Below are 117,709 nucleotides of genomic sequence, written 5' to 3'. Positions count from 1 at the left end.
GATCGACAATTATCATGGAAGCGAGTAGTCGTTCGTCATTGTTTTGCTTTGCATGACTTTGCGGTGCATCGACGCCTTTCGATTATTCGCCAAATTTCGGCCGAGAGGAATCTCGGTTTCTCGGTTTCTCGGTTCGCGCTATCGTAAAGTGTCGTCAGGCTAGGCCTTTTCTCGTCTCTTTCCCCCGCTCTCTCTTCTCCGTTCTCTTTCGGTCGCGTTGGCGACGATCACCGAATAGAATCGGGTCGACGCGAGCACATGACGAGCGCGTATCCGCTCGTGTCTTTTCACGTCGACCAACTGGACGATAACACGATGCGATCCGCTATTAGAAACTCGTGTCAAATCTAATCTCGCTGCGCGCGACGCGCGACACGCGGCGCGCGTCTCGCGATTTTCCGATTGTGACCCTCGAGCTAGGTTAGCATACGGGTGCGATAAACAGAGAGGTGACGTCTCTCCTAATGCGCGTGCACCGCTCGTCGACGCGCTGCCGATAATCGTGACATCTTATACGCGACGACTCGTACATACATATCGTTCCATTGTCATTGCATCCATCGTGTTGTTGTCGCTGCTGTCGATCGCAGTGACGATGCCCGCGCGACTCAGCAAGTTATCGATCGACGCGTCCTGCATGGATTACGTGCACCCATGGACAGACTCTTGCGTTAGCGCGACCACTGGCCTCGGTTTGCAAACTTTACAAGAATCCCTCAAGATATACACCACTGTTTACATAGTACGTAAAAATCTATGTGTTTGTATAAAATTAAGCAATTATAAATTATTCTTTATTCGTTTCGTTTAAATGTTTACACGCGTGTAAACTTGTATTTCGAGCATTGTTTTGTACAACACGCATATAACATTCGTCTTCTTCTCGATAGAGTACGTAAAGATGCGCGCGCGCGCGCATATCACTCACGCACAATTTTCCTCGTATATTCTTTCATTATTAACATATCTAGCTCTGTTTCGCGAGATCGTTCCTTTAGACAGGTGCACCGACAAGATAGAAGAATAGCGTCGATACGCTATTCGCCGTTGGTGCGCGTGCACCAAGGCATGGGGGAATGTCCGAGTGATGCGTTTATGGCGCACGTGTACGCAGCATATGCATATGTATTGTACCGAATGCACAAACTTCGCGTTTATACGCACGTCCTATATTTGGCGCATTTGAGCTACGTGTCTACTCACATTTTACGATATGATGATTCTTTAAGCGCGATTGTTTGTTATTTTACACGAATTTCTATCGTACGAAACAAAAAGACCACAATTGTCACAATTACTTTTAATTACTTTTACTAAATGAGAGATTGAGTATGAGAGGTGCACAAATACGGAACAACGATAATTTTTCCTTATTTGTATCTTGACAAAGTATTATACAAGGTATATTAGATTTATCTTCTTTTTATTTCCCTCCGAGTCAATTTCGCCGTTAATTTTTATGATGTTTTGAAAACTTTACTTTCCTTATGCAAAAACTTGGGTATAAATGCGTGAATAACATTTGATAAAAATATCGAAAAAAATGTAGACAAACAGATTATATTTTTAAAAAACATCTGAATATATATAAAATTAGAAAAAGGCAACTTTTTTTGAAATGACTGCGTAGAGAGAGAGAGAGATTTTTACGTAAATTACGTTAATTTCAATTAACGTGTCAAAGAGACTTTGAAATATGCGTGACATGCAACTTTATACACATGTGTTTGCATCAATTGACCATTTACGCTCGGTATAAATATTTATTACTGTACTTTAGTATGTGAGTAGTATTTTTATTGAGTATCGTTTTTGTAACGTATTCATCTTACTACAGCGTTATTGTGACATTATACTCAAGCTTGTACAGTAAGGTATATCAATGTAGAATGTAATGTAAATAAATGGCGCTTATTATGAGCGACGATAAGCGATTAGTTACCCAAATAAACAAAAGCTTTTTTAAATATATTTAAATGTAGTGATTTATATTTCTCTCTCGTTTAAAGACGAAACCCATAGATCTCTAGTTTGATTTCTGTCATAACTATGGCATATATCCTATTGGCAGATTCTATTAGATCTCTGGTATTAAATTTTCATATATCGCTATCTATTATAAAATTTATAGTAAACAAATTAATTTTGTATAAGGCCGATATTACGATAAATTTTTTAAGCACATTGATTGGCTGCGAGATAATAATTTTCTGAATCTAAAAATTTTCTGTCCCGCAGCCAATCAATATGCTTAAAAAATTTATCGTACGACAAATGTAATATTAGCCTAATCCATTATCGACAGATTTTTTGCTTGTTTGTTTTTTTTTTTTAATTTGACACTTTTATAAAAAATAAAATAACAGCATGTAAATTAGATTATGAATATTTATGAACGAACAATCTCGTTCTCTCTTTAATAATTTTTTTCTTCTTTTTTTTTGTAATTCTGACGGTATTTCTATATCAGAGAGAATCTTTTTCACAATTCTTTATTGCATTCTGCAATAAAATATAAACAGAATTTTAATTTAAAATATTTATTAAATTTTTGCTCTCTTGCTGACGGCGACTCTATTTTTTATTCCAGATTGCATTTTTAATAAAGAGGAAGATACCATCGAAAAGGGACATTAAGAAAACTGTATTAGGTATTCTTCAATCTGCGGCATTTCTTTCATGGAGTGGCTTTTCTTATTCATTGTTTATTTGTTTGTTAAGGTGAGAAATAATAAATATACCTTACACATTGTTTAATGAATTTAAAATGCCTGAAAAAGTTTAATTTGTGCAAAATGTCTCGTGTGTATAAAGCAGCATGATACTTTGTAATCTTCTTTTATATAAGTTACAGCATATTTATCGATAATAATTGATGTCTGAATAGATTAATATAATAATGATAACAATTAAGTATATTAAATTAAAATTAGTACATCTAACTTACACACACGTTTTACATGTGGACAATAATGAAAAATATGATGTATTATAATTGTTTCAGACGAATATTGGGACGCTTCTACTTGCCGACTGTATCTTTCCTTCCGTGCTTTTTATCTAGCTTATCTGCCATTGTGATAGAAAGATCTTCTAGACGTACATTATTGTGTCTCTATGTGTCAAACATTGTAAGTAGACATTGCGATAATCACACAAACAGCAAATACATATTTTCAATTATTTTCCCTCAGGCAACGGAAACGCTCTTTAGAATGGGCGTGTGGAGAGGATATTTTTCGCCTATTCCAAAAGGAGAAGTCTACATCTTCGCTGTAAGCGTAGCTGTGTTACTATATTTCTTCCGTTCAAAAATAAATAAACAGGATCAAATATATAAGATACTTAGGTATTGGGTTTTATATTTTATCCATCTGTATACATCTACATCATTTTTCTAAAATATACTTTATATATATATATATATATATATGTTTAAAAAACAGGATAATTGTTGGACGATATGAAGAGGTTGAATGTTTTAAAACAAATTTACAAGCATCCTCCAGAAATATCGGAATTGATGATGCAGAGAACAGTAAAGATATACAAAGGAGCAGCTCTCAAAATTATAAATTTAGTATTTTACAAAAATCTTTCGAGGCATATAAATGTATCATCGATACCTTAAAAGCGCAGAGTAAACATATCTCGTGTCCACATCCTTATAGCTGTGCTCATTATATTTTAATGGTAAGACTAACGATATATATTTAGAAATATTTTGAAAGTAAATATTCATCAAAATTTATCTTTGATATCTCTCTATTCAAAGGATAGCGCAAGAATCTTCAGTTATGGTGTTTGTGGCCAAATAGCATTTAAACTAATTTTCCAATTTAAAAGATTACTTCAGAAGCCAAAGTTATTAAAAATGACCATTTTCCAAAGAGAAAATCTAAATCTGGCTATATTCCTTGGAGGATTTGCCGGCCTTTATAGGGTATATGTTTTGCTTTGCATACTTATATATGAAACATGGAAAACCTTAATAAATTCTAATAAATTTGTGTAATTAACCTTAATAAATTCTAATAAATTTGTGTAATTATCTTTTATGTAATTATTTTCGCTTTTCTCTTTTCTTTGTATATAGCTAATATCATGCTTGTTGAGAAGAATCTTCCATAAAGATTCACACACTTATGCTATTCCTGCTGGACTTGTTGCAAGCATAACATTTATGGCATATCCCAATACCACAGTGGCCTTATATTTCATGTGGAAGGCATTACAGGTATTATTATTATTATTATTATTATTACTACTTTCATTATACACTATATTTATCAATATCAATTCATGATGAACAAATCACTTGTAACACCATTTGCTTTGCTTTAGTTATTGTGGAATGATGCAAAAGAAAATGGCAAAGTACCGGAAGTAAAATGGTTCGTGATCTTTTTATATTGCTTTAGCACAGCCACTCTCTTTCATGCAGCTATAATAGAACCACAAAATTTGAGATCATCTTATTGGAAATTCCTTTACAAAGTGTCTGGTGGAAGGTAAGTTTTGTGTAATTATAGTATACCATGAAAGAGAATTTGTATTTGTGCGTATGTATATGTGTGTATATATATATATACACACTATTTTATTCGAAAACCGTTCTGATCTATCATGTTCATTTCGTATGTTGATTTTAGAATAGCGGCGATGTCCCGAATCCCCTTAAATATGTTCGGTTTAGAATCCAACAAGAATTTACAGGAAGTGCTCAGAAAAACAAAGACAACAGATCAAATTAATTTTTCTTTCTAAAGTGCCGAGCACAATTGTCAAAAATGACTATATATATACAGGGTGAGTTTTATTTCGTGTGTCAATCTTTTTATCATGCGGGAGATTATCGACTGCATAATAAATTGATCGGTACATAAATGTCAATTATTTGGATCGACCGTATCAAAGGCTCGAATATAATGTGTAAAATTAAAGCAAATTAAAAGCTAAACTTATGTAGTATGGATTTATTATTATTATTATTAAAGCTACGTATTTATTATTATTATTATTATTGTACACATTATATTCGGACCTTCGATACGGTCGATCAAAAAAATTGACATTTATGTACCGATCAATTTATTATGCAGTCGATAATCTCCCGCATGATAAAAAGATTGACACACGAAATAAAACTCACCCTGTATATCTTAATTTTTATTTTCCTTAAAAACGTAATTTTCAGAGCCAAAGACAATAAATAGAGAAAGAGAGGGAGGGAGAGATATCATGGATATGCATTGTTTGAATTTACAGTTAATTATGCATGTATAAAAATCTAATTCTGTTATAAGTTGCAAAATATGAAGAAACATATTTCTTAACATAACAATTTGAAAACATCAATATATTTTTTTATATCTAATTTAATGGTGCTTGGATGTTGTGATATTGAAAAAAAAACTTAATATTTACACAGAGAGAGAGAGAGAGAAAATAACCATGTAACTTAATGTATTTAAATGTATGTGGATAATATAAGTAATTATATAAGAGAGATGATATATTTATGTGAATGATTATATATATTACATATATATATATATATATATATATATATGTATATATATGAATTTATACATTTATGTATAATTTATATATATTCATTATATAAAATTTATATATATATATATATATATATATATATATATATATGAATGTTATAAAAATAATGATATATTTATACGAATGATTATATATATTACATATATATAAATACATACATACATATTACATACATGTACACTGATAGTTAATGTGTTCGAATGTGTAGCGAGAGATTTTCTCCTACATTTCTGCAATATGTGTTATGAAACAATTATTTTATTTTAGTTTAACATAAATTTTATATTTATCATTTATATATTTATAATGTAAGCATGTTACACATACACACAGGGGTGGATTTATATTTTTTAAACAGTTTTATTATAAATACATTAATTTATTTGTTGAAAGCAATTTGTGATAAACGATAATATTTAATTATAAAATGTCTATGCTGTGTCTATTTTTTCGCGATTTCTAATGCTCTGTTCATTATAATGTCTGTGATATCCCTATCATGTTTTCTTTCTATTCTCCTCTTTTTTCGCAATACCTTTTCCCACTTGATACGACTTTGCATTTTTAAACTTTTTCGATTTATAATGCCAGCGATTATTTGCGAATCCAGGATTGAAACTGGATGTTTTGATGGATTTAATTCAAGTGGTTCTAAACTTTTTAACGAATCCATCTGCCATGGCAGTAATCCGATAGGACATTCGATCCATTGATGAGGCAAAAGAGTATCTAAAAATAAGATAAAAAATATTTAATATTATTGATCTTCAGAAATTAACTCGTAGAAAAACTGATTTGCATGTAAATGTACCAAAAGATGCAGGCTTCCAATGTAAATTGCGGATTATTTGATCGGTTAATAAGTAAGTATCTTTCGTTTTAGTTGCACATTGTTTCTTGTATATTTTTGCTTCGTTTCTTATTGAACTTGCATCAAAATCTTCAACGGTAAATATTTTCTGTTCACAGACATCGTTATTGCTATCTTCATTATTATACTTTTGAAATGTATAAATTTTAAGTAAATTTAATAAATGTTTTGTCGTCTGCACCTTTATCTTCGGTGAAACAAACTTCAAAATTGGTTGTATTAACCTTGCAGAGAATTCATTTATATGTAATAAAAGTTTTGATAAAAAATTTATATCAGTAAGAAAATATGGTATAGTGCTCGATATATCTAACCACAAGACATTCCGCAAATATGGATGATTATGATGTACAAACTCTTTGAGATGCTGATTTAAAACTGACTTTGCGACTAGTTTTATGCCCTCTTTCGTCTGTTTATATTTCATAGTACGAGAAATATTTTGAGCCAAGTCTAGTTGAATAAAACTATAGATGATAGAGCTTATCCATAAGGTGGCAAGAGTCCTTCTTTCCTTACTTTCTTGTTCTTGGTTTATGATACTGAGCAGCTTAGATGTCAGTATATCTAATATCTTCTTGTTATGGAGCAAAAAAATTATATCTTTCCAAAATCGAAGCATGTCAGGTGGCAAAATTTTTCTTTTCAAATCAATATTCTTTTTTCCTTTTTGTTGAAATATTTGCACAACATCTATATTTGGTAGAAACGCTTCATTTTTTAGCAACACATTGCAAATTATATCACTCTTCTTAGGTATCGTGATTAAAGATTTGCTTTCAGTCAAATGCATAGATATCTCAGATAAAAGTAAAGCTTTTGCATCTTTCAAGTTATATTCCTTATCAATCTTTATAGTTTTCCCATGAATGAATATATATTTGTCGTCATTGTCTGCAGTTTTACCATAATATTGAGATAACATGTATGTCCATAAATCTTGTAATACTTCCCTAATTTAACATTGAAAAATAAATTCTCAAGGATAAAATTTTATCCATACATAATTGAACTCGGGCATTGTGGAATTATCATTAGGGAGAAAAAAAAAGGAAATTGACAATAAATTACCATTTAATTTATAGCAAAATATACATACCGTAGTTGTGCCTCTGGTAAATTTGATACTAATTTATACCCAGCATCGATATATAAACTAACAGCTGTCCACAGTTCGATTAAATCCGTAAAGGCTTGTATCTCTTCGAGTTCTTCTTTTTCTTCTAACATATTAGCTTCCTTCATATAGCATTTTTCTATCGTACGTGCCTCGGCCGCCCAATATTCATCCTTTGGAATATTTCGAATACACACATTATTCTATGTAACAAACATTATATTCGAAACATACATATAGATAAACATACATGTAACCAATGGAGCAATATATTAATAGCTATTCTTAATACTCCGATAGAAGGTAATTCACATCCATGAGCAGCTTGATGCCTTAAACTAACTATCCACTCTGGAATTCTGAGATGTTTGGCAATCTGAAATAGGGATGTCTGTTTCGTGTGTCCTATATTGCAAAAATGATTCAAAAATCTCATGATGGTGGTCGAATACATTAAACTTAAATCATTCTCGCAGTACATTGGTAGCTCGCCATTGTCAATTTTTGATGTCCATTCACGATCACGAAGGCACACTTGCAAAATCGATAAGGTGCAGTCTACACCTACCGGTAGTTTTGGCATCCTGAAAAAAATTCCTTTCAATATTATTTATATAGAGTCTTATCGGTAAATTAAATAAGTCGTGGTCGCTTGTTTTTCTACCTGGCTTTCCACGCTAAAAGCGCTTCGTATGCTTTCATTTGCTCGATCGCATCGTTGGAGTAAATTTGTCTGTACACATTGTGCCATTCTGTTCTTGTGATATTAACAAATGAGAATCATTATATTTAATGTCGGTTATTTCTGTCGCGTTTTATTAGGACTCGCTTGAATTAATACTTACAAGGAAAACCATGGCACTTGCTTAATATCATCGCGCTTCGCAGATAATGCCATCCTTGCTTTATATATCAATGTCCTTTACGCTTCTTCTTCCTCTTTCAAATGACTGCTTAGGTTCCTAAAGAGCACATCGCACATCGAATATCAAACGAAGATAGAGCGATGCCAGCGATGCTTTCAGCGCTAAAGGCCATGGCACACAAAAAAACGTAAGCAATAAAACGTAGTCAGTAAGCAAATTGACCAATCATGATTGAGCAGCCATATTAAAACGTAAGAAAACGTAAGAATTCCGATTGGTCGATTTCCTTACTGACTACGTTTTACTGCTTACGTATTTTTGTGTGCCAGGGCCCTAAGGGCTCCTGCACACAGGACGCGGCAACACTTGCCGCGCGGCGGAAGCCGACGTGATAGCCAAATACAAAAGTTGGATTAAGTTCAACTTTGACGCGCGGTGGATGTTATGTATCTGCTGATTGGCTATCGCGTCGACTTCCGCCGCGCGGCAAGCGTTGCCGCGTCCTGTGTGCAGGAGCCCTAAAAGTGTGAATGCGCCCTCAAAATGAACGCAGCCCAGAAGTAGTTTAGTTTTACAACGTGTTCGACTGACCAATCAGGCTAAAGAAATCTTTACTTCTTTTATCTTGATCAATAATCATAGGAGCGGAGAATAGATACTATTTCTGTTCTTATTGGCTGCGTTCAGCAGAAAAAGCTGCTTTGCAACTGTGTAAAATTCGTGAGCCTGATTGTTGTATGCTCTTAAATTCAGTCAAAATTAAGAGCATACACCAATCAGATTCACGAATTTTACAACAGTTGCAAAGCAGCTTTTCCTACTGAACGCAGCCATTGGGTGCATTCAGAAGTACAACCGCTCACTGAGCGGCTAAGTAGCAATTGAATGTAATTGGTTTCTATCTTTGAATTCACCAATCACATTCGAGTGCTACTTGGCCGCTCAGTGAGCGGTTGTGCTTCTGGATGCATCCATTGCCTGTTGCCTAGCATTGTGCAAGGGCCTTTAAGGTGGAAGCACATAAAATTGCAGGAGCACATAACCATAAGCATAAGAAAATTGATTGGTTCATTTTCTTATGCATATATTTGTGGACCAATCAATTTCCTTATGCTTATGGTTATGCGCCTATGCAGTTTTATGTGCTTTTACCTTCAGAGTCATAAAACGTCACGTGTGACCACTGAACTATATATAAACTGGAATGAGAACTACCATAGTAAGTATATAAGCGAATAGCGAACTTGAGATGGATAGATTTTTATGTTGAACAGCACAAGCAAATCTAAAATAGTTTCCCTAGTAGATAATGTCCCTAGATCTTTTAGGGACACTAATCTAAGAGGACGAAGTGGGACATCTAGCCCCAACGAGTGGTCTCTCTCGGCTCGCAAAAAGCTATTGGGTGACACCCGATCGATCACGTCGCCAATTAGCCAATTCAAAATAGGATTCTCCGATTGGTCAATCGTTGCTGGTTACTTTAGGCATAGGTCGATATAAGGCGATTTTTGGCGTCCTTCTGATATAACAACCAATGTGTACCAGAGTGTATAACACATCGATAAAACATACGTACGTATATATGTTTTATCAATGTGTAAGACATTCTGGTACACATTGGTTGCTATACCAAAAGCACGCCAAAAATCATCTATAATTGGCTGTGGTCAATCGCAACGTGGTCAAACAAGGCACTCCCAAGCTATTCAGTTCCCACTCCAGTTTATATATGTATAGTTTAGTGCACGTGACTCTCTCTCTCTCTCTCTAAATAATCATAAATTTATATCTTTTTTTGTAATCACGTGATGTCTTTTGATGCTGAAAATGAGTATCGAGTGTCAACAACGGCAAAAGGCGTCTAATAAATCAATGAGGATGAGGAAAAATTTGCGCTTCAAAAATAACGTCAAGAGGAACGCATCTTTGACCGATCAATCACGCTTCTTTACCCAACAAATGGCTGTGTATCAGTAGAGAAAACCTTTCAATAGCAACCGTGATTGGTTCTTACTTTCAGATCCAGCAAATTAAGGTCAAATATTACAAGAATATGACACAACAGTTTTCTCCGCTGAACACAGCGAACGAAATTTCCGAAAGTGGAATTTACAAGTGAAATTTTGCACTGAGGTTACGTTCCAAAACGTCCTCTCCGAGGAAAATTTTACTCGATGGCCGTTCCGAAACTCTTTTAAGCCTTTCCGATTGGTTCAAATCGGCCATCGAGTAAAATTTCCCTCGGTTACTTACGTTTTGGAACGTAACCCGAATCAAGTCGAATCGAGTCGAATCGAGTCGAATCGAGTCGAATCGAGTCGAATCGAAATAAGCCAAGACGAGCCGAGACAAGCCGAGACAAGCCGAGACAAGCCGAGCCAAGCCGAGCCGAGACGAGCCGAAACGAGTCGAGACGAGTCGAGTCGAGACAAATCGAATCGTGCCGAACAGAGTCGAACCAATTCAACTGTAATTACGACATTACGACTACTGATAACTAGAGAAGGTGAGGGACACGTTAAACATGGCGGAGGCCGTTGTGGACGGGAATCCAATGTCCCGATTTTTCTGCCACAAATGCAGCGTTGAAATTGAGCGTTTGTTGCCAGTAAGTATTTTGCAGTGTTTTTTCCAACGATTATCTACTTGTCGTCTTGTTTTGGCGCGTGCAAGTCCGCAAATGTATTGTAAAATGGATGGTCATTCCGAGAAACTGTCATTACGATGTCATGTGCGGAAAGTCTCTCCCACCCTATGTTCCTATGAAAAACAATACTCTGATCTATTTCTCGATCTTTTACGTCAAACGACAAATCAATACTATCGGGTGCTAATTGCGGAAACATTCTTTTCTTTTTTATAATTTTTTATAATGGTATGTAAAATTTTGAAATTGAAACGAATCGTATTCGCGATAATCGTCTTATGAACGATTCTTTTCTAGAATATAATTCGTATTCATTCTTACGATCGTTACTCACGATCAACACTTGGCTTGATTTGGGTGAAATAACGTACTTTGATTAATCTTTAAGCTATTCTAGGCATGCGTATATTTCTTTGCAATATGATTCTCAGTTTTAGCCAAACGTATTTGTATGAATTGATTAATTCTGTATTCTATATATAGAATTATTAAGACGCAAAGATATTATATATCGATTAAATAAAAAATGTATGCAAGCTTTGTATTATCTTAATGTACTAAATGTAAGATTAGGTATATGCATATTTCTTTTGTGCGCATGTATACATATATATATATATATATATATATATATATATATATATATATATATATATATATGTATGTATGTGTGTGTATCATTTTTGTTGTATTTTTTTACATTTAAAACAAGATATATATTATCTCTTTTTATAGTTTTAGAGAAAGAGAGATAGTTTACAAAGCCCACTTTATTTCTCTCTTTCGCAGTGTTTCTCTAAGACAACAAAGTGAGATATAGGGTCAAAAGTATTGCATCATTTATAGAATGAAAAGTCCTTACTTTAATGAACAAGAACATGTATAAATATTATTCATTTTATTATTAGTATTATTATTATTTTTTTTATCTTACTAACATAAAATGATAACAAATAATAACAAAAATATTAAATTTTTAATTGTTCAAAACAGTTTGCTTTCAATACTGCCATATATATTCTTGGTATTTTTGACAACAGTTTTTTTAAATGTTATTATTGACTGTTGTTGTTACTTGTTTGATTCCAGCATGTTTGCAAATACTCTTACAGTTACTTCAGATCTCAGGTTTTATCATGTTTATCCTACAATAGTTTTATAGGTTTTATAGATCTAGTGATTGAGAGCCAGGGAAGCTATTTTAAAGAATCAAAATTTTAATATTTCTGTCATTGTTTGTTAAATTTTTTAATCTTAAAGCATAAAATAATAGTAAAATAAAATATACATTGGTCATGTTTCTATATGTTTTTGCCCATTATATATAAATATAATAATTTCTCTTTTGGTATTCATCCAGTGATGCGATACTTTTGACTGATGCTATAGTTATTTCACACTTTTATTACTACTATTATTATTGTTATGCGACAACATAATATAACTCAAAAAGCATTTATTTTATATATTATTATTTTTATTTTTAATTAGAATTACACATGTCCACGATGCGCGTGTGGTTTTATCGAAGAGTTGGAAAGTAGCAGCAATGAAGGTAATTCAGGCATAGACATGAATAGCGAAGATCTGAGCGATGTAGATGTCGATATCTTAGGATATAATGTGAGTAATCTAATTTAGTTAAAAATTATTAATATGTAACAATTAAAAAAATAATATAGTTATTATTAATACTATTTATGTGACACAGTCTTCAGGGCGTACTGAACGTGACCGTGACATAATAGAAATGATAATGGGACTTTCAAATACATATACCAATCAACAATCGAGTACCAATCAACAATCAGGTGCAGGCAACAGAAATTATGGAAGTAGAAGAAGATCTAATTGGATTCGTGTTACTCCACCTATTCAAGATGGGCGTCGTACCAACAGGTATCATGTCTTTTTTTCATGCCTTTGGACACTATTGATATTATATATAGTAATGTGTAATTTTAAATTTTCATCAAAAACAATAAATAATTAATTTTTTACTCTTTTAAATGTTTGATAATAAATTTGATGAATACATTGTTTTTCTTCCCTTTTTTATATGGAATGTATATTAACCATTCAAATTTTTGAATAGTTTTTTAATAGCATGGAAGATTTTATAAAATTCCTTTTATACGTGTCCCAGAATAAAATTTTACATTGAATTTTAATTCTTTTTATTATTATTTTTTCTCTCTCCAAAAACACTACTTGTACATGGTACTAACTGGAAATAAAATATTTTAAAAATAAAAATATATGATATTTATTTTAACTCGGCAACAATATATATATCCATGTGTGTATATATATATATATATATATATATACACCCAGCTGTTATATTTGTATAATAAATTATTAAGATAATAATTTTGTTTTCTTTTTCTTGTTCTTTCTTTTTTTTATTAGTAGCAATCGTAGAAGACAAGAGAGCTTGCCAGTACCTATAGAGAATTTCATACAAGATTTTATCTTCAATCTTTCTGGGGCACCAAATTTAGGCAATTCTGTGGGACAAGATGCGCAGCCATCTGTGTAAGCAATTTTATATGACAACTATTACTTTAATTAAGTATATAATTACACAGCATATAGATATCATATTTTACGAGCATAGATAACAAATAGATTAATGTTCTTACATCATGCTGATTTATATGTTCTCCCAAGATATATACTCAATCAAATAATTATATCATTTTGATAATAATTTTTGGATATGTTATATAAGTGTAAATTATAAAATATTTCATATTTTCACATTAGCTATCAAATTTTCTTTCGAAAGATTTATATTTCCATAACATTTTAATCTTCTTGTTCCTATATATCATATGTATGCTTATTTTTCAAAATCTATGTACAAATTGTTATTATTGTAATAAATTATTTTTAAATGCTATAATACAACAAGTACAGTTCAACAAGAGTAAATGTTCAAAAAGTTCATTTATCCATAGGAGTACAAGTCATTAACAATTTTATTTAATTTTTAGTATTACTAAAATAAAACAAAATAATGTAGATTCGATATTAGACTGTTCTTGGGAAATCCTGGAGATTATGTTTGGGGTCGCGATGGATTAGATGCTATTGTTACCCAATTATTGAATCAAATGGATGGTACCGGACCTCCACCTTTACCGCACAAGCAGATTGATGAAATACCTACGACAGCTATATCGCAAAGTCAAGTTGGTTAGTATATCTAACGATATACATCGATATCTAGTTTGCAATTATTTATATATATATATATATATATATATATATATATATATATATATATATATATATATATATATATACACATACACACACACACACACATACAGAGTGTTTGATTGGATCAAACGTTCGTGAACGGGCACAGTAAGCTGAATGAAAAAGTCCTTTACCATTTTGCAATTTTTACAATAATTATTGAAACATTTATTAAAAAGGATTGGCAAATTACCGCTCTTTTCAAACGCCTAGATTGTGGGATGTGTTCTCTAGATATGTCAATGGCAAATGTTACATGACAACGAAAAATTTGGCCGTGTGTTCTCCGGCTCTTGTCTTTTTGTTGCCGCACGACATTTACTGTTGACACGCCTAAAGCATATATTTCATGATTTAGCTATGCAAAACAGGCGCTCATTTGCCAATCCTTTTTAATTAATATTTCAATAATTATTGCAAAAATTGCAAAATGGTAAAAGACCTTTTGCACTTTTTTTTACTAATCTTTACCCGCTCACGAACGTTGGCCCAATCTTTATCAAACATTCTGTGTATACACACACACACACACACACACACACACACACACACACTTCAATTTTTTGCTTTTAGGTCTTTATCAACCTGAAAAGTACAACGTTAATATATGCAATGTTCTAAGATTAAATAACAATTCGAATGGTTGATGAGGACCTAAATAAAAAAATCTTTCCTAAGAGCTATATTAATCTTTTGTATTTTGAATTTTTATATAGAAATATAATTTTTTAATAATAATAAATTTGTTTTGCCTATACATATATCAATTATTTTTTTTTTTAAATTTCTTTGTTATTGAGCAATCTTTCTTCTTTTATTCTTTGTGCAGACTGTAAACTACAATGTTCCGTTTGTTGGGAAGATTTCAAGTTATCGGAACCTGTTAGACAGCTGCCTTGTCAGCATGTTTATCATGCACCGTGTATTATACCCTGGTTGGAATTAGTAAGATTCCTAATGTTATTAATATTACGCGCACATACACACACTATATGTGTTGTGTATGTTAATATTTAAATATAAACCTTGATAATTTCTCTTTCTTCTTTTCATTTTCTAGCATGGAACTTGTCCCATTTGCAGACAAAGTTTGGGAGATCAGAACTCAGTTGAGGTAAACCAAGATACTGGCTCAAACTTGACCGGATCTGCTTTAGCTGGATCCAGTTTTGCCGCTTTATTCAGGTAACTTCTTCGATAAGATATTTACAAATTTGTACTTCCTATAGAATTGAATCAATCCTCACTGTTGAGATTTGATGAGTGTTTTTTTTTTCTTTTAAGCCAGATATTATTCGAGACAAAAGTAATATCTTTTGAATATTGATATTGCATTATCAATATTCTTGATAAGACACTATTGATCCATATTTAATGCAAGTCATCATTTTTTTTTCATTTACAGTAGAACCTTGATCAGTTTGTCTTGGATAATTTTTCTACTTATCCACATATTTTTATTAACATTAATATCTTGTCTCTTTTATATTATAATGGGCAGATCACGAGACAACTTAGGATCAGCTACATTTGATATACTCAAGATACAAACAGAGACATGTAGGAATACCCCGTAATTATTCTATTCCACGAGTTTTTCCCTCTTTTTTTTTCCATATTGGAAAAATCGGGGTTCTACTGTAATTCAAATTTATTTATTAAATATTTATTAAATATTTAATAATTATTTATTTACTAAATATTATTAATTATTTATTTATTAAATATTATTAATTATTTATTTATTAAATATTTAGCTTTTCAAAATAGAAATATAGTACAATTTATCTTAGAAAAATTTTAAATGATTCGTGTATGTGTATGCATATTTCAAATAAGTTATTATAATATAATTATATACATATACATACATAACACATACACACACACACACACATATGTATATGTAAATATAGAAAAAATAGGATGTCTCTGGAAAAACATGGATAACTTTAGGGATTTCTTTTATATCTGGAGAAATCAAAAAATTCTCATGGAATTTTATTCAAATTCGGAAAATTTTTTAGAATTTCTTTTTGATAATGTTTTTTTATTGTAATTGGCAATTCACCAATTAGTCAAGTTATAAATTATGCGTATTAAATAATTATGTATTAAAATATATTTTATAAATATATATATGTTTTATATAATGTCTATTAATTCAATGTTTTAATAAAATATTGAATGTATGGTACATTTATATTTTTTTTATTACAACTTTTAGTGGTAAAGAAATGAAAAATATTATGCAAGTGAAAAATGTTTCTCTTATGAAAGCTATTCATCTTTTTTCACTTGCGAATTTAGCACTTAAAACTAAAATGTTTTTGCTTTGAGTGAAAAGCATCAGAAAAATGCATACAATAAAAAAAATTTATTAAGTTGCAAAAAATCTTTAAATTCGCTTTTCCTGGAATTTTGAATAAAAATATCCCTGAAGATCAGGGGATTTTTTTTTACAAGATTTGATACCCTGAAAGAAACAGAAATCTGCATCAATAAATGTTAATTCTTCTAAGAAAACTGTACTGTTACATATACACATACATCTTTGTTAATATTTTTAGGGCAGCAAATGAAGCAAGCCGAACAGGGCAACCAATTAGCCGGACATCATCATCTTCATCATCTACTTCGTCAGAGTAGAGAGTTCTGAATTCTTGTTCAAGTGAGATTTGAGAGCAATTTTTTCTTTCTATTACCCTATTTTATCATTTAGCTATTTCCATATCATTTCAACATACTCTAACATTTTTTTGACTTTTGAAGAAGGTATATGTCATTTTATAAATATCTTTTAACATATTACTAATTTTAAATGATTATCACAACTTAATTGAGATTTTGTTTCATTATAAAATGCTTAAAAATTTAAAGAACTATTTCACATTCTACAAATTGTATAACAAATAGACATCAGCTCTAAAATAGCAAAATTACAGGTCGAATTAATACCTTTAATATATTTTAGCCTATTGCATTAAAACTAAATTGGCTATTACAATACCTTACAATCTTCAATTTCATGATTTGTATGTGTTTCAATATTTGTAAATAACTTAATTAAATAACTTTTGTGCCAGACATTGACGAATTGTATGTGCTATTATGTCTCAGGTAAAAGGAAAAAGGGAACTTACACTTTATAATCTAATTCCGATAAAATACTGGAGGAGCAACTTAGGTGATTTTATTTATTAAACATTGCTTATGCATGGGCAGTTTCATTTTGCGTAGCATCGATTCAAACAAACTCAAACAAATCTACACAGAAGATATGTATGTTATATGTGTGATATCTATATATAAAAATATAATTTTTACATCGCCACGCGCGTGGGGCTCAGTAAAATCGATAATCCATGACTTGTACAAATAAATTTAAAAATTTTCAATTTAGAAACAAGCTAATAAATTTAAATGATAAATGCAGGGCGATATACAGATATCGTGAATTTTTTAAACAAAAAAGTGCTTATATATTATGTTAGAGAGAGTAGAAATACTGCTCCCTCTTTGTAGAAGTATATACACTTATGTAAAATATTTACACTAAAATATCACACAAATCAATAAAACAGAATGTTCTAAAAAGCTGCTGGAATTAATACAAAACGGAATTATATATTATTTTTGTTCTATTTCTTTACTCTGTACATACTCTAAAAAATTGTGAAAAATATAAAAAGAAAATAGTATATTGACAATCATAATTACCTTCTTCATTTTTAAGTTTGATTGTCATAATACACACACACACACACACACACACAGGGTGTCCCTGAGCATGAGCTCACGCACTTGTGAGGAGGTAGAGCGCAATAAATTAAATAAAAAAATCCTATTCCATGTAACGATTTTTGTAATAATAATAGAAATATTAATTATTGAAATCGAATGAATGAGAGAAGCGCTCGACCGCTCGAGCTATTGCACGGCCCACCGTGTCAGACATTGCCTGCCGGCGCGCGGCGAGGGGATGGGACGCGAGAGGCGAGCCTTGACGCGATGCAGTGAAACGTGAAATTGGTGATAGCGGTAACCACAGGTAGCGGCGCGCTGTCCTTCCCTTCGCCGCGCGCCGGCAGGCAATGTCTGACACGGTGGGCCGTGCTATAGCTCGAGCGGTCGAGCGCTTCTCTCATTCGTTCGATTTCAATAATTAATATTTCTATTATTATTATTACAAAAATCGTTACATGGAATAGGATCTTTTTATTTAATTTACTGCGCTCTACTTCCTCACAAGTGCGTGAGCTCATGCTCAGGGACACCCTGTATATATACATATACATACATACATACATACATACATACATACATATATATATATATATATAATCTGATAGTTTTTATCTGAATCTTAATGAATAAAGATGTAAATGTATAACAAATAGATTCAGTTTTCTTAATAAATAAAACCGCTTGATACACAATTTTCTCTTAAAATTGATTTTTACAATACATATGATACGGCGTAAATAAAATGCAGCAAAAATACACAATAGTTACATATTTCTATACTACAAATAGAAAAGAATATATGTTTTCTCTCTGTCTCTCTCTCTCTCTTTCTCGTAAAGAGAAAAACTCACATTTATTGTAGTTTGCAGCGATTGATAAAATTACATATTGTATAAACAGATAAGAGATAGGATATAGCGTTAGATATTGTATCTAAATATTTTTTGGCCGACGCGGTATCGCATATATATTCGAAACGGAGCGTCTTCACAATTATCTATATATAAGCAACATAAGCATCCTACATGCATCTTTATAACAGAAAAATATCACGCTATGCTAATGTGAACGTTTATTTAAATTTGACGCTGCGCATAGCATTGTCCCTTTTCCTGTTCTAAATATAAAAATTGTTTATTTTGAAAGGATTTATTTAAATAAATAAAAATTGAATATTGCAAGGCTATCATCGTTACAGTTTCTCTTTTAATAAGCCCAGAGCAAGAATGCCAATATGCGTGCATAGAAAGCGATTATAATTTATCCATACGTAATTATGGGTTTGTGTTTTAAGAAAGGGAAAAAAAGATTCATTCTTGCAAAATTATTAGATAAGACTCGCACACGCACGAAATTCTGCATATAAATGCATATAAATGCAATAAAGATCCGAAATGATTGAAAATTATTCAAAGATTAAATATACTTTTACGAAGAGTGGATGATAGAAAATTATTAATTGCAAAAAGCAAGTTTACGAGTTCAGGATAAATCTTTTAGAAATCATTTTATTTCACAATGTATAATGGAAAATGTGTCGATCGAAAATCGAAATATTTATTGCAATGTCACATTGTATCTGAAAATAATAGTCGACTCAATCATAAAATAAATTATATACATATGATTGTAATTAATGAAAGAATACTACTATTCTAATAATAGCGATATTCAAAGTAGCGTTGATACAATATTGAGTTATTTTTATGGAGAAACGTACTTTTTATTTCAACATTAGCGTACTCTCTTTGTTTTCCAATTTTTCAATGTTTGTCAACAACAAACAGCGATATATGTTTATAATATAAAAAAATGGAATATTTTTCTTGTTCATTATATACGTATGAGAAAAAGATATAGAGTTTAACAATGTTTATACATGCTTTCTAGCTAAATATGTATAAATTTATTAGATATAGAATATTATGGGATATATTTACTCGTCAATAAAGAAAGAAATCTCTAATAAAATGTGATGTACAATGTTATTTTTCTTGCACAACATATTATATCAGGGAACAATAAATGGGATATACATACATACACACAAACATATATATATATATATATATATATATATATATATATATATATGTACATATACATACATACACATATGTACATATATGTGTATGTGTGTGGAAATAATTGTACATGTTCCTATTTTTGGATTTTGTGATACACCTACATTTAGCTTATTTTCGCAGCAAAGATAAATACAAGTGAAGAAGAATTAAGTGTGATAGTGCAAAGTATCCATTTGGATAGTAATTCTGAGAAAATGTGGACAAATGATGGCCATATTTGAAAAACTATTAGAAATCGAGCTCATAACTACAGACAAACATTTTCTTATTCTTGGACTTTATTTATTTTGCATTGGTAATAGGTTTGATATGAAAAGAGTATTAATAAAGTTATCATCTGATTCGAACATGACATAATTTTCCCATTTTTAATCTCATATGTCTTACCAGCAACTAGTACTAATCGGTATCTTGATATCATGTATTCCATTAAATTTTAACTGACTGTGTTGTTTATATATTTGCATTATACTATTGCAAGACAGATAACTTTATTTTAAACAATTACATTATCTATGATCTATATATACAAATATCGAATTTGGATAAAAATTTTTTTAAATCAAGTTTGTAGTTGTATTAATTTGCGAAATATTACGAAGCGACTGCCTGGTTTAAAGTAATTCCATAAATTAAAGAAGGAAAAAGCTAAATACTTGCATTTTTTATAATATCAAAAGATGTTTACAAATGTAAAATCGTCGTGCAAAATTATATACATTGATTTACATTGTATATACATACATACATACATACATACATATTTACATATACACACGAGATAGCAATAAAAAAATAAATTGTATGTATGTTACGAATTAGTATTATACCTAATTATTATTATATCTATAATTCCTATATTGTATCATATTATTCTTATATGGAGCAAATAGTTCCGGGCCATGATATTTGTGTCTGCAACCATAATATAATATTAATTTCAATATTATTTATATAATGCACTTTTGTACGTATGTGCATGCACATAACAATATTAATTTAATTTTTTTCTAAAATTTTCAAACATCAGAATCTGCTTGATATTATCGACGACTCAACCTTTAGCATCTCTAATGAGTATGATTTTCTCTTTCTTTTCTTTTCTTTTTTTTTCGAAATGAATCTTGAATAAGATAGAGATTGTGGGATCATCAGAGATTGTGTATCGTCATTATTATTATTAGCAACAGCAGATTGTGATTTGTATTATATCATAAATAATATCAAATTATCTCGCATATATGATGGAATTTTTATTCATTTGTTATGTGATTCGTTGATTCGTTTTTCATATTTTCCATTTGTTCCGAGATAACAATTTCAGATTGTTCCGTCTCTTTGTGCACTATAATAATTTTCTGCTCGGTGGAAGATTGACTGTCCGAGGACCCTTCCTGTGTCGAAGTAGCAGCTTCCTAAGGTTTGATATTTGTTATATTGCATTTGTTTGATGAAACGTTATATATGAAGCGCATATATATATGTCGTACGAATTGTACTTACCGTACTCCGTATCTTCGTGTGTGTTTTAATGTGTTTCGTTAAATGATCCGATCGCATAAATTTCTTAGTACATTCTGGACATTGAAAGCGTTTTTCGCCAGTGTGAGTTCTACGATGCCTTTGAAGTTCGTCGGATCTGGTAAATTTTTTACCGCAAAATATCCAACTGCAGACGAATGGTCGTTCACCGGTGTGCCAACGTAAATGAGCACGCAAGTGACTCGTTTTACCGTACACTTTATTGCAGCCGGCAATGTGACATATATGTTGGCGCTTTCTGCTCATATCTCTATTTCTACAAGGAAATGTGGATTAGTTGAAATATTTTGTATATAACGTATGAATGTGCAATATTATATTAATAGTATTACAAATAAACCTTTGTAAATTTGATATTTGGGGCTTTCGCTGGTGTACACGAATATTAGGATTGACTTTCCGGTTTGAGCCGTAAAATTTCCGTGTAAATACTTTTTATCTGATCTCTCGACATTTCGTGAACATTTCAGTTTACTTTATCAGGGAGGAACAACCTGAGTTGTTCCTTGACACATTTAGGTTGTTTGTTCTTTCCTGATGAAGTAAATTGAAGTGTAATTCACAAAACATCAAAGTCAAATAAAAAAATCACGCGGCTCAAATCCAAAAGCCAATAAATATTTGTAATAAATATTCGATATGTAAATAGAAAGAGCACATTTAGCAGCTTTATATAAAAGTTACCTGTCTCCGTCGCCGCAATTAGGACACGTACATGCAACTCTCCTGCGGTGCTGCTTATTAGTATCCGTGTCAGTATTGGAATTTGCCGCGTTGGATACCTGATGTTGGTGAGATATAGGAGTAGCGGATGTTGTCAAAGTTCCATTCGATTGAAGAGTTTGGAGAATTTGCCATTTGGTAGGATCGCTTGAATCAAGTTGTACGGTTGGCGCAGCCGCAACGATAGGTGTAGCCGCAGTAGCGGGTAATGTTTGGACCGTAGCGGTTGGTACAGGTTGCAATGCGCTTGCCGGTATTACTTGTACATTGCCTAAACCTGGGATATTTTGTACAGGTATCGATTGTAAAAAACCGTTGGTTGCGTTTATTCCAGCGGCTGGCTGAATTTGCATTATGCTTCCGTTGCTTACGCTTCTCATCATGTTACCTTGTTGCGCAGTTAAATTTGCTAATGCAGATGCAGGAATAAGTGTTAATTGTTGTCCTTGCGCTCCTATACACACCAAGATCAATCTCATCATAAAATCTTAAATTATAGCACACACACACACACACACACAGGTTGTATATAATAATAGTAGAAGGAAAATAAATTTTGGAAATAAAAATAAAATATATATTATCGAAAATATCTCTTGAGAGGGAGGAAGATATTTATTTATTTATTTATTCTACTACTAATCTAAATGCACTCGTGTACTATATTGATGCGTTTACCTGTAATCGTAATAGGTTGCACTGTAGGTTGGGCCGATTGTGCAGCAGGGATATGTATTACTTGTCCACCGGCAAGTTGACTTGCATCGATATTTGTTACTTTAATGTCACCGTCTACCGTTTCTGGCGGCCTTGTTAAAGTAGATAATGTTTGCACATCAATTTTCTGACCATCTTTTGTGGTAATAACATTGGTATTTCCTGTTATACTTCTTCCCAATGCACTTATGCCGAGTACCTATAAAAAAAAAAACTATGTGTTACATTATATCAATTATGTACATTTGTATGTGTATGTGTGTGAGCGCGTGCGACCCAATACGCATATAGTATTTCATAATACACAATTTAAAAGTATATTACCTGAACGTTGCTAGGAGTCGCAACTGTTGTACTCCAAGTTGCTACTGTCGACGATGGAGCAGAAGATTGTTGTTGTTGTTGTGACTGTTGTTGTTGTTGCTGTTGCGATGGTGGTGGTTGCTGCTGCTGTTGTATTACCTGTTGCACTACTTGTTGCACTTGTTGCTGTTGCACCTGCTGCTGCTGCTGTTGTACTTGAGCTTGGGCAACTTGTTGTTGCTGTTGAACAGATTGTACTACTTGTTGTTGAGTTTGTTGTTGGACGACTTGCTGTTGCGCTTGTTGATGCGCAACTTGCTGAGCTACTTGTGTTACTTGTTGACTCTATAATAGCACATTAAAAGAGTGTGCATTCATATAAATATTTAGTAGAATTATAGAGAACATTTCTATATCTATTGTTAAATTCATAATTTATACATCTTCAGTTATGTTACATTTTTACCTGAAGACTTTGTAACTGCGGCAAGTTTGTAATTTGCACTTGCTGGATCTGACCACTGGGTGTAATTATCTGCGCTACTTGAGGTATTTGCTAGAATTGAAGTAACCGGAATATATATATTTCGTCGATATTATAATTTACGCACAATAGTTTAATATAAAAATTGTAAATTAAATTTATGGAGGCAATTATTAATTGCAATATCAATTAATGTTTTATTGAGTGACTTACTTGCATAATTTGGGGTATCATTTGTGTCGCGGGCATATTTAAAACGTTGGACAAAGCTTGAACGGGAAAGTGTACAGTTTGATAAACAGTTTGTCCATTGGTGGCAGTGACCGGTACTTGCACAGGGACTGTTTGCTGAACATGCTGCATAGGAAATTGAAGTGGTCTCACTTGTACATTTTGACCTGCAACAAAATGACCAACGTTACTCGATTATTCTCAAGCATATCTGATAGAAGTTGGGAAATTTGAATCTCGAAAGTACGCATCGACGACTAAAAGCGATGCCAATAAGAGAGACACTTACCTGTCGGCAATTGTACCGTTTGTCCTGTGATATTTTGTATAATCGAAGTGGGAAAGACATTAGGTGCTCTTATGAGACTAACTGGTTGTGGCGTGATAATAGTCTGGCCATTCGCTAGTTGCACTTGTTGCATTTGTTGGCCATTTGCAGTAGCAAATTGCATTGTTGGCTGTGTTTGGTGATGACCGCTTGCTGCGGACATTGCAGAGGATGGAATAAATAGAGCTTCCTGACCGTCTATATTGACGGTCTGCATTTGTGGGATTACACTATAACTGAGCTGCTGTTGTTGCGGCTGCTGCTGTTGTTGTTGGGTATGTTGCTGTTGCTGCTGCGATTGTTGCTGACTTTGTTGTTGTTGTTGAAGAGCTGTTTGTGCCTGAGCGCTAATAATTTGGGCACCCTGCGAAATATGATTTGATTTCACAAGTTGAAGCACAATGGAAAAGAAATTTACGTAATGAGCGCATGTAAGCTATATTTCCCGCGGAAAATGAAATTATATTATTTCTCATTTTACAAACTTGCAAGAATTGATGAGGTAGCGATTGAACAGAGATTGCTTGCGCTCTCTGTTGATCGTGTTGCGAATGTTGAGCTTGTAAAGGCACAAAGTTCTGCAAGTTCTGCAGGGTAATAACATGCGGCTGCTGCTGTTGTTGAGCTTGTTGAACATCTTGCTGTTGCAATTGTTGTAATACATTTGCATTTAAGAAACGGATTTGTGACTGAGCAGTTTGCTGCTGTTGTTGCTGCTCCAACTGTTGCTGATCCGCATCATCTTGTTGCTGCGACTGTGTTTGCAAAGGATCATGCTCTTCGATTTCTTCCTATAAGTAATTATTTAATTTCTTTTTGCGAATATTCCACATACATGTATAAATATGATAAAGATACATTGTACTCACACGATCAATGCTAATTGTTATGTGTGTGTGTGTGTGTATATATATATATATATATAGTAACAATTAGCATAACAATTACAATAACAATTTATATTATAACAATTATACACACACACACACACACACAATATCGAGTACTTGAATAAGTTTAACTGATATTAAAAATTGTTGCAAAAATTAAATGTTGCAAACGTAAAGCACTTGAGCTAAAAATGAAACTTAACGAGTATCTTACTTGTGAAATGTTTCTTCCATCTAGACTTCGTTTCATGATGAACAATTGTATGTTTTGCGCTGTATAAGATTTACAAGAATGGATTTGATGCCATTTCGTCAAATTGTGCTAGGAATCCATAATGCAATAAATACACAACTATGTATGTTGGCAATTTTCTTGTAGCCACGAACAAAGAATCTCGTTTCGACGTTCCTATTAAAAATAGATAGTTTTTAGAAAAATATCCGTTAAGATATGGCTAATCACATATATAAAAAAAATACATATATAAAATACATATATAAAAAAATTAATGTATTATGCAATTATACTAAAAATATATTAATTGTTATTATCTAGATAGGATTAATAAATGTACAAAAAAAAATACACACATATATATATGTATCATGTGTAGAAGAATATAGATTAATATTTTAAAAAAGGAAAAATTAGAGAAATTATCTGGTGTTTAAAATTTTGTTTTTGCTCGTGCAAAAAGTGGCGAAAAAGGGTCCTCCTTTCTTAAAAATTGAGAAAAAGAGGAATCGGGGAAAAAGGAGAAGATAAACACACACACACAGAGAGAGAGAGAGAGAGAGAGGGGGGGGGGAGGGCGAAAGAGGGGAGAGAGAAATAGTTACATGTTTGATCATTTGAATTTTTTGAGAGTTTGATAATTTGAGTTTTATTAATCTTCAATAGAGATCGTAGCATTATCGTAATTTTGAATTGAGAATGGCTGCGTTCAGCAGGAAAAGCTGCTTTGCAACTGTTGTAAAATTCGTGAATCTGATTGGTGCATGCTCTTAGATTTAGTCAAAATTAAGAGCATACACCAATCAGGCTCACGAATTTTACAACAGTTGCAAAGCAGCTTTTTCTGCTGACCGCAGCCAATATGTTGTTGGCAAAACGTCAATAAATTTGGATCATAACTGAGATTAGAATATTTCGAGTTAATATAGAGATTAAACAAAGAATGAAAGACGCCAAAGAATTTTATTCTTGAAAATGCTTCATGCGGTCGCTTCGCTAATACAAAGATTATTGTAGAGAGAATGCGAAGGAGCGGCATGCGCGGTTCAAAAAAATCGCACCTTGCCGCTCTTTAATCATTCTCTAAGAGGGAACAAAGAAGGCCGTCACGAGCCACGAGAATTCTCCGCGAGAATCCGATCGAGGACCGCCTCCTTACGCCCCTGTCTCTACCGCCCCACCCGATTCGTATCGAAGCACGCGCACGAGTCCCAACACAATGGTAAAGTAGCGTGTGTCGTCATACCGCCCACTCGGTTGTTCGCCGCTCGTTTGCGCTCTTACGCGATATCCGTGATAACGGGGAAGGCTGACTCGCGATGCAGCCTCCACCCACTTTGAACATGGGACTCCACCTAACTTGGAAAATAAACACGTGTTTCCTCGCGCAAGATGTACATACACTGCTTGTTATGCCGCATCAAATGCCAACGCCACCACGTTGTCGCTACTAGTCTGATTTCCGCACCGTTGCGAGTAATTATGGGAAAACACGCGTCATTTTCCCAATCGGGAAAGCACGCTGATCGCAAGGAGCCGACTTGACGCGAGTCGATAAAAACGGAACTGTGTACGCGTTATCGTGCGTTTTCACGTGTACAAGCGAGTAAAGCGAGCGACGCATCATTATACAAGAGTTTTCGCCCGACGCGACTCCGTTAGCTTTAGTAGCTCCCGTACGTGCCGCGCACAAAGTCACATATACACATATATGTATAAAGAGAAAAAGAGAAAAAAATTGCATGGACGTGAACACACACGCGCAAACATGCCACGCACGCGACGCCCGTCACTGTGTACTCTGTACCGTAGAGTATCGCGCTCGCGCACTATACTACACGACCATTAGTAGTGGCTGTATTATTTTGTTCGCGTTGATCGATACGCGATCGAGCGAGATGTATACGGATGTATAGACGAGTCGCTTAAAGTTGCTCGTTTAGATCACGAGACAATTCGCGCCGAGTTTTAACGATACTGCTCCCTGGGGATAGATAGAAATTGTGACGCGCACAGTATCGCTGGTCGAGGAGAGAGTCGACGAAAAATGATGCAGTTGCGGCAATTCGCGCGACTTGTCAAATTATCGTGCGATCCATCGACACGTGCGTCGTACACTCTACATCCACCACGCTCTCCGTTTAGTCATTTATTCACGTTCGCGAAAACGTAACAACGAATACTAACAAATACCGCCGTAATGGGCCTAGTCGAGACCGAGACCACGACGAACGCACGTATACGTATGTACATATTCGTGGGGCCAATGGGCGGTGCGCGAAATGGCAACGTCGCCGTACGTTCGTCACGATGGCACGAACTCGCCGATTGGCGGTCGGCCGTGGTTCGTGCGGCTGCTCGCCAACCGAGCTGGCTAGAGTTAGTTGCAGCTGGCTGGGGCGTCATTCGACAGGGGCGTACGCGGGTACACTTTGGACGCCCACCCCATTACATAGGGCTAAACCACGCGGACCTCCCTCTACTCTCTTCCGCTTCTCTAGTCTTTCGCTTCCTCCCACCTTTCGTTTCACATGTATGTCCACTGTGATTTACCATAACGTGCTATCGAGTCGAGTCTGTTAAGTTTTTATCCACACGTAACTTTGTGTTATTTCATTTATAAAATATCGATAAGGAGGAGGTATATTTTAAATAAAGTTTCGTAGTTCTCTCGAATACATGTATGACGAATCTAAAGTGTCTCAAATTCTCCCCCCTTTCTCGCGAAAAATTATAATTTAAATTTTTGTCTGAAATTTTCGATTCTACTGCGATAACAATGTGTGTGTGTGTGTGTGTGAGAGAGAGAGAGAGAGAAAGATAGCTCTATTGTAGACAAATATCAATCTGATAAAATAAAATTTGTTCCAAATAACGAAGAATAAAATTTCAAGTCCTTTGTTTGACATCAACTTTATTGATGTTGACAATTATGAAATAATTTAAAACAGTACAATTATCAATTGCATCAAGTTACGATGATAATAAAGTAATTTTTTGCAACATATATCCATAATTTGTACAATTTTAATATATGTATAATGTAAATGACGAGAAAGAGATACAATAGCAAATAATACTTTACACTATTATATAAGTTTAGTTTCAAAAATTGAACGACGGCACGATTTGTTCAACGTGCTCGAAATATTTTTTTACAATATATATTCACAATTTCACTATTCAGAGAAATATCGATGAGAAAAAGAGAGCAATTATTCTAAATTAAATAATACATAATGTACAATTGTAAATACATACTATAAATATTACAAATGTATGACAATTTAGCGTGACAAAGTTTCTATCTTACATAGAGTGCACTCTCATAACAATAATAGAACGCAATTGTATTCGTTATGGCGCATCAGCATGTATATATTGTACAATTAGAATGTAAATACTCTGTAATTTGTACATAATATGCAATGCAAGTAATACACGGATGCTGCAATATAAAGAAATTTTCTTGGATAAATTTAAAATGTTCTCCTTAAAATATGTATGACACACGTGTGCAGATGCACACATATAAGTTTAGTTACTAATGTGTGTACGTATGTGTACATGTAATTTTAATTTTACATGTCGATAAAAAAAAATGTACGCGCGAAGAATGCGCGCAAAGAGAAGATACGATAAAATTTCAGTGTCCGAGTATCGTGAATTATTTAAGTTTAATATCTTTTTAAATTATTATTCACATATAGTTTTATTTTGCTAGGGGTTATTTGATTCTCAATTTCGACGTACCGATGCACGTATGTCGATGCACTGATTCAATGTACTGGTATTCTATAATAAATATATAATAATGAAACACATTCAAATAAAATAAAATTAAAATATTTCAAAACGTTGCAGCATATAAGAGGATAAGTTTCTCTTCATAGTCCTCCACCCGATCTCTCAACGCTTATTTGCCTTTTGAGCATTTCTTTTTCGTGATGCGCTTCCTCCATTTCAGCCATCCGTGCGAAACGCGAGTATGCCACATGACCAGACTTTATAGCTGACATCATCTATATGTAAAAATAACACATACGTGTATGTAGCAGATGATTAATACAAACAGATGTATTAGTGAAAAGATATTCAAGAAAACGATATAATTTTCGATATTTGTATATTATAGTAAAACGGCATGCGAGATATATATATATATATATATATATATATATATATATATATATATATATATATATATAAAAATAAAAAGAACATGAAAAGATGAAAAAAAGATTACTAATTACTAATTTATCTATCAGTTTGGAAGATTGTTATCGGTTTAGCGTCACACATAATTATACGAGCAAGAAAAAGAAACATCGCTTCAAGAAAAGTGTTAGCAAAGAAAAAAACAAGAAATCTGTGACTGTGACTGTGTGCACAATGCGCAATGTCACAGACCTGAAGATATTCATCCAATTCAACTTGACCATTCATATTGGTGTCGATTTCGCGTAGAATTTCATGAAGTTCTTCACCCGGTACTTCCTTATCTCCAAAGAGCTGTGAGGAGCAGAAAAGAATATATGTCAAGTATATGGTTGACGATTTACCTGCAAATAGTCTTGTAATTCCATTTGACCGTTGTAAGCAAGATCAATTTCACTCAACAAGTTGTGCATCTCGTCCTGGTGCATTCTTATACCTAATAACTGCACATCGGCGATCAATCGATATCGATGACAATTAAAGAGGAGAGAAGCATGATATAAAAAAGTATCATGGAACACATATTGAAATTTGTATGCAAACCTTTAATCCTCGTCTAATATCATTAATAGAGACATATCCTTTTTTGTCCTTGTCTATAATTCCAAAACGTTTAATGTAGAGCTGGATCTCGTCTTTGGTGAGATTAATGGGAATCTTGTCGCGAGAAGCACGATTCACCATTTGACCCATTTCTTGTGCGAGAAATTCACTGGCCTCATGATGTTGCTTCTTCTTTTCCTCTGTCGACCAATGCAATTCTTCGGCCATGATGTCTATGATGACTGGCAATGCCTCTTGAGCCGCTTGCACATTGAGGAAAGCGAGTCTCAATCGACGCGCGATCATATCGATCGCGGTTCTGGCATATTCTCGTACACCATAACGTATCTGAAAAGTATAAATATATTTCGGATATTCGATGTGAAGATGTTAACTTAATTAATTGTAGATCTTGATTTCAAACTCGTGTGAGAAGCACTTACCTCAGCATCGATATACGGGAATTCCGGATGAATTTTTTTTCCAATAATCGGCCATCGTTTCCCTGTCAAAGAAGCCATTTTAGCTACGGCGAACGCACGATCTCCGTAACTCTTGGATAAATGTTGCGCGACTTCGCATTCTAAACCAAAGTCCTGCACTAATCTAATGTACATTGTAGGACTCCAGCCCTGAGTACCTTCCAGAAGAAAACCATCGGTCTGGCACGGTCTTTCAGGTTGTAGGTCACAAGCTTTAAACAGGTATCAATGAGACACATACACACGCGCGTGCGCGCACACATACGCACACGTACGCGTATACATATAAAAAAATTGGTGTCTTTGATTAATCCGCTTTAATGTACCTTTTATGGTTGCGTCAATGGTTTCTTGAGCCATGGCTCGATAAGTTGTCCATTTACCACCTGCTATTGTGACGAGATTCGTAGGACTAACGTGCACGATATGATTTCTGGCAAGCGATGAAGTGTTTGGTTTGTTCGGATCGGAAACAAGGGGTCTGATACCGCTCCAGGCAGAGAGAACGTCCCCGCGGCGTACTTCAACGTCCGGATTTAGATAATTTTTCACTTCCTGCAAGATGAACATGATTTCGTCTTCTGTGGGTCGAGGATTATGCGTTACTTCACACGGTAGATCGGTAGTTCCCGCGATAGTTTGCTTTTGCCACGGCAAAAAAAAGATTACACGGCCGTCGCTCGTCGCTGGATCGAGTAAGCCCATCTGTTCAGGACTAGAGCAAAGAGAATCGTAAAGAGAAAAATTATTATTTGTAGAGATTCAAGAGACACGAATAATGTATTATATACACGTATATTAATATGCTAGCTCTCTTTTATGTTACCTGTAATATCCTGGTAGCACTATATGAACTCCGGAAGACGGGGCGCACATAGATTCAACGTTTTGATTGTCCATTTTTCTGATATGATCGGTAAAGGGGCCGGTTGCGTTGATTATCGCCTTAGCCTTTACGTCCCATTCCTCTCCCGTAAGTTCGTCTTTAAGGTGAGCACCCACGAGGACACGTTTGCCATCCTTTTTTTTTCGGGTGGAAAGAGTTTTTTAGAAGTTTTTTGGAAAATATTTTCATTTTACAACTACTAAAACATACATATTAATGTATATACCTTGTCGAGACCCTTGAGCAGATTAACTACTTTAACGTGATTTACAACTGTCGCCCCGTGTCTTGAAGCTGTCATAGCGATTGCCAAATTCATTCTAGCATCGTCTTGCTGACCTGTATTATATGCCAAACGACACATTTAAGAGTAGATAAGATAGATATACTTTATACGCTATATCTCATGTAAAAATTGTAAAACGGAGATTGCGTCCGAGGACGAATACCGTCATAATAGACAATAGCTCCCGTCAGTTTGTCGCCTTTTAGCATCGGGAAAAGTTCCAAAGCATTTGATCGACTCAGATAGTACGACGACTTCACCGTTTTGCTACCTGCTACGAAATCGTACATCTTAATGCCGAACCAATAATAAGGAATCTGCCACCATCTGACAAAAATAATAGATGTATATATATATACATATATATGTGTGTGTGTGTGTGTGAAAAAAGTCAAGCATCATTAAAAAAACTATGCTCGTAGCGCACATAAACGTACGTATAAACTGGCAACATAATGGGTAATGGATGCGCTAAATGCGGTGCGCTCTGCAGCATCGACGCACGTTCGTGGAGTGCTTCTTTTACCATTCTATATTGCTCGATGTCTAACTGCATGATGGCTTTTTGCAAATATCGTACACCGCCGTGAATTAATTTTGTGCTTCGGGAAGAAGTTCCAGATGCGAAGTCGTCGGCTTCGACCAACGCAGTCTTCAAACCTTTTGAGAAAGTATAACGTTGTTGCTTTTTCTTTTTTTTTCGAGCGAGCGAAAAGCAAGGCAGTAGACTTACCTCGTGTGCAAGCATCCAGAGCGCATCCTGCCCCTGTCGCACCACCCCCAATTATTAGTACATCGTACTCTTGCGACTTTAAAGTCTGTACTTGATTCTCTCGTGTTGGTAAAGTTCTTGGAGGCGGTCTTGGTATTCCTTTTTCAGCATGTACCTATAACCATCAATACCTTGAGAAATAAACAAGTATGTAGAATTTAAGTGAAATTCAAATATAAGAGGTATTATTTGTAATATATATAACATACACAATGATAAAGTTAAGAAACACATGTATTTGCAGCTTTCGAGTAATCTTTGATTGCATTACAATTATCCCGCATATGTACCTACCGTAGTATCCGACAAAAGAAAGTGTGAAGTAAGAGTACCAGCACCTATGGCACTCGCTCCAGCTACAAACAATCTAAGTGATGCCATTGTCTGTCACGTAACTCGTCGATTTTGTTGAAAAAAACTAAAATCAAAAAACATGATACATGTACACATTTTCATATTTAATACAAAATTTACATTATATATATATATATAAATACATAAGTGTATATAATAATAATAATAATAATAATAATAATAATAATAATAAAAATATATATATATACAGGGTAGACCATTTTAATCAATACACGCGAATATCTCAGAAACACTGCATTAAATCGAAAAATGTTTCAGATATAAGTTGTATGGCTTGAAGGGGGACATAAGAGGGTACCATTGGTTTGACCTTGGGTGGCGTTGTCAAGGTCAGGGCAAGGTCACTTTGGATTTTTTAAATGGATGGTTTTCTTTATACCAATTAATTCCTCTCATTATTTTGTACATAAAAGTATTAAGATAAGATAATCGAAAAAAGAATATTTTACAAGATATTTTACGGTTTATGTAAAATTAAGAAATGAATTCAAGCCTCATAACTCGGAAAGTACTTAATGAAAACTAACTTAATTATAGTGTTTTGGAAAGTTCTCGAGATGAGCTACAAGAATATGTAATAAAAAATAGGGAGTTCCATTTAAAAAATCCAAAGTGACCTTGCCCTGATCTTGACAACGCCACCCAAGGTCAAACCAATGGTACTCTCTTATGTCCCCCTTCAAGCCATACAACTTATATCTGAAACATTTTTCGATTTAAGTGCAGTGTTTCTGAGATATTCGCGTGTATTGATTAAAATGGTCTATCCTGTATATATATATATATATATATATATATATATATATATATATATATGTGTGTGTGTGATATATTAATATAGCAAATTGTATACTTAAAATGTGTGAAATGTCCTTAAAATTTATTTAATGTAATAAATATATTTTTATAATAAAAACGGAGAAAAAAGCCTAAACTGGGGAGATACATCTTTTATGTGCGCTCGTGAGAACGTTCATTATACGTCTACTATAAATAGTTTAAAGAGTGTGCATTGTGTTGTAAAATTATCGAGACACAAAGTTGAAGTTTTCATATTATTATAATTATATACACACATATCCTACTCGTACAAATTCCTCATTGCACATATACGCGCATATATGTAGAGTAGTGTACAGCAAATACTGGATTTCATTCGACAACCTTGATAAGAAGCACGTGGGATTACGTAAGTGAGATTCAGTGTTACACACGAGGTCATGTAATCGACTCGTGCAATCTCAAGAAATCTACGTACGTGTCGAGATAATACGCAACTATGTCTAGCGGCACACACTATCTTGATCTTTAGTTAATCTAGTAATAATTAAGTGTGACTGAAAAAATGCAGAAAAAAGTACCGTAGGGACATGCGGTTTTCATTAAGATACGTTATTGTGAAATTTCTCTTAGTTTTTATACATGAATTTATACAAAAAATGTTGGATAAGAATTATCGATACCGCTGATCGTTACCGACTGCTGCATCTCTCAGTCTAGAGATCGAGAAATTTGACTAAATTTCACAAATGTGATATATTATATCATATTATATTGTACTTTGGAATTTTATTGTGCGCATATCATGAGAACATAATGTCGGATAATTCGATGTCGCAAGGTTGCAGTTAAAATAGCACTCAAAGATCTAGCATGTATATCCGTGCCAAATGCTTCGAAAATGTCACTCGCATCAGCACTAGACACATATTCAATACACTACTTATTACGCATTATTTAATCTTTGTCTTCTTAACTCTGTCTTGACTCACTCGTAATACATAAACTTGAGACATCGAGTCTGCTTTATTCAACAACTTACAAACACGCAAAGTGTATCTTTAATTATGCGTTTGTGTTTTTTAATTGTTTAGCACATTCTTCTTGTGTTTTTCACTCTTTCAGTCGATCGAACACTCGAACCGAGTCAATTTTCAAAATTTGAGAATCGATACCAAAATCCTCGTTCGCCAAGTATCTGATAAATGTCATGCAAGTTTTACATTGCCGCGCCAACGAATGACACGCTTAATAGTATTACCAGGCAGCAAGGCGAGCAAAGAATTGGATCTTTCGAGCCGGTTCTTTGAGTAATAGCGATATATATACTCACAGTGAGACGAGGAGACGCGTTCTCCGCCTATACCGAATGTCGTAACATTAAAATTTCAGAAAGTACATGTCTTCCAATATCTTTCTTCTGATAGTGGAGCAGTCGCGATAAAGCGTTTCAAACCAACGGCTTATAACCACCGACGACCACCGACGGCGACTGATTAACCAAAGCTTGAATTTCGGCGAAAGCATGAAGACTAGAAATAGGAGACTCGAGACTCAAATCGCGGAGAAGGGATAGGAAGGTAAAAAATTATCACTGCTAGTTGGCGCCATTGGCTGCGTTCAGCAGAAAAAGCTGCTTTGCAACTGTTGTAAAATTCGTGAGCCTGATTGGTGTATGCTCTTAGATTCAGTCAAAATTAAGAGCATAGGATTGGTTTACGTGTCACGTAACATAATTATTCTTACGTAATGCGGCGTCTACAATGAGATTTTAAGGAGACTTAAGTCTTACGCCTTAAGTCTCCTTAAAATCTCATTGTAGACGACGCTTAAGGTGGCGTAAGGCGCTGCGGCAAGTAGGGCTTACGGCCCTTAGGGCCTCCGCACAAGGTGTTTCGTATCGCATTACGTTACGTTAAGTATAGATCGTAAATTTAATTCCGTACGTAAAAGTAAACTTCAGTCAACGCACAGAAGAAATTGTAACGTAAAGACATGTCTTTACGTTAAGCGACGTCTACAATGACACTTTAACACTTAAAATTTAAGAAATTGATCAATCATATTTATTATCCTTCTCTAAAGTCAATTGTAATTGGTCAATTTCTTAAATCTTAAGTCTTAAAATCCCATTGTAGACGACGCATTACGATTTCTTCTATGCGTTGACGGAAGTTTAATTTTACGTACGGAGTTAAATTTACGATCTATACTTAAAGTAACGTAATGCGATACGGAACACCTTGTGCGGAGGCCCTTATGCTTGGTCCACAACCTTGCTTTAAGTGACGGAGTCGTAATGCGTCGTCTACAATGAGATTTTAAGGAGACTTAGGCCCGGTTGCACCAACATTATTTTAGCTTTAAGCGAAACTTAAATATATGTTTGTCTTTATTTATTTAGAAAGAAAGATAAAGATAGACATATATTTAAGTTTCACTTAAAGCTAAAATAACGTTGGTGCAACCGAGCCTTAAGGCGTAAGGATGTGTCCCGATGGAGAAAGAAATAGCGGAACGGAATAGTAACGGAAAAGTAACTATATGATGGCTAACCAATCAGAATGATTCCGTTCCGCCTCTACATGGCCGGGTTCCCCATGGCAAACATTTTACGGAACGGAATGAAAACGGAAATTATGTACTATATAATGTCATCATATATTAATATAATATAATAAATATTTACCATGTCGCGTTAATAATAAAATTAATTAAAAAATCATTAATGATAATATTAATGTTAATTATATAATATAATGTTAATTATTGATAACATAATGTTAATTATTTTATTACACGTGATTTCAGTAAATTGCTTCACCAGGTTATAGGTTATCACAGACATGATATATCTATATCTTTGACTATATACCTATGGACTGCTAATGCCTCACGTTTCCCATTGAAGCAATGCGATCACAGATATCTATACTATAACTAGATCGCTAACTCCCATTGATTTTGTACATAAAGGCCCATATTCTGAATCCTCTTTTATCGATAAAAGTGCCTCTAAAAGTGGCATATAAGCCTTCTGATTGGCTACAGGCTTTAGTTCGCGTTACTTCGACCAGTTTTTTCTATAATATTTATCTTTTGGATCCCATAAACATATATGTTCTCTTATGTCTTCTACAAATTCAAGCACGCGATTATTTGTCCAGCTCTCCATTGTCTCTCTCTTCATTATAATTGATGCAATAACTTATCAAAGAGAAACACGAACTAATTACGCATAGTGTAGCGCGACACGAATGGATTGATTCGTAACGATTCGTCTCCTTTGAGTTTCGTCAAAAAACCGCTCGGTTAGCGAATCAGTGCGAATGACGAATCGACGAATTTTCCCTCCACATCATTCGCGAACGTTATACGAATCACGCATCACGATTCGCGAAAACGTGCATAGTCTGGCGCTAGCTTTACACTGATGAATAACGAATCTCCCTGAATGTCCAACTAATCTCTATGAATCACGAATTACGAATCGCGAATTACGAATCACGCATAGTCTAGCGCTAGCTTAAGGCTGATGGCAGAGAATGAAATGTAAGCGCTTACATCTGTCGTAGTCGTGAACGTAAAGTAAGACAGAGAAAAACGTATACGTAAGTTGCATGTACGTTTTTCTCTGCCTTACTTTACGTCCATGACTACGACAGACGTAAGCGCTAACATTTCGTTCTCTGCCATCAGCCTAAGACTGCAGGTGGAAGCACATAAAATTGCAGGAGCACATAACCATAAGCATAAGAAAATTGATTGGTTCATTTTCTTATGCATATATTTGTGAACCAATCAATTTCCTTATGCTTATGGTTATGCGCCTATGCAATTTTATGTGCTTTCACCTTTAAGTCTCCTTAAAATCTCATTGTAGACGACGCATAAGAAACCAACCAATCGTATTCAATTATTCTTCTCACGTTCAACTGTGGTTGATTAATTTCTTCCATACATTACGGTTACGGTTATTAAACATTTATTACGTGCAAAGGCCTTAGGGTGCATTCACATCTTGGTAGAAAAGCAGAAGCCAATCAGGGGGTCAATTGTGTATCACATTATTAAGTAAAAATTACAAAAGAGAGCAAATTTACTAGATGTTGACTAATGAAATTATAAATATTCTAGTACATTTGCTCACTTTTGTAATTTTCACCAAGTTGTTTGATACACAATCGACCCCCAGAACTCGCGCTGATTGTTACAATTTCTACTTTTTGCCTATTTAATGTATTGCTTACACACTGCTTATTATCAACGCAAGTTCTGATTGGCTTCTGCTTTTCTGTCAAGATGTGAATGCGTCTTAATGTAATAAAACCTTTAAGCCCGTTTTACACTATAGGTTGGAATTGACCAATCAGGGCTGCGTTCAGAAATCCTACCCGTGGGGTAGAACGAAATTTAACCTACCAATCGAGATAGAGGAACGATTGCTCTTTTTATCCTGATTGATCGATTTGATGTTACTTTATCCTGCGGATAGGATTTCCAAATGTATTCCTAATTAGTCTATTTTAACCTTCAATCTATAATACAATACAACTTTAAGCGATCAATCGCAATGTTCCTAGACACGTCACCATCATGATATCTAGGAGTGTTCACGAAAAACGAAGTTTAGATTCGCATCATTGCACAATAAAAAATATATAAATCATGCGTCGAAACAAAATAATACTCTTTGTTATTTAACAGCAAATATCTGTACAAGTTAGGCACTCGCGTACGTCATAAAATATTTGTATAAAGATTCATATACATAAGTCTCTTATACTATATCATATGGAGCAAAAACTTAATTCTAGAGACATACATTATCATGTAAGACAAACTGTGATATATATATATATATATATATATATATATATATATATATATATATATATATATATATAACATGTGTATATAAACATAATACAAATGCAAAGAATGTACGATGAATGTAGATGTACAATAAATAGCAAAGATTGTTGTAGAGAGTCGAGACACACGGCATTGCTAAAACTTACTATTTACACAAATTGTTATATCAAAATATATGATCATTCTTATCATAGGATATTAGTAATTCTAGTGAAAAATTTTTTCACATTAGAGATGCAACGTCAATTCAACGAAATCTTGTCAAAAACAAAATTTGGAGCTTTTTACACTTCGTCAGAAGCAAGTGTTTCTTTGCCATCTGGAGAAACTGATTTTTCTTTTCTCTCTTCCTCTTTCATTTGAAGAGCGACCGCCGATTCCAACACTCGTATTCTTCCTTCGTGTTTCACGATTACGGCTTTTAATTTTCTTATTTCTTCTCTGCATTCCCTCAATAACTCTTCCTATAGAAATTAAATAACGAATAATTACAAATTTATAAGTTATTTGATCAAGATGCTTAGCCACAGAAAAAAATAAAAGGGAACAAATATTCGATACACATACACAAGCTCCTGGCAAAACTTGCACGGTATCCTGTGCAGCATTAGACGCAACCTTGGCTCCTTTACTCAATATATTAGATTTCTTTTGTACTTTAAGTTCATTTTTGGAAGCGGACGGTTGATAACCATCTCTTAAGGATATTAATACAGGCTCTGCATCGGTGCCAGTTTGCCATTCCTCCGCTGAGATTGCAGCTGTATCACCAGGAGTATCAGGATACAAGTCTTCTTGAAAAAGCTCAGACTGGAATATAATTATATTATAAGCATAGTACTATTAGTTTGCTTAAAAAATTGATCTTGATACCTTACAATTATTTTCTTTTTCACACGTTCTCTTACCTTTCTCGGCACTGTCATGGATATTACTTGGCAAAAGCCCGAATTATTTAATCGATAGAACCTGGTTATTTCACAGCTATTAACGTCACAGCCCCGTTTTGGCATCATTCCTATACCTCGTTGAGGATCAGGAGTTTGAAAAGTATTGATATAATGAACAAAAGGCGGTTCGGGTGTAATTTCAAAATATCGAATCACAGAATCACCCTTGCCACATAAATACACTAGATTTGTATCAGGGTCATACAGAGGGAACATAACCCCGTTGCTCGTATCTAATTCTACCATAACTATCGGTTCACCCAACATGTCGGGAGCTCGCAAAGAATATTGTCTTTCCGACATTTTACTAAAACCTGTCGTGAAAATCAAGCCACCCCTGAAAATATAATGCAAATAACTTTGTCAAAATGCACGAAAGTTTTATCAATCTGTACTATATAAAGCCTACGGCACACGGTACAATTTTTCGTACTGGATTTGATAAGATTTAGTAAAATATTAGAAATGCTGCATTCTGATTGGTGCATTTTTAGTATTTTACTAAATCTTATCAAATCCAGTACGAAAAATCGTACGGTGTGCCGTTGGCTTTACACAGTAGTAGTAACATAATTTCGTTACTTAACATATGAATCTTTTGGCGTGTATTGCAGTAAAAATGATTTTGTATATTCACTTTGCGCGCGCATTATAAATTTTGTATATGTGTATATATATATATATATATATATGTGTGTGTGTGTGTGTTTGTGTGTGTGTGTGTGTGTGTACGACTATATATATGTATATATACACACGTATGTGTGCATGCACGCACTCACGCATACACACACACACACACACACACATATAATGCCAGTCTGTTGTTTCTTGTCGCTCTAGCATAACGCTAGAGCGACAAGCAACAATGGAATGGATCAAGCAGTGTACAATACATGCATATTTATCCATCATTACTAATATCTGATTATCACATTCTCTTATACATGAAAATTAATCATCAAAATTTTACAACATCCACCTTATTAACACACACATAAAGAAAACATCTTTCAACATGTTGCAGTATAGAAATATATAGAAATTATAATTACAATGCAAATAATTATGTGCAGTGCTATCGCTCAAATAAACTTTCCCTTGGATATAATATTTCGTATTTTTTCCTTTCACAGATATAAATGTGATAATTATGATATTTTATAAAGATATCTCTATCAAAATTATTATTCAATATAACTTACGTATTTACTTTCGCATTCTAACATTTACAAGTTGATTAACAATTTGATTAACAAGTTGATGTGCAATACTTACTGTAACATTTATGGAGAATTATAGAGCGCACATCTTGACACTCGTATTTATTAAGTTGGCAGCATCGTCATGTTGAAAATTCACTCTGGGAGTTTTCCATTAAAAATTACACAATCTTGCACTACACAAACCGGAAATATAAGATGATAAAGAAGTAAATGTATCTTTAACGTGCGTGTGTTTAAATATATTTCTCTCATAAAATATTCTCGCGGAGAGAGATGCGAAAAATAAATACCATCATGTACGCGCGAAAATATCTAATAAAAAAAAAAGGAAAAAAATAGAAAAAAAAGATGAGAAATGGAAAATGTAGAGCAAAATAATATTCTAAAAAATATTGCGGCTGTATTTAAAAAATCATCTGGCAATTTCTTAATATAATTTGTTTACATTGTATCTACAAATGTATTTGTGTAAAAAGGTGGATGTATACCATTTGATGATTATGTTTAATATTCTCTTTTTATAGTTGTTACCTTATATAAATAATTTACATGTACTGCCATAATAAAAATAAAAAAGTTGTGTAACAATATTTACATTTTTTTTTACTCATTATCTATATATTTACAACATCCACACTCATGCAAAATTCACTCGTTAGTGCATCCTTTCTTTTAAATGTTATTTTAATATGATGCAACAATGTAAATTATATCGTGTAAGTATATTAATGAAATTATGAAAAAGTATTTTCTATGTTAGGTCTACATAAATTTTAAATAAAGCATTTCTCTCTTGATAAAATTTAGTACATTAAGCATCTCATATTTATATATTCCAAAATGGAATAACAATATTTATAATTAGATAATATATATTCTTTGTAGAATAAGATTGATGCGTACAAAATTTATGTATATATATTTAGCTTTAAAATGAAACAAAGTAACATTGAGTACTAATTTCTTTCCAAGTAAAGCCCTATTTTCTCCAACTTGTGAAGATTGATACTTGACAAAGTATTTGGAAGATTATACACACACACACACACACACACACACACACACACACACACACACACACACACACACACACACACACACACGCACGCACGCACGCACGCACGCACGCACGCACGCACGCACGCACGCACGCACGCACGCACGCACGCACGCGCACGCGCACGCGCGCGCACACACACACTTTTCAAAATACGTCTATATCTTTTTTTTTTTTTGAATTGGCGCATCAATCTTATAATATACACAAATACATAGGAATAAAATATTTAATAAAAGAAAAGAGAAAAGAAAAAGAGAAAACAATAGAATAAAATGTTAAAGAATTATATGTAAGAATTGCATACCTCAGAAAGATGGCACGAGTCGCTTTGCTTCCTTCGTGTGCTATAGCTTCTTCTAATATTTCACCTGACCTTGGATCCAAGATTCTAATTTTTTTATCTTTACATGTAGTGACTAATCGAGAGCCATCCCAGTTCCAACATGCGGAATAAACCACATCTGGATGGTAATCAATGCGTACTAAAGCTTCTCCTGTACCAACATTCCAGATAATAACAAGATTGTCCGAACCAGCTGTCAGCAATACATTTAATGCAGATGGATGCCATAGCACTAAACCGACTCTGCGTTGATGTAGTTGCAAATCTACTATCGATTCGGTCAATGTCCTAGAAATACCTCCATCGGGTATTTGCCATACTTTGACAACGCAGTCTTCGGAACCAGATGCTATTACATTATCGTTATGTGGACACCATGCAATATCTAACACAGGTCCTTTGTGTCCACCTACTAAAGGATAATCTGCTGGTATTCTTCCTACCTATAATATTTCGATATATTATAAACCATTATTTGGAAAATATATTTCCACATTACACTATATGAAAGAATCTATTTATTATCTGATAAAAAAACGAGTATACACACACACACACACACACACACGTGTGTGTGTGTGTAATAAGTACTGACAAAAATATATATTCTTTTCAATGCATAGCAACATACGTAAGACATTAAATCAATTAAATTCAATCGACCAAAACAACTGATGTATAAAAAGCAAGAATGTAAAGAAAAATTTAAAGGCAGGGGCTTACCTTATTGTGCGGTAAGACAATAAAAGCACCGCCACCAGCCGATTCTACGATAATGGCGAGAAATTTGGGATTCACGGCACAAAATGTCGAGTCCCACGATGATTTGGACACTCTAATATTGTCGTAACACTGCTCACGTTTCAGAGAAGTTCCGTACACGTGGCGGAACTTGCTGGTACGCACCACGCGGAAAGACATGTCTCCACACCTATTGTCAATTACAAAATTGAACTTTTCGAGAGAGACGCTTGGATAAAGAAAACTATTTAAACATCAAATAACCTCTAGATCTCTATGTGCGAAAAGTATGCGGTATCTCGATACGTCGCTTTCGCGCGAGCGCGCGCGCGCGCGAACGCGTTTGTAAGGTTATTTTAATAAATTAGTGTCGTGTGCCCATGTCGCGCTATGGCACCGCGGGCGTGCGGAATGAAACATACCCCAATTTTATAAATAGATTTCCCACTCTTTAGCTTTTCGTCATTAAACGGATACGACCGATATGTAAGAAATGTATGTATGTATTTCGGCCACTTTTTCTCAATCGATATATTTACCAATGCAGGGGGGTGTGCGTGTGCGTGTGTGTGTGTGTGTGCGCGCGCGCGCGCGTATACATATGTATACACGTCCATACACTTTAACGCGACACTGTGTCACCAACTCACTGCAGTGATGTGCCTTTTCGATTATCGTGACGATGTGAATCAAGAGTGAATCGTTTCCTGCGCTCCTTACATGGTGCATCGAAAAATGATTTCGATTCACCGAAATAGACGGGGTCGCGCGAGCGCGGTCGCGGCCGCGCCCGTACTTGTACCAGAGCCGCGAGATCGTGATTCAGAACGATTCAAAATAATACAAGACACATATTCACGTCATACCGTCAGAATACCAAACACATTACATTTTATATATTTGTATAAAATGGAAAATTGAAATTTTATAAATCAAAAGAGATCTGTGTGTCGGAGAAGAGATTTCGACACGCACACATACAAATGTGATGCAAGCTGGCGGTTTATAACGATAACGACATCCGCAATTATTGCTCGAATCGTTTGTTATCGCGGTTAGGGCGTTATCTTACGTTATAGATTACGCGTGCAACGCAATTTTAATAAGCCACTAATCAATTGTTGACGACAGATCGTAAAATCGAAAACAGTAGAACAGTAGAAGATAATTTGTATTCCCGCCACTGTCTGTTACATCGTAGATGAAATGTAATTCGATAGACGACCACATAGCAGCGCTAGAAACATGAAGAGGCTCGATCATTAAGAATACCTTATTCGGAAATGTACACCCTATTAATTCAAACAGCCTTCGTTCAATCACTCTCAAAGTGACATTGCAAGATCTACCGTTTTTCATTTTTCTTTGTCACTTTTTTCTTTTTTTTTTTCGTAGATTTGCTAATCGCTAGCACATTCATTCTCTTGAATTTGTTTCATACACCGCCGTTTTTTTTTATTAATTGTAGAGATTTATCACGAAATAAATCGACAATTTTATCGGCTACATGTCACAAGTGCGTTGCGTATTTCTTTAAATTATAAGCTTATAAAACGAAACTTACGGACTAATCTTTCTCGTTGACAAGAGATGCACGCTTTTGGAAGAGGAGTCTTGTCCTCGCTACTAACCTCTTCAAGCGCTAACAATGACGGGTGTGCACGTCGCGAATGTGAGCGCCTTTCCAACTTTGTAAAGACCTATCCAGTAAACGTGTACAACCGTACAATGTATATATACATACATATGTTTAGAAAATCAACCAATCACACATCTAATATAAAGAAGGCAGCGATATGGCATTCTTTATATTAGACACATGATTGGTTGCTTTCTCCATGTATATATATTATACGATTATGCAAATTTATCTGGATAGAACTTTACAGACAATTTATATTGCGTTATATATCCGTTGTATATATACATATATATATATATATATATATATGCGTGTGAGTGTGTGATGTATATACATACATATATAGATGTATATGAGAAATGTTTTCCCTTTCTTTTGTTTTCTGAAAGAGAGAGAGGAAGAGAGAATAAAGGCGCCTTTTCATGCTGTCGTTCAACGTTCATTTTCAGCCTCAAAAAAATATTACGTGATTAAATAGTAAAGCCAGAAACAAAACGTTTCAAACATTTTGCATATGATACTAATATGAAAGTTATAATACTATAATACAATATATGATATAGTTATCTTGTACATTGGCTACGTTCAGTGGGAAAAGCTGCTTTGCAACTGTTGAAAATTCGTGAACCTGATTGGTGTATGCTCTTAATTTTGACTGAATCTAAGAGCATACACCAATCAGATTCACGAATTTTACAACAGTTGCAAAGCAGCTTTTCCTGCTGAACGCAGCCAAAGCTGCTTTACAACTGTTGTAAAATTTGTGAGCCTGATTGGTGTATGCTCTTAATTTTGGCTGAATCTAAAGCTAGCGCCAGACTATGCGTGATTCATAATTCGCGATTCGTAATTCGTGATTCATAAAGATTCGTTGGTCATTCAGGGAGATTCGTTATTCGTCGGTGTAAACTTTCCACACTATTCGCGATTCGCTGTATATCATTCGTAATTCGTAATTCGTCGTTTCTTAGTTCGCGTTACTTCGACCAGTTTTTTCTATAATATTTATCTTTTGGATCCCATAAACATATATATTCTCTTATGTCTTTTACAAATTCAAGCACGCGATTATTTGTCCAGCTCTCCATTGTCTCTCTCTTCATTATAATTGATGCAATAACCTATCAAAGAGAAACACGAACCAATTACGCATAGTGTAGCGCGACACGAATGGATTGATTCGTAATGATTCGTCTCCTTTGAGTTTCGTCAAAAAACCGCTCGGTTAGCGAATCAGTGCGAACGACGAATCGCGCACGACGAATCGACGAATTTTCCCTCCATAGTTGCAAAGCAGCTTTTCCTGCTGAACGCAGCCATTGGGTGCATCCAGAAGCACAACCGCTCACTGAGCGGCTAAGTAGCAATTGAATGTGATTGGTTTCTATGTTTGAATTGACCAATCACATTCGATTGCTACTTAGCCGCTCAGTGAGTGGTTGTGCTTCTGGATGCACCCATTGTGTACACTATACTTTATGACTGGAGTATTTTTTTGTCTCAAGTTTATCTCAATTTAATTTGAGCTTTGCTCAATATTGATAATTAATATAACATTGATGGTTATATTAAAACCATTGAAAATTAATGCATTTGTTTGTTTTTTACTACATATTCCTATATAATAACTGAATTTTATCACACGATAATTTTTATATAATAATTGATAATTTATGTAGCTTATTCTAAATAGGATTACCTTTTGCCATTGCAAAGCATGGAATAAAATTTTTATTAAACCGATTATATATTTCATGAAATTAATACATTAAAATCAAATAGAAAATAGGTATACTGATTTCACCATTTTTATATTTATTTAAATCTATCATCCCCTATTTAGATATGTTTAAATTAATTACCTTTAGAATATATATATATATGTTTACATGAAGATGTATTTGAATACTAATATATATTATATATTATAGTAAATCTGCGATGTAAACCCATAATTTATTTGGTAGACATTTTTTTAATTTTTACTTTTTTTTAAAATTTCATTAAGATTTATAACAATCTATATTTTAAAATTTATCGGACTTTTCCAAGTTAAGAGATTAAATGCACGATTTGTATAATATAATATATAATAAATAAAAAGAAAAGTAAAGAGGACATATAATCCTATCGTTACAAAAGTAGTCACAATGCAGAAAAGTATGCAGCTTAAAATACTCACACCAATGGCCAATACTGTCACTGAAAATGTAACATACTTGTAGGAATACGCTAACTATATAATCTTGTGACAAGGAATGAAAATATTATTTCTCACCTTGAATTATCACAAAACCAATAAATGCAAATATTGCACAGATAATAGCAAATACAATAAACAGAAGAATAGGTGTTAATAATGATGCTATAGCAACAAAGGTGACTATTTGCAGAAATGGGTTATGGATAAACTGTTCCTTAAATTTGAGAATGTACATACAAACACTAGGATTATATAAAAAGGTTTGCCATTTTCCAGCACATTTTTTATCTGAAAATAAATATTCTTAATTCTCACTTCTCTTCCAATTTTTTAAAATTCCAACATGTATATAAAAAGTATATGTGCAATACAGCAATGTACATTTAATATCAGTATATAATCTAGTAGACATAGAATATACTCACAATAGATAATTATAGAATTACATATCGTATTGTCTGCATTCATTGCCTGAAATAATATGACTTTTCCTTATCCATCTCAAATTAACGATAGGAAAATGAAGAGCAAGATAATATAGGCAACATTCAAAATCAATTGATTTAATGTTAGATACCCATACAGCACCGAATATTGCAGCAATATTATTAATATTGTTGTAACATTGCAGCAACATTGCAATATTGCCGCAATATTACTGCAATGTTCTGTGCTGTATGGGTATTGAGTATTGGTAAAAGAGCAAAATGATAATTATTCAAAGACAATAGAGTTTGATTACATAAAAGTTGGATTTTATTTTACCTCTGCCATTGTGGTAAGGATCTCTTCCGAATGTTTAAAATATTTTCTAATTTCTTAAAATCCAATTATTTTATTAAATATATCATGCATATACATATTATACGACTTTCACGATACGATTTGAAGGCGGTAATTAAAAGTGACCGTCTATATTTAACTTTTGTACATGATATAGAAAATGTAAATTGTGGGAAAATGTATAAATTATTTATATACAAGTTCAATATATAGACAAATGTGGAGAATCTTCGCAAGAAGCTTCCTTGGGTTACGTTCCAAAACGTAAGTAACCGAGGAAAATTTAACTCGATGGCCGATTTGAACCAATCGGGAAGGCTTAATAGAGTTTCGGAACGGCCATCGAGTAAAATTTTCCTCGGTGAGGACGTTTTGGAACGTAACCTTGATTCATTCTTTTTACATGTATCGAATTTGGTTAACCGCATTACATACCGCTTACATACTGCTTATTACCAGCGCGAGTTCTGATTGGCTTCCTGCTTTAGTCTAATATTACATTTGTCGTACGTACATTTTTTAAGCGTATTGATTGGCTGCAAGATGGAAAATTTTTCGAGTCTCTATAAAGCAGCTAATCAAAACGTTTAAAAAATTTATCGTCGAACGACAAATGTAATATCGGCCTTATGGTTAAATGTACGCTCTTATAAATGAGCCTGTTCTTTTTAGCTACACTGTTGCGCTAGTGTAATTAGTTAGAGTGAAAGAAAGTATGTTTGTCTCTTTCTAACTTATTGCACTAGTGTAGCAGTGCAGCTAAAAAGAACAGACCAAATACTGCCTTATCCTTTGTTATTTCCAAGTTCATTTGGCTGTCATTTCGACGAAAAGTTTAACAATAAGCTTGTGAGCTTAGAATTTATAACATAGTTTGCTTGATATAATATCATAAATAGTATTAGAAAAACCCAGTTGTAGTCGAATGGAGAAAGCGGTCGCCTGTCGGTTGATTCTAGTTCAATGCTGGCTCGTACCATAATCTACAAGTTAAGATGAAGGTTACACATTTTAACATTTTCATTATTCCTCTCCGTGATTAAGATAAAACTACTAATACGAAGAAGAGCACAGAAATTTTTATTGCAATAGAATTATAAAAAAAAAGCACGACATGTCCGTAAGATATTCGTTAATGAATATTTAATCCAACTTAAATAGTCATTGCGAGACACTTTGAAAAATCCATTTGAAAAGTTTTTAAATTAAAGTTTCATCTAAGATAATAAGATAATGTCTTTAATAATGTGTAGAATAAGTTGCGATGATTGGCCGCACGCTAATCGATTACTAAATATGCGCATAAAACTTATGATGTGTTTTGACGAAATCGTCAATAAAAGTCGATATTTTAACAAGTTGATAACAAGTTAAGATAATCGCGTTGATGAGAGCTTAGCGAATCCGCAAATAATGCAATTACAAATTTCGCTGGGTATCCCATCGGATGACAGGATTGGATCGTCGTGGCCGAGGTAATAAAAAGAGATAGATACTTGTCGGTGCATTATATATGTATATCAATTTGAGGTTTAATTAAACATTGGAAACATTTTCTAAAGTTACTAACAAGTCGCTTAATATTCATATCGTCCGAGTTTTATAACATTATCTTTTTTAATAAATCTCTATTATGTATAATGTACAACATGTACAAAATTACAATACGATAATGTATATAATATCGATCCAGCAGAAATATTAACATCTGTCAATTATTAAACTCAAGTATATCGAACATTGAGATATTTACAATTATTATCCAAATATAAGATCTGCTATTTTATTTCATTTAGGAAAGAAAAACGGAAATGGTTCCTGTCATTGCTATGTGGCACGTGTTTGATATATGCCACGCGTACATCTATCCCTTTATTGATGCCAATCATCAGCAAGAAAAAGCATTGGTCGAAGCCTGAATCTGGCATTATACTATCCAGTTTTTTCTGGGGATATACATTGACTCAAGTGATTAGTGGTTATATTAGCGATAGAATCGGCGGGCAGAAAGTATTATGGATATCTGCTCTCGGTTGGTCGGTAACGACCTTCTTTATGCCAGAAATCATAGAATCTTTTTCCAACGATCAGACTTCTGTTTTGCTCGTTGCAGTAGTGAGAATGATAAACGGGGCATTTCAAGGTAGTTTTTCTACATTATGTTGGTGCATTAAAGGCAATTGAAGATAATAATACTTATCACTTGCAGGAATGCATTTTCCTAGCATGATTAGCTTGATTAGTCAACGCTTGCACGAGGCTGAACGCGCCTCTTTTTTTAGTTTGTTAACATCAGGATCTGCTCTGGGTACATTACTCACTGGATCATTAGGCTCCTATCTTTTAGAGAATTATAACTGGATGACTGTCTTTCGAATCTTAGGTATAATATATTTTATATATAATTAGAAGCAGAATGTTAAAGAAAGAATAAATCTAGTATTTATTGTAAATATGTTGAATTTTGAGGAAAGTTGGAAGAAGGATTTATTAAATGTGATAATGTGATCCCAACTTAAAAAATCAATCAATTAAAAATCAATCTCATTTTAAAAATTAATCAATTTTAAAAAAGATTTACAGGAGAATTAATATTTTAATAATAGTAATAACTTATGCCACATGTGTAATGAATTTTCTTTTATATGAATCTTTATGCTTGAATCCTTGTGCTTGCAATGTGACTAAATTTAATTCTGTTTTATCCAGATTTAACAAATTATGTTTCATCTTTGAATGTGTTTCAACCAATTTTGAGTTGATCTTTTTTTACCAAAAACATCAAAAGAATTTATTATTTACTCAAGTTCTCTGATTAAATTACATATTTTTATAAGTAATGTCTAAATATTTACAATTAATATAATAAAACCTATGACTATTAAAGTAAGATACATATTTTAAAAAAAGGAAAATTAAAATTGTACTATTTCTTGTATCCTTTAAATATCTTTTACTTTTGCTCGTAGTTATTAGTCTTTTCTTTTCTTTTTCTTTTTTCTTCTTTTTTTAAATGAAAATATCAAATTAATCAAAGAATGCACAGATGAAAGAGGATATATGTTACAATTTAGTAGAGAATTGATTATTGTAATTTTTTTTTAATTTTATTGATTTTAAAATTTATTGAAAATTGGATACATTTATATAATGTTTATTAATTTATTGATATAGGAGGCATGAGTTTGGCGTGGACAACTTTATTAAGCTACCACATCCTGCCATTTAAGGAAAGAACAATTTCTACCAAGTCAAGTACTAACTACACTTTGCCTTGGTTCAAGCTTTTATCAAAGCCTCCTTTCTGGTAATCATGATGCAAGAAACTAGAATGTATATGTATATATATATATTTCCTTTTTTTCAATTTGAGGACAAAAAAATAGAATTTTCTTCATTGTTCATTTGCCCTAATGAGAGGAAGATAAAGAAAGAAAGAGAGAGAGAAAAAGAGAAGTCATTATTATTTCTAAAGAGTTATGATTGTATTCTAATAATGTAAACTTGCATATTGCAAATTATACATGTATGACTTAGTTTAATTGCTCAAATGCTTGATTTTTTTTTAAGAAATTTGTTGCTTGTCCAATTCCGAATCTTTCAATTGTGAAAATTGCAAAAGACTGTGATTATAAATTTTTGTAAGTACAGCATAACAATCTCAAACTGATTTTCTTATCTGCTTTGTGACCACTAATTATAACTTTCAGGTCCTGTGTTATTGGCCATGCTTGTCAAAACAACTGTTTTTTTGTATTACTCTCATGGATGCCTACGTATTTTCATGACATATTTCCTGAAGTTAAGGTAATTCTGTTATTTAATTTTCATTTAGTATTATTTCTCATAGTTTTCTTCCACATAGTATGAACAAAAATGTGTGTTTATAACAATTTAAAATTATTTGAGTTTTTATATTTTTTCATAGACATGTAAAGCATCGTATAATATTTTGTAAAAAGATCCACAAAAATAGAGTTAAAAGTACTCAAATATTTAGTTGAAAACTATATAACCTTTTTATTACTGTTATGTTAAATAATTTAATAGATTTGGGTTGTGAATGTCATACCATGGTTATCGATGCTACCTTGTACATTTTTGGGAAAAATTATATCGGAAAGGATAATTAAAGCTGGTTATTCTGTGACTTTGACGCGCAAAATAATTCAAACAATCTGTTTCGTCACTGAAATTGGGAGTCTCTTGTTTTTGAGTAAGTTAACATTTAATAATTAAAAAAACTAAAAGAAAAATTTAAGACAGAATTCTAGTTTTAGATCGTATAGTTTAGAAAACATTTTAACAAAAGAAATGTACATACATATATAAAATACATATCAAAATGTAGTAAGAAATATGTTAAATATGTAAAATTATGAATAAAATTCTTGAATTTTCGAAAATTGTAAATAATCTAAAGCAGCTTAGATGTTGATCACAGTACTGTAATTTTTATGGTTGAATTTTCTTAATCCTGAAAAGTAGAAATTGGGTAAACTCTTTGGCCCATATTCTGAATCCTCTTTTATCGATAAAAGTGCCTCTAAAAGTGGCATATAAGCCTTCTGATTGGCTACAGGCCGCTTTTAGGAGCACTTTTATCGATAAAAGAGGATTCAGAATATGGGCCTTTGTATTTACCATTCGATTTTCAACATTTACATTTTCTACATGTTATACAGTAGTAAGGGCAGAGGAAAAATTGCATAATGAAAATAATGCACAGTTTTAACAATATGATTCAAAATTAACAAAATTATAACAGTTTAGAGAATAAAATCCAGTTTACAAAAACTTGAAAATAAATAGTCTAGTCAAGAAAAGAATAAAAGAGTATAAATAATTTATATATGTATATATATATATATATATATATATATATATATATATATATATATATATAATTTTTTATAATTTCTATTGCAATGCTTTTTTTATTCATAAATGATAATTTGAGAATTGAATTTCAAGCTTTATTAATAATTGTTAAGGTGGAAACAAAATCACACAAATTGGTTCATTTCTTTGTCTTTCTCTTTGCAGCAAAAGTAAAAAGCTTTCGAAGTGCAGTATTGTGTCTTGCATTGATTATTGGTGGTTCAGGCTTCCATAATAATGCTATTGCTGTAAATCCTTCGGATCTTGCACCAAAACATTCCGGCAGTGTATTTGGCCTTATGAATACTGTTGGTGCGATACCTGGTATGTTTAATCAATATAACCAATTACATTAATAAATTTTGTAATTTGTTGTTTTTTAGGCTTTCTCGGTGTATATTTTTCTGGATATATCTTACATGTGACACATAGCTGGGCTGTCGTCTTCTCATTTATCGCTGTTATCAATGCTTTAGGATGTGTAACATATATATTATTCGGCTCGGGTCAAGCCATTATATAAATTATATCCTGTATGGCCAACGTGTGTTTCACTTTAAATTAAATTTTTATTTACATCTTTTTACATATAAAGAAAGAAAAGAGAAAAAATCAATAACGCCGATTATAAATATTGTAAAATGAAAAATGTGTATCTATAATTGGCAATTCTATATTTTTCATTCATTTTTCGTCTATTGTTCCATCAAGTTATAGATATGTAAAATGTAATAAACTAGCATTAGCTATCGTTAAAAATGAGCAGAGAGAGAGAGAGAGAGAGAGAGAGAGAAAGAAAGAAAGAATGGAGCAGTGGGAAGGAATCAATTTTTAATAGACTAAAGATATGGATCTCGAGTTTTGTAAAACACATATGCGCGCCTTTAGGAAATCGTAAACTGACAACTATAGTTTTTGCATTTTGAAAACGATGTTTGAAAGAGGTCAAGTGGAAAAACTATTCTTTGATACTCTTCTTTCTCTAAACGTCTACAAGTATGTATTGCTCTTGTTAGGTATGGCCGGTATAATCCGATCATATTGTAATACATTTCTTATATTCACGACCATTTTTTCGGCATGTTTAAAGGTCATCACACACCAAATTGCATAGCATAAGACCATATGGACCAATGAGCATAGAGTATTATGTTATGTAAATCAATATGGCGATTTAATACTCGATGCTCATTGGTTCATATGGTCTTATGCTATGCATATGCAGCTATGCAATTTTGTGTGTGAGAGCCCTTACTGTCCGTGTTTTTAGTACTTGGGATCGCCATTATCGAGTGTGTCGCTACTATCGAGGGAAGTGTGAAAAATCGTAATAACGTAAAATAATCGAAACAAAACATTTGATGTGTTTTGTTGTGGGCTTACATAAGTTCGTGGTTGTGAATTTTTCATTAAAAAATTAAAGTTTAATCAATGACGAAGGGGTATATAGTACCACGATGCCAAACGGGCTTTAAAAGTGTGAAAAAAAAGTATTCCGTTTTTAAATTGCCGTCGGACAGTGAAAAACGTAAAAAATGGCTAGCTGCAATTCCTAACATTACTCAATTAAAGCAATCGCAGTTTGTTTGCGAGAAGCATTTTGAGGAGTGGTACATTCTTCAGAAAGTGGATAAAGCAGTATTCGAATGGTAGGATTATTGCTGAAGTAAGTTTATTTGCCTCAGTTATTTATATTTTTAAATAAGTTTTTAAACAAACTATTTCATCTCGTTTTTACAAACAGTTAATTTTGAAATTTTTAATTACGTTATTTTAATGTATTTTGCTTTTATATTTAAGGTTCCATACAAGCACCCTCGACTCGACGCGTCCGCTGTCCCATCAATATTTCACAATGATTCTGTCAATACTACGATAGACTAAACATTAAAATAAATTATTATTTACAGACCGTTTTAATTTAATTCTTTTCCCCAACAATTTAATTATCTTATTTTGAATTTCAGTGATACTTAAATATGCATCTATCTTTATCCTTCTTTCTAAATAAAAAAAAGACATATTTAAAGTTAAAATAACGTTGATGCAATCGAGCCTTATAAGAACAAAAATCGTGTATATTTATCTCACAATCAGTGCTGATTGGATTAACAAATTGTTTAGTTCATTTTTATGTATAGAATTTACGAAGGTTAATTCACTTATTTATTTATCTAAAATATTATTGTCATATACGTTTTATTTGCTATTTTTCTTTCTCGACTCAAGTATTATTTGCAACATTTTAATATATATTTGAGCAATTAATTTGAAAATACAATATGCTAGAGTTCCTCAAGTAAGAGTTAGGACAACGTCCGCCATTAACAGGGAACTGTAGCGCGCGCAATTTGAAAGACTTATATCATTCTATTCTATCATGTACATTCTATTAAATAGAGATTTATATTTCATTTATTTTTTTTTCATTTATATTTCATTTATTGCATTTTATCTGTAACAATTTTTAAAATTATCTTTCCAAACTATTTTTACATATAAGTTTAAAGTTTTACATTAAGGTTAGTTATATCTCAGTTTTAAGTTTATAAATTTACAATAAAAGAATACGTTTTATTAATAAATATCACTTAATAATCGTTATATGAAATGAAATATAAAAATTAATTTATTTTTAATACATACCTATACATTATTTACCGTGACACGTCTCGAATAGCTTTGTCTTCTTCCTTCTTTTTTTCTCTGTTTCTTTCTCACTCACTGCTTCCCTACAAATGGCGCGACCAATCAGAAATCATCACGCGGTGTCCTAACTCTTACTTGAGGAACTCTACAATATGCGTGCGCATACTGCTTCCCTCGATCGTTGCGCCACCCTGTGAGCACAAGTTGAAATAATTTTGAAATCGACAAGCGAACCAATGGCTGCGTTCAGCAGAAAAAGCTGCTTTGCAACTGTTGTAAAATTCGTGAGCCTGGCCGATATTCATAGTCCGTTCTTATATTTAACATCGTCTTAAGAACCCATTCAACCAATCAATGACCGCATTGCAGCTATTTGATTGATTGAATGGGTTCTTAAGACGATCTTAAATATAAGAACGGACTATGAATACCGGCCCCTGATTGGTGTATGCTCTTAATTTTTACTGAATCTAAGAGCATACACCAATCAGATTCACGAATTTTACAACAGTTGCAAAGCAGCTTTTTCTGCAGAACGCAGCCATTTTCTGGACCTTCGTTTCAAGACCTGTGTATAAAGCCTACGGCACACGGTACAATTTTTCGTACTGGATTTGATAAGATTTAGTAAAATATTAGAAATGCTGCATTCTGATTGGTGCATTTTTAATATTTTACTAAATCTTATCAAATCCAGTACGAAAAATCGTACCGTGTGCCGTCGGCTTTAGACCGTGGCTTCCACCTTTAATCGCTCCGGGTTTGACTCCATTGACGTCGCTGACCAATTACAGCCATTCTTTTGAGGAATGTATGGTTTTCAATAGGTCAAATCCGGTGCGATCAAAGTCCATTCCAGAATACGTTGCAAATGTCCCGTTGTAAGTTGCTAAACCATTGCGACCCAATCAGCGTCCAACCAACTTGACGCTAATTTGATCGCAATTGGTTTTAGCAACGGGACATTTGCAACGTATTCTGGAATGACCCTAAAGCCGTAATCACACTACGGATTGCGGGTTCGGTTGCAGTTGAAATTGACCAATCAAAACAAAGCAATTTGTCGGCTGGCTACTCTGATTGGTCAATTCTAACTGCAACCCGAAGTGTGATTACGGCTTAACTCGTTCAAAATCCTGCGCAGACCCAATGACAGACCCTCGGCGCTCGATGCTGTCATGTAATGGCACCTTAAAGGCCCTTGCACAATGCTAGATACAGGGAATAGGAACAAAAATGGTCTATTCTCCGCTTTTATTGACCAATATTTCTTATTTTGCGTTTTTATCGGCGAATAGTTTCTATTCCCCGTTCCTACTGCCTGTTTGGCATTGTGCAAAGCCCTTTATGCTCAATAGTAACCTAGCTTAAGCTGAAGTTTCAATGGTTTCAAACTTGTCAGTGTAATTATTCAACAGACAATTTGACTGCAGATATTGTGTTTGCGTTAACTTTTCATCATTTTTACTGAATAATAAGTAATTATTAATAGTTGTCAGGAAAAATTGTCATTGTGAAGAATAAGAATTATAAAGGAGCTACATCATATAACAGATTTCCATGGCATTTCCACTAAATGATCAGGTTTATACAAAATCCTTTACTCCCAGAGAATATCAGGTGAGTTTTTTTTTTTTTTTGACAAAGCTTGAGATATAAATAAAATTATAAATTACATACAAATTTTATGTATTGTGGCTAATTATATAAATTGTCCTTTGGTATTTTATTGATAATTATTTGTAGGTAGAGCTTCTTTATGCGGCAAAAGAAAAGAACATAATTGTCTGTTTAGGAAAAAATTCTGAGCAAACATTTCTTGCCATAAAATTGATTCAAGAATTTGCTACTAATAATAGACGGTAATAGTAGTGCTTTTATTTATGTTTTAATAAATTACACTTACATTAGTATATAATTATACTTATTGTTGGGAAAAATATTTATGTGAAAAATGTTGATTTGAATAGATAAAAAATATTAGCGCTATTACACACATATACACACACGCACATTTATTTCTAGTAAAGATTTAAATCTTTATATAGGAGTGTTTATAAAGGTGTTTTTTAATTTATCATTTTATGAATGTAATATATATCGTAAATATAAGATTAAATATTAAATATTAAAATTTGTTAAATACATTGGGATTTATTCATTTATATAGATCAATAAGTGATGGTGGAAAACGGACAATATATATATTAAATGACGAGGATAAATGTACAATAATAGCAACTTATATAAAACAATTGACAGATCTGAAAGTATTAGCATGCAATTCTAATATATTTAAAGAATTTGCTGAAAATTTTGAAAGATCTCATGTAAGAGAAAAATATATTATCAAGTATTTATTGTTCATTAAGATGAAATATATTATAAGCATTCTTTTCTTTGCGATACATTTTATTTTGTATACAGGTATTGGTTGGAACTGCAAAAGTTTACGCACAATTAATATCAGAAAGTAAACTTTTATCATGTCATATAAATCTAGTCATAGTGGATGAGTGCCATAAGTCTATTGAAGACAGCAATTTAAAGTTTGTTCTTCAAACTTTTTTATTGTGCAACAATGTTCCTAGAATAATCGGATTAGCGGTACCTGTGTTTAATTTGACACAAGAATCTGGAAGATTGGGCCTAGAAATAGAAAAAGTGGAAGCTGCATTTCAATGTAATTTAGAAACTGCTAATGATATCCTTTCAGTAATACGGTAAGCTTAATAATCATTTTAATCATTTTCTTATTATAAAGAAAATGTCTAAGAAACTATTTGCAGTTAGCTAAGAAACAAGGAATTATTTGCAGTTATAGTCCAAAACCGAGAGAATACATTGTGGAGTATGACAAAGGAGAAAAGAAAGACTTGTACAATATGCTTGAAAGTTGCGTGTTACATGCTATTGAATTTTTACGCGATCATCGATATGATCCAATGGAGATTTACACTGAGGAGTTTTATGAGGATATTCAGAAAATCCCTGATCCTATACAAAAACCTTTTGAGATGATGCAAGATTTTCTGCATATATTAGAAACTCTTGGACCATGGTGTGCAGATCGCGCTGCTCTAGCATTATTATTTTTAACAGAAAAATTAAAGATTAAAACTCCTTACGAGAGGCATTATCTACTATTAAATATGATGGCATCTGTTTTTATAAAAATTCGGTAAGAATTAATAATAACAATCATGATATCCGCTTACTAATTAGTTTTGGTGGGCATAAACTTGTTAAATTTCTCTAAATGCAAATTGCAGCCATGTTTTTATTTTTTTAAAATATCAATATACATATGCACATTATATTATGTATACACATTTCTCTTAATATATGTACTTTACATATTATGTTTTTTTCTAATTTTTTGTTATGTGGTATGATTAAAAAATCGATATTATTATTAATTAAATATTAAAATTATTTCATAGTGCTCTTTGTGATAATGAATTTCAACGTTTATCCGAGAAAGAAAGAATATATCAATATAGCACTCCAAAAGTTCATCGACTGTTACAAATTTTGAAAATTTATACTCCTTTTTATGCTAAGGAGACTAATACTTTAGAAAAAAAGACAAATGCCGGTAAGAATCTTTTCTAATATATAAAGTAGATAATAATATGTTTTATTGTATAGCTTAAAGTATATATATATTTTTCAGATATTAATTCAAAGAATTGTGTTACGAGAAGTGACAAGGAAATTTCTTTCTCAAGAAGTCAGGAGAAACCAACACAGTTGAAAAGATTTGGAGCTAATTGGAAATTTAATGATGACACTTGCAGAAAGACATCCAAATTGCAACGTTATCCATGCAATAGTGCAGATCCTGATTTACTGTGTGGAGTAATTTTTGTGGATAAAGGCTTTACAGCTAAAATTTTATTTTATTTGTTAAGCGTAAGTACCATATACTTATATGAGTATGTATAAGTCTTATTGTAATATAATAGCTGTAAAATATTGTTTAAATAATTGTGAATTCATATATCAATAACTTATAGGAAATATGTAAACACGATGAAGATTTGCATTTTTTATCACCTCTTTATACAATTGAAAGAAATAACGATGATGTTAATTATTCAAGAGATTTAGAAATTGAGCATAGGAAGCAGGAAGAAGTTTTAAAGCGATTTAGAATTCACGAATGCAATTTATTGATTGCAACTTCAATCTTAGAAGAAGGTTTGTAAAAACTTGTTTTTATTATACTAAATTATTATACTACTTATTATATACTAGATATTTTTCCTAAACACGATCCGGTTTTTAAGGATGGATTAAAGATACAGGATTTAAAAGGAAAAAAAAAAGGATTACATGATTAAGTTTTCCTTTGCAAGTTGGAAAATATAACTATGTTTGTAGGAAATATCTATAATATATGTACATTTTTCTTTTATATTACTGTACTTATATATTTTTTTGACTCATTTATATATGACACTTTTTTTCAAGTTAACATTATATTTATCGCAACTTGTTCAATACAATATCTTTACATTATGTTTTTTTTTTTTTTACAGGTATTGACATTCCAAAATGTAATTTTGTGATGAGATATGATTTTCCAAAGAATTATCAATCGTATGTGCAATGCAAGAGCAGAGCAAGAGCTGTAGATGCTTTGCATGTATTATTGGTATCACAAGAAGCATCTAAAGATTTTATATGGCAATTAGCTCAATATCAATATATAGAAAAGGTATAACTCGTAAAACTGAATTTTATAATTTACCTTGTAAAGTTTCAGAGTGTCTTGTAAAGACGCTTATTCAATATTAATTAAATTTTACTTTATATTTCGGCTTACCTTTTCGATTGTACAGTATTGCACATACTGTTTAATTTATTCATAAACTTTAGTGCATACCAGTTTTATTATCAACCTTTAACCCATGGTTCATTATCTGTGCCAACCTCAGTCGAAAATTGTAATGGAAGGGCATCAATCTATTTTGTAGACTTTATTATTAAAATGTTCTAATAAAGAGCTAACTGAGGAGGAAGAGAACGAGGCAGATATGTATGCTGCAATGATACCACATTATAAACCACTTAATGGAGATGATGCTCCAAAAGTGACCTTTAATTCTGCTATTTCATTAGTTAATAGGTAATGTTTCACTTGTCATTAACAAATAATGAAATGTAATCATTACTTTAAAAAAATACTGTTTAAAATATCTGTTTTAATTTGCTAATATTAGTGCTCTCAATTATGCAGATATTGTGCAAAGTTACCTAGTGATACTTTTACGAGGTTGACACCAGAATGGTCTATTGAAGTGGTAAATATCCAAGAAACAATAATGTATACCTGTTCTCTACGACTTCCCATAAATTCACCATTGAAGTATGTAGTTACAGTAAGTATATATATATATATATATATATAATAACTACATGTGCTTATGGAATAATAGACACCATAAAATCATTGATGTCGTTTTAGTTCTTTTGATCATCAATCTCGAGTCTGTTTTTATTTAACAGAGATGTTAAGATCATCACACACAAGATCACCACATCTTTCCTTCCGCCCTCCCTTCACACATATATACATACACATATACATATATATATATATATATATATATATATATATATATATATATATATAGTTATATATATAGTTATTATGACATATTCTTTATCATATTCTAGTCATATCCAATGCCTAATAGAGCAATGGCTAGACGTATGGCTGCTTTGCAAATGTGTGTCGATCTACATCGAGAGAATGAGATAGATGATAACTTGTTACCTATTGGAAAAGAGAATTTTAAAGCCAAGCCTGAAGATGCTGAAGTACCTGCTCTACCAGACGAAAGCAGGACAGACTTTTCAGAAGCTAGACCTGGAACGACAAAACGCAGACAATATTACTATAAAAAGGTTGTGCTTATTTTATTTATTTATTTATTTTTTAATTTGTTAATTGTTTCTCTTCCATTATTTTGCAAATAATTATATTATCAATTTGCACAATTTTTTTCAGACAGCTGAAGCATTAACGGATTGTAGGCCGATAGTTGGAGTACCATCTTATTTATATCATATTAATATGATATTAAGTTGTCCTTTGCCCGAAGAACAAAATACACGAGGCAGACGCATTTATCCTCCTGAAGAATCGGCCATTGGATTTGGTATACTTACATTAAAGGAGATACCCAAGGTGAAACATTTTTAGACTCGTATTTCCCGAATCTTGTATTCTAAACATTATTTCTTTAAGAAATTTATAAATATTTTTAATACACACGAATTATTTTCCTTTGCAGTTGTGTCCATTTCCTATTTACACTAGGTCGGGTGAAGTTCATGTGCAATTAAAACTTAGTAAGCAGACTATAATTTTGGATGAAGTTCAGGTAGAAAGAGTCGATACTTTCCTTAACTATACCTTTACAAACGTTTTGAGGTTACAGAAATATCTAATGCTCTTTGATCCAAATGCTTCAGAGAATTCATATATAATTGTACCAGTAAAAATATGTAAGTATAAGTTTTAAGAAAAACAAATGTCAAAAATTTGTTTTGGCGAATAAGCTCAATATTATGCACACACACATATGTATAATAATAATTTTTAATGATTTTATTCTCAATTTTTAAAAATTACAACAGAATTATTTAAAAAAATGTAACCACATTTTATTTCAAAGAATATAAATAACAAAATATATATTTTTTTTATTGTCATTACCACAATTTTTAATATTATGTCACTAATTTTCGTACAAATAATTGTTTAAAAATATCAATAATGTATTTTATTTTGTAAAATTTATGGTGTTTATTTCTTATAGTGATGTAAATATATTAACATTAATAATTTCGTATTTATTAAACCTTTCTAGATCGATTTCTTTTTTTTCTTTCTCCATAAAGTGTAGAAATTATTTTAAAAGTGTAAGTTGTGTTTTCAAAATACGTACAATAAAAAATATTTGTAAAATTTTTTTTAGTCACGACAGATGAAGGATCAGATGTTTGTGTAGATTGGAATTTTCTAGAATGCATTTATCAGAATCGAAATGCAGTACCAACCAAGGTTCCAGAAGAAGATAGGAAAAATTTCAAATTTGATCCTTCCAAATATTATGATGCAGTAATTATGCCATGGTATAGAAGTCAAGACCAACCACAGGTACGAAAAATTTGAATACGTTATATAATTAAGCATTAGTAAATCTTTTATATATTTTATTATATATTTCATGGTATGTGACACACACACACACACACGCGCGCGCGCGCGCGCGCGCGCGCGGAACAGCAATGTATAAATATGTACATGTGTATGTACGTGTGTGTGTGTGTGTGTGTGTGTGTGTGTGTGTGTGTGTGTGTGTGTCACATACCATGAAATATATATATGTTTGTGTGTGTGTGTGTAAATACATAATCATAGGGTGCGCGCCCATGTATGTAGATATTCGTGCGCGCGTGTGATCATACACACACACACACACACACACACACATATATTTTTTTTTTTCCAGTACTTTTATGTAGCGGAAATATGCACAAACTTGAATCCAAAATCTTCTTTTCCTGGACACGATTATAGCACTTTTGAAGAATATTACTTGAAGAAATATGGTATACAAATACAGAATCTAGAACAATCGTTGTTAGATGTGGATCATACATCAGCTAGATTAAATTTTTTAACTCCTAGGTGAGGTGTCTTTATGAAAAAGCTGTTTATTTATATAGGCAACACTTAGTAAATTATTCGTTTTAGATATGTGAATCGCAAAGGTGTTGCTTTGCCTACAAGTAGCGAGGAAACGAAACGCGCTAAGAGAGAAAATTTAGAGCAGAAGCAGATTCTCGTTGCTGAATTATGCGCTATTCACCCATTCCCAGCGTCCTTGTGGAGACAAGCGGTTTGTTTACCTTGCATATTGTATAGAATTAACGCTTTGTTACTCGCTAATCAAATACGATGTCAAGTTGCGCAAATGATAAACTTGGGACAACAAGTTCTGAATTCAGGTGCATATCATATAGGAAATCTACACTATATAGTTCGAGAAAATATAAATATTATGGCGGAATCAAGAATATAATAATTTATAGCAATTTAAATATAATACTATACTAATATACAGTTAAAAAAAATAATACCTGTGTGTAATTATATTCCAAAAATATATTTTAGATTTTGAATGGCCGGCACTAGATTTTGGATGGAGTTTGGCGGAAGTATTGAAAAGATCAAAAGAAACGGAAAAAGCGAAGCAGACGAAAAATGAGAATGCACAAGGCAATTCACCATCGAATAATATGATCTTCAACAAGTGCCAAAATACATCTAGCCAAGATATAAATAATAAACAGAACATAATGTGTAATGAAAAGCAAAGGGAATTGAAATTCGACGATACAGAAACCGATCAAGTGGAAAGTAATATCTCTGACAATCAGAAAGATGACGAATTGGAGATTGGCACATGGTCAAATGACATGGCATGGTCGAATAATGTCGAAATGAATCCTATGGATTATGACGCAGATAATGATAATCTGAAATCGTTTCCTCTAAATGTGACGGTTTTGCCACAAGATTTTGGATGGAATGACATTCGATATGGCTCACCGACATATGAATCCGATTTCGACGAATCGGACGACGTGTATAGTGACGGCTTTGCCGATACATCCGACGAAAGTGAAGACGAAAGTAGAGGGCTCAAGATTTCTTATATGGCAGAAAATGTTGCTGAAGCTGTGGAGGATGAAAAACAAGTATCTAAGCAGGAAATTAACAAGAAAATATTGGATCTTTTGGAGACAGAGAAGAACTTTGATAATAATTTCTGGATGTACGCGGAAAAGGACGAAGAATTGTTACTTGCGAAACATAAGAAAGCGCATTATGAATTTGCTAAGAAAAAGGAGCGCGATATAATGATGGATGGTACTTTCATATCTTGTAATTCTGAAATTATGATTAAGAGGAAGAATTCGTCGAGTTGTCAAGTTGATAGAGAACACACTGATTATAAGCATAAGGATTATATCGAAAGTGTTGTAAGAAAATTTACCGATGAAATATTAAACAAGAAGCCTGCTAAATCTTTGCATGTAGCAAAAAAGATTAATAAGCTGGATGAAATTAATTATACAAATGGCGACCTGTTTAGTTTCGATTATCAACCGGAATTAAAGAATCATCCAGGGCCAAGCCCTAGTTTAATTTTGCAAGCTTTGACGATGTCTAATGCAAACGATGGCATTAATCTAGAACGACTGGAGACGATCGGGGACTCATTTCTCAAGTACGCTATAACTACATATTTATACTGTACGTATGATAATATTCACGAGGGAAAACTTAGCCATTTGAGATCAAAACAGGTACGTTGAAGATATATACGCAAGCACGTTAGGATTATCCTTTTTTTTTTTTTTTAATGTAACTTCAAATTTCCAATTCTATTTTAGGTTAGCAATTTGAATCTTTATAGACTTGGAAGGCAGAAAATGCTCGGCGAAAGTATGATAGCGACAAAGTTTGAGCCGCATGATAATTGGTTGCCGCCGTGTTATTACGTTCCCAAAGAGCTCGAGCAAGCGCTGATAGAATCTGGTGTTCCTTCTGCTTTGTGGAATCAAGCTGATATTCCCACTTTGCAGGCTGTAAATCCTACCGAAATAACTCAACTCGTTAGAGAGACCGAGGAGAAACTTGTGATTATGAAAAGTGAATTGGATAAAAACGAAAGTAGAATGTCGAACAATTTAGATAATTTGCGATGCTTCATACCTTATAACTTAATTACGCAACATAGTATCCCGGATAAAAGTATCGCGGATTGCGTAGAAGCTCTAATAGGAGCATATTTAATTGCATGTGGGCCTCGTGGAGCGCTTCTCTTTATGACCTGGTTAGGAATTCATGTTTTGCCCGCCGAAGAAGTTTGCGTGATGAGCGAAAATGAACCAGAAGAAAGAATACCAGGTAGTACGCCATATGTAAAGGGGATTGGTGAACAGGGCGGAGCTACTTGGACACAAGTGAGTAGTTGATTCCATACAGGTTTTCTTGAAATTGTCAAAGTTGTATTAGTTGCATTAATCTTTGCAATTTTTGTAAAGAGAGTATGTCAATTTTCGTAAACAGTAATGTGTTTAGCTACTACTAGTAATTTAAAAGTTATAAGCCAATGAAAGATTTTTCACATGTAAAGAAAAATATTTTACAAGAGGAAAAAATATGAATATAACGGAACATTACTTCATGATATGTAACTTTAAGTAGATTGCTTTTTTTTGGTGAAACTTTAATTTGAGATTTAATTACATTAAGGTATCCAAGATGTGAAATTTATAAAAGGTTTCAGAAAATAATAATCTCTATGGGCGATTTTACATTTTATGGGGAATTTTACATAAACATAAAATGGCTCTAAATTTTGAGCGACAAGGAATATAAGCGCTCTGTCCAACAGCCTATATATTATTCACTCTCTTTGTAATATTTTGTTTGAAGTAATATTCAAATTAAGTACATATTGGAAATATGAGAGAGAGAATTATTATGTGTTTATACATACATATACATATAGATATCCATATATATATATATATATATATATATATTTCCATGTATGAAAATTTGCAGATTTGTTATGGCAAGTTAGAAGAGCCACAAAATCCATTACTTCGATACATTCCTGATCCAGAGAATGAGTTACGTATGATGCTCGACGGATATGACGAATTGGAAAAAAGTATAGGATATAAATTTCGTGATAGTAGTTATCTTTTACAAGCGTTTACGCACGCCTCTTATCAACCAAACAGATTAACAGATTGTTATCAACGTTTGGAATTTCTCGGTGATGCTGTGCTAGGTAAAAACCTTGGTGTCAATTAACATGAAAAATATCTTGTTAGTGCAACTGGTTTACATTGTGAGAAGAGATCAATGTGAAATATTGTCATCTTTATGCTAATGTTACAATTAATTAATTAATACATTTTCTATATCTTGTTAATTATATTTATAATACAAATAGTCCATAATAATTGATTAAATGTCTTTAAATGATACAGTTGGGCTGATTCGGCCATTCGTGTCGCTATCATCTTTTTATAATAAATATTTTATTCTTGATGTATTTTGTTTTTAAAATCCAAAGCATGTGCACACATTTATATGTGCGCGCCTTGAAACACGCACACACATACCAATAAAGATATAACTAATAACGGTGAGAAAAAAATGTACAAATTATAACATATCTACGCAAATGTGATAATATTTCATTGATCATTTATGCGTATTGCGTGCATGCGTGCGATGTATTCTAGTAGATGTACTCGTACTCTTTTTTTTTTTTTTATTTATTTTTTTTATATACGTGTATCGTGTACGCGCGTATTTGTGGGTGTAAAAATTTTTTAATCAGATAATCATAATTGCCAATTCTCACAATTTGAATCAATTTTATCGAGAAATGATTTTTTATGATAATTGTATGCGTATTTGCGCATACATCTATGTGTGTATAGGGGGTCTTATTGCCAAACTTAATCAACAAATTAATAATACCTTGAAATACCACATTTTATATTTCAGATTATTTGATAACTAGACATTTATATGAGGATTCCCGACAACATTCGCCGGGTGCTTTAACAGATTTAAGATCTGCTTTAGTTAATAACACAATATTCGCTTCTCTAGCTGTGAGATGCGGTTTTCACAAGTATTTCCGTCATCTCTCTCCTGGCTTAAGCGTAGTGATAAATCGCTTTGTCAGAATACAGGAAGAAAATGGGCATTCCATCAGCGAAGAGGTATAAAAAGGAAAAAATGTTATACATATAATATAGTAAGGAAGTAGACATACATTTTCTCTTGGCTATTTTAAATGTAAAATGATCAGTACATGGCTTTTCATAATATTTCGATTTGTCATTCGAAATTTATACAAAATTTTTATATAAATAAATTTTGTGCATGCGTATGTATCATCGCAAAGTCTTAAAAATCGTGAATCTCATATAAAGAAATAATCATATAACAATGTATAAAATAAAACTTTATTTTTCCATGATTTCAAACTTGGTTCAAGGGACAATATAAATGGAAAAATCAATTATTTATTATAAAAAAGTATGACATTTTTAGTATAATATTTAGATATTCACAATTTCTAAATGACATATATAATATTAAAAAGAAAAGCGTAAAACGTGATAAACTGTAATTGTCCAGTAAACTGTCATTTTTCTCATCTCTGTATAAGCAAATATATATAAAAAATATTAATTATTAAGATCATTTAATTTTCAAGAAAAGTAAACAAATGTTTTAAACAATTAGACATATTCTTAGTTAATACATACATGTGTTTATTAAATCTGCAAGTCTATTTAATATTTGAAAGAAATCTGTTTTTGATAAAAATGTTCGTGTTTATATAAATTATATATATGTAATACACACACACACAGATACATACATTTCAGTATTACTTGATCGGTGAAGAAGAATGTGAAGAAGCTGAAGACGTAGAAGTACCAAAAGCACTGGGTGACGTTTTCGAATCATTAGCCGGTGCTATTTATTTGGATAGTGGAATGTCTCTTGATGCCGTATGGAGCGTTTATTATGCGATAATGAAATCAGAAATTGGTAATATATCTCTCTTTTAATTAAAACAAAAATTCAAGAGCTGCATAACTAACTTATTAAGGAAAATGTTATATAATTGTAGAGCAATTTAGTACGAATGTTCCCAAGTCTCCGATACGTGAATTATTGGAGTTGGAACCTGAAACGGCAAAATTCGGCAGACCTGAAAAACTGGCTGACGGCCGTAGAGTTCGAGTAACCGTAGACGTATTTGGTAAAGGTTCCTTCAAAGGTATTGGACGAAATTATAGAATCGCAAAATGTACGGCGGCCAAGTGCGCTCTGAAGAAATTGAAGAGCAAAGTGCAGAACTATCCAAGGCAAAGAACTGTATGACAAAGCTTATAATTAATAAGAGGAAAAGAACATACGATAATTTTATTACGTTCAAAAACTTGCCGAAATATACATCGCAGAATTATAACGTGCGAGCGACAATGTTTAAAATATAATCTTTTATCCGCATAAAATTACATCAACATAATTTAGCTGACGAGAGCTATATTTTCTTTTCTTATCGAAAAAGCTACTTTATTCGAGCCTAATCGCATTAATTGCATTTTGACAATTAATGATATTAGATGTAATACAAGTAAATAATTTATCTATTTACACATGATTGATAATAAAATAAAAATAAAACAATGGTGGATAAATTGCAACATATTATTCTAGAATATGTAATATCTCATTTCTGACAATAATCGATTTATTATCAGTATTTATTTATAAAATACATTTTTTCAGTATCATGTTATTATCGACATAAAAATATACATTTAATTATGTTCTCTCACCATTTTAACACATTGCAACTTTGAGATATATTTTGAAAACAATTATGTTTGTATTTCTAAGTAAGATTTGTCGATTTCACAAAATGTTTTATATAATTCTTATATAATTTATTCTTTGAAAGTTCTAGTCACACTAGTGCTGTTGATTTTATAATCTTTATTGAGAGAAAATCTTTATAACAAGAATTGATTCGAAGAAATCATAGCATTTTGTATGGCAATGCGTAATGTACCAACAATTCTAATTTTGTTATTTTATTGCTAGAAACTACATATATAAAAAAAGAAATACAATTACATAGCAGCAGCAAAAATCAATAAAATTAAGTCGTCACAATAAAATTATATGTAATCACGAAATAATGATGCAAACAAATAATATTTACATCTCGTAGCATTTTTTAAGATTTTTTTTTCATTATAATGCAGATTGCTGCTCATGGAGGCGTAATAATTAAAAAGAGTTCTATAATTTTTATTGTGAATTTTATAAAAGAAGAGATAAAAATAAAATGTTTTATAATGTATAGTTTTTTTAATTTAAGAGTAGGTGCAAAAAATGAACAAAAGTTATGTATATAAATAAAATATAAATAAAAATATTACATACACAAATAAATATAACATACAAATATAAATATTATGAAAACATAAATAAAAATATTACACACAAAATATACTAGTAACAACAATGAACAGAATATCTAGATCATTTTCGAGATTTAAAGATACCTCCTAGTGATGGGTACAAAATGTGAAAAGTGAAAGATATCTTCAAATATTTAAATGATTGTTCTCCACGAAAATTCTGAAAATAATGGTCTTGAAGAAAAAGATCAATATTTTATATATACATTTCTAAAATTATATAAATTACAACTGTAATATTCTTTCATATCTTTCAGTCTAGAAAAGTGTTTTTTTAGGCATCATACATATGTATATGTATGTATTTATTTGTATATGTGTGTGTAATACTGATCTGAAGACAATTATATTTATATAGATAAAAAAAATTTAACAATCCAATTGACTGTAGAAGAGTGCTATAGCGGGATCTTCGCATTCGGAAGTTATTAAGACATCTCGAAATTTATCAAGAAGTTGTAACAATTGGGATCTACGAATGTTTTCTAAATACATAATTTCCTCCAAGTGATAACCACCGTTAAAATAGCCAAGACGACACAATCTATCGAGTAGTTTTCTATCATCAGAAGGAATATCGTAATCCTCTGATTGATAATCATACAACGTATCCTTCTTATCTGTGAGTGACAATTCCTCTTTGATTTCGGTAGGCGTTCCTTTTGGCGTCTCGTTCAAACTCCACGTGCTTCCACTTTTTTCTATCACGTCTGTGTCACATGTTTCTTGATCTTTTGTATCCTAATATTAAGAATAAATAAAAATTAAAAAAACCTAGTCAAGAAATGCAGGATAAATAAAATAAAATCATTTCAATCATGGACAAGTTAATTAAAACCTTTTCTTCAAGGATAATATTATTTATAATAGAAATATACTCAATAAAGCTGTACTTTACTATAAATTATGGAATAAATTTATCTCAATAGATCGATTTTGCTCATAAAATTGGAAAGGTGCATTACAATCAAATAAATATGTTCCAAGTATGATACATATTCACATCACAACAGTAAATCATAGTAAGATGAAACTTACTAATGATAAACGCCCATATGCCATTGGTATATATCGCACGTATGTGTGCAATTGTAGGAGCAAATGATTTTTTAACAGCCATATAATTATCTTTACTAATTGCGTTTGTTGATGTGGTTGGCTTAAAGGATTCAACTTTTGGCTAATGGAAGTTGGTAAGGAGAAGTCATTGATGACCTAAAAAAAAAAAAATGTACAATATATTCTTATTTGTCTTTAATAACTATAAATTTAAAGATACATTAGGGTTAAATAATTACACACATTAATATACATATCAATTTTTAAAGGTAACAAGCTTGGAATTAATATATATAGATCTAACAAGGATAAAACAAAAATAGCTATATAGAATATATGCATATATACTTGAAGTAAGCAAACTCCAGGGAAATGTTCGGAAAAAGAATCTAGTAATTGGCTGGTCAAAATAGCATCAGGAGAGATAACATAGATGTTGCTTTCACAAAGTGGGTAAATTATTGTAGCTTTTGCCCAGTAAATTAAATGACCAGTTAGCTGAAACACTTGCGCCAGCGTCAGATCCGAATTAGCCGCTAAAGTTTGTAAGCTTTTCAACGGATTGTACATTTGAATCAAACGTTTAAGTGCCGGAGAGCAGTCTATTTGTAAAGATTCTAGCAAGTCTAACGGCTCCGTTAATAAAAGTATGCCGTGATAAGGTCTTAAACTGTTCAAACATCTGCAAAAGAAATACAATAATATTAAGTACGTTTTAAATTTTATATACACACACACATACATACATCGCGAGAGAGCGAGAGAGAGAGAGAGAGGGAGGGAGGGGGAGAGAGAGAGAGAGGGAGGGAGGGGGAGAGAGAGAGAGAAGGAGGAAGGGAAGAAGAGGGAGAGAGCAACTATGTATGCGTAGTCCAACTAAAAGATATTAATCTCAAAACTGAATAGAAAATTCCATAATCGATAAAAGAGTATCTACTTTAAACACACATACATATATTAAGAAAGGATTATAGGAAGATCTTTTATATAAAAAAAGTTTTATTTAAATTATTTACTTACTTAAATTATTATTTTCTAATGTTACATTATTTCTCACATGATAGCATCAAATGATTCTTAAATTTATTAGCCAAATATGTAAAAAAATTAGTAAGTATACTTGTCACATTACTTTCCATATACTATGGGATCATTATTTTTTTTTTCATCTTTTTCTCTATATGTATAAATGGTCTTATATGGATAATGCCACGAGAGAACGATATATTCAAATCTTTCAAGAATGACAGCAATTTTGTATCATATATAAACAAACTAAAAAATTATTGCTATAAACTATTGGAACATATTTTCTTCTTCTGGGAATATTTGCTCTCTCTCCTACATCTTAATATTATAAATTTTCTATTCAATTATAAGTTAACATATTTTCATTCAATTGCTTAGAAATTTGATATTATGTAACAAACCTATCTATAATCTCAGGATCAATAAGTAGACCTTTCTTATGTGATTGATGAACTTTTTGAGGAAGACAGAAGCGCACCTGAATCCACTTGTTAATCATGATATTGACTATGCCAGAAGTGCTAAGATTACTAAAGACAGATTTTAAACCACGTGCCAGTGAGCTTCGTTGAAGGATTAATTCATATGGTGATTCATCACAATCACTTTCACCTTCAGATCTAGAAATATATATATATATATATATATATATATATATATATATATATATATATATATACATACATACATACATACATACATACATATATAAATACATACACACACACACACACACACAAACATACAATAAATTATACTATAATATTATACAATTATAAGAAAATATTAAGAATGATCATATTTACCTTCCAGCAATTTCATCATGTGTAGAGACCATTATTTTTATTTCATCAGTCAGAAAGCCACATCTTCTTTCTTCATGTCTCAATGCTATGCCTAATCTAAGCACGTCAAAATGCAAAATCCATGTATCGTAATCGTTCTGCATATGTGTGGAAATTACATTACCTTTTGCTTAGGTCATAGTAACATCTTACTATCGAATGACTTGCTTGTGCTTGCAGTGCAAAGACTATATTGAAAAGCATAGAAGAATTCACTTCCTTTAAACCACGGGAAAGAACTAAAGTTGGATGTCCAACAAACCGAACATCATTTACTTTTAACTCGAATTTCTGTTCGCATAATTCAGGTTTTACAGCAAATAAAGTAGACAGAACTTCGTCTGTTAAACCAGTTAAATTTCCATTATTTATGTTTGACGTTGGAAATGGCAAAGACTGTTGAATAAAATAAAAATTTATTATAAATTATGACTAAAAATTATATATGTGTACCATGAATGACACAATAAATAATGTCATCGAAAACTTTCCACGAATATTAAAATAAGATTATATACTATAAGCAACATACTTGCAACAAATCTTCCATATTCGTTAGCGAATAAGGGTTTTTTCGTTTAGTGTATTGACTCGAATCTCTCACGTGATTCGTCATGTGTGGATATCGAAATAATAATCTGTCACCCTTACTATCGCTTTTTACCAAAATTATACTCAGTGGATGGATTTCCATGTTTCACAATCTATAATACAGTCTCAATAAAATTAGATTAGATTCAAATATATCTCGGGTACGTTCGAGTAGAGGCTATTAGCGCTATTTAGCGCTATGGACTGTTCGCCACCGTTCGCGGAGCTAGAGCAATGAGCTAGAGACCGAGGGTGCAGTCCCACGTAGAAGAAAAAGCGGAACGGAAAAGAAGTATAGTGGGGATAACCAATCAGAACGTTTCTCCAAAAGACATATCTGTTCCGATTTTAAATAACCGGGTTCCCCATGTACCGGAAAAAGCGGAAATAAGTAAGAGTAAAAAATTATTTTTTATGAATTATAGTTAACAAAAATAATCAATTTTGTAAAAAAATATCTTTTTATAATAAATGGAAAATTCCAATGGAATATAATGTCCCAAATCCATCGTATCCAATCGAATGTCATAGGCCGGTATTCATAGTCCGTTCTTATATTTAACATCGTCTTAAGTTCATCTTTAGATATTGTATGTATCATTTTATTGGCTATGGATTATCTGAAGATGAACTAAAGACGATCTTAAATATAAGACCGGACTATGAATATCGGCCATACATCGGACATTGAACGAGTATTCTCTTAATACTTGACTGTGATTGGTCAATTTCTTAAGTCTCCTTAAAATCTCATTGTAGACGACGCTTAATGTAAATCCTCTTTTAACGAGCTAAATTTCGGTTAGAATAAGTTGTGGAACTGGGCCTAAATCATCCCTACAGCGAGAATACGGATCAGTGACCTCAGAACACGCGATATATCGCGAAATAGTTAAATCGAAAACGACCCTAGATCGAGAATATCACCCAGGGGGTCTATTATGGGAGCTTTCCAGCAAGCGACACAAGTCGACACAAACATCATTCTATCTTCGTTATTCATTGGAGTTAAAAAAAGATAGAATGATGTTTGTGTCGACTTGTGTCGCTTGCTGGAAAGCTCCCAATGTATCTCGAAAGGAGTGAAAATGTGAAGTGAGCAAATTTACTAGATGTTGACTAATGAAATTATAAATATTCTAGTAAATTTGCTCACTTTTCACATTATAACTGCTTTCGAGATACATAATAGACCCCCTGAACTAAGAGATATCGAAAGATTTGCGCATGAGCATCCGTCTGTGCATGCGCGAACGACTGCGCAGGCGCGTACGTCTGTACATGCGCGTGAATTTATGGATGTTTCAACGCATGCGCGAAACGTCTGCGCATGCGTGTGAGTTGCAGAAGCGTTTGCGCATGCGCGAACGAATACGCATGCGCATAAGTTACGAGTTCGTCTGCGCATGCGCGAACGACAGCGCATGCGCGGGACATTTCGCGTATGCGCGAACGACTGCGCATGCGCGTACGTCTACGCATGCGCATAAGTTACGAGTTTGTCTACGCATGCGCATATATCTACGCATGAGCGTGAATTGCGGATGTATGCGTATGCACGAACGATAGCGCATGCGCAAATGTCTAGGCATGCGTGAGAATTTGTGGGTTCCTCTGCGCATGCGCAGTCGTTTGTTCGCGCATGAATAGAAGTAAACGTATACACAAACGTATACGCATGCGCAAACGTCTACGCACGCGCGAATTTACGGGTGTGTATGCGTATTAGCGATCGACTGTGCATGCGCGCGAGTTTGTGCGTGCGTCTGTGCATTAAGGAACAACTGCGCATGCGCGAGAGTATGCGGGTTCGTTCGTACATGCTCAGACGCACTAGCAAAATTGGCGCGTATGCGCTGTCGTTTGGTAATGCGCAGACGCAATCGCAAATTCATGCGCATGAGTAGACGTACACGCATGCACATAACTTTCAAGAAAACGCGAATCAATGCACATGTGTGCACGTCTGCGCATGCGCGCGAGTTTGCGGGAGAGTGCAAATTAACGAACGACTGCGCATGCGCGTGAGTTGAGAATGTGTTTGTGAATGCGTCTGAACATGCGCGAACGACTGCACAGGCACGAATGTCTGCGCATGTGCGTGCGTCTATACTTGTGCGAACGATTATGCATGCGCGAATTCCAGCTCATGGGCGGGAGTTAGCGCATGAGTGGACGACTGCGCACGCACGACCTTCTGCGCACGCGTCGGAGCCTTTTCTCGCATACGCGAGCTTCTGCGCACGCGCCGGAACCATTTCGCGCATGCGCGCATCTCTGCGCACGCGCGGGAGACCTTTTGTGAATTCTCGAACTTCTGCGCACGCGCGGAGGTCATTTCGTGCCAACGCGAACTTCTGCGCACGCGCGAAAGTCATTTCGATCATGCGCGAGCTACTGCGCACGCGCGGGAGACTTGCCGCGCATGCGCGACCTTCGACGCACGCGCAGGTATCGTTTGGCGCATGCGCGACCTTCGGCGGACGCGCGGGAGTCTTTTCGAACATTTGCGATCTACTGCCCACGCGCGGGAGACTTGCCGCGGATGCGCGACTTTCTGCGCAAGCGCGCGAGTCATTTCGTGCCAACGCGAACTTCTGCGCACGCGCGAAAGTCTTTTCGAACATGCGCGATCTACAGTGCACGCGCGGGAGACTTGCCGCGCATGCGCGACCATCGACGCACGCGCAGGAGTCTTTTGGAGCATGCGCAACCTTCTGCGCAAGCGCGCGAGTCATTTCGTGCCAACGCGAACTTCTGCACACGCGCGAAAGTCTTTTCGAACATGCGCGAGCTACTGCGCACGCGCGGGAGACTTGCCGCGCATGCAAGACCTTCGACGCACGCGCAGGAATCTATTGGCGCATGCGCGACCTTCGGCGCACGCGCGGGAGTCTTTTAGCGCATGCACGAGCTTCGGCGCACGCGCGGGATCCTTTTAGCGCAAGCACGAGCTTCTGCGCACGTGCGGGAGACTTGCCGCGCATGCGCGACCTTCGACGCACGCGCAGGTATCTTTTGGCGCATGCGCGAACTTCGGCGCACGCGCGAAAGTCTTTTCGAAAATGCGCGAGCTACTGCGCACGCGCGGGAGTCATTTCGTGCCAACGCGAACTTCTGTGCACGCGCGAAAGTCATTTCGAACATGCGCGAGCTACTGCGCACGTGCGGGAGTCATTTCGTGCCAACGCGAACTTCTGCGCACGCGCGAAAGCCTTTTCGAACATGAGCGGGCTACTGCGCACGCGCGATAGACTTGCCGCGCATGCGCGACCTTCGACGCACGCGCATGAATCTTTTGGCGCATGCGCGACCTTCGGCTCACGCGCAGGAGTCTTTTAGAACATACGCGAGCTGCTGCGCACGCGCGGGAGACTTGCCGCGCATGCGCGACCTTCTGCGCAAGCGCGCGAGTCATTTCGTGCCAACGCGAACTTCTGCGCACGCGCGAAAGTCTTTTCGAACATGCGCGAGCTACTCCGCACGCGCGGGAGACTTGCCGCGCATGCGCGACTTTCGACGCACGTGCATGAATCTTTTGGCGCATGCGCGACCTTCTGCGCAAGCGCGCGAGTCATTTCGTTCCAACGCGAACTTCTGCGCACGCGCGAAAGTCTTTTCGAACATGCGCGAGCTACTGCGCACGCGCGGGAGACTTGCCGCGATGCGCGACCTTCGACGCTCGCGCATGAATCTTTTGGCGCATGCGCGACCTTCGGCGCACGCGTGGGAGTCTTTTCGAATATACGCGAGCTACTGCGCACGCGCGGGAGTCATTTCGTGCCATCGCGAACTTCTGCGCAGGCGCGAAAGTCTTTTCGAACATGCGCGAACTACTGCGCACGCGCGGGAGACTTGCCGCGCATGCGCGACCTTCGACGCACGCGCGGGAGTCTTTTGGCGCATGCGCGAACTTCGGCGCACGCGCGGGAGTCTTTTCGAACATATGCGAGATACTGCGCACGCGCGGGAGACTTGCCGCGCATGCGCGACCTTCGACGCACGCGCATGAATCTTTTGGCGCATGCGCGAACTTCGGCGCACGCGCGGGAGTCTTTTCGAACATACGCGAGATACTGCGCACGCGCGGGAGTCATTTCGTGACAACGCGAACTTCTGCGCACGCGCGAAAGTCTTTTCGAACATGCGCGAGCTACTGCGCTCTCGCAGGCGACTTGCGGCGCATGCGCGACCTTCGACGCACGCGCATGAATCTTCTGGCGCATGCGCGACCTTCGGCGCACGCGCGGGAGTCTTTTCGAACATACGCGAGCTACTGCGCATGCGCGACCTTCGACGCACGCGCATGAATCTTTTGGAGCATGCGCGACCTTCGGCGCACGCGCGGGAGTCTTTTGGCGCATGCGCGAACTTCAGCGCACGCGCGGGAGTCTTTTCGAACATACGCGAGCTACTGCGCACGCGCGGGAGACTTGCCGCGCATGCGCGACCTTCGACGCACGCGCATGAATCTTCTGGCGCATGCGCGACCTTCGGCGCACGCGCGGGAGTCTTTTCGAACATACGCGAGCTACTGCGCATGCGCGACCTTCGACGCACGCGCATGAATCTTTTGGAGCATGCGCGACCTTCGGCGCACGGGCGGGAGTCTTTTCGAACATACGCGAGCTACTGCGCACGCGCGGGAGACTTGCCGCGCATGCGCGACCTTGGACGCACGCGCATGAATCTTTTGGCGTATGCGCGACCTTCGGCGCACGCGCGGGAGTCTTTTCGAACATACGCGAGCTACTGCGCACGCGCGGGAGTCATTTCGTTCCAACGCGAACTTTTGCGCAGACGCCAAAGTCCTAACCGCGAAATTCTCAAAATTTCCGACTCCTGACCTCGGTAGAAGAATGAAAATAAAAAGTTCCAGTCCTGACCGGGAGAATCGAGTAGAATACAACAAGTACCCGCTAGTTTATCAGTCCTGACCGCGAAATTCTCAAAATTTCCCACTCCTGACCTCGGTAGAAGAATGAAAATAAAAAGTTCCAGTCCTGACCGGGAGATTCGAGTAGAATACAACAAGTACCCGCTAGTTTACCAGTCCTGACCGCGAAATTCTCAAAATTTCCCACTCCTGACCTCGATAGAAGAATGAATATAAAAATTTCCAGTCCTGACCGGGAGATTCTATTAGTATACAACAAGTACCCGCTAGTTTAACAGTCCTGACCGCGAAATTCTCAAAATTTCCCACTCCTGACCTCGGTAGAACAATGAAAATATAAAGTTCCAGTCCTGACCGGGAGATTCGAGTAGAATACAACAAGTACCCGCGAGTTTACCAGTCCTGACCGCGAAATTCACAAAATTTCCCACTCCTGACCTCGGTAGAAGAATGAAAATAAAAATTTCCAGTCCTGACCGGGAGATTCTATTAGTATACAACAAGTACCCGCTAGTTTAACAGTCCTGACCGCGAAATTCTCAAAATTTCCCACTCCTGACCTCGGTAGAACAATGAAAATATAAATTTCCAGTCCTGACCGGGAGATACGAATAGATTGCCCCGAGTGCCCGTCAGTTTACCAGTCGTGACCGCGAAATTCTCAAAATTTCCAACTCCTGAACTCGGTAGAAGAATGAAAATAAAAATTTCCAGTCCTGACCGGGAGACTCGAGTAGACTACAACAAGTACCCGGTAGTTTACCAGTCCTGACCGCGAAATTCACAAAATTTCCCACTCCTGACCGCGGTAGAAGAATGAAGAATAAAAATATCCAGTCCTGACCGGGAGATTCTATTAGTATACAACAAGTACCCGCTAGTTTAACAGTCCTGACCGCGAAATTCTCAAAATTTCCCACTCCTGACCTCGGTAGAACAATGAAAATATAAAGTTTCAGTCCTGATTGGGAGATTCGAGTAGAATACAACAAGTACCCGCGAGTTTACCAGTCCTGACCGCGAAATTCACAAAATTTCTCACTCCTGACCGCGGTAGAATAATGAAAATTAAAATTTCCAGTCCTGACCGGGAGATTCGAGTAGAATACAACAAGTACCCGATAGTTTACCAGTCCTGACCGCGATATTCTCAAAATTTCCAACTCCTGACCGCGGTAGAATAATGAAAATTACAATTTTCAGTCCTGACCGAGAGATACGAATAGATTGCCCCGAGTGCCCGTCAGTTTACCAGTCGTGACCGCGAAATTCTCAAAATTTCCAACTCCTGAACTCGGTAGAAGAATGAAAATAAAAATTTTCAATCCTACCCGGAGGATTCGAATAGCTTACAGCGGGTGCCCGCCAGATTACCAGTCCTGACCGCGATATGCCCAAAATTTCCCAGTCCTGACCGCGAGAGAATAATGAAAAAAGAAATTCGAACCAAAACTTATAATCCAGAAATACTTTTCGGACGATTCTCTATCGATTGGTATATACCAATTTTGGTCGATTCTTTTACTTTCTTAATGAGGGACAGAATATTTTCGCGTAAAATCCCTATCTCTGAAACCATCGGTCCTAGAGCTAAAGTCCATAGGACCGATTTTATAGGATATCTAATGGGCATTAAAAAACGTGGTATACCCTTTCGCTCTAGCACCCGCCATTCGCCAAGGAAACGAGATTTAAGCATTTGAATCGCCGTATCTCCGAAACTATAAGTGCAATCGCGAGGAGGTATAGGAACTTTCTTGTTGCCGTTCCTCAATGCCGTCTATAAGGTCCTATACCCTTTCCCTCTAGCACTTACCGTTCTCCAGGGAAACGAGATTTAATCATTCGAATCGCCGTATCTCCGAAACTATAAGTCCTATCGCGACGAGATATAGGACCTTTCTTGTTGCCGTTCCTCAATGCTGTCTATGAGGTCCTACACTCTTTCCCTCTAGCACCCACCGTTCACCAGGGAAACGAGATTTAAACTTTCGAATCGCTGTATCTCCGAAACTATAAGTCCTATCGCGACGAGGTATGGGACCTGTCTTGTTGTTCCTAAATGACGTCTATGAGGTGCTATACCCTTTCCCTCTAGCAACCACCGTTCTCCAGGAAAACAAGATTTAAACGTTCGAATCGCCGTATCTCCGAAACAATATGTCCGATCGGGACGAGGTATAGGACCTTTCTTGTTGCCGTTCCTCAATGCCGTCTACGAGGTCCCACTCTCTTTCCCTCTAGCACCCACCGTTCGCCAGGGAAATGAGATTTAATCTTTCGAATTGCCGTATCTCCGAAACTATAAGTCCTGTCGGGACGAGGTATAGGACCTTTCTTGTTGCCGTTCCTCAATGCCGTCTATGAGTTCCTACACTCTTTCCCTCTAGCACCTACCGTTCGCCAGGGAAACGCGATTTAAACTTTCGAATCGCTGTATCTCCGATACTATAAGACCTATCGCGACGAGGTATGGGACCTGTTTTGTTGTTCCTAAATGCCGTCTATGAGGTCCTACACCCCTTTCTCTAGCACCCACCGTTTGCCCGAAAAACCATGATGACGTGTCACGCCTAGAGGCTATCTCCGAAATGGAATGACTTACGTCCTTGGGTCATAGGAGCTATTTTGTAGGACTCCTAGAGTACTATAATCCCGCTTTCGACCCCGAAGTTGTATCTTCAACGGTTCGAGAGATAACCGAAAATATCGATTATCTCGGGAATCTAGTCCTACTTCGACCTCGGACCTCCAATAGAATCCGATTCGCGACCTTTCCTACACGATAGAATGATTAATTCAACGCGACCTTCTGCGCACGCGCGAAAATCTTTTCGAACATACGCGAGCTACTGCGCACGCGAGGGAGACTTGCCGCGCATGCGCGACCATCGACGCAAGCGCAGGAGTCTTTTGGCGCATGCGCGACCTTCGGCGCAAGCGCGAGAGACATTTCGTGCCAACGCGAATTTCTGCGCACGCGCGAAAGTCTTTTCGAACATGCGCGAGATACTGCGCACGAGCGGGCGTCTTTTCGAACATACGCGAGCTACTGCGCATGCGCGACCTTCGGCGTACGCGCATGAATCTTTTGGCGCATGCGCGAGCTACTGCGCACGCGCGGGAGTCATTTCGTGCCAACGCGAACTTCTGCGCACGCGCGAAAGTCTTTTCGAACATGCGCGAACTACTTCGCACTCGCGGGCGACTTGCGGCTCATGCGCGACCTTCGACGCACGCGCATGAATCTTTTGGCGCATGCGCGACCTTCGGCGCACGCGCGGGAGTCTTTTCGAACATGCGCGAGCTACTGCGCACGCGCGGGAGACTTGCCGCGTATGCGCGACCTCCGACGCACACGCATGAATCTTTTGGCGCATGCGCGACCTTCGGCGTACGCGCATGAATCTTTTGGCGCATGCGCGATCTTCGGCGCACGCGCGGGAGTCTTTTCGAACATACGCGAGCTGCTACGCACGCGCGGGAGTCTTTTCGAACATGCGCGAGCTACTGCGCACGCGCGGGAGACTTGCCGCGTATGCGCGACCTTCGGCGCACGCGCATGAATCTTTTGGCGGATGCGCGACCTTCGGCGCACGCGCGGGAGTCTTTTCGAACATACGCGAGCTACTGCGCACGCGCGGGAGTCATTTCGTGCCAACGCGAACTTCTGCGCAGGCGCGAAAGTCTTTTCGAACATGCGCGAGCTACTGCGCACGCGCGGGAGACTTGCCGCGCATGCGCGACCTTGGACGCACGCGCATGAATCTTTTGGCGCATGCGCGACCTTCGGCGCACGGGCGGGAGTCTTTTCGAACATACGCGAGCTACTGCGTACGCGCGGGAGACTTGCCGCGCATGCGCGACCTTGGACGCACGCGCATGATTCTTTTGGCGCATGCGCGACCTTCGGCGCACGCGCGGGAGTCTTTTCGAACATACGCGAGCTACTGCGCACGCGCGGGAGTCATTTCGTGCCAACGCGAACTTTTGCGCAGACGCCAAAGTCCTAACCGCGAAATTCTCAAAATTTCCGACTCCTGACCTCGGTAGAAGAATGAAAATAAAAAGTTCCAGTCCTGACCGGGAGATTCGAGTAGAATACAACAAGTACCCGCTAGTTTACCAGTCCTGACCGCGAAATTCTCAAAATTTCCCACTCCTGACCTTGATAGAAGAATGAATATAAAAATTTCCAGTCCTGACCGGGAGATTCGAGTAGTATACAACAAGTACCCGTTAGTTTACCAGTCCTGACCACGAAATTCACAAAATTTCCCACTCCTGACCTCGGTAGGAAAATGAAAATAAAAATTTCCAGTCCTGACCGGGAGATTAGAATAGTATATCGCGAGAGCCCGCTAGTTTACCAGTCCTGACGGTTAAATTCCCAAAATTTCCAACTCCTGACCTCGGTAGAAGAATGAAAATAAAAATTTCCAGTCCTGACCGGGAGATTCGGGTAGTATACAACAAGTACCCGCTAGTTTACCAGCCCTGACCGCGAAATTCGCAAAATTTCCTCAGGTTAGGTTAGGTTAGGTTAGGTTAGGTTAGGTTAGGTTAGGTTAGGTTAGGTTAGGTTAGGTTAGGTTAGGTTGTCGGCCAGAGACTATCTCCCACTAAAGTTCGATTTAGTGGGAGAGTTTTTGAAAACGGGTTTTTTAGGCGTTTCACGCCATGGAGAATGGTTTGAGACTTACTCATAAAAAAGTGTTAAATAGTGTACAATATACTATGTGGATATTACCCGGGGAAGTCGTTGTTAATAAATATTAACAATTAACTGTCGATCGGCTCCACCTTCCCTGGTGAAATCGACGTGAAATCGACGTGGCAATCTTTGACGTTGAAAATATTCGCCTGTAGAGAAAAATATTCTTTAGATGTGCTATATATCCGTGTATGGTGATCTAATAAACAGTGCCTGACGGATATTTTTGTGGATTGTTGCTTTAAACATATAATTATTGTACAGTGAATATTTTATAATACTGTCTCTCTCACTCTTGTACTGGGAGTGACAGTTCGCTTTATCGGCTTCTTTAGACTGATTTATGTGGTCTTGGCATTGTGGTTTGCAAGTAATACGCTTTAGTTGGTCGGATACTGACTCTATACAGTGTGGTTTAACTAATACTTAACTAATACTTATCAATTATAAGAGTTAAAGTTATTGAGTACAGTAAAGTGTAGTTCTGATACGGTGTGCGCGGTTGGCGAATTTTGCTGTTATGCGCAACGCGCGCGTGCTCAATTATGGATTGGCACAACTGTGGCCCTGATGACGTAGTTGCGCGATAGGATTTTTCTGAGTTGTGCGCAACGCGCGCGTGTGCAAAAGTGTGTTGGCACACTTGTCATACACTCAGATATACTCGGTTGCACTTATTTACAGACTTAAGAGTAATTAAGGATTGTGAAATTTATACTTTCAATATTATATTGCTTTACTCGAATTATTGTGTCGATACTGAGTAACTTTTCATTAATTGAAATTCTCAGTAATACTAATTATTGTTTGAGCATTGCTCTCTAAGAAATAAGTGGAAGTGATACATATATTTTGCTTTAACTGTATGGCGTACTGTGGTAATTCTTTATAAACAATTATAAGAATGGAATCTTACTGTGTTATATTTCAGATTCTGATAACCACATAAAGTTATAGATACTTATATAGTGGAAGTACGTATGAGTCTGCTCGCCTTTAAGGAACAGATAATCGACGTCGTTTGGAGACTTCCAGGAAGTGCGGCTAGTGGATGACATTTATCTGAGAGCTTTGAAGATTTTTTACAATCTTGAATTCTTCTTGTGCAAAGGACTTAACTAGATCAAGTATCATTGGACTGAAATGCATAATACATGCAGGCTCGTTGAATATGAGCGTTTTGTTATAAGGAGTCTATGGCGAGTTATTAAATTTTAATTCAGGATGGATATCCCGTGCATTTGTTGTCAAATGTTACATGTGTGACGTCACTATCCTGCGCCGTTGATAGACTATGTGAACGACTAGTTTCTAATGTAGTACGTTAATTTATAAGAAAAAATTTTATTAGTGGTCGCGTGTGAGAGATCCAGTGGATGGCATATAGTTTATATATATACCATACCACTGATTTATAATATCATCTCATGTCGCTATGAATAGATATATCATTAACTAGCATGTGAATAGTTCTGTCAAATGCATACTTAAAAGTCTATTGCATTATGATGATATTTATCAATAGATATTGTATGTGGCTAATTTCGCTATAATGTTCATGGATTTGCATGCACGTTTGTGCAATCTCATGTGTTGTGAAGCCTATTACATATAGTCATCATATTCATATATTATTTACTATTATTTGAAGAATATGTTTGACTGGCTTATTAGCGCAAGTATGATAGGAATATAATTGGATGTTCATAATAATCTGATGACTAATATGTGCAAAGTTATTATATAATGTGTGTTTATTGATATCTATTAGTGTGGTAAAAATTAGCTTACTGAGAAGAATGCTTGAATATAAATGATCTGTGTAATACATGGTCATGAGCATTTCTGGGCTTATTGCAGTTAATTGCATAGTCTTTACTTTAAGCTAATCATAGTGTATAGCTAATTATATAAATAAGATAGTTATCTAGACTTAATTGGCTTGGTGCGACAAGCCGTAACTTGAGTTGTGTGATAAATGAGATTTTTCTGCTATCTAAATGTGGTTTTTGTTGATACAAATAACATATGTCGAACTGATTTTGTTATACACAGAGAACATTGTATAATTTAGTCGTATAAATCACTGTGAGTGATGTAATATCAGTTGTGACAGTTATAGTACTGAAATATGACATATTACATATAAAATAGGATATTAGTATATAAATAATGTTATATATCATAACAGTTAGATGATACAACTGAATTAGGATAATTAATATAATTATTTAGACTCTAAATGGTTTGTTGCGACATACTGCAACTTGAGCTGTGTGATAAAGAGACTCTGTTACCTAAATGTGGTTTTGTTGATACAAATAACATATGTTGAATTGATTATGTTATACACAGAGGATATTGTATAATTTAGTCGCGTATAAATCACTGTGAGTTATGTAATATCAGTTGTGACAGTTATAGTACTTAAATATGACATATTACATATAAAAATGGGATATTACTATCTTGATAGTGTTATATATCATAACTGTTAGATGATACAGTTAAATTAAATAATTAAGATAATTATTTAGGCTCTAAATGGTTTGTTGCGACACACTGCAGCTTGAGTTGTGTGATAAATGATATTTTGTCATCTAAATGTGGTATAGTTGATACAAACAACATTTCGAACTGATTATATTACGTACAATAGATATTATGTAATTTAGTTGCATAAATCACTGTGAATTACGTACTGTCAGTTGTGACAGTTAAAGTATTGAAATATGACATATGACATATAAATAGGATATTAGAATATAAGTAGAATTAAGTATTATAGCGGTTAGATGATAATCGACTTATTGTAAATTGTTGCGAGTTGGAATTCCAGCTATGATAATGATTTAAAGATATTAATTGTCATTGGCGTTATTTATGTCAAAATATAGTAGTGTACTTAACGTTGCGTGGTTAACATACAATAGTTGAGTTTGAGTTAATGAATATTTATCTAAATATTGTCGGTACAATTTAGTATTAGGAATATTGAATGGAATGGCATTCTGTCATTTATCTTTCTTGATTTTAGTCTAATCTTGGACTAAGTGTACTTGATAGGATGTTTATTGAACGCACTTTAAACGGAGAATAATCAATTGAGCTTTATTTAAGACTGTAGTATATATGCGTAGAACATTACACGCGATGTTTATTTGCACTGTTATTTTGCACACTCTTATTGTGACAGCTGTTTAGCATTGAATTGAGGTTGGACGCACTTTGCACTGATAATAATATAGTCTTTAACACTAGAAGAATATTTATGCGTTGTCTAGTATAGTCCAAAGGCTGTAATCGTGTAAATCACTCGTAACTCGTTGCAGAAAGTAGCATCCTTGTCAATAATCGATTTATTTTGCTGACTGCTTAGGCGGTTATAGATGCGGTATTGTGAGCCCGTCGATGGTTTATGCGGAAGCTGGAAATAGTAAATAGCGATTTACATTGTTATCTAATGTTAAATTGTTGTAAAATTGCATAATATTTACGGATTGCAGCTGTATGGGTGTATGCGTGTCCACTGTGACAGATCGATACGACCATAAGATGGCCGCCGTTAAAGGCCGGTATGCACTAGAAGTTGTTCGAAAAGGCGACTCCTCATTGAAGTAGAGTATAACTACAACATAAACTGTTATTTAGAATCCAGTGCCTTATGACGTGCGCATATATGATCTTGAGTTATATTTAGCATAGAGAGGAAAGTTTCTTGACTAAGATTTAGGCCGTGTGCGCATGAATAGTGTTCGTAATGTTAACTGGAAAGACGAGCGACTGTAATAAATTACTTATGTATGTATTACAGTGACTTGAGCAGTAGTAAATAGATTAATATAAGTTAATATAAGTTAACTAATAATTGAAAATAGAAAATTATTAATAATAGTTATATAATCTAATATTAGTAAATGATAATGTAGGTAGCTTGAAAGAGAAGTTAGCTAATATTATTGTAGATAAATAGGAGGTAGTCAAATAAGACCTATATATGGATAGTTATGTACATATATTGTTGTTTACATGTAAGTTTAAATTTATTAGTATATAGGAAGAACGGAGTCCTGTAGGAATAAAAGGAACCTCGTGTAGTGATCGCCAATGAGAGACGACTTGAATTTTAGGTACCATTGGTGCAAAGTTTTGAGGCTGCGCAGTAGTGATGCGTATTGTAAAATGGATGCGCATTGGGTGCATTGTTGATCAATTGACACCCCCTACCCTCCTATTATATTAAATTTTTGTTTGCGCTGCGCACTAGAAAATGGAAGTTATTTTTGGATGCGCGTAGATGGCAATAACACTGAGACATCCCCTTTAATGATATACTAGGGTTAGATCTTAATTTGGATGCTTAGTGGCTTTAATACGGCTTTATATATAGGTAGTCTTCTAAAATAGTTAGTTAGTTATAGTTATAATGCTATGCTCTACAGGTAGTTATACGCAGATAATATATAACTATTGTAACAACTTTCTGCGACTAATTGTAGCGTGATTCGGGGTTTTGTTCCTCCCCCGATTAGGTAACGTTAAATAATTAGGAAATAGGAGAAGGAAACTCCGATATAAAACCGCTTTTCATGGATTATGGAGAATATAATAAGTGAAAACTTACCTCCTCAGGGTGGTCGGATCCCCAGAGGGCGGCGAGGAGAGGGTATAGTCCCTGCTCAATCCTCGTCGATATCCGTCGAAGGGCTGAATGTAGATAAGCTAGAAGTGGAGACATGTAAAGAAGAGGATCTTGCGGAAACTTTTGCAGGTAATAAGCAAGATGTTAACAGTAGGTGTTCCAGTAACGAGAACATAGAGAAAGAGTTAGTTCCGGATATCCAATTGAAGTCCCCGGAAGTCGAGGTAGAAGAAGATCAGGAGTCTGTTACCTCGGATTCGAATGGTAGTGAATCTAGCCAACAATTGGCGCGTGAGTCGAAGCACTGGTCAGCGCATGAGCTGAACAGTGGTATTCAGGAAATCTTGGATGCTCTTACGGATTATTCCAACGAACACTTTTACAAATCGAATCCAAGTGGTAGGGCACATGATATATTTATCTACGAATCTGTGCGGAAAATTAGGATTCTGAAATCTCGACTTGTGTTTAGCGTAGATAAATTAGAAAAACAGATCTCTAATCTAAAATTAGATAACTCTAAGTTATGCAATCGTTTGACATCAGTGGAAGATGACATTGCAAAGCTGAAAAGCAACATGTCGGCACATGAGGATGTTGGAACTTCGCTGAAGTCTGTTAACTTGAAGATCGAGGATAGCTTGCATCCCGTTGGGAAGACTACACAGTGTTTGGAATCTTCTCCTATGGAGGAGTGTGGAATGTCGAAAGATTCTGCAATATCCTCACCTCCTGAGAAGATTAAAGCAGACGCGAACTTAATTGACTATATTGTAGAGAAAATGGATACGTATTTAGCGACTTTCATCGAGAAAGTTCAGCCTTTGGTTAGAGCCGAGGTTCTTCGAGCGTGTGCGTGTGTTCATGTGTCTAGCATTGATCGGTCATGCTCTAAAGAGCCGTCTACGGTAGATCATACTGTCCACAATGACAAAAGTAATAAGTGCGTAAAGGCCTCAAATGTAGGCTTTGCAACAGATAATGTTTCAAATGACTCGGATTTGAATGTTAATGTTAATAATTCACGTTCATATGCAAATAGAGTAACTTGTAATAATATTACTAATAATCGTAGCGGAAAAGAGTTAAAACGGAAATCTTCAGCGATATCCTTAAATGTAGATATAAACAATGTGCGTGCGTTCCCTCCTCTATCGAAAGGAAAGGGCAGAGCGATGATGTTGGGGTCCGATACATCCACCCCTCGCAAAGAGGATAATGTTCGTTCTCCTCCTCTCCCTGTATATACGCGTGACAGCGACGGTAAGGCGAAATTAAATGCTAAACGCTATAGAGAAGAAGTGATACTGCTTCGTATCAAAGATGTAAGGAAGATCACTTATAGTTCGGTACTTTCGGATCTCAAGAGACAAATTAATCTCGAGACTGACATAGGAATACAATCTATACACATGCGAAGATCTGCCACTGGTGGAATTATTTTAGCAGTTACGGGGCAGAACGCGAATGATAAAGCGGATCTGCTGGCAAAATATATAACAGACTTAGTGGCTAAGCACGAGAATAATGTGAGCGTTACTCGTCCTCGGAAAAGTGTAAATATTATAATAAGTGGCTCGAATGAATTTGTGTCGGCCGACGAAATAGTCGTGGCTATTGCACAAAATGTAGGATGTAAAGTAGATGATATACATATAGGTAACTTTAATCGTAAGTTATACGGTCGCTGGTCGGCGCGAATCGCGTGTCCGCTGACTGTAGGTGTTGCGATTTGTAAAATAGGTCGTATACGGGTAGGTTGGGACTGGATCTTAGCGAGATGGAATCCTCTCCCACAGACTCGATGTTTCCGGTGCTTGTGGACGGGACATACCCGTCTCTTTTGTAATGAAAAGGTGGATCGCAGCCTTCGCTGCTTTAGATGTGGTGGCACAAATCATAAATCCCGTGAGTGTCAAAATAAATTTAATTGTCCGTTGTGCACGGATTTGAATGAGTTAGCGAATCATCGTCTGGGTGATCCAGAATGCGTGTCACCGTCTTTTATTAATAATAATAATAATAATAATTCAGGAGTAGTAGTCAAAACATGTACGACAGAAGGAAGTAGCTCATCTACACGAGCCTTAGAGAAATTAAATAGTGTTTCTAATTTAGAGAGTTCTCCTGAATCGAAGAATCAGGAGGTAGCTAGTGAGACAGGAGTTAGTAGTCCTGTCACTTAGTTAATTACCCCCCCCCCACGCCCCCCCTATCCTAACCATGTATTTCCTTCCTTTGTATTTTCCTAAATTCCTTCCTTCCTCTTGTTCCTTCCCCTCCCTATCTTCCTTCCTTCCTTCCCTCCGTCCTTTTCTTAGTGTGAAACCCCGTCAGGGTGGGGAGGGAGCGGGATTACTTGTTCCTTCCGTCACTCTTGGCGGGCAGGGCATTCTGGTATTGCACCGTGGCGCCAGAGTGCCCTCAGTAGTTAGTTTCGTGACCAGAGTTTGCCATGCTCGGTCGTATTCACGGTAGAAACTAGTAGGATGTGCGCTTTGCGCAGACGCGCATGTGGTGGCTCCCCTGGAAGTAATGCGAGAGCGGTTCCCGGGGGAGTCATCCAGTCGTGGTCAGGATGCCACCGGTGTGGTTTAGCGGGTAGTCAGGTCCGGATGGATGCACCCGGCCTGGAGTCCCGCACTACCCGGAACCCTCTCTCTCGGGAGGGGGCGAAGGGTGTCCGTAAAGATTGGATTCCACATCGTCAAAAAAAAAAAAAAAAAAAAGGTTAGGTTAGGTTAGGTTAGGTTAGGTTAGGTTAGGTTAGGTTAGGTTAGGTTAGGTTAGGTTAGGTTCCTCTCCGCGGTGTGCCACCTTGTCGTGGTGGAGGGGCTCCCATTCTCTTCGGAGAATGGGTCTAAGAGCACACCATTGCACTTCCTCGCTTCCCGCCTGTTGGCGGGAGCGGGAAGAGGTTTTCTGTGGCCTTGGGCGTATGGCCCATCACGGATAGGGGATGGCATACCCTGACTTCAAATGCCCGGCCCACCGAGTGCCGTTAAGGGCGGGAGAACGCCCTGACTCATTTCTTTCTACTCTCTTTCTATTCTGTCTTCTGCTGATCCCTTCAACCTTATTACCTTCTTCCCTTCTAACTCCTGAGCTATGGATGAAAGTTAAACGTATAGCGGGTGCTCCCGCTGGGATGAGGGTGCCGAACAGTCGGTGCTCCGCTGCGAGGCGTCCCTCAGTGGGGAAGAATGGGTGCGGGTCGAGACCTCGCCCGAGGGACTGGTTCGGGTGACTTAGTCACCCAGCCGGGCCAGAGGCGAGACCACCTTGACCAATGACACCCATGGGGTATGTGAGTGTGTGTGTGTATGTGTGTGTGTGTGTGGATGTGTGGGTGTGTGTGCGGGCGTGTGTGGGTGTGTGTGAGAGTATGCGCGCGGGAAGGAGTCGATTGACTGCCACGTGGCAGGCGCCTGTGAGGCGCAGTAGATGCTGATGCTGGATGAGGGGGCTGGCGTCGATCGGGGCACCATGGTCACGTCTTTAAAGGCGGGTGAACGCCCGTTGAGTTGGGGCGGGGGCTATCGAATACGGCCCTCAAGCTGTGGTGCTTCGATCGAATGTCGGTGAACTCATCCAGCATCTCGGGCGGTCAGGAGTGATGGTCCGGGGAAACCGTATCCCTGGATCATCGCGGACCGGGGGCTTCGCTGCCCTCCCCCATCCGAGGGCGGGTCCCCCTGGATGGCTTACACCCACGGGGAATCCGGGTAGGTAGTTTACTCAGCCAGATGGCAAAGTTTTGGTAAGGGGTGATGCCTTCCCCTTATAATTCCGAAGGCATTCAGCATATCGGGCAGGGGCGATGCGGGTGACGGGGATAGGAGTACAGGGAAACCTGGCCCCCCGAGGTCGACATCGTCACGGCGAAGGGTCCGCCTTCCCCTCGCTTAATAAAAAAAGCGGAGGCGGGGACACGGGTTAGGAGTCGGCGTTGCACGTCGGCGACAGGGGGCCTGCCCACCCCTGGATAAATAATCGCAGGCAGATCGGGCGTAGAGCATCTCACGATGGAGATGCCTTACGCAAATCGCTTCCACGTGGAAGCGAAGCGTGGCCCTATGATGGGGGCTTCGGGTAGGTCAAGGACCATTATGACGTGGATGCGTCATGGTGGGAAAGAGGGTTGTGCCTCACCCTCCGGAAATTCGGAGGCACACTTGCTTCGAGTCACGGTTGCCGTCGAGTGGCGCGGTGATGTCAAGTGACGGGTCACTGACCCCGAGGCTGACATCGCCAGCAACAGGAGTCTGCATTCCTCCTCGTATAAAAAGGCGGATGCAGGGACACGGGTAGGTGGCGACATTAGGGGAACGGAATTGCACCTCTACCTGTGGGATTTATTCCACTTGTAGAGTCCCGAACCCGGGATGCGTCAATAGAGGGTGCGCCTCCCCTCTTGTTAAAAAAATTCGGAAGCGTACGGTGCTGATGGTGTATCTACATGAAGATCACCACAGCTTGTTCTCCCCTCGTTAGGGGTCCGGGTAGGGAACTCACCTTTGCGGCGAAAGCGGGAGGTGAACCGAGGGGTAGTGTCTCACCCTCCGGAAAACCGGAGACACACTTATCTCGAGTCACGGTTGCCGTCGAGTGGCGCGGTGATGTCAAGTGACGGGTCACTGACCCCGAGGCTGACATCGCCAGCAACAGGAGTCTGCATTCCTCCTCGTATAAAAAGGCGGATGCAGGGACACGGGTAGGTGGCGACATTAGGGGAACGGAATTGCACCTCTACCTGTGGGATTTATCCCACTTGTAGAGTCCCGAACCCGGGATGCGTCAATAGAGGGTGCGCCTCCCCTCTTGTTAAAAAACTCGGAAGCGTACGGTGCTGATGGTGTATCTGCAAGAAGATCACCACAGCTTGTTCTCCCCTCGTTAGGGGTCCGGGTAGGGAACTCACCTTTGCGGCGAAAGCGGGAGGTGAACCGAGGGGTAGTGTCTCACCCTCCGGAAAACCGGAGACACACTTATCTCGAGTCACGGTTGCCGTCGAGTGGCGCGGTGATGTCAAGTGACGGGTCATTGACCCCGAGGCTGACATCGCCAGCAACAGGAGTCTGCATTCCTCCTCGTATAAAAAGGCGGATGCAGGGACACGGGTAGGGGCGGATTAGGACGACGGACTTAGTCCCGACTCTAATATCCGACCAACAGGGGTGCGCCTTCCCCCTCGTATAAAAACGCGGAGGCGTCCGGTGTCTTTGGTGGATTCGCATGGAATCACCTAGGCATAATGCCCTCTCGATGAGGGCCCGCGCTATCCCCCGACCGTGGGGTCCCGGGTAGGATACGTCTTGGCGGCGAAAGCGCAAGATGTCGAGGGGTGGTGCATCACCCTCCGGAAATTCGGATGCACACTTGTTTCGAGTCACGGTTGCCGTCGAGTGGCGCGGTGATGTCAAGTGACGGGTCACTGACCCCGAGGCTGACATCGCCAGCAACAGGAGTCTGCATTCCTCCTCGTATAAAAAGGCGGATGCAGGGACACGGGTAGGTGGCGACATTAGGGGAACGGAATTGCACCTCTACATGTGGGATTTATTCCACTTGTAGAGTCCCGAACCCGGGATGCGTCAATAGAGGGTGCGCCTCCCCTCTTGTTAAAAAATTCGGAAGCGTACGGTGCTGATGGTGTATCTGCATGAAGATCACCACAGCTTATATCTCCCCTTCGTCAGGGGTCTGGGTAGGAGACCCACCTTTGCGGCGAAAGCGGAAGGTGAGGCGAGGGGTGGTGCATCTCCCTCCGGAAATCCGGATGCACACTTAATTCGAGTCACGGTTGCCGTCGAGTGGCGCGGTGATGTCAAGTGACGGGTCACTGACCCCGAGGCTGACATCACCAGCAACAGGAGTCTGCATTCCTCCTCGTATAAAAAGGCGGATGCAGGGACACGGGCAGGGGCGGATTAGGACGACGGACTTAGTCCCGACTCTGATATCCGACCAACAGGGGTACGCCTTCCCCCTCGTATAAAAACGCGGAGGCGTCCGGTGCCTTTGGTGGATTCGCATGGAATCACCAAGGCATATTGCCCTCTCGTAGAGGGCCCGCGTTATCCCCCGACCATGGGGTCCCGGGTAGGATACATCTTGGCGGCGAAAGCGCAAGATGTCGAGGGGTGGTGCATCACCCTCCGGAAATCCGGATGCACGCTTAATTCGAGTCACGGATGCCGTCGAGGGGCGCGGTCATATCAGGTGACGGGTCGATCGACCTAGAGGCTGATATGGTCAGCAACAGGAGTCTGCATTCCTCCTCGTATAAAAAGGCGGATGCAGGGACACGGGTAGGGGCGGATTAGGACGACGGACTTAGTCCCGACTCTGATATCCGACCAACAGGGGTGCGCCTTCCCCCTCGTATAAAAACGCGGAGGCGTCCGGTGTCTTTGGTGGATTCGCATGGAATCACCTAGGCATATTGCCCTCTCGATGAGGGCCCGCGTTATACCCCGACCGTGGGGTCCCGGGTAGGATACATCTTGGCGGCGAAAGCGCAAGATGTCGAGGGGTGGTGCATCACCCTCCGGAAATTCGGATGCATATTTGTTTCGAGTCACGGTTGCCGTCGAGTGGCGCGGTCATATCAGGTGACGGGTTGATCGACCTAGAGGCTGATATGGCCAGCAACAGGAGTCTGCATTCCTCCTCGTATAAAAAGGCGGATGCAGGGACACGGGTAGGGGCGGATTAGGACGACGGACTTAGTCCCGACTCTGATATCCGACCAACAGGGGTGCGCCTTCCCCCTCGTATAAAAACGCGGAGGCGTTCGGGGCCCTTGGTGTATTGGCATGAAATCACCAAGCGCAACTTCTCCCCTCCGATAGGGGTCCGGGTAGGTTTGGCGGTGCTCCAAGGGGTAAGGGTGATAGACGCACCCCTGCTGATCGTCCGACCTGTGTCCTGGGAATACCCGTTCACGGGCGGCGCTGCTTCCCTCTCGCCGGGGAAGGGTCCCTCCTGGCGGGTGTATTCACAGCTGGGAGGGGACAGTGGCGGGTGGGGGCCCCCCCCAACAGGAGTGTCCGTCGAGTAGGGAGTCCTCCTCCTCCCTTCTTTAAGGCACAACGGAGAGAGGCTAGCGGCACATGACTCCCTTCGGAGGCCTTCCAGTGATGAGAGAGTCCTCTGTGCCAACAATGGTGTGAGAGCCCTGGCGAGAGGGCTAAAACGGGAAGGGCCCTAGACTAAGTTGGGCTAGCGGGTCCCTTGACGAATTTAGGGACCCTATTTTTCTTCTCCGACGCGAGCCACCTTGACGTGGTGGAGAGGCTTAGGCCGCCCCGGGTCTCCGGGCCCATCGGGCTCCCCGCTTCGACACCTAGGTGTCGGGGGGAGTCCGGTGGGTCCTTCGGGCCCCCACTTCGACACTTTCGTGTCGGGGGGGCCCGGGGGCCCGTGGCGGCTGACCAAGAGCTCGCATTGCACTTCCCTCCTCGAAAGGGGAGGAAGGGGGGTTCCGCTCCCTCCGGGCGCCTTGGCCCGATGCGGATAGGGGATGGCAAACCCTGACTTCAAATGCCCGGCCCACCGAGTGCCGTTAGGGGCGGGAAAACGCCCCGACTCATTTCTTTTCTCTCCTCTCTTTCTATTCTTTTTCTTTTTGATCCCTTCAACCTTTACCTTTATTCCTTTCTAACTCCTGTGCTATGGATGAATGTTGTGTGAATGTGTGTGTGGCGCGCCTTGCGCTTCCCTCCCTATCCTAATTTCCATCCTATCTTCCTGTCCCATTGTCCCATGATTCCCCCTCTTTAGCTCTGGGGTGGCTCCCCTCTGTCCAACAGCCAAAACTAAAAACACCATGGCAGACGAAAGAAAAGAAGAAACGTTTACTACCATAGTGGGCATCGGATCCCACAGTGGTGGGCAGTTGGGGGGTGTGGACCCTGCTCCCCTTCGGTCCTCATCTGACGAAGGGCCAACCACTGGCTTAAATGCGGGGCTGGTGGAGAATGTGGCTACCGCATCTACATCACTAGGAAAGGAAGAGATAGGTGCAACAACCATGAGTCGTACCAACAGTTATGAAGACGTTGCGATGATGGATGATTCCACTCAATATAAAGAGAAAGGACAGACATATACGGATGAATCTGGCGACGACACGATCAGTTATGATGATACGGCTAGTAACGCTTCATCTATGAAGTCGTATAAGTCCTCTACGTTATCACGTTCCAATAGACCGAAAGTGAAAGCGAGATCGAAAAGAAAGATAGAGAATACAGAAGAGAAAGAGGAAACAAAGAAAAGGAAACAACAGGAAGAAGAAAATGGATTTAAAGAGCCAAAGAGGAAAGTTAAAAAAGAGATAAAGATAAATGAATTACCGAAAGAGACAGGAAAAGGAGAAGAAGAATTAAAAAGCTACACAATAGAAGATCTAAAAAAGATGGCTTTAGAGTGGCTTAGTCATATTGAACTCGTGAGAAGCAAGTGTAGTAATTTACATGGAGTCATCAGTAGCATCATTAAAGATCGTGTATTCAGTGTTCGAGAAATTGTAACATGTATGGCAGACAGGTCAGAATCTAAAGGTGATGTGGCATATGAGAAAGCACAAAATGATAAGTTGCTAGCTAGGATCAAGTGTTATGCGAGGGAAGAAGAAAAATGGAAAGAAGAAAAGAAAAGACTTTTGGAAGAACTCCAAGCTGTGAAAGCAAGCAATGAATGTCTGGAAATGCAAAAATGGAATTTAGATAGGAATAAATCAATAAATGCAGGCATCCCTAAAGATCTAATAACATCGACACAGGTAGCATCAAAGTGTAGAGATCTGTCAACAAATGCGAAGCGGGACATAGAAGTATATAATAAAGAATACCCCGCATTGAGACCAGCACTACAAGGAGGCTACAAAGATTTGGATACAGGAGAAATAATCCCTATTACAGGAAAGAGTCAAAACAAGGAAAAAAGGACAAAAGATAAGAAAGAAGAAGAATTGGAGAAGATTAACAGAGAAATGAGAAAGCTAAATTTGAGGAGAAATCGGCTGGAAAAAGAGAGGACAGAAGAAACAGTAACGGAGGGAGAGACAGAAATTGAAATTGAGATAGAGGATACAAGCAAAAAGAGAGGGAAGCCTCGTGTGATCAGTAATATCCAGATACGTCCACCTGGATATCCTGGACCCAAGGAGGATGCTCGGTTAAAAGATACAAAGACAGAATATAGACAGACAAAAGGAGAAGAACAGGAATGGGAAATAGTAAATAGAAATAAGAAGAAAAAAGAGAATAGACAAAAAGGAAGGAAGAATGCTCAATCGCGAGAAAGAGCTGAGAACGCTAAGGCACAAACTCAGTCGCAACGTATAAGGAAGTCACCTCGCACGGCTGCAGTTGCAATCACGGTACGAGAAGGAATATCCTATGCGGATATATTACGTAAAGCAAAGACGGAAATATCTCTACCGGAAATAGGTATAAGTTCCTCGAGAATCCGGAAAGGAGTTAACGGTGGCTTGATCATTGAGATTCCCGGCGAAGGAAATGTAGAAAAGGCTAAGACTTTAGCACATAAATTAAAGGAAATTATGCCCGAAGTTAAGGTAACGAGACCCACTGTGAAAGCAGACATGAGAATAGCTGGACTTGATGATTCCACGACAAAAGATGAAGTGCAAATTATCGTGGCAGAAAAAGGTGACTGCATGTTAGATGATGTAAAGATTAGTGAAATCAGATGGATGCCCAATGGGCTTGGTACGGTGTGGCTACAATGTCCAGTGGGCGCTGCCAATCGAATTATAGAAAAAGAAAATGGTAAGCTAAAGATTGGATGGACAGTTGCGAAGGCTGTAATCCTTGCTCCGAAACCACTCCAATGCTATCGGTGCTGGAACTTTGGCCATGTGCGATTTTCATGCACTTCCAAAGTTGACAGGACTGGTCATTGTTATCGATGTGGGAGTGATATGCACAAGATCTCACAATGTCAAGAAAGAGTACCGAAATGTATACTATGCGCAGAAAATGGACGCAAAGATGATCATAGACTTGGATCTAGACTCTGTAGTGTAGATAGAAACCCCCCTCGAGGTAGACCACTACCTAGAATCCGCAAAGAAGAAATAGGAATAAGGAAAGAAAAACAAGGAAAGGAAGAGATAGGTATAAAAGATGTGCCGGATCGGAGGACTACGGCTGAATACATGGACACTGATGAAGCCGTGGAATTATAAAATACTGCAATGCAATATTAATCATTGTTGGGATGCTCATCATCTTTTACAACAATATATGGTGGAGCAGGATGTTGCTATTGCAATTATTGCGGAACCGGTACATATTTCTGAGAATTGGATTTGTAGCACGGATGAAAAGGCTGCGATTTGTTGGAAGCCTAAGATATTAAGAACAAGAGGAAGAATAGTCACGAGTGGTGAAGGATATGTGGCGCTAAAATTTGATGACACTATAATATTTTCGTGTTATATCTCTCCCAATCGGAATATACAAGAATTTGAGGAGTATGTAGATAACATAGATTATGAGGTTAAAAGATTAAAACCGGCTAATTTCTTAATCTGCGGAGATTTTAACTCTAAAGCGAGAACATGGGGATCTCGTTACACAGATTTGAGGGGCACATATCTGGAAGACTGGGCATTCGCTAACGAGCTTACAATAGCAAATGTAGGGAATGTGCCTACGTGCGTGAGAGAACAAGGTGAATCTCATATAGACATCACATGGGTTTCGACGAATTATATACACTATATACACGATTGGAAGGTTAGAGAGGACATGATGTCCTTCTCAGATCATTACTATATTGAGTTCTATATAGGTAAAAAATCTACAGATATTGGACAGCAAGGAGATAGTAATTTTAACTCTAATGCTAGGTCCAGTCAAAGGTTTCCTAGATGGAAATGTACAGACGTAGATGAAGACATCATGAGAGAAGTTATAGAATGGCATTGTGATACTAAACAATTCGATGAGAACAGTGAGGTTAATGAGATAGCGACATGGATTAGACAAACAATGACAGAAGCGTCAGATGCTGTAATGAAAAGAATTAGAAATCCTCCCAAAAAGAAGCAGGTCTATTGGTGGAATAAAGAAATAAGTGAAGCGAGAAAAGCATGCATCCGGAGTAGAAGACTCTGGACTAGAGCTAAAAGGAAAGAAAAGAAAAGAAAAGAGAATGCGGAAGAGATAGTAAGAAGTCAAAATATGTATAAGCTAAAGAAAAAAGAGCTATCTAAATTAATTTATACAGCTAAAAGAGACGCTTGGAATACTCTAATAAAAGAAATAGATGATGATCCTTGGGGCACCCCATACAAAATGGTTATGGGTAAGTTACGCTCATCTGCCCCCGGAATCACAGAAATCTTAGATGAATCAGACTTAAATAAGTTAATAATTGAATTATTTCCTAAAAATAAAAAGAAAGAAAACGGAATTGACATAAGAATCGATGATTGGCAAGAAGAGTGGGACGTGTCAATTGCGGAAGTGTACCATGTAATCAAAAGAAGGCCCATCTCTACAGTTGCACCAGGGCCGGATGGTATCACGAATAAAATATGGAGGATGGTCCCTGAGAAAATGTTAAAAGAATTAGCTAATCTGTACACGTTATGCCTTAGGGAAGGTAAATATCCGACAATATGGAAAACAGCAAAGTTAGTATTAATTCCTAAAGGAGGAGAAACTCAAGACGGACTGCCAAAAGCTAGGCCAATCTGCCTACTTGATGAAGTAGGGAAGTCATTCGAACGTATTATTGCGAACCGCATGCATGAATGGATGGCGAAGAGACAAGAAGAACGGTTCTGGACTCTTTCTAAAAATCAGTTCGGCTTCAAGCAAAACAGCTCGACATTAGACGCTGTACTCAAAGTCATTCGATTCATAGAAGAAGAAAACAACAGCGGGAACTGCGTAATAGCAGTTAGTCTTGATATAAGAAATGCCTTTAATAGCATCCCGTGGAGGCATATTAGGAAAGCGTTACTACGAAAAAGATTTCCGAGGCATATACGTAGAATATTATATAATTATCTATCAGATAGGAAAATTGAATATATAAATAAAAAAGGAGAAATCAAAGCATGTGATGTCACAGCAGGTGTTCCTCAAGGTTCGGTCCTTGGACCATTATTATGGAATTTAGCGTACGATACTGTGCTACGCGTTGAAAAGGAGACTGGCTGTGATATCATATGCTACGCAGATGATACATTGATTCTTGCATCTGCGGAATCTTACGAGAATACACTAACTAAAATGGGTATACAAGTAGAAAGAGTTATGTACAGGATTAAAGAACTAAATCTAGAGGTGTCGGTGGAGAAAACAGAAGCAATTGCGTTTCTGGGAAGAAATAAGAGGTCTCTAAGGAATCCATCAATAGTGATCGATGGCATAAGTGTTCCAATTAAAACGAACATTAAGTATTTAGGTATCATCCTAGATAATTCTCTTAGTTTCAAAGATCATTTTCAGTATATTGGAGTCAAAATAAATAAAGTAATAAGAGCATTGAGTAAATTACTTCCGAATTTACGAGGACCACACGAGGCCAAACGAAGGTTATATGCAAACATAGTGCTGTCGATCGCTATGTATGGGGCCCCAATATGGAGCAAGAAATTGAGAAAATCCGTGGTCTCTCAAAGGTTGCTAAATCAGCTGCAGCGGAAGATTGCCATACGAATAATTGCAGGATATCGTACAGTATCCTTTGATGTTGCGGTAATATTGGCACGAACACCACCATGGTTATATATGGCTGAAATGTACACGAACATTTATTACCGAGTTAAGGAATTAAAAGACAATGATGATTGGTCTCTAGATCAAGAGAAAAGAATAAAGAATGAAGAGAGAAATAATATGTTACAAAAGTGGAAAGAGACATTAGAAAAACCGAAGTTACCCGGTGAGAAATTACGAAGAGCAATAGCTGCAGCATTCGGTCCATGGATCAATCGATCATTTGGAGGAATTCAATTCCACCTGACTCAGCTGCTCACGAATCATGGTTGTTTTGGAAAATTTTTGTACAGAATTCGGAAAACGGATACAATGCAGTGTATGCATTGTATTGATGACACGATAAATATAGACACGGCAGAGCATACTATGTTCAATTGCAGCGGCTGGGAACAAGAAAGGGATGAAATGAAAAGAGTGATTGGTGAAGTTAACACCTTGGAAGAGATTATAGATAGAATCTGTAAAAGCAAAGAAAATTGGCTGGCTATATGCAAATTCGCAGAAAATGTAATGAAAGTAAAAGAAGAAAATGAGAGGGAAAAGGAAAGACAAGAAGAGAGAGAAAGAAGAAGAAATGAGAGATGACAATAGTAATTACAAGCTACGGAGAATAGTTTGGAACTATTCACAGTATAGTAGAGTCAGTAGCGCACGATGCGTAAATAGGACTCGACCGGCGGTAGTCGGTAGTATGAATGATTTGGTAGAAGAAGAGAAGCGGAATCAGGAGGAGCGTTAGGTACGCAAGTTAGGCCAGGCCCGAGGAAGTAATGTTAAAACGGTTCCCTCGAGCCTAGAGCTAAGAAGGAGGCCCAATACCATCGGGCCTCACGGGGGGTGGGTTTAGCTGGTAGTCGGGACCAACTGTCCCGGAGTCCAGCACTACCCGGGGGGCCGTCCCCTGGGTGTGCGTAAATGCATTCCCACCTCCCTCCCCGGATGGTAAAAAAAAAAAAAAAAAAAAAAAAAAAAAGGTTAGGTTAGGTTAGGTTAGGTTAGGTTAGGTTAGGTTAGGTTAGGTTGGCACCATGGTCACGTCTTTAAAGGCGGGTGAACGGGCACCATGGTCACGTCTTTAAAGGCGGGTGAACGCCCGTTGAGTTGGGGCGGGGGCTATCGAATACGGCCCTCAAGCTGTGGTGCTTCGATCGAATGTCGGTGAACTCATCCAGCATCTCGGGCGGTCAGGAGTGATGGTCCGGGGAAACCGTATCCCTGGATCATCGCGGACCGGGGGCTTCGCTGCCCTCCCCCATCCGAGGGCGGGTCCCCCTGGATGGCTTACACCCACGGGGAATCCGGGTAGGTAGTTTACTCAGCCAGATGGCAAAGTTTTGGTAAGGGGTGATGCCTTCCCCTTATAATTCCGAAGGCATTCAGCATATCGGGCAGGGGCGATGCGGGTGACGGGGATAGGAGTACAGGGAAACCTGGCCCCCCGAGGTCGACATCGTCACGGCGAAGGGTCCGCCTTCCCCTCGCTTAATAAAAAAAGCGGAGGCGGGGACACGGGTTAGGAGTCGGCGTTGCACGTCGGCGACAGGGGGCCTGCCCACCCCTGGATAAATAATCGCAGGCAGATCGGGCGTAGAGCATCTCACGATGGAGATGCCTTACGCAAATCGCTTCCACGTGGAAGCGAAGCGTGGCCCTATGATGGGGGCTTCGGGTAGGTCAAGGACCATTATGACGTGGATGCGTCATGGTGGGAAAGAGGGTTGTGCCTCACCCTCCGGAAATTCGGAGGCACACTTGCTTCGAGTCACGGTTGCCGTCGAGTGGCGCGGTGATGTCAAGTGACGGGTCACTGACCCCGAGGCTGACATCGCCAGCAACAGGAGTCTGCATTCCTCCTCGTATAAAAAGGCGGATGCAGGGACACGGGTAGGTGGCGACATTAGGGGAACGGAATTGCACCTCTACCTGTGGGATTTATTCCACTTGTAGAGTCCCGAACCCGGGATGCGTCAATAGAGGGTGCGCCTCCCCTCTTGTTAAAAAATTCGGAAGCGTACGGTGCTGATGGTGTATCTACATGAAGATCACCACAGCTTGTTCTCCCCTCGTTAGGGGTCCGGGTAGGGAACTCACCTTTGCGGCGAAAGCGGGAGGTGAACCGAGGGGTAGTGTCTCACCCTCCGGAAAACCGGAGACACACTTATCTCGAGTCACGGTTGCCGTCGAGTGGCGCGGTGATGTCAAGTGACGGGTCACTGACCCCGAGGCTGACATCACCAGCAACAGGAGTCTGCATTCCTCCTCGTATAAAAAGGCGGATGCAGGGACACGGGTAGGTGGCGACATTAGGGGAACGGAATTGCACCTCTACCTGTGGGATTTATCCCACTTGTAGAGTCCCGAACCCGGGATGCGTCAATAGAGGGTGCGCCTCCCCTCTTGTTAAAAAACTCGGAAGCGTACGGTGCTGATGGTGTATCTGCAAGAAGATCACCACAGCTTGTTCTCCCCTCGTTAGGGGTCCGGGTAGGGAACTCACCTTTGCGGCGAAAGCGGGAGGTGAACCGAGGGGTAGTGTCTCACCCTCCGGAAAACCGGAGACACACTTATCTCGAATCACGGTTGCCGTCGAGTGGCGCGGTGATGTCAAGTGACGGGTCATTGACCCCGAGGCTGACATCGCCAGCAACAGGAGTCTGCATTCCTCCTCGTATAAAAAGGCGGATGCAGGGACACGGGTAGGGGCGGATTAGGACGACGGACTTAGTCCCGACTCTAATATCCGACCAACAGGGGTGCGCCTTCCCCCTCGTATAAAAACGCGGAGGCGTCCGGTGTCTTTGGTGGATTCGCATGGAATCACCTAGGCATAATGCCCTCTCGATGAGGGCCCGCGTTATTCCCCGACCGTGGGGTCCCGGGTAGGATACATCTTGGCGGCGAAAGCGCAAGATGTCGAGGGGTGGTGCATCACCCTCCGGAAATTCGGATGCACACTTGTTTCGAGTCACGGTTGCCGTCGAGTGGCGCGGTGATGTCAAGTGACGGGTCACTGACCCCGAGGCTGACATCGCCAGCAACAGGAGTCTGCATTCCTCCTCGTATAAAAAGGCGGATGCAGGGACACGGGTAGGTGGCGACATTAGGGGAACGGAATTGCACCTCTACATGTGGGATTTATTCCACTTGTAGAGTCCCGAACCCGGGATGCGTCAATAGAGGGTGCGCCTCCCCTCTTGTTAAAAAATTCGGAAGCGTACGGTGCTGATGGTGTATCTGCATGAAGATCACCACAGCTTATATCTCCCCTTCGTCAGGGGTCCGGGTAGGAGACCCACCTTTGCGGCGAAAGCGGAAGGTGAGACGAGGGGTGGTGCATCTCCCTCCGGAAATCCGGATGCACACTTAATTCGAGTCACGGTTGCCGTCGAGTGGCGCGGTGATGTCAAGTGACGGGTCACTGACCCCGAGGCTGACATCGCCAGCAACAGGAGTCTGCATTCCTCCTCGTATAAAAAGGCGGATGCAGGGACACGGGCAGGGGCGGATTAGGACGACGGACTTAGTCCCGACTCTGATATCCGACCAACAGGGGTGCGCCTTCCCCCTCGTATAAAAACGCGGAGGCGTCCGGTGCCTTTGGTGGATTCGCATGGAATCACCAAGGCATATTGCCCTCTCGTAGAGGGCCCGCGTTATCCCCCGACCATGGGGTCCCGGGTAGGATACATCTTGGCGGCGAAAGCGCAAGATGTCGAGGGGTGGTGCATCACCCTCCGGAAATCCGGATGCACGCTTAATTCGAGTCACGGATGCCGTCGAGAGGCGCGGTCATATCAGGTGACGGGTCGATCGACCTAGAGGCTGATATGGTCAGCAACAGGAGTCTGCATTCCTCCTCGTATAAAAAGGCGGATGCAGGGACACGGGTAGGGGCGGATTAGGACGACGGACTTAGTCCCGACTCTGATATCCGACCAACAGGGGTGCGCCTTCCCCCTCGTATAAAAACGCGGAGGCGTCCGGTGTCTTTGGTGGATTCGCATGGAATCACCTAGGTATATCGCCCTCTCGATGAGGGCCCGCGTTATCCCCCGACCGTGGGGTCCCGGGTAGGATACATCTTGGCGGCGAAAGCGCAAGATGTCGAGGGGTGGTGCATCACCCTCCGGAAATTCGGATGCACACTTGTTTCGAGTCACGGTTGCCGTCGAGTGGCGCGGTCATATCAGGTGACGGGTCCATAGACCTAGAGGCTGATATGGCCAGCAACAGGAGTCTGCATTCCTCCTCGTATAAAAAGGCGGATGCAGGGACACGGGTAGGGGCGGATTAGGACGACGGACTTAGTCCCGACTCTGATATCCGACCAACAGGGGTGCGCCTTCCCCCTCGTATAAAAACGCGGAGGCGTTCGGGGCCCTTGGTGTATTGGCATGAAATCACCAAGCGCAACTTCTCCCCTCCGATAGGGGTCCGGGTAGGTTTGGCGGTGCTCCAAGGGGTAAGGGTGATAGACGCACCCCTGCTGATCGTCCGACCTGTGTCCTGGGAATACCCGTTCACGGGCGGCGCTGCTTCCCTCTCGCCGGGGAAGGGTCCCTCCTGGCGGGTGTATTCACAGCTGGGAGGGGACAGTGGCGGGTGGGGGCCCCCCCCAACAGGAGTGTCCGTCGAGTAGGGAGTCCTCCTCCTCCCTTCTTTAAGGCACAACGGAGAGAGGCTAGCGGCACATGACTCCCTTCGGAGGCCTTCCAGTGATGAGAGAGTCCTCTGTGCCAACAATGGTGTGAGAGCCCTGGCGAGAGGGCTAAAACGGGAAGGGCCCTAGACTAAGTTGGGCTAGCGGGTCCCTTGACGAATTTAGGGACCCTATTTTTCCCCTCCGTGGTACACCACCTTGTCGTGGTGGAGGGGCTCGGGTGATCCTACGATCCGCTGAGACAGTACCGAGGGTTCAACCTTCGGGAGGGCCGGCGGGGAGGATCACTCGCTAAGAGTGTACCAGGGCACCCGGCTTTGCCCAGGGGACAGTCTGTCCCCAAAGGGTCATTGAGACCCGATGTCGGTAGGGGAAGGAGACCCCGACTACAAACCCCGGCTGCACGGAGCCGATAGGGGAGGATTTCTATCCTCCCTCCGTGCACATTGCGGGTGCTCCCGCGGGTGGTTGGTGGGTGCTGCGTGGTGGGTGCTCCTGCCACGTAGTGTCCCTCGGGGGGGATGTGGGTGCCGGGGTGCCTTGTGTCTGGGGGCGGCGTCTTCCTCGCGATCTTGCGGGGTGGGCGCGCGTCCTGGCATGGGGTGCTTCCGGCGTCCCACAGTATAGGGGTCTCGGGGCTAGCCCGTGACTCCTGGGGGGGATGCGGTGGCCGGTCCACTCCGAGCCGGGGTGTCACCCACGTATGGGTGTCCCTCCGGGGAGGGGTGGAAGCGGCGTCCCGCAAGGGGGTAGTCGCCTCCCACCGCTCGGCAAACGGCCCGGGGTGTGACCCCGGGATACGCGCCGAGTAGGAGGAGGGGACGGGCCGGTGGTGTCCCGGAAACTCCGGACCCACCGGGCCGGGCCGTTCCCAAGCCGCTCGGACTTATTCCGAGGTCGGGGTTGGGACGGCGGGGGTGGACTGGCGCGGGTCGTAGTGGGCATAGCCCGGCGACTCCGGGTCAGTCCAGCCGTCAGAGCCGCTCAGACATTTCTGAGGTCGGGGTCTGGCGGCGTGAGTTGGTGTACCCGGTGGTCGCCGTGACCGTTTCCCCTTCCGAAACGGCGGCCACCGGGACGGCGCATGGCCTCGGGTCTAGAGGACCCGGGGCGGGACTTTAGCTGGTCGCCACGGCGGGCAAGGCGGGGTAGGGGAGCGGCTGCCCCGTCCCAACCGTCCGTGGGGCCCCCCGGGTGGCGCCACCCGCTGCGGTGTCCGAGAGGTCGGAGACTCGGAACCCCTGAAGACCCGTGGAGACGTCAAAATCTCCACGGGCTAGTAGGGGGCTGGAGGCCCGTGTCGGGGATGCCCATCCCCCGACCTGCGCCATATGCCATCTCCCCGGGGGAACTTGGGGCCCGGTCGCGGAATATTCCGCGGCCGGTGGGGGTATACCCTGGATGGCGGAGCCGCAGCGGGATCGTGGGATTATTTTTCTCATGGATTCCACAATTAAAAACACAAACAAAAACTCAACAAACACCAACACTAACAACAAAAATAACAACAATAACAAAAATAATAACGAGGAGGGAGTGGGTGCGAGGGAAGGGACCATTTCACGGCCTTCCTCTCCGACGCACTCGTTGTCCGAGGACCAACCGGGCAAGGCCCTGCGCAGATCAACGCGCAGTAGCACACGGCAGGTTCCTTACCAAATGAGTGGTGGCGAGGGATTAACCCCTCCCCCTACTAGGGAACCCGTGGTCAGGATGGCGAAGCTAAACATCACCAAAATCGAGGATGTCAGCTTCCAACTCCCTCTTGCCCGCCGCACAGGGAACGCGGAGGCACCTGATCCGCTTCCAGGCACGAGCGGGATGGGACACAATCCCTCCCCTGCCTGTGCCGAGGAAGGAGAGGCCGAGCCATCATCAAGGGAGAATCTCTCCGCACGCATGATGGAGTACAACCACTCCTGGCTCGAGAACGAGAAGGGGAAGGCTCCGGACCGTGAAGAGGAGGAAATGGAAACTGATTCCATAGACGGTGGCGACCTCCATGGTACTGTCGCGGAGGAGGAAGACGACAGTGTCTCTGTCACCAGTTCGGTGGCGGAAAATATGGTCGAGGAGCAAAAAGAGAAGCGTGGTAGGGGCCGACCGCCGACAACCGGCGAACATGTCGGCAAGCGTCTGAAGGAAGAGGAAGTCCGACGCCGGCAAAAGGAAGAGGAGAGAGAAAGGAGTGCAGCGGAAGCACTTAAGCCGGATCTTCCTAAGGGCGCGAGATGGAAGCGCCTCCTCGAACAGGAGGAGGAGAAGGAGGATGAGCTCACCAACGAGCCTACGGAGGCAATTGCGGCGCAGCTTATGGAGCATTCCGCCATCATGTTCAAGGTGGCGGATTGCTCCAAAGGAATGAAGGGGAGTCTGGTCGGCCAAATGAGGGACACTATAGTCCTACTGAGAGCGGCTACGTCGGTCATGGCCAGACGGATTAGAGAGAGAGAGAACCCGGAGCTCAAGGAATACCGGGCAGAGCTCGACAAGCTCCGGGAAGAGAATGCGAAGCTAAGGAGGGAGGTGGAACAGATTAGGAGGGCCCTACCCTCCTCCCCCCCTCTTGCTTCACGCCACGCAGCTAGGGATACTAGCGGGAAGCGCAAGAGAAGGAGGATGATAGAATCCTCCGACGATGAGGTGGAGAATCACCACCATCTCTCCCCTTGCCGAAAGGAAGATGCTCCGACCTCCCTCGCTCAGGGAGGAATAGGGGAAGGGGCAACAATGATCGTGGAGGTTCCGCCCGTTCCCCCGGTGAGTGTGGGCCCGGTAAGAAAGGTGGGGCCAACGATAAAGGGGGTAGCTCGGCCACTGGAGGCCTTCCCCCCGGATCTACCCGAAGAGAAGAGGGCGCAGTTCAGCGAGCTGATGAACCAGAAGGACGCTGTGCTGGCGCTTCTGGATCCGATAGCTGCACAGATGGAGGCGCTAAGGCTCTCCAGGACAGATGTGCAGAAACCCGCTCCAGCTCCGTCCCCTGCCCCTCCCGTCACTGGGAAGGAGACCAAGGCCTCCAACCCTCGAGGAGAACAGGGGCGGAGCAAAAGCAAAGGTAAGCCCACCCACGCGGCCCCTACCGCCAAGGCGGAAAGACCACGGGAGGGTGGAAGGAAGAAAGGAGGAGACAAGGCCGGTGGAGGACAAGGTCCGTCGGAGACAGGACCTCAATCGGCCCCCGGAGGAAAGGGAGGAGTGACCTCCTCCAAGTCCGGGGGGAGCCGACAAGGCCCGGTCAAGGGGCAGACACAGGTCTCCACAGGTAGGACGGGAGCGCGTCCCGCTAAAACGGGCGCACATCCCGCCGAGCAGACCACCCCTCCGCCTCCCCCGCCTGTGGGGGAAAAGGAGACGTGGTCAAAGGTGGTAGGGCGAAGGGCCCGTAAGAAGACCACCGAAGAGAGCAGCGGCATTTCGGCGACCACGAGCGCCAGGGCAAAAGCCAAGGAGACGAGCGGAAAACCGCAGGGCCCCCAGCCTAAGCCCGAAGCGTCGAGTCCTCCCTCTCAGGGAAAGGGGGGGGGTAAGAGGAAGGGACGTAGGAGAGTCCCCCGTACAGCCGCGGTGGTGCTGACATGCCCACCCGGCCAATACAAGGAGACACTGAGACTGGCGATGCGTGATATCGACCTCGCCAGTCTGGACATCAATGGCCTAAAGGCCAGGAAGGCGGTCACGGGTGCGCAACTGTTCGAGGTGGGCGGCCCGGACAACAGAAGGAAGGCGGACGCGTTGGCGGATCGTATGCGGGAGGTTCTTGCGGACAGAGAAGGGGTTGTGGTTACACGCCCCTGTCCGACGGCAGAAATCAGGATCCGGGATCTCACGGAGGCCGTTGAAGAGGAGGACATCCTCCAAGCGGTATCCTCCGCCGGGGACTGCGACCCCACAATGGTCAAGGTGGGGTACATCAGATCCACCGGCAGGGGTCTCAGTACGGTGTGGGTACGCTGCCCACTGGCCGCGGCCAATCGTTTGGTCGCAGCTAAAAAGCTGAGAATCGGGTGGGTGAATGCCCGAGTGGAAGCGCTGGAGAAACGACCGCTCCAGTGCTTCCGATGTATGGAGAAGGGTCATGTCAAGGCCCAGTGCTGCGGTGAAGTAGACCGCAGCACACGATGTTACAGGTGCGGGAATCCGGGCCATGCTGCACGCGACTGCACGGCACCGGAACACTGTCCGGTTTGCGCCGACCTGGGGAGGCCGGCGGGTCACAGAGCGGGATCCCGCATCTGTAAAGCACCCAAAAAGAAGAAGGGGGGGACCGCTGCGGCGCAGCCCACCCCCCCTAATGAGAAGGGTGCGAAGAGGAAGGTCTCTCTAGAGAAGGAGCGAGAGAAGGCCCCTGCCCCCACTCAGAAGGAGGCACGGCCGATGATCGAGTCCCCTCCTCCCCAGACGACGCAGACCGAAGGGGAGATGGAGGTGGAGCCTCTAGAGCAGAGGATACCGAGAAGGCGCACTGGCGGGAAGCCAGAGGATATCCCCCGGCCGAAGGGCAACGGGGAGGATACCCCGATGGAGGCGGAGTCGGAGGAACTTGTTAGCCAAAACTAAAAAATGGCAGTAAAGTTCCTCCAGGCCAACCTAAACCACGCCAGTCAGGCTCAGAACTTATTCTACCAGAGCCTGGCTGAGCGTGGCATCGGGTTGGCTATTGTCGCCGAACCCTACAAGATCCCAGCGAAGCCTACGTGGCAAGGGGATACAAGGGGTTCGGCGGCAATCGGGATTGGAGCCGCGGAAATTAATCCCCCCCCTCTCCAAAACATTGGAAGAGGGGACGGATATGTTGCGGCGAAGTGGGGGTCCATCACAATAGTCAGTTGTTACGCCCCCCCCAGTTGGACTCCTGCCCAATTTGACTCGCTCCTGGAGAGGGTGGGGGATATAGTTAGACATATCCCCCCTGCCAGCCCTCTCATCGTAGCCGGAGATTTTAATGCTAAGTCTCCGGCATGGGGCGAGTCAAGGCAGGATACCAGGGGAACTACCCTGGTGAGGTGGGTGAACTCGCTCGGCCTTCACATCCTAAATGAGGGTCGGGCGAGTACATGTATCCGGCCCCAAGGGGAGTCGATCGTAGACATTACGATCGGCTCCGAGGGGGCCAAGAGGATGGTACGAGGATGGCGCGTGGTGGGTGATTCGAGAGGAGAAACCCTCTCGGATCACCAATATATAGAATTTGTCTTGGACACCGCGCGCCATCGGGCTCATCACCCACCTCGAGGGGGGGGCACGACCAGATGGACCCTCACGAAAATGGACCCCGAGAAGTTGGAGGAGGCCCTAATGGCCGTCTCTTGGGGTGCCACGGAGGGGGAGGATGGACGGGACATCCACTCAGAGGTGGAGTGGTTGCGGGGTACCATGCGTACAGTTTGCGACGCAGCCATGCCCCGCACCACGGCGTCCCGTCCGCGTCGCGCGGTCTATTGGTGGACGGAGGAGATAGCGCAGTTACGGCGCTCCTCCGTCCGGGCGCGGCGTATCCTCTCCCGTTCCCCCAGAACGGGAAACCCGGAGATTCGGGAAGAGGCCTTGGCCGCCTACAGGGCTGCGAGACGCGCCCTGAGCGCCGCCATCAGGAAGTCTAGGGCCAGTTGCTGGGATGAGCTATTATCATCCCTCAACACAGACCCATGGGGGCGTCCCTACAAAATTGTGATGAACAAGTATAGAAATTGGACGCCCCCCGTAACGGAGTCGCTGGATCCTCCTGTCCTGACCCGAGTAGTGGACACCCTCTTCCCGCTAGTGGTTGAGGGATCCACGCTCGAGTGGGGGCCCGGATTAGAGGGGCCCCATGTACTAGGAGAGGACGAGGAGATATCCAGCGGCGAACTCCGGCGCGCCGTCAAACGGGTAAAATCGGGGAAAGCCCCCGGCCCGGACGGCGTGCCGGGTAAGATATGGGTCTGGGCGCTGGACTTCCTGGGAGAGCGTCTGAGGCATATATACAATGAATGCCTCAGACAAGGCGCTTTCCCCCAGCAATGGAAGCAGGCCAAGCTGGTCCTGCTTCCTAAGGAAGGCAAAGAGGCTGGAACCCCGTCGGCATATAGACCGATATGTCTGCTGGACGAGGTCGGCAAGATCTTTGAAAGGATCATTGCCAGCCGACTCGTCCGGCACATATCCCAGGAAGGGGACCTCCACGAGGAACAGTACGGCTTCCGTGAGGGACGCTCGACTGTGGACGCGATCAAACGCGTCAGGTCCCTCACGGAGGACGCCGTGAGAGAGGGCAGGGTGGCAATGGCAGTGTCGCTCGACATTGCAAACGCCTTTAACACCCTGCCCTGGGACATAGTGGGGGACGCTCTGTTGCAATACAGAACCCCCCACTACCTCGTGGAGGTCATTAGGCAGTATTTTCGGGATAGGGGTCTGGAGTTCGTCACTCAAGACGGACTCCAATGCCGACGGGAGATCCGGTGCGGGGTTCCACAGGGGTCAGTTTTGGGCCCCCTATTGTGGAACCTCGCATATAACCGGGTCCTTTGCCTTCCTCTCCCCCGTGGCTGCCACGCCATCTGCTATGCAGATGACACGCTCGTGGTGGCCACGGGGGACAGCTGGGGGGATACGGCGGCCAAGGCCGAGACGGCGGTGGCAGCCGTGGTGCAAAGTATCACCGGTATGGGTCTCAAGGTGGCGGCCCAAAAGACCGAGGCGCTTTACTTTTACGGTAAGTCCTCGGGTAAGCCGCCAAGAACCCATATCCGCGTGGGAGGCACCTCCATCCTGGTAGGAGACCGTATCAAGTACTTGGGTCTCCTACTGGACGGCGAGTGGAAGTTTGGGCATCATTTTGATGCCCTTGCCCCCAAGGTGGAGCGCTTCTCAACAGCTTTGGGAAGACTCCTGCCGAACCTTGGGGGCCCGGATGGTCGAATCCGCCGCATCTACATGGGCACCGTAAACGCGGTGGCCCTCTACGGATGTCCCGTATGGGCGGCGGATCTCGCGGCCATGCGCCGTGCAAAGGATAAATTCCGGCGCATACAGCGGAGCATGGCCGCGAGGGTGATAAGGGCCTACCGCACGGTGTCCCATGCGGCGGCCACGGTCTTGGCCGGCTGGCCTCCTCTGGAGCTCCTTGCCGCGATGTACGCGGAACGTTATAACCGTGAACGGGAGCTCCGGGAGGGCAACAACAATGGCCCCTTGCCGGCCAAGGCCAAACAGATCATCCGGCTCCACGCCCGGCGGTCGATGACAGAGAGGTGGGATGCCCACCTCTCTGACCCGCGCACAGCGGGTCAAAGGACCGTCGGGGCCGTCCGGCCCTGTCTAGAGGAGTGGCTAGACAGGGCCCAGGGGGAGGTGTCCTTCAGGATGACACAGGTGCTCACCGGGCATGGATGCTTCGGTGAGTACCTGTGTCGAATTGGAAAGGAAAGCACCACGGCTTGCCACCACTGCGAGGAAGTAAGAGATACGGCGCAGCACACACTGGAAAAGTGTCCAGCGTGGGAAGTGCTGCGCCGTGACCTCTGTTTGGAGGTCGGCGGAGACCTCTCGCTGCCAATCGTGATCACGAGGATGCTAGGCAGCGAGAGGTCCTGGAAGGCGGTCGCCTCCTTCTGTGAACAAGTGATGTTACAGAAGGAGGCGGCCGAGCGTATTCGCCGCCAGGAGGCGGCGGCTGCGGAGGCAGCGATAGCGGCGATAGCCGCCGATGACCGCGATGATAGCGGTGGGACGGAGGAAGAGGATGATTAGGGGGGGGGTTGAGTCGGGTGAAGGATCAACACGTTTATCCCAGCCCGTCCTCTCCCCCCCCCTCCTCTACGCCGCCGCAACAGGCGGCGAACAAGCGGGGGGAGCAATAGCTCGCTCCCTCCCCAGCCTGTAAGTAAACAGGCGGGATGGCGGGGAGGCGGGAGGAGGAAAGCATTCCTCACTTCCCCCTCCCCATGGCACCATAGTCGGTGCCAGGAGAGGTGCGCGCACAAGAAAGGGGGCTAGTAAGCCCCCTCCCCTTGTATGGGCGAAGCTGCGCACAGCAGCAGCAGATTTAGACGACGGAGGGGGGGATCCTTCTTCTCCCCCCCTCCACCTGGCAGAGATGTACGGCCGCTGCCATGCAGCGACCGCCTCTCTCTCCCTCGGAACCCGGGCGGCACGGGCGGGGGCCCGTGGCGTCCAAAAAGTGGGTTCCCGAGGAAGGTGGACGGGCGGTGTGGCCCCGTTCGTCCACAGTATGGAAGATAGGGAGGACAACAACAACAGTCCTCCCCGGGAGGGAGACTCGGCGGCAAAGAAATCGCCGCTGAGTCGTAAGCGCGGAGGGGAGCCACAGCTAGGGGTTCTGAAGTATTGCAACAGCGAGTCCCAGGCCCCTACCTGCCCCTCCATCGCGCGGAAGGCCACCGCAGGAGTTTTAGTTGGTAGTCCGGCGGCCCACACATAGGGTACGCCGGGAGTCCAACATAACCACCACCCTCCCCCGAGGCGTGGTGGTATGCATCAAGCATTTCTCCTGCGATACCAAAAAAAAAAAAAAAAAAAAAAAAAAAGGTTAGGTTAGGTTAGGTTAGGTTAGGTTAGGTTAGGTTAGGTTAGGTTAGGTTAGGTTAGGTTAGGTTAGGTTAGGTTAGGTTAGGTTAGGTTAGGTTCCCCCCCGTGGGCACCACCTTGTCGTGGTGGGGGGGCTTAAGCCGTTCCCGGTCCCCTGGGGCGATTCAGTTAGCCATTGGCTGCTGTCTCGGCCTGGGGGGGCGGGGCGGTGAACTAAGAGTGCCCAAACGAAGAAAATATGAATGGACGACCGAAGTGAAAAGAAGAGTGCGGCTTCGGATACCGCACACCGGCACGGGGGGGGTATTGTCCCTGCTCTCCCCGGGTCGTCATCCGACGAAGGGCTACCCAGGGATCTGAGGGCGGGATCCCTGGGGGCAATGGCGACCGCCCTAATAGCGAGATCGGTAAGCTTGGAGAGAGCAATCACTCGCTACGATGTCTTGGAAGAAGACGAGCGATTCCCTGATGGGATGTTCCAGCCTGCGAGAGATGCTTGCAGTAGACTAAAGGAGATAGTCAAGGAGGTTTCGTGGGAAGACCTTAAGCTGGGTACCGAGTTTCTTAGGACTCTGAGTAGTCTTATGAACTCTGTGGCGACGTTCGATAACTACGTCTTCGAACTGGAGAAGGTGCTCGAGAGATTCGATCGGGCTAGCAAAGGGATGGTGAAAGATGTCCGTTCCTTTGTTGATGTGGTCTCCAAAACGGAGGCCAGGAGGGCGGCCCGGGAGGTCCTATCTTCTCGGAGCGTGGAGGAGGTCGGCACTCAGGCGGGGGGGGTTGAGCGGCGTGATGCGTCGTCGCAGACTCGCCCCGCTGAGGCTGAGAAGACGCGGGGGTCGCGGGCTCCTGCGACGAATGGGACTCCTCGCCCTGCCGTGGGTATAGATGATACCGCGGCAGAGGCGATGGAGATTGAGGAGGCGGAGGCGCCGATCCCTTCGCCGGGGGAGACCTCTGGCGATTTGCGATCGGCGAGTCGAGGTGTGTCGGCCCTTCTCCCGGGAGACTGGGAAAGGATCGGCCTTTTGGTGAGAGGAGAGGTTCGGCGAGTGATGGGGGATCCCACACTGCGTCGATCCTCACCCCCACTTACATCGGGGGAAAAGGATGGGGTCTCTTGGGCCGCCGTTGTTGCCAGCGGGGGCCCAATTAGACCCAGAAAACGTAGGAAGAGGAGGGCGACTGACGGTGCCAGTGGTGATGCTGCTGACGCCTCCTCTCGCCCTACTGATGAGAGGGCGGGTGTTTCACCTTCTGAGGAGGTGATTCCTCAGCTAAGGAGGAAAGGCGCGATTGCTCGCACCTGGGCTCGAGTGGGGGGCAGCTGGACACCTAGATGTTACAGGTGTCTCCTCCTTGGGCATGTTGGGGCTGGATGCACCTCGGCTGTGTCCAGGGGGCATCTATGTTATAGGTGCGGATCCCCTGGTCATAAGATGCTGGGGTGCAGGACAGTGCCTAGCTGTCCCGTTTGTCGGGACTTGAAGGCGCCGGCGATTGACCACTCCCTTGGTGAGGGGAGCTTTTGCTCCTCGATCAGAGGAGTGGTCTCTGTAGGAGGAAGCGACGGGGATAATGCCTCGTCGACGGCTCGTGAAGGTCTTCCTCGGGATTCCTTGGGGAAGCCCAAGCGAGTCAAGAAGGGGGAAGGATGACAGTCACGGGGGGGCTTGGGTGGGGAGAAGGCTTTGCCTACTCCCGTATCTCACCCTGCCCCCCCTCTGCCATCCGAGAGGGGCAGTGAACACGGGGGGTCTGTTGCCCCCCTCGCCCCCACGGCCACAGCATCCGATGGTCTACGGAGGGAGAGCGAGGGAATGGAAGGGGTGGAAAGGGGATAACCCTTACACCCGTCCATTTCTGTCGCTTAGCCGCGGGGTCTCGTGTGGGAAGCGTGGCCCATTAGTGCGGCGTATGGTTGGGGGTGACAGGGTTAAGTGACTCGCCCTGTCACCCGTCGGGGCGAATATCTGCCCCGACACGGAGGGGACCTCTCTCTTTCTTGGAAGAGAGAGGTCTCGCGTGCTTGGGGGGGGTCGCGGCCGAATGCGAAAGCGATCCCGTGGCCCTCCCCCTTGTGCGCTGAAGGAGACAACCAAGGGGTTTTAGCGGGTAGTCGGGTATTTATACCCGGAGTCCCGCATACCCCCCGTCAGTCCCAAACTGGCGGGGGGATGCGTAAATAGCATTTCCCCTTGTAAAAAAAAAAAAAAAAAAAAAAAAAAGGTTAGGTTAGGTTAGGTTAGGTTAGGTTAGGTTAGGTTAGGTTAGGTTAGGTTAGGTTAGGTTAGGTTAGGTTAGGTTAGGTTAGGTTAGGTTAGGTTAGGTTAGGTTAGGTTAGGTTAGGTTAGGTTAGGTTAGGTTAGGTTAGGTTAGGTTAGGTTAGGTTAGGTTAGGTTAGGTTAGGTTAGGTTAGGTTAGGTTAGGTTAGGTTAGGTTAGGTTAGGTTAGGTTAGGTTAGGTTAGGTTAGGTTAGGTTAGGTTAGGTTAGGTTAGGTTAGGTTAGGTTAGGTTAGGTTAGGTTAGGTTAGGTTAGGTTAGGTTAGGTTAGGTTAGGTTAGGTTAGGTTAGGTTAGGTTAGGTTAGGTTAGGTTAGGTTAGGTTAGGTTAGGTTAGGTTAGGTTAGGTTAGGTTAGGTTAGGTTAGGTTAGGTTAGGTTAGGTTAGGTTAGGTTAGGTTAGGTTAGGTTAGGTTAGGTTAGGTTAGGTTAGGTTAGGTTAGGTTAGGTTAGGTTAGGTTAGGTTAGGTTAGGTTAGGTTAGGTTAGGTTAGGTTAGGTTAGGTTAGGTTAGGTTAGGTTAGGTTAGGTTAGGTTAGGTTAGGTTAGGTTAGGTTAGGTTAGGTTAGGTTAGGTTAGGTTAGGTTAGGTTAGGTTAGGTTAGGTTAGGTTAGGTTAGGTTAGGTTAGGTTAGGTTAGGTTAGGTTAGGTTAGGTTAGGTTAGGTTAGGTTAGGTTAGGTTAGGTTAGGTTAGGTTAGGTTAGGTTAGGTTAGGTTAGGTTAGGTTAGGTTAGGTTAGGTTAGGTTAGGTTAGGTTAGGTTAGGTTAGGTTAGGTTAGGTTAGGTTAGGTTAGGTTAGGTTAGGTTAGGTTAGGTTAGGTTAGGTTAGGTTAGGTTAGGTTAGGTTAGGTTAGGTTAGGTTAGGTTAGGTTAGGTTAGGTTAGGTTAGGTTAGGTTAGGTTAGGTTAGGTTAGGTTAGGTTAGGTTAGGTTAGGTTAGGTTAGGTTAGGTTAGGTTAGGTTAGGTTAGGTTAGGTTAGGTTAGGTTAGGTTAGGTTAGGTTAGGTTAGGTTAGGTTAGGTTAGGTTAGGTTAGGTTAGGTTAGGTTAGGTTAGGTTAGGTTAGGTTAGGTTAGGTTAGGTTAGGTTAGGTTAGGTTAGGTTAGGTTAGGTTAGGTTAGGTTAGGTTAGGTTAGGTTAGGTTAGGTTAGGTTAGGTTAGGTTAGGTTAGGTTAGGTTAGGTTAGGTTAGGTTAGGTTAGGTTAGGTTAGGTTAGGTTAGGTTAGGTTAGGTTAGGTTAGGTTAGGTTAGGTTAGGTTAGGTTAGGTTAGGTTAGGTTAGGTTAGGTTAGGTTAGGTTAGGTTAGGTTAGGTTAGGTTAGGTTAGGTTAGGTTAGGTTAGGTTAGGTTAGGTTAGGTTAGGTTAGGTTAGGTTAGGTTAGGTTAGGTTAGGTTAGGTTAGGTTAGGTTAGGTTAGGTTAGGTTAGGTTAGGTTAGGTTAGGTTAGGTTAGGTTAGGTTAGGTTAGGTTAGGTTAGGTTAGGTTAGGTTAGGTTAGGTTAGGTTAGGTTAGGTTAGGTTAGGTTAGGTTAGGTTAGGTTAGGTTAGGTTAGGTTAGGTTAGGTTAGGTTAGGTTAGGTTAGGTTAGGTTAGGTTAGGTTAGGTTAGGTTAGGTTAGGTTAGGTTAGGTTAGGTTAGGTTAGGTTAGGTTAGGTTAGGTTAGGTTAGGTTAGGTTAGGTTAGGTTAGGTTAGGTTAGGTTAGGTTAGGTTAGGTTAGGTTAGGTTAGGTTAGGTTAGGTTAGGTTAGGTTAGGTTAGGTTAGGTTAGGTTAGGTTAGGTTAGGTTAGGTTAGGTTAGGTTAGGTTAGGTTAGGTTAGGTTAGGTTAGGTTAGGTTAGGTTAGGTTAGGTTAGGTTAGGTTAGGTTAGGTTAGGTTAGGTTAGGTTAGGTTAGGTTAGGTTAGGTTAGGTTAGGTTAGGTTAGGTTAGGTTAGGTTAGGTTAGGTTAGGTTAGGTTAGGTTAGGTTAGGTTAGGTTAGGTTAGGTTAGGTTAGGTTAGGTTAGGTTAGGTTAGGTTAGGTTAGGTTAGGTTAGGTTAGGTTAGGTTAGGTTAGGTTAGGTTAGGTTAGGTTAGGTTAGGTTAGGTTAGGTTAGGTTAGGTTAGGTTAGGTTAGGTTAGGTTAGGTTAGGTTAGGTTAGGTTAGGTTAGGTTAGGTTAGGTTAGGTTAGGTTAGGTTAGGTTAGGTTAGGTTAGGTTAGGTTAGGTTAGGTTAGGTTAGGTTAGGTTAGGTTAGG

The 117,709-nt window shown here is 39.4% G+C and overlaps 9 protein-coding genes across 34 annotated transcripts; 4 read left to right on the top strand and 5 right to left on the bottom strand.

Moving 5' to 3' along the window:
* Positions 1-269: 269 nt before the first annotated feature.
* LOC145977144 (transmembrane protein 135) lies at positions 270-6,009 on the top strand. The gene is made up of 10 exons (XM_083108885.1): positions 270-742; positions 2,591-2,721; positions 3,005-3,131; positions 3,195-3,349; positions 3,447-3,693; positions 3,776-3,943; positions 4,097-4,237; positions 4,345-4,511; positions 4,653-4,809; positions 5,198-6,009. Exons 1-9 carry the CDS (start codon positions 596-598, stop codon positions 4,765-4,767), a joined length of 1,398 nt encoding a protein of 465 aa, XP_082965011.1. The 5' UTR covers positions 270-595; the 3' UTR covers positions 4,768-4,809; positions 5,198-6,009.
* Positions 5,816-8,661, bottom strand: LOC145977143 (ribosomal biogenesis protein LAS1L). 2 transcript variants are annotated; one of them, XM_083108884.1, is made up of 6 exons: positions 8,411-8,661; positions 8,230-8,317; positions 7,816-8,149; positions 7,548-7,738; positions 6,389-7,401; positions 5,816-6,306 (listed from the first exon to the last, which is right to left on the bottom strand). In XM_083108884.1, the coding sequence occupies exons 2-6, from the start codon at positions 8,265-8,267 to the stop codon at positions 6,020-6,022; spliced, it is 1,863 nt and encodes a 620-aa protein (XP_082965010.1). In that variant the 5' UTR covers positions 8,268-8,317; positions 8,411-8,661; the 3' UTR covers positions 5,816-6,019. The 2 variants fall into 2 exon arrangements, with proteins under 2 accessions (XP_082965010.1, XP_082965009.1); XM_083108883.1 differs by having other exon boundaries at positions 8,230-8,322; positions 8,411-8,659.
* Positions 8,662-10,125: 1,464 nt separating this feature from the next.
* On the top strand, positions 10,126-19,281 carry Iru (E3 ubiquitin-protein ligase Iruka). 5 transcript variants are annotated; one of them, XM_083108879.1, is made up of 9 exons: positions 10,138-11,042; positions 12,573-12,704; positions 12,793-12,980; positions 13,494-13,619; positions 14,110-14,282; positions 15,178-15,293; positions 15,409-15,533; positions 16,919-17,019; positions 17,469-19,281. In XM_083108879.1, the coding sequence occupies exons 1-8, from the start codon at positions 10,959-10,961 to the stop codon at positions 16,995-16,997; spliced, it is 1,023 nt and encodes a 340-aa protein (XP_082965005.1). In that variant the 5' UTR covers positions 10,138-10,958; the 3' UTR covers positions 16,998-17,019; positions 17,469-19,281. The 5 variants fall into 5 exon arrangements, with proteins under 5 accessions (XP_082965006.1, XP_082965004.1, XP_082965005.1 ...); XM_083108880.1 differs by having other exon boundaries at positions 10,126-11,042; positions 13,497-13,619; positions 16,919-19,281; XM_083108878.1 differs by having other exon boundaries at positions 10,137-11,042; positions 16,919-19,281.
* A 1,545-nt stretch (positions 19,282-20,826) lies between these two features.
* On the bottom strand, positions 20,827-27,905 carry LOC145977138 (uncharacterized). 4 transcript variants are annotated; one of them, XM_083108869.1, is made up of 11 exons: positions 27,823-27,905; positions 25,615-25,809; positions 24,996-25,301; positions 24,472-24,874; positions 24,165-24,349; positions 23,934-24,023; positions 23,489-23,812; positions 23,126-23,363; positions 22,409-22,901; positions 21,686-21,980; positions 20,827-21,597 (listed from the first exon to the last, which is right to left on the bottom strand). In XM_083108869.1, the coding sequence occupies exons 2-11, from the start codon at positions 25,648-25,650 to the stop codon at positions 21,436-21,438; spliced, it is 2,532 nt and encodes an 843-aa protein (XP_082964995.1). In that variant the 5' UTR covers positions 25,651-25,809; positions 27,823-27,905; the 3' UTR covers positions 20,827-21,435. The 4 variants fall into 4 exon arrangements, with proteins under 4 accessions (XP_082964995.1, XP_082964992.1, XP_082964993.1 ...); XM_083108866.1 differs by having other exon boundaries at positions 26,697-27,891; XM_083108867.1 differs by having other exon boundaries at positions 26,882-27,891.
* Positions 27,906-28,532: 627 nt separating this feature from the next.
* Positions 28,533-44,878, bottom strand: Gpo1 (glycerophosphate oxidase 1). Of its 4 annotated transcripts, none has more exons than XM_083108871.1 (12): positions 44,737-44,878; positions 33,117-33,240; positions 32,784-32,937; positions 32,488-32,710; positions 32,214-32,377; positions 31,991-32,103; positions 31,705-31,898; positions 31,205-31,593; positions 30,840-31,090; positions 30,397-30,744; positions 30,046-30,147; positions 28,533-29,657 (listed from the first exon to the last, which is right to left on the bottom strand). In XM_083108871.1, the coding sequence occupies exons 2-12, from the start codon at positions 33,201-33,203 to the stop codon at positions 29,523-29,525; spliced, it is 2,160 nt and encodes a 719-aa protein (XP_082964997.1). In that variant the 5' UTR covers positions 33,204-33,240; positions 44,737-44,878; the 3' UTR covers positions 28,533-29,522. The 4 variants fall into 4 exon arrangements, 3 of the variants coding, with proteins under 3 accessions (XP_082964997.1, XP_082964998.1, XP_082964996.1); XM_083108872.1 differs by lacking the exons at positions 30,046-30,147; positions 44,737-44,878 and adding exons at positions 30,198-30,296; positions 35,311-35,540; XM_083108870.1 differs by lacking the exon at positions 44,737-44,878 and adding an exon at positions 35,311-35,532.
* On the bottom strand, positions 38,651-44,940 carry Coro (protein coronin). Of its 5 annotated transcripts, none has more exons than XM_083108877.1 (6): positions 44,804-44,940; positions 43,155-43,362; positions 42,393-42,874; positions 39,761-40,139; positions 39,420-39,662; positions 38,651-39,316 (listed from the first exon to the last, which is right to left on the bottom strand). In XM_083108877.1, the coding sequence occupies exons 2-6, from the start codon at positions 43,350-43,352 to the stop codon at positions 39,137-39,139; spliced, it is 1,482 nt and encodes a 493-aa protein (XP_082965003.1). In that variant the 5' UTR covers positions 43,353-43,362; positions 44,804-44,940; the 3' UTR covers positions 38,651-39,136. The 5 variants fall into 5 exon arrangements, with proteins under 5 accessions (XP_082965003.1, XP_082964999.1, XP_082965002.1 ...); XM_083108873.1 differs by having other exon boundaries at positions 44,737-44,869; XM_083108876.1 differs by lacking the exon at positions 44,804-44,940 and adding an exon at positions 43,823-44,095.
* Positions 44,941-48,556: 3,616 nt separating this feature from the next.
* Mfs18 (major facilitator superfamily transporter 18) lies at positions 48,557-54,593 on the top strand. Of its 4 annotated transcripts, XM_083108863.1 has the most exons (10): positions 48,559-48,801; positions 49,054-49,275; positions 49,597-49,943; positions 50,010-50,183; positions 50,975-51,107; positions 51,511-51,607; positions 51,851-52,016; positions 52,847-53,005; positions 53,065-54,347; positions 54,482-54,593. In XM_083108863.1, exons 2-9 carry the CDS (start codon positions 49,214-49,216, stop codon positions 53,202-53,204), a joined length of 1,278 nt encoding a protein of 425 aa, XP_082964989.1. In that variant the 5' UTR covers positions 48,559-48,801; positions 49,054-49,213; the 3' UTR covers positions 53,205-54,347; positions 54,482-54,593. The 4 variants fall into 4 exon arrangements, with proteins under 4 accessions (XP_082964991.1, XP_082964989.1, XP_082964990.1 ...); XM_083108864.1 differs by lacking the exon at positions 49,054-49,275; XM_083108862.1 differs by having other exon boundaries at positions 48,559-49,275.
* A 1,902-nt stretch (positions 54,594-56,495) lies between these two features.
* Dcr-1 (Endoribonuclease Dcr-1) lies at positions 56,496-70,273 on the top strand. Of its 7 annotated transcripts, none has more exons than XM_083107896.1 (24): positions 56,497-56,727; positions 56,823-56,950; positions 57,077-57,192; positions 57,501-57,660; positions 57,758-58,053; positions 58,149-58,511; positions 58,774-58,928; positions 59,007-59,245; positions 59,350-59,533; positions 59,875-60,053; positions 60,313-60,464; positions 60,576-60,717; positions 61,016-61,246; positions 61,350-61,529; positions 61,636-61,849; positions 62,323-62,504; positions 62,860-63,038; positions 63,105-63,358; positions 63,525-64,723; positions 64,811-65,383; positions 65,991-66,222; positions 66,951-67,171; positions 67,832-68,012; positions 68,095-70,273. In XM_083107896.1, the coding sequence occupies exons 2-24, from the start codon at positions 56,891-56,893 to the stop codon at positions 68,346-68,348; spliced, it is 5,946 nt and encodes a 1,981-aa protein (XP_082964022.1). In that variant the 5' UTR covers positions 56,497-56,727; positions 56,823-56,890; the 3' UTR covers positions 68,349-70,273. The 7 variants fall into 7 exon arrangements, with proteins under 7 accessions (XP_082964025.1, XP_082964022.1, XP_082964021.1 ...); XM_083107895.1 differs by having other exon boundaries at positions 56,497-56,733; XM_083107899.1 differs by having other exon boundaries at positions 56,496-56,950; positions 63,525-64,644; positions 64,834-65,383.
* On the bottom strand, positions 69,055-73,244 carry Nprl3 (GATOR complex protein Nprl3). 2 transcript variants are annotated; one of them, XM_083107901.1, is made up of 7 exons: positions 72,923-73,241; positions 72,515-72,786; positions 72,352-72,447; positions 71,947-72,165; positions 70,865-71,198; positions 70,496-70,672; positions 69,055-70,198 (listed from the first exon to the last, which is right to left on the bottom strand). In XM_083107901.1, the coding sequence occupies exons 1-7, from the start codon at positions 73,082-73,084 to the stop codon at positions 69,827-69,829; spliced, it is 1,632 nt and encodes a 543-aa protein (XP_082964027.1). In that variant the 5' UTR covers positions 73,085-73,241; the 3' UTR covers positions 69,055-69,826. The 2 variants fall into 2 exon arrangements, with proteins under 2 accessions (XP_082964027.1, XP_082964028.1); XM_083107902.1 differs by lacking the exon at positions 71,947-72,165 and having other exon boundaries at positions 72,923-73,244.
* Between the last annotated feature and the right edge of the window lie 44,465 nt (positions 73,245-117,709).

The sequence above is a fragment of the Camponotus vicinus genome, unplaced genomic scaffold (assembly GCF_025532165.1).
Source record: "Camponotus vicinus isolate PSW18456_S1 unplaced genomic scaffold, iyCamVici1.0 SCAF_9, whole genome shotgun sequence".
Taxonomy (NCBI): Eukaryota; Metazoa; Arthropoda; class Insecta; order Hymenoptera; family Formicidae; genus Camponotus; species Camponotus vicinus.
The sequence above is the reverse complement of the archived record's forward strand: the minus strand, read 5'-3'. Positions and strand labels throughout refer to the sequence as shown.

What these genes read in the sequence shown, in the direction of transcription:
- LOC145977143 (XM_083108883.1), bottom strand. Translation starts at nt 8,463, where the DNA reads ATGGCATTATCTGCGAAGCGCGATGATATTAAGCAAGTGCCATGGTTT. An exon ending in CAAGTGCCATGGTTTTCCTT is followed by an intron (nt 8,323 to 8,410) that starts GTAAGTATTAAT and finishes TAATATCACAAG; the next exon opens with AACAGAATGGCACAATGTGT. An exon ending in TTACCAGAGGCACAACTACG is followed by an intron (nt 7,402 to 7,547) that starts GTATGTATATTT and finishes ATGTTAAATTAG; the next exon opens with GGAAGTATTACAAGATTTAT.
- Iru (XM_083108878.1), top strand. Translation starts at nt 10,959, where the DNA reads ATGGCGGAGGCCGTTGTGGACGGGAATCCAATGTCCCGATTTTTCTGC. An exon ending in TCGATATCTTAGGATATAAT is followed by an intron (nt 12,705 to 12,792) that starts GTGAGTAATCTA and finishes TATGTGACACAG; the next exon opens with TCTTCAGGGCGTACTGAACG. An exon ending in CAAGATGCGCAGCCATCTGT is followed by an intron (nt 13,620 to 14,109) that starts GTAAGCAATTTT and finishes AAAATAATGTAG; the next exon opens with ATTCGATATTAGACTGTTCT.
- Nprl3 (XM_083107901.1), bottom strand. Translation starts at nt 73,084, where the DNA reads ATGGAAATCCATCCACTGAGTATAATTTTGGTAAAAAGCGATAGTAAG. An exon ending in GATCCTGAGATTATAGATAG is followed by an intron (nt 71,199 to 71,946) that starts GTTTGTTACATA and finishes TTTCTTTTGCAG; the next exon opens with ATGTTTGAACAGTTTAAGAC. An exon ending in CTGGAGTTTGCTTACTTCAA is followed by an intron (nt 70,673 to 70,864) that starts GTATATATGCAT and finishes TTTTTTTTTTAG; the next exon opens with GTCATCAATGACTTCTCCTT.
- Mfs18 (XM_083108863.1), top strand. Translation starts at nt 49,214, where the DNA reads ATGCAATTACAAATTTCGCTGGGTATCCCATCGGATGACAGGATTGGA. An exon ending in GACTGTCTTTCGAATCTTAG is followed by an intron (nt 50,184 to 50,974) that starts GTATAATATATT and finishes TTATTGATATAG; the next exon opens with GAGGCATGAGTTTGGCGTGG. An exon ending in TACTGTTGGTGCGATACCTG is followed by an intron (nt 53,006 to 53,064) that starts GTATGTTTAATC and finishes GTTGTTTTTTAG; the next exon opens with GCTTTCTCGGTGTATATTTT.
- Coro (XM_083108877.1), bottom strand. Translation starts at nt 43,352, where the DNA reads ATGTCTTTCCGCGTGGTGCGTACCAGCAAGTTCCGCCACGTGTACGGA. An exon ending in TTGTCTTACCGCACAATAAG is followed by an intron (nt 42,875 to 43,154) that starts GTAAGCCCCTGC and finishes GAAATATTATAG; the next exon opens with GTAGGAAGAATACCAGCAGA. An exon ending in CCATGACAGTGCCGAGAAAG is followed by an intron (nt 39,663 to 39,760) that starts GTAAGAGAACGT and finishes ATTATATTCCAG; the next exon opens with TCTGAGCTTTTTCAAGAAGA.
- LOC145977144 (XM_083108885.1), top strand. Translation starts at nt 596, where the DNA reads ATGCCCGCGCGACTCAGCAAGTTATCGATCGACGCGTCCTGCATGGAT. An exon ending in GTCTCTATGTGTCAAACATT is followed by an intron (nt 3,132 to 3,194) that starts GTAAGTAGACAT and finishes ATTTTCCCTCAG; the next exon opens with GCAACGGAAACGCTCTTTAG. An exon ending in GATTTGCCGGCCTTTATAGG is followed by an intron (nt 3,944 to 4,096) that starts GTATATGTTTTG and finishes CTTTGTATATAG; the next exon opens with CTAATATCATGCTTGTTGAG.
- LOC145977138 (XM_083108869.1), bottom strand. Translation starts at nt 25,650, where the DNA reads ATGAAACGAAGTCTAGATGGAAGAAACATTTCACAA. An exon ending in TACCTCATCAATTCTTGCAA is followed by an intron (nt 24,875 to 24,995) that starts GTTTGTAAAATG and finishes CATATTTCGCAG; the next exon opens with GGTGCCCAAATTATTAGCGC. An exon ending in GCAACCTATTACGATTACAG is followed by an intron (nt 22,902 to 23,125) that starts GTAAACGCATCA and finishes TGGTGTGTATAG; the next exon opens with GAGCGCAAGGACAACAATTA.
- Gpo1 (XM_083108871.1), bottom strand. Translation starts at nt 33,203, where the DNA reads ATGGCATCACTTAGATTGTTTGTAGCTGGAGCGAGTGCCATAGGTGCT. An exon ending in TCTGGATGCTTGCACACGAG is followed by an intron (nt 32,711 to 32,783) that starts GTAAGTCTACTG and finishes CTTTCTCAAAAG; the next exon opens with GTTTGAAGACTGCGTTGGTC. An exon ending in TGCTCAAGGGTCTCGACAAG is followed by an intron (nt 31,899 to 31,990) that starts GTATATACATTA and finishes CGAAAAAAAAAG; the next exon opens with GATGGCAAACGTGTCCTCGT.
- Dcr-1 (XM_083107896.1), top strand. Translation starts at nt 56,891, where the DNA reads ATGGCATTTCCACTAAATGATCAGGTTTATACAAAATCCTTTACTCCC. An exon ending in CATTGAAGTATGTAGTTACA is followed by an intron (nt 60,718 to 61,015) that starts GTAAGTATATAT and finishes ATCATATTCTAG; the next exon opens with TCATATCCAATGCCTAATAG. An exon ending in CATTAAAGGAGATACCCAAG is followed by an intron (nt 61,530 to 61,635) that starts GTGAAACATTTT and finishes TTTCCTTTGCAG; the next exon opens with TTGTGTCCATTTCCTATTTA.